We start from the raw sequence: 103,528 nt of genomic DNA, 5'->3' as shown, positions 1-103,528 counted from the left end.
ATGCAACATGCAGATCTTCTGAGGGTTTTGGTTCCAAAATGTGTTAAAGTCTTTAAAGACAAAATGGCAGAGATTAAAGAGTAAAGCTGTTTTAGACCCTGACCAGTAGGTATTGGCATGAGAGAATTTTTTAATGGAAAACACAAATCACAAGTCATTTTTAATAATGGTACATGCCAAATGGCATAAAAAAAAGCTTGGAAAGTTACCAAGAACCTTTACACCCATTATAGTTCGTGATTAAATATCTTTGATATCTGTTTTCTTATTGTTGCAAGCTCCCAGGCTTACAACATATTTTGTAAGCCTATTCCCAGGTGTACATCACATGTTCTACCTGGTTGGCTGGATTGGGTATGGTCCTGAGAAAACACCATGGGTCTCTGCCAAAAGATCAACTCTTCCGATCCCGAGTACTTCACTGAGAGACCCCAGTATTCATCAAAGTAGAACTCACCTACAAATTCAATGTGAAGGGCATTAGGAACTGTGCAACGGAGAATCTGCATTCAAGAAACACCAGTCACTTCTGCATTCAAGGAACATTATTCACATCTGCATTCAAGGAACACTCTCTCTAAGCAGCTGCTAGCCATTATCTAATTACTGAGTGTCTACTGCACACGTGTTCTGCATCCAGCTTTGATTATCTTGGCTATTTAACTAGCTAAAAATTCAGTCTACCCTAAACCCTAGGTATCAAGTCCGAAGGCTTGTTATGTTTCGTGTGATTGTGTTTAGCTTGAATATATATGTATATTTATATATACTCCTTTCTTTTTTTAGTCCATACCTTTAATTTGATTTTAAAATGCACTTAGATACTACACTTAGACACTAACATATGTTTGTCTGCTATTATTACATATCATATATTATATAACCTATATAACTTCTCTTTTTAATTAAACATGCTCCTGATGTACCAGTGACCAGTGTTCCTTCTTCTCTTCGGATCTGCCTGATTCATCCCGATACCCTACCTCTGGATGGAGTTCTCTTAAGTTGGAGACCACTCTGTGCAGCTGAGGATGGTTCCACCTCAACAGCTTAAAGATCCATGAAGTTACTGAGCAACTTATGAACTTTGAGGATGGATTTGGACTGTGATGTATATTAACAGTCTTCTACAATTGATCAGGACCACAGGTTGCATGAATAGTTTTGCATTTAATGGCCTATCACTGCACATTGCAACAATGATGGAACTGTAATGAATGAACATTCGGTGCCACCCAGATGAGGATGGATTTCTCTGAGGAAGCCTGGTTCCTCTCAATGTTTCATCCTCATGCTATCTCAGGGAGTTTTTTATTGCCATAGTCGCCACTGGCTCACTCATTAGAAAAAAATGTACAGTTATAAAGAACAAACTTACAACTTACAAACTTCTTCTATCCATCCATCTATCCATCTATCTATCTATCTATACTGTTATATATATATATATATATATATATATATATATATATATATATATATATATATATATATATATATATAATCTCAACCCAAAATCTTTAATAGGAGTTCAAATAAATTTTGACATTGTGACCCCAGAGAAGGCAATTCCCATCAGAAACAGCCAGGTGATATAGGAGCCACAACTGATTCTACTTGTATAATCAGTCCATCTTGTTCTGTAATCAATTTTTAAATGTGATCCGATTTGGCTTGAATGAAAGCCTGTAGATACACTGGCCGATTAGATAAAACACAGATGTTCTAAGAGAATAAACAAACCTAAATTATGCCACTAGTGCTGACACAGGCCAGAGCATCAGCTATGACAGAGGAAATGCCCTGAGAAAGTCACAGCTGATTCCATGGCCAGTGCCTTCACTCTTAAAAGAATGCATGGAAATGTCTTTGCTGCTTGACTACTCATCCTACAAAGCAGCCTATTACAGTTTTTCCCAGTTGCTTCGGAGCTTTTCTCAGATCAGAAATGAAATTATTTGTGGAACTTCCACATCGTCACTTGTGCGCATCATTGCGAATGCTTTAGTACATTAATAGATGGTGAACAATTGTCTGCACTTTCTACATTACCTATTGTTTATGTCATGTTGATCAAAATATATTATACTGGTTCTCATTTGAATAGTTTTAACCCCCAAATCACCTCAGCATCAGTTCACCGTGTAAGTCTTGAATGTAAAATGGTCAAACCAGTTGGCATAATCTGGCCATCTTAAATATCTATTAAACTTTTTTTTTGTAAATGTGTCTTTAATTGATAAAATTGTGCAGATGAATCTTGAATGTCACCAATGAAGGCGAGTGAACGGCATCAGATCAACCAATGATCAACTAGTTCTCTAAACCAGGTCAAAGGTGAATCTCATGAAACTTCAATTGGAGAGTGAATACCATCAGAGCAAAACACAGAATTATACATTCTGAAATGGAGGAACAACCAAGAAATGAACGAACACTAGAACATTACATTAAAAGTGTGAATCCTGCCTGGTCTCTTGCAATCAATATAAATTAAATATGCAATCAAATAAATGAATTTGTGCTGCTGAGATTCATATACTGTATATCAAACAGAAATTTTGCATTTACAATCACTGTAATCCAAACAGTAATTTACATCAGAAAATACTGAAACCGTGCACCATCATACTGACAACATGACTATACATTTTAATGATTTTGTTTGTGAACAATGACAAAAGGATTTGTTATTCTGATGACAATTGTTCATTGACACAAAAACTTAGATTTAAGAGATGAACTAAAGATTTTGAGAAAAGTACAGGGTTTTGCAAGAGATCCAATGTGCTGTGCCGTTTGTACGAATTGTTTTGAGAACTACACTGGTTTGCAAATATTAAGGATGATTTGAGCGCCAAAGAAACTGAGAAAAACTGTAAACAGCAGCTAAAATTGTACATAAAATCTTTAAAAATCATTCAGGACCATCCCGAGATGATTTCACTTTATTCCCTAATTTCCTCTATTCTCCAAGAATAGGAGACGAAAACATTAAAGAAATGCTTGAGAAGGAATAAATAAAAAAAATGATCACCTTAATCAAATGCATTCAAGAGGTTCCTCTTGTGAAATGATTTACATAGTTGTCACTTGAGTATTGCAACATAACAGCCTGCCTGTTAACACCTTCTGCTGTTTGAAGCTTGAGAATAACAGTGAAAACAACATGGCGAGGTTGTTCACAGATTCCATGCATGCTAAATGGGCATGAGTAGAAATCATAATAATCGATCTGATGACAAAAATAAGTTCCAGAGTCTAGTAATGTTGATGCAAATATAGTTACAGACTTTTCTACTCAGTGAAAAAATGGAGATGAGTCATTGAGTGACCATGTTATTGAGTAGAGAGTGAGCTAGAGCTTCTGAGAGATAAGAGATATCAAAGAGAAAAGAGGGATTCATGGGCAGTGTGTAGAATTCTCTTTTTCGAACGGATCAAGTTTGGCTCTTCAAACCCGAAAACCGTTCAAATTAAGCACACGTAACAGCTCGTGTAAGACTGTGCACATCTGGCCAGGAAGAGATCGCATTGTCTATTTATTTTGTGGAGCGTGGGAGAGGAATGCAACTCTTGCTGTCTGGTTTCTGTCAATTTGTGCGCTTTGAATGAATTTAAATGTTTGGAAGAGTTCGTCCTCATATGTGTGTGTGTGTGGGTGTGTGCGAATTGTGCTGATTGATCTGTCAAGGGTCTGCTCCTAAGCAATTCAGTCGTGGTTATACTTCTCACAATGTCAGCTAGCTATCTGATGAACCTAATGAACCTATTTTTTATATATGTTAGTTTTCACTTTAACACACATTATATGGACAAATGTTTGTTAACACCTGATCATAAGGTTCGTATGTGCTTTTTAAACTTCCCATTCAACATTTATGCCCAATTCCTGTTATATTAACCTCCACTCCTCTGGAAAGATGTTCTATTAGATTTTGGAGTGTGCTGGTGGAGATTTTTTGATTATTCAGCCACAAGTCAGGTATTGATGTAGGTGAGGTGAGAAGACCTGGAATGCAGTCACCGTTCCAATTTATCCTAATGGTATTCAAGTGTTGAGGTCGGAACTCTGTAACAATACACTTAAGATCTTCCTCTCCTACCCATGTAAAGCAGTGTTGTGCTAGTTACTAAAAAATAGTAACTAGTTACAGTTACTGGTTACTTGATTCAAAAAGCAACTTAGTTACTTTGTTGATTACTTACACCAAAAAGTAATGCGTTACTGTTAAAAGTAACTTTTTAGTTACTTTTTTTAAAGAACGTTCTTTAATGATCCCATTAATGCCCTTTTATGCGTTATGGTCTATACAAACACAAAACTGACTTAAACACAAATTAATTTTTAAACACTATTTTATTTAAGTCAGACCTGCACAAACTTAATATATTACAAGGATTTCTGAAATAAATAACAAAACAAGCTGAATAATATATTCACAATCAAAAACTAAAGTGGCTTCTGCTGTTGTGTTGAGCTCTTAAAAATGTTCCTTTCACAGCTGAAGTATGAAAACTATCAACAATGTAGAACAGAACACCGGGTTAGCTTCTAGCTTCTAGCTTCTAGCATGGAGTTCCTGGAGGAGCTTCAACAGATTGGAGTTGCTGTTTATCGCAGTAGATACGAGCTTCGAACCAGAAAGACACAGCTTACATTTGACTTAAAAGTTTTTGTCTTTATACTCAACTAAAGTGAATTAATGAGCATATTTCCACTTTGAGAAACTCGTCTTGTTCTTGCCTCGACTCGCCATTACTGGCGCACAGACCTGAATAAACGGAGACACGCCTACAGTGCGACTTCTTCGTGTATACAGAGGGTAATCCGGTAATCCTCCAATCCTCCAATGCGTCGCTGCTGTAAACAGGTTAGACTGTAGGCTACACTTCAGCCGAAATTCATTCATTTAAAAAACTAATGGGTAACGCACCATACGGTAACGGTAACGAAGTTACTTTATTTTATTAAGGTAACGCATTACAGTATTAGTTACTGTCAAAAGTAACGTGTTAGCGGTAACGCGTTACTGCCCAACACTGACGTAAAGCATACAGAATCTTCATGGAGCTGGCTTTGTTTAGAGGGCATTGTCATGCTGAAACAGTTTTGAGTGAAAGGAAAATTTTCATGCTACCACATCCAAAGACATCCTATACAGTTGTGTGCCTCCAACCTTTTGGTAACACTGGGGGGAAACTTCAAATTCCTGGAAATGTCAGATGTTCTAATACCTTAGTCCATATAGTGTAGCTAAATTGGTTATGATGTGGAAAACCAAACATTTTTCAGATTTGTTGTGTTAATTAAAAGCATGTCATAGTTAAGTATTTTTTTTTTATATATATTTTTTGTTACTTGCAATTTTCTTGATCACTCATTTTGCTGAATGATTGTTACTACACCGGCATTACCGCAATGAATAATAGCTTCAATAGCTGCCTTACAAAACAACAACATTGTGCATTTACATGCAAAGCTTTCTCCCTATTGAAATTGTGCTGTGGTCACAAACAAACCTTGGATCAATGACCATTTCATTCGATTTATTGACTTTCAGGTTGCACTTCTTGCACTACTTTACATCATTCTTCTTTGGCTAATAAACTTTCTTTCTTTTGGCTTTTCCCATTAGGGGTCGCCACAGCGGATCATCCGCATGTTTGATTTGGCACATGTTTTTATGCTGGATGCCCTTCCTAAGGCAACCCTTCCCACTGATCCGGGCTTGGGACCAGCACTAAGGCTTGTCAACCCTAATGGCTGGGGTTGGTTCCCTGACCGGGGATCAAACCTGGGCTGCAGCGTTGAGAGCGCCATGTAAAAAATGTCATGAGAAAGTCAAAAGTCCAAAACATAAATAATGAAGAAAAAGTCCTGATACCAGAAAAATCTAATTAATTTATTATTTGCACTTCATTACTTCCCATTCTGATTATCACTCGACTGAGTATGGCTGTGCCATTTAACAATTTAATAATCTTCCACTGAAAACACCTACAATGGGGTTGTGAGGAGAAGAACTGGACCATAGAGCAGTGGAAGAAGGTCTGATGATCTTTTACATTGTATTAATGGCTGGATGTGTGTGTGACTTGCCTGGAGAAGAAATGGCAAGATGGAATGAAGGCAAGTAGATGAAGGCAGTGTGATGCATTCATTTAACTGTTAAATGTTATCTGATCAAGGCAGCTTTTCATGGTAACTGAACTATAGTGTTCTATAGTTGTCCGTCCATATATTATTCTTTTCCAAACTGTTCCCACAAAATTGGCGGCTCGTGATTGTATAGGATGTTTTTGGAAACTGCAGCATCAAATTTTCCCTTCACTTGAAACCCAGCAGTTCCAGAATGACAATGCCTGTGTGCACAAAGCAAGCTCCATTAAGATATGGTTACATGGGTTGGAGTAGAAGATCTTAAGTGGCCTGCTGTAGAACTCTGACCTCAACACTAGTGTAAATCTTTAGGATGAATTGCAATCCTGATTGCACCCGAGTGCACATGTATAGGTCTGTTTGTTCTAGTTTGTTTTGTGTTGCCTCGTGTTAACTTACTTTGTTATATTTAGCACCTTGGTACTGAAGGAACATTGTTTTATTTCACTGTGTTCTGTATTGTATGTGCTGAAATGACAGTAAAGCCTTTTGACTTGACTTGACCTTACATCAGTACCTTACTTTATTAACACCCTGGTGGCTGAATGAGCACAAATCTCCACAAGCACACTCCATACTATAGTGAAACATTTTCCCAGAAAAATGCAGGTTATATATTCTTTCTGTGAATGTCAATTTCTTATTTTTTATACTACCATCAGTTTTTTTAAATAATTATTATTTCTAAAAAATCTAACTGTCTGAAAATGGTCTCCGCAGACACTCACCCACTAACAGTAACCATTAAATATTGCTTGGGGTGGCAGTAAATCAACCCAAAGAACGCTGGATATGAGGTAGAAATGAACCCTTTATGAAATGTCAATACATCACAGCGCACCCTACACCTACAATCACACCTAGGAGTAATTGATCTGTTTTTGAGAAGTAGAAGGAAAGTGAAAAACCTGGGAAGAAACCCATGCTGATACAGTACATTGGGAGAACATGAATGCTATCACTAGCACTGACAGTAACCCGAGGATCACACCAGGGCTTTGATGGACCACAGTGCTGCTCAAAATCCAAAGATACAAGATACAAATCAACACTTTTTTTTTTTACCTTGAGGTTCTGGGAATAAAAAAACAGCCCAAGCCAAATCCCACTGTTAACTAAATATTAACTAAAATTGAATCCACTGAAAGATTATTAATAGAAATACTGAAGGCCATCGAACTCATGTGGTGTGGTTCTTGATTTTCATAGCCTTCAATGTTCATTGAGCTTTATGCTATGCAGCCATGTATATAAAGATGGTAATGTGTTTTTTAAATGGCTCCATGGCATTGGCCCTTAACCAGCCAACTGAGCTTTACTTCCACAGCTGAATTATTAGAAATTGTTTTTATGCTGCAGCTTGTTCATAATTAAGTCTGGCCAGCAACCAGGTAATGTAGATACGAACTATTTCCAGTGCATCCCCCCATTCTGATTCTTATATTTCTTGAATATATAAATAAATAAATATGGTCCCCCTTTTGCTGCCAAAAAACAGTCCAAGCATTTTCTTCAGCAGTTTGAGCTACAGAAGTTCGTCTGTCGGATCAGACCACACGAACCAGCCTTCGCTCCCCACGTGCATCAATGAGCCTCGGCAGCCCACGACCCTGTCGCTGGTCCACCACTGTTCCTTCCTTGGAGCACTTTTGATAGATACTGACCACTGCAGACCGGGAAATACAAAACAAGAGCTGCAGTTTTGGAGATGCTCTGACCCAGACGTCTAGACGTCACAATTTGGAGTTTGACAAATTCAAATCTTTAAACTTGCCCATTTTTCCTGCTTCTAATACATCAACTTTAAAGACAAAGTTTTCACTTGCTGCCTGATAAAACCCACTAAATAACAGGTGCTAACAGGAGTTAACCAGTGTTATTCATTTCACTGGTAATGTTATAATAAAAACTCACCTGTTCAGGGTAGCTTTTATGTGATTTTGTATTATTTGTGACTTACTTTTATTTTTCTAATGATTAATTTTCCTATACATTTTATTATTACTTTTTTTAATCTTTATTTAATTTTTTTCTCTTTTATGCTTGAAAAGCGCTTAGACACTACTTTCATATAAAATAAAGATTATATTATATTATTAGGGTCAATGTTATGCAACCTACACAAACATTCCCATTCACGTAATTTTAATTTAGACAACGAACATGACGAACGCTTTTTGTTTAAATTCGTCTTTATTACATTTAGAGTATTATAAATAAAAAAAAGTGCTTGAAAAAAATTCTAAACTTTTGTACAACCATATACAAAAGACTGCCATTGTGCCAAATAACATGGAAGCAGTTCCTCAAGCTAAACAAAGGACTCAATCCTTACTCTTCATATTGAAACAACAAACATACTGTACATAAATACAGGTTAGGGACCTGAAGCAAAAAAAACAACAAAAGAAGAAAAAAAAAAAACACCTGCAGTCACATTGCATACATTTCATGCTAATGAAGAACATATTAGCAACGGTTTATGCTAGCGTTCGTGATGTTTCACTCGCCATGACTGGTCGTTAGCCACTGAGGTAGTAGACTCTGAAAGTTCCTGGTATTATTTAAAGAGAGAATTTATTTAAGGAATCATTCATAGTTGTAAGAAAGATGGTTCTCTCTTCAGGCTACTCATTTGACCTTTCAAAGTAAAATAACTTCTCATTTATGAGTCGGGTACGTCTGCTGTGACTGTGCTGCTTTCAGCTGGAAGGTTTCACAGCTTATGTTTTGAATGGTGTTGACGGAAAAGGGAACAAGAAACTTTCCAAAAGCACACACAAAAAAAAAAAATATAAAAACTAGATATTTATTTAAAATTTTAAAACTTTTCCAGTGCAGACCACTGAACGCCTTCCTTTATATACACCCGTTTCTTATAGTTCAAAACACGGGGTAAAAAATAATAATAATAAACTGTACAAGTATTTGACAGTAGGAGGCTGCAGTAAGTAGATTGTAAGTCTTGAGGTGTCAAGATTTCATGCAGCAATGGAAGGGAATTGAAAATTGGAGGGTTTAGCAGTGAAAATGACCTTCATTAAAACCTCAGACGTGTTTAGTGAAAATGAGCTGCAATAATCCGGCTTCCCTCTGATAAAACACGAAGCCACAACGCTAAGGTGCGAACGGTGGATTCTTCACGAATGGAAAGCTTTAAAGTCAGTAGCAAGAACACATTTCGGGAAAAGAAATTAAAATACTGTCTGCGTTTATTCCAAAGCCCTGGTTTTTGTTGAGGTCCAGCGGAACAGCTGGGAACGCTCGTTTATCATCATAAGATCAAAGAGTGGCTCTGGATTTTGCGGTAAAAAAAAAAAAATACGAAAAAGGTACAAAGAGAACTTTTCTGGACGTAAGAACGGAAACGGAAAACTCGAACGCCTTCATGTTAAGTAATTGCCCATCGCACAGGACCTACGCTAGCTAGCTCAGCATTAGCACTTGACAGTCACAGGCCGAGGAGGGTTCCAGCAAGTGTTTCCTCCAGGTCTTGTGAAGCCGGCTACATGCTATATCACGCACCAAGTGGACGCTTTGAAATATATACAAATGATTTTCACACACACCCAATGTTGATCAGAGTTACTGTAATGAACAGAGGACATACACAATGTTCCTTTTCCATTTTTGTTCTCCTGCACGCCCCCTATAATGGATAGCTGTGCTGTAGAAATGTTTAAGCTTTCTGTAGACTAGACCTCTGCTGGGAGTGTGGACAGATTTCTAAGATGTAATTAATACACTTTTCTCCATTCATTTCTTCCATTCTATTAATTTCTTCCCGGCTTGCCCACGCTGTTCTCTTTTCTCCTAATTGAGAAAGCGTCTGCAGCGCCGAGCCCCACAGTTGCAGTTCAGCTTGCTGCTGGCGTCTTCGATCGGGAATTTGTAGTCGTATGTCAGCTCCTCTCCGCGGTATATCTTCCTCAGCGCGAAGATCACGATGTGCTTCTGGCCTTCCACGTTGATAACCCTCGAGTAGCAGTTCGGCTCACACGAGTGGTTGATAAAGCGGGCTGCGTTGCCGTGCATGGTGGCGTCCACTACATCGAAGTCGTCGATGCGAAACATGTAGCAGCCGATGCCCTATAGGGGGCGACACAAAAAGAGAGAGAGATTAAATTATATACAATTATGAATAGCAGTGGAGTAACAGTACAAGTGTACCGGATGCAATCCTTGTTTTAAGTAAAAATCTGAGCATCCTCACAAACATATTACGCAGCAGACCACAAGTTTTATTCTCTGCCTCGCACATTGAGCGCAGTGTCTTTGTGGCCACTCGTTCTGCCTCTTCCCGGCATCGCCAAAATTGATTTTTTTACACTAGTCTGGCGATTCTTTTCCGTTTTATATACATCTGCTAGAATTTCTCTTAAAAAGAGAATAAAAAGTGAATCAATGAATAAAGGATGGAAGGAATGAATTCATTTATGAATAAATAAGTTGAAATGTAATAATAAATGTAAAAAAAAATAAACACACACACATATACACATCTGTATTGGCTAAATGGAGTCTAACAAATATAAACTTTCTTTCGGCTTCTCCCATTAGGGGGCGCCACAGCAGATCATCCGTATTCGTGATCTGCATGTTTGATTTGGCACGTTTTTACGCTGGATGCCCTTCCTAACGCAACCCTCCCAATTTATCCGGGCTTGGGACCGGCACTAAGAGTGCACTGGCTTGTGCAACCACTAGACCACCAGGGAACCCGGAGTCTAACAAATATAAACTATTTAATAAAATTTGTCCAATTTATAAAATTTTATTTAAATCAATTTATTCATTTCTATTTAATCAATTGAATTTGTGCCGATTTAATGGGTTACTCGATTTAATCAACTGTATCGCATTAATTATTATTATTTTTTTTTTTTTCGTTAAACCAAGCAGGCATTTTTAATTAAAAATTGTTTTAAAAATATGTAAACTGTTGTTCACAAATGTTAATAATAATAAGCAACGTTAATAAAAAAAAAAAAAACAACAACAACAAGCAATTGAATGTTTTGCATTTCTTCCCCATAACATCTCAAATCGCCTTTACATACTTTACTGCTGTAATAGTTCTCCCGCTTGTCAGTCAGGACCGAGCGAATGACAATCCCAGCGTACTCGATTACCATCTCTCCAGCTTCGATGTTGCGCTTGCAAAAGAGGCCACGCCCATGAATAGCAGATCTACCAAAATAAAAAAAGCGCACATCCAGTCTTAATGTACTCACAGCAATATCGTAGAGGCATGAATGCGCAGCTTAATATCAATTTACATGATTCCATCACATGTATTCAACACCCTCTACAGCAGTAAACTGAGGGGTAAAGAAAATGAATTGTTTTACCTGTAAACCCCGACGGCTTCTTTAGAAGTTTTTTCAAGATGTCTGAACCTCATCGCCATTGGCAACTCCGTGCTGGTTGCGCGTCTGAAATATTTGGAATTTGAAACAAACAAGATAAAAAGTGTAAATAAATCTCATTCCATTGACACATTCACACAAAGGGATAGTAGCTGTTTAATCTACACATTAAACAAGCCTTAAAAAAGAAAAAAAGAAAAACATTCTCTCGTTGCAAACTAACCTGCTGCATTTGAGCCTGACGTCATCCTCATCTTCATCACACGGCCTGCTCTCAGGAAGCTGGCGGTGTTGCGAGGCCAGGAAGTTAAACATGTCAAATGTGTTTTTCCTGCAGGATAGGAAACGAGAATTATGTATCAAAAAAATGCACCCATGACCCAAAAAAAAATGAAGAAAACCCAATGACAGATGAAGAAGGAACCAAAGTTTCTAGATATCCAAATTTAGTCAAATGTAGCTTCTTGAGGCAAATAAACCAGGTCACCAGGTCTATAACTGGATATTCCTTGGAATTAGTTAAATTATCATTCTCAAATAACAAGCAATGCGCCTTTAGCCAGTTTCCACCAATCCAATATCAAAATACAGAACTTTTTCCAAGACAGCTGACTATTTCTGTACCTTCCTTCCAACCTGTAAAATATTAGCGGTATAACGGTACACGTATTTCTACAGGACTGTTTTGCTGTTTTACGTGAGGAAAATAGTTCAAATCGGAGTTCCCTATTGAACATATTAAGAGGCGAAATGCAGATTTGTTTAGTCTCCGCCTCATGTCCCTGGCCATTTGATCCGTACCGGGAACATGATTTGTACTGCACAGGTGAGGTTCATATTGAATTAAAGATTTTGTGTTTTACAATAAAAACTATGAACATGCACTACATGAGCATAGCTAAGCTGGTGAGGTTTATTTAAAGTTGCACGTCAACTTTGAGGACAAAATGTTCATTTGCTGATAAATATCCCACCCACTAACAGGTGCCATGATGAAGAGATAATCAGTGTTATTCACTTCTTCGGCATATACTGTATATTACAGGCACTATAGGAAGCACACAATTGTATTGCATAGTCTTTGGATTGGGTATAAAACTTTTCCTTCACTGTCCCTGCATGACAGTGCCCCTGTGCACAAAGCAAGCTACGTGAAGCACCGTTGTTGGAGTGAAAGATCTTGAGTAACCTGCTATAGAGCTCTGACCTCAGCCATACTGAACACCCTTGGGATAAATTGCAACGCTGACTGCACCCCAGGTCTGAGTTGTTTTTATAAAACACCCTTGTGGCTAAAATGAGCACAAATATCCACTAACACACTTCAAAATCTAGCGAAACACCTTCCCAGAAGAGTGAATGTTGCTATAACAGCAAATTGGATCTAAGTGTGGAATGGGATGTTCAAAAAGCATGGACGAATCTTACGGTCAGGTGTCCACAAACCTCGTATAAACTTCAGCCCGAGCGCAGCCACTGGGGTTTATTGGGAGCTCTTCCTCTGCGTTTTCTTGCATGTGGAAACGGAAGCGATGTTTGTTGCACTGTGCTGCCCCCTGCAGCTGCTCTAGTAAATACAGCACAGCATGATGAACCACCCCCAGTAACCTGGCACTGTTTATTATGCCTAGTGGTAGCTGCTCAAGCCTGTAGACTGCCCGTGCCTCTTGGACACTATCCATGACCGCCTTCCAAGCCACTAAAGAGGATGAGAAAGGAAAACAACTGTGGTATGAAAACACTTCTGAGGAAAAGAAAAAACTTTCTCCAAGAACCCGTCAGCACATTTGTTTATTTATTAATAAACCCGCACTGCAGGAGTATTACTTACGTTCTATGCTATTGGCCTCCACACTGAAACCTTCATCACTAGTGATCCTGAACAATAAGTGTGGCCTGTCCTGACCCAAACACATATCCTCGTCGCTGTTGAACGGGGGCGGAGAATCTTCATCTGAGCTCCACCCTGAGATAAAAGGTTTGGTCATTTAGAAACACTCGACGATAAATAAATGACTACAAATAGTTGTCTTCACAATACCTGAATAGGTCCCCCAGTCATACAAGTCATTGTGCTTAGCGCCGATCCAAGCGTCGTCGTGATCGCTTTCGTTTTCTGGCGGTTCGAATGGCTCGCATTCTTTTGGAGTTGTTCTGTAAAAAAAAAAAAAAAGAGGGGACATAATGTGGTTTTAGAGACATGTCCTGTAATACTTGTACAATTCAGTGAGAACAAATAGCACACCTTTTGATTTCGGGATCTTTGGCTTCGTTACTCTTTGGTTCGCAACGATTTTCGACTTCAGGCTGCTTGAAATGCAGTACCTCTTTAATGGTTGGGGCTTTAATACGGACTCCGATGGATCTATAATAAAAGAAATGTCATTATTTTTTGTTTCAAGTCCAAAAGACGTTTAATCACTGGTCATAGACTTACTAACCGGTTTAATTCATCCTGATAGCTAAGAGCTGTCTGCTCTATGAGGGTGGGCTTGAAAGGTTTTAAACCAGTTCGCTCCGATACTGACGACACCCTCTTGACCCTGACCTGAGGCTTTGAATTGGACTGAGTGTTGGGCTTAGTCTGGCAATGCAATCCTTGAAATTGTTTAACCACATCCGGAGACTTTAGCGTATTAGCCTGTGGGTAAACCTGAACATGGGTTGGGCTCAGCACACTTGGCTTTGCCATGTCCCTGTGGCTTGCCATTGCTTTTTCAATTATAGCCTGTGCGTTGTCCCCTTGGATCCTTTCTAGCGCTGCCGTGCTTGGCGCAGACACATTGTTGAGCTTGACGGTGCTGGTTCCACTCGTAAGAATACCGCTGTTGTTCATCTGCACTGCTGAAGAGTTCAGAGGTAGTCTCCGGATCAAGAGTTTAGTCGGGGGTGCTGCGCCATTGGTGTACGATATTATATGGGTTGTTGGACCTTGGCTGGGATTAGCTTGCGATACTGGGGTCACCATGACCCTGGGGGCAGCTCTATTCACAAGGCTTTGATTGTGGATGATCTTGGCGATCTGGCTGATTTGGTTGTAAGAAGAAGAATTAGCATTCTGCAGCTGGTAACTATTGGTCTGTGGGTCCTTTACTAAAATTTGACAAGAGCGGTTGATGAGGAAAACTTTCGGATTAGTCAATGCACCAGTCACACTCGTTTTTGTAGAGGTAGGAAGGCGGATGGCAAGAGGTCGGCCCTTTGTTGCATCCTTGAGCTGAGCGTTCAGACCATTAATTATAGCTGGAGAGGAGGTGACCACATGGTTTCTTTGTGGAAAAACTGAGAGCGTAGGTGAGGCGGAAACAGTGTTAACGGGTAACGACAGAGGCAAAGACGTCACCGCAGGAACGGTCACTTTGACTACTCTGTTTAGGGTCATAGGCTGGGGGATGATAAAATTTCTATTTGAGGCTGATGTGATGATTCTCACTTTTCCACCACCGCTCAAAGACTGTATTTGTGGTAAGACAATCTGCTCTAGATCTTTTTTATTGTTAGCCAACATTGAAGAGTCGCACGTATTCGCCAAGCTGCCATCTTGAGCGGAGACTAAATTCACACTAGCCGGATCCAGCACCACTTCGCTGTCCATTAGAATGTCCTCCTGCCCGGCGAGCAGATCCCTGCTGGGGGTCAGCTGCATCTCCTGCACCGTTAAATCCTTCATAAGTGCATCTTCTTGTGTGATAGAGTCGACGATCACGTCACTACTCGTTTCAGATCCCTGAAATACCTCAGACATATTTGGTTCGTCACCCATATGTACCGATTCTGTCCCAAAGACCCTGCTACCAGAGGCTTTTCCAACAGGTTTCGATTGGTCCTGACTATGATAACTATTCTCTACATCCTGAGTACTGTCCTCTTCGCTGGCTTCACCTGGATCACTTTCTGAATTGTTGTCTGCTCCGTCCAGCTGTGAGATCGACTGCGATGTAGGAAGGAGCGTTAACCCTGTTTGTGCAGAATCCTTCGCAGAATCGCAAACTACTACTGTGCGAGAGAAATTGAAATAATGATCTGAGTCTTCGTTAGTTGAACCTTGCTCTATGTGCTCTTCAGGGGCTGAAAGGCCAGGAAAATCTTTCATTCTGGAGCCGTATGTACTGGCATCCGTGCCTGAAAGCTGATTTTCATCGATCAAGCCGTTTCCTTCTGTCAATAAACCGTGTCCTGGCTCTGCCACTTCTGCTCCGCTACCATGCTGGCCAAAGTGCAAGGCCACGTTCTCATTTAACAAAGCCTCATCAAATTCAATTTTCTCATTTAGCACTGAGGCAACAGCTACATCCGTGTCGGTATCAAATTGTGTTGAGAGCAAGTCTGGGTCTGACGTCAGCGGAACCGTCTCACCATCAAGCATGGAGATCCCTTCCTCCGGCATTCCAGCAGCGTCTTCCGGCTCTAAAGAAGCAGAGAAATCTTGAGGTACTTCCGCAGACTCTTGTGGCGTCGCCTTTAAAGGCTGCTGAATCTTTGGAGAGTGACACGGTGACAAGACGAACGTTGAAGGGGGGCTCGCGACCGCGCCTTGCCGAGGGGAGTACGCCGAAGTAGCCCCGGAAGGCGAGGAAGGAGGACGGCCCCTTCGGCGAGGTGACATGGGGTTTTCATGAGTGCTCAGTGGAGAGACAGGCGAACTAAATGACAACGATCGAGGATGAAGACCAGCGCCTGAGCTTAATTTCAATGGCCCAGAGGGGGATGTTTGGGTAGGTGAGGCATTTCGGCTGCGCAAGGAAAGCCTTCTTGACCGCCGCGTCTCGTCAAGATCACTGATGGTCAGGATGTGATGTGGGGTCGAAACTGCAGTTCCTATGAAGATGGGAAACCATGAATACAAATAAAATGTATAAATATACCAAACTATATTTTATTTTACTGTTAGTTTGGGAGGGACACCCACCTGGTGATGGCAATGGTTTGAAAGTCCCGCCGGCTGGTCTCCGGTTATGAGTGTGTGCGGTAGTTTTAGATCCTGTTCCTGAGTCCAGTTTGGAATTGGGGAAGGGTGCTTGGGGAAAGCTTCAGGGTAAAACCGTCCTCTGTGGTTTCCATATCTAAAGAAACAAACATCCCTTAAAGATTTTTAAGGGTTCTCGGTTTATAGTATTAAACGAAGATTCAACAGGACTGGTTACAAGCAGCAGGTAAAAATTCCTTTTATGTACATAGCACTTTAAAGACAAAGCAGCTTTATGGAAATCTGGATCCCTCAAATAAATGTAATTAAAAAACAATTTTAAGTATAGATAAGGCATAAAGCAAAACTACTAATAAACGCACCTTCCTGTTGTTTTGGGCTGTGTGCAATAGTGCAATTCTCTTCCTGGTTTTGTGCTAGATATGGCGTTTTCCTCGCTGATGATGGATGTACATCGATCACAGTGCAGGTGTACTTGCATGGCCTTCGTGGGTCGACTGTGCTCCAGTACCACCGAGTGCACCTGAAAACGACACCAATCTTAAATCTTCCCCTTCTTTAAAAAAAATAAAAATGTACCGCCCGTCCCCGAGATAGTGTATTGTCTAGCAGGGAGTTAAACAAGAGGTCTGGAAATGTACAAAATAAACAATAAAAAAAAATACAGGATAATGTATATAATAGGGTTTATATGGCACACATGGCAGGATCATCATGGGTAATCCATAAATAAGCTTTTATACCTTTTAAAATTACCACACAAATGTAAAGCATGCTCAATACATATGATTTTCGGCCGATTCTGCATTTCGAATCGGAGGCGAGAAATAGAACTGCGACTGGCTATTCAGCTTAGCGAATGAGCACAAGGGAAAAAAATGAAACTGACGAAAGCAAACAATGATGGAATAAAAAGGAAAAGCGCAAAAACTTGGAAACTTGGAAAAGGAGCTACACAAGTCCGTTAATAATGATCGAGGCAGGTATAGGCGCTGCTTGCATTATATATATTTACAGTTCTAGCTCTTCTGTTTTTTGTTTGGATGCCGAATTCAGAATACTGCCACCTGCTGGTATGAAAGATTTCTGTTCTCTCACACAAGCAGAAACTACATGCACAATTTGGTGTCAGATGCACCTGCCTAATAATCGGCCTAATTTGCAGCACAAATGGCCGATGCCATAATGTAATTAATGTAAAACAATATAATAACTTTGAAAATATATATCACTTACTGGTAACCCACAGGATACAGTTTTCCTGCATTTGCAGATAACTCCGTCAGCACACCCAAGTTCTGTACCTGCAAAGAGCCTATTACAAAAATGAGAAAGAGAAAAGGAAACAAAATGATGTGAGATATACGATTAAATGTTATACAAAGGTTATATGTAATACAATCGAGCATGTTATAATTTTAGATCAAAATCATATATGGTTTACATACCGATCATGACATTTATGGACTCTGGCTCCAAGCCTGTTAGGAACTTCCTTCGAAAGTTGATTCCTTCAAAATCTACATAAACCCGTCTGAGAACCTCAAACCCATTCATCACCTGCAAAAAAGGAAAATCACAGAACCTAAGAGTACAGGTTATGTAAGGGATAATGCACAGATAATTGTGGATTGGATTGGTTAGATGCCCCCCCCAATGACATTAGAAGAGTTAACAATTTCAATTGACACAAAACCTTGCTGCTGATGAGGTCCCGGTGTTTGTAACAGTAGACCTTCTTGTCGCTCTGGAAGACACAATGGCTGGCACGAGCGCACATGAAGTGGTAGTTACTCTGACAGGAAGAGAGACAGCAGCCCACTGTCGCTCCAGCATGGCCGCACCGCTCACAACGCTGCAGAGAAACCACAAAATCTGATTAGAGTGTCTGTGATATGATAACGCATTCAATACTGAATGGCCACTTTGAAATTAAACTTGTACTTACCATGAAACGCCCCCTGGCCACGGCACTGTGCACGTGCAACAATGCGCCTCTGAGTTCTTGCACCTCGGCTGACCAGATGCAGCAGTTCACGTGAGCCCACTCGTTTTGGCCCAGATACAGCAGCCTGCCCGCCTCCTATAAACACAGCTATTACACAGCTGCGTGCACAAGAGGTATATAATATTGTGAAATAATACGAGAAACTTACAGTGGGCTTGGCGTCACCCTGCTGCTGGCAAAGAGAACAGTGTCTGTTGTCTGCATCACATCGGTGGATGTTCTGAAGATCTGTAATGAAATGAGACAAATGCAAAGCATTAACGGCCAGTTCAAACTTGTTACAGAACCTCAAATCCATTAATCCTCTATAACAAAGGAAATGGTTCATTTAGTATAAACTGATGTATAACAATTTTAAGCACAAAGGGGTGTAAAACAGTAAATACTACAGCTTGTGCTAAAGACATTCTACCACAATGAGATTACCTTTTCCTCGTGCTTTCAATAAACGATTCTCTTGGTTCTCCTTTGCCATCGTTTGATCATGCTCCTTCAACCACTGGGCATAACTGTGCTCTTCAGATGGGGGCATTACTGCCTCTGGGAGCATTGCACTGTCAAAAAAATTCATGTTGGACCACTTTAATGCACTGAATTCATATTTTTGAAATTACATTTATTTATACATAAACTCTTTCTCCTGATACGAATACAAAATCTCAGCGGCTATAGATCTTGTGCATGTGGCTGCCCTATTCAGTTCTGCTCACTGGCTTTTAACAGAGTACAATTTGTTCCAGAGGCCGGGATGAATGCGCAGTACTGAACAAGTAAGTGCTAGCATTTTTAGAACATTCAGAATTATGGAATGCATCAATAATTTTTGAGACACTTAAGAAAAAAAGATTTGAAAACGATCAATACATATACACAGTTTTCGGGGGTGCGGATGCATGACTGGTGCCTTCACTGCTGGCCAAAACAATGCCTTTATCCTTTTTTAAGAAAAACCTTATGTTGCAGTATTTTCATTCTGGCTTTTGTGTTCTGCAGTTTCAGGAGATATATCCATCATGATTGTATGTTCATTAGAAATCTAACTAAAATTCTTTGTTAAAAGAAGAAAGTACCTTGGGAATTCTTTCCTCAAAGGTTTCCACGCTCTAGGATCCTGAATGTTAAACCAACTGAAAGTTTGCTCCAGTAACTGCAAAAGCAATGAATATACATGAATAAATAACAATTTAAATATGCATTGATAAAATATTTGTACAATTTTTGGTTACCTTTACATATAAAGCTCTGACATGAGCAGTGGGCCTCTGTTCCTCTTGAAGCGATTCTTCTTGTTGGAGCTGCTTTACCAGGACAGTCACCACATCCTCATGAAATGCTTTCTGTACAAAATAAAAAAATCAATAAATAAAAAATCAGTACATTTGCATGAAGCTGGTTAACTGGTAAAAGTGAAACCGACTCACCAGTGAAGTATACGAGCCGCCTTTAAGCTTCCTCTCCACAGCATGAAGATGACAAATCATCTTTCGATTCTGCTCGCTGTCAGCATCAGAACAGGCTTCACACTGGTTCAGAAGACAGACAACAAACAATTCAGCAACGTTAAGCAAAAGTAATACAATGTCCCAATGAGCAGAGGAGTGCTTGAGATTCCTTACAAATTTCATTTGGTCACTGACTCATTCCATGACGATGCTTTAGAACTGAAGCAAGGCCTCACGATATCAGTTTATTCTTTTTGAACAACCCTGTATGTACAGTGGTACCTCGACCTACGAGTGCATTAATGTACGAGTTTTCCGAGGTACAAGCGGTCACTCTGTCATTTTTGCTTTGTTACGCAAGCACAAAATTGAGGTACGAGCTTGAAATGCCGCTGCTAGATGGCGAAGGGAAGCCAGAAAGTGAAGATTGTGAGAAAAATTAAGATAAGCAAAGAGGAAAAAGTACAAAATTTAAAGTTTAGGGATATGTAGTGTACAGTAGTGATAGTTAAAAAACGTGTTTTCCCTCCGCCTCCGCTTATCGCCTCTAGAGAAACAGTCCTGTCCCACAGGTTTCCGAACTAATGCTCTTTCTATTAAAACGTTCTTCTGTCACGGTGACTGCTGTGATGAGCCGCATCTTAAAATAAAAAACTCCTTGACCTTACACTCAAAAGCATTTAAAGGATGACTGAGGAGACACTGATTAATAAAAAAAACAGTAAGCATTTCAATACGTGTAAAATAGAAGCCAAACAATGGGGGATTTTTGCGATGGTGATAGCTAGCATATTTATTTAAATAAATATGTAAAGAACCTTACCTCTGAGCATTTCAGGATGTGAGAGGTGGTCAGGGAGCTCGTCAGGCCATTCATGATCTTCTCGAGACCGCTGCGCAGTACACTCTGCACCACTTCCTGCCAGCCACTGGGGAAGTTTTTACTGCAGGCGGCGCAGGAGAACACCAAACTTTTCCCCCGCAACCTCTTCAGAATCTCATGCAAGTCATCTGATAGGAAGAATTTCAATTGATACTTATTATTAAGAGTAAATGAACAGATGAACAGTGGATGGAGAAAAGTTTGCGGACACCTGACTATAAGATTTGCGTGTGCTTTACGAACATCCCATGCCAAATTTAGTCCTTATCTGTTGTTGTAATATCCTCCACTCTTCTGGGAAGATGGCAATATGCTTATATAAGCGCAATATGCAATATAGGCAATATAGTAAAATTATTACGATTTTTCAAGACACTAACCTGTCAGTCCCTCACACTTGGGATGTACCCAGTGGGCACATCGAGCACACTGCATCATCTTCATGTCGAACTCATGCTCAGGATAGCACTTGAGACACACCGTGCAGAAGTTTCCTGCAAAATACAAATGTTACACATGTAAAAAGTACACAAACTATGAGTTAAAGTAGAGATACACTCTGTATGTAAAATATTACTCATTAAAAGTACAAAAGTATTTGCCTTCAGCTGTACTTAAGTATCCAAAGTACTATGATTTATTATGGCTATAATGTTCTGATTATTCCAATTCCTTAAAAAAAAAATAAACAGAATAAAATCGTGTAAATAAGGCCACGTGTGTTGTGGTGAGTTCGAGTCAGGAGTTTCCTCCATCATTTATTCCTCTCTAAATGTTCTGCTTGCTGATGAACTTATGCCGAACTGTATGTTGGTGATCAGTAGATACACCAGGCGGCAGAACAAATTCAAAACAGAGCATGCGCTCTACACTGATTGGTGGATTGCTGAGTGATTGATCTGTTTTTATCCACTCATTTAAAAAAAAAAAAAAAAAAAAAAAAAGGAACGACTGATTTCGCAAAAAATTAAAGTTTTTGAAATAGTCTCCCCAAATGGAAATACTTCAGCTTTGACATGCCTCTTGACTTCTTGACAGTGTCCACATTAAAAAGTGACAGGATAAATATTATCGTTTCAAAAACACAGCTTTTCAGTGCACATCTGCAAATGACCTGAATTGCAAAAAGCAAAAGGTTTCAGTAAAGTACATAACATGGACAAAAGTATTGGGACACCTGAATTTTCCAGTCAGATGTGTTTCTTCCCCAAAGTGTTACCACAAAGTGAAAGTGAAGTACACAATTGTGTAGAATGTTTTTGAAAGCAGTAGCATTACATTTTCCATTCACTAAAACTAGTAGATAAGAACCTGCTGCAGCATGAAAATGCACCTGTGCACAAATCTGGCTCCATGAAGATACACTTTACATTGATTGAAATCTGACCTCACTCGACTTGTACACCTATGGTGTATATTTTAAATGGTATGTTGTTATTGAAGTACCTTGTTTGTGAAGGTTACTGCAATCAGGGCAGAGATCAAGCTCATGATTCCAAGAAGTGCTCCAGGATTTTCCCGGTGTCACCCCACAGCTTTTGCACCGAATACACAGCATACATACCTACACAAACGATTCACAATAAAATAAATTAGAAAGGTATACACATACTCAGAGACACAACACCATATCTAAATTAAATTAAAACATACCTACACCACTCAGGCATAACATTATGACCACCTGCCTAATATTGTGATTGTCCCCGTTTTGCTGCCCAAACAGTTGTAACCCATCGAGCAGTAACAGCATTAACTTCTTTAGGAATTTGAGCTAGTCTGTTGGATCGGACCACGCGGTTCCTTCCTTGGAGCACTTTTGATAGATTCTGACCACTGCAGATCAGGAAATACTCCACAAGAGCTGCAGCTTTGGAGATGCTCTGACCCAGTCGTCTAGACGTCACATTTTGGCCCTTGCTAAACTCACACAAATCCTCACGCTTGCCCATTTTTCCTGCTTCGAACACGTCAACTTTGAGGACACAATGTTTACTTGATGCCTAATATATCACACCTACTAACAGATGCCATGATGATGAGATAATTAGTGATATTCACTTCACCTCTCGGTGGTTATAACGTTATGCCTGTACACTGACAAAGTATCAAATGTGAACAACAGTAAATGATACAATGTGCTACATTGTGCTTCCCGGTCATACAATGCAACTTGTACAATGGACTCTCCATACAATCTAAATCTAATTTAAAAACGCTTTGGATTTATTTATTTTTTTTTTTTGAAAAAATACGACAGTGAGGCAAATGACAACAGCACAACATGAATGTAATAATAATCTGATAAACACTGAAAGGCCATTTGTTAAAATACATTGAGCTGCTAACAGGTCCCATCATTTCCTTGTATATTTGCACACAAGCATAAGCTGTTACTTCTTCATTTATTCTATTAACCGATTACTTTATACACATAAAATTAGCCCGTGCTGCAAAAGAGTGGAAAAGCTCACCCAAGGTGTGTTATACTTTCCAGGTTTGGGATACATGGGCCCTAGACAGGATGGGTGGTAGCAGTAAAAGCACCTTCTGCACTGCAAAACCGGCTGAAGGGAAAGAAACAGGTGAGACTGCATAAGCAATATGTGAACGTATTCCTATGGGAATACAAAGTCATAGCAATATACGTTGGTCATATCCCTCAAGTGATGTTTTGTACCTGTTTGCTCTTGCTACCACAAACGTGACAGAATTTGCAGCGCCTGCAACACCAGTTTTGCTTGTTTTCTTTCGGTGGACGGTCGTCTGCTGGAAGGCAGAAGCGGTGGAAGGGTTCGCAGCACATCTGACAAAATATCATCTGGAAGGCATGAGATGAATATTCATTACTATGAGATGCAATGTATGTTCAGGCTTCACAATGAGACACAAAGAATCGACTGAAAAGCATATGTGCTGCAGTCGTGCGTCCTTACGTTATGATGGCCTTTACTAGCACACAGCAGACACACACACTCCGCTGTAATTGGAACGGACATAAGGACACTCAGTCCTCCCATCGCCCAGACATTCTGAATGTTGCAGTCTTCCTACAAAACAAAACGAAACAAGTGTAAGATTTAAAGTCTCATCAGAAAAGTAATAGTGTGTAAATGGGTGAACAGCGTAACTGGGACTCAATGTCCAGTGTTTGGCTGCGTTACATTTTCTAACCCCGCACATAAATAGCGCCGGAATTGAGGTAACTGATGCATCTCGTAATATGTGACAGAAAGCGCACTCTTGACATGAACGAGTACAGTGTCTACATCATTCAAAACTAATAATAACCATATGTAACATGTAGACTCAAAGTGGTGACCATTTCCTTTATTATACGTTTATTTAACTTTTATGGAATAAGTCGCGAAGTGCTTTCTAAGAGTCAGGTTACGATGCAAAGTAATAGGAAATTGGAGCATAGGAAAGTATTCAGGATTGCTCTTGTTTCTGACAGGAATTCTCAACTCTTTGATGTTAAATGTAACTATAAACCCATTACAGCTGGTAGATACCAGCCCCCAAAAAAGCTTGAAGGAAGCAGATTAGGAAATAAAAAGATGGTAAAGAAAAAGTGGTATTATGTGGTCTCTAATTACAAAATATGATAATTTAAATATAATTGCTACACTAAATAATGTTATTACTACTGACTCCTCCATAATGACATCACAGAGCTGCTGCATGTAAGACACATGGCGTTTCAAAATGCCCCATAAGTGCTCAATAGGGTTCAGGTCTGGATACAGACTGGCCACTCAATCACCTTCCTCAGCAAGGCAGCTGTGTTTGGGGTCATTATGTTGAAAAACTGCCGTTCTGCCCAGTTTCTGAAGCATCATGTTCTGCTTCACAAAGTCACAGTACATGTTGGAATTCTTGTTTCCCCCAATGAACCAGCAGCACTCATGCAGTCCCAGACCATGATGCTACCACCACCACCAAGTTTGACTGTAGGCATCACACATGCTGGACCCCATCTGAGCCAAACAAGTTTAACTTAGTCTCCTCTAGTGCTGCAACAACTAATCGATCTTCTTCTTTCGGCTGCTCCCTTTAGGGGTCGCCAGAGGATCATCCGTCTCCATACCCCCCTGTCCTCTATATCTGCCTCTTTCAACCCAACTACCTGCATGTCTTCCCTTTACCACATCCATAAACCTTCTTCTTGTGCTTCCTCTTTTCCTCCTCCTGATAGCTCCATCCTCAGCATTCTCCTACTGATATACCCCATGTCCCTCCTCTGCACATGTCCAAACCATCTCAATCTCGCGTCCCTCACCTTGTCTCCAAAACATCCTACATGTGCTGTCCCTCTAGTAAACTAGTTTCTAATCCTGTCCATCGTTGACACTCCCAACAAAAACTTCAACATCTTCAGCTCTGCTCCCTCCAGCTCCACCTCCTGTCTTTTAGTCAATGCCACTGTCTCTAAACCATACAACACCTCAGGTCTCAACTAATCGATAATGAAATTTAGTGTTAACAAATATAAATCTAAAAGCATCAAATATCAACAGTAGTAAACAGTTTCGCATTTTCAGTCACTGTTCAATCACAGTCCAGCTAATGATTATGCATTTATAGACCAATGCATATTTTTTCCTTTTCCCCTTTTTTTTTTTTTTAATTAAGCTTTTTATCTTGCTCTTTTAACAGCATTTCTGTACTACAACAGTAACTTATTTGTTTTTAAATGTGATTTTCTGTGGCTTTACTATGTTTGAATGTCTATTTTTTAAACACAAATTGTCAAAACATTATATATTATGTATTATATATATATATATATATATATATATATATATATATATATATATATATATATATATATATATATTATATTTCTTATTGATTTTTTTAAAGCATGGTTGTCAACTTGCCATCTGCAAAATACAATACAAATGATGATTTACATAAATTTCTTCACCTTTCATACTCAAATGCTGTTTTGTTTTTGCATGAGTGAATTTGTTCAAAGGAGAAATCCCCCATTCAGTCCTCAACAAGAAGCCACTATAAGCTTTAAAATATCAAAATTAAAGAGATTTAAACTCAATATCTGGCTTTTGTATTTAAGTACAATTTTATACACTAAATTAGGGTTTTATATAGTTATAACAAGCAAAACATCTAATAATGAATCCGATTCTCGAAGATATCATCCGATTAAGTAATTCATGCTCTTGGACAGGTCACTTCAGCAAACTGTTTGCAGGTTTCTTGTGAGCCAGCTTCAGAGGAGGCTTCCTTCTGGGACAACGGTGATGCAAACCGACTTGTTGCTGTGTGCACGTATGGTCTGAGCACTGACAAGCGGACCTTCTGCTTTTGCAACATCTAAAGCAATGCTGCAGCACTCATGCGTCTGTTTCTTGAAGCAGCTTCTGCACCTGATGCACAGCACGAGGACTCAACTTCTTTGATTGACCCTTGCGAGGTCTGTTCTAAATGGACTTGGAAAACCTCTGTTTGACCCTGGTCACTGTACTGTAACTCAGTTTCAGAGTGTTACTGATCTTATAGCCTCGGCCTTCTTTGTGGAGAGCAACAATTCTCAAATCCTCAGAGAGTCTTTACCATGAGGTGCCATGTTGAACATCCAGTGGTCAGTATGAGAGAAATGTACTCAAAGCACCAAATTTTAACTTCTCTAATACAAGATACACACGTTTGTATGGTCCTGACAAGGACAGCTGTAATTACTTAGGGTGTACTCACTTTTGTTGCCAGATATTTTAACAACAGTGGCTGTATGTTGAGGTTTTTTCAGAGGACAGTAAATCTATACAAGCTGCAGATTGACTACTCTAAAATCTATCCAAGTTTCATTTCTATGGTGTGGTCCCTTGAGAATATCTACTAAAATGGTTGAAATGTAAGGGGTGCACTCAATTTGGTGAGATACTGTATATAAAGTATACTTTATAGATACAATATATGTAGGCATAACTTACATAACTGCATGGACCCTTATGGCAAAATACAATTCGATACATTTATTTTCACCACCTTACTGTGATGACTTGCAGTGAATGGAGTCACCCGGGTTTGTGTGCGTTTGACCGTGCAAGAGATCTACCCATGCTACCTTTACGATTTACAGATTGACGTATTGGGCACCTGTGGCCTATTGGATAGTAATTATAAGTCTTTAAAAAATAGATTTAAAAAAATAACGATTAAAGATTGAAACACTGACCTTAAAGTCTACCCGGATTTTGTGCGCTGGCTCCTGCGCCTGTCGTTCCCGGTGTACGAAGCCTTTGGCCAGTGTGGCCAGGACGCTGGGTGGCATGTGCTCCATTGAGCTCTGGGAATGAGGAAGACAGGGGTCAGTAAGGGGTCGCTGCAGAACTCCCTCCTTCACAACCCGCGTTTCTCTATCCGCCTCCTCTTCTTGTGCTCTTTTGTCACCGGGCTGGAAAGGCACAGCCACCGAAGACACTTCAGCAGCTCGCACCAAGCTAAGTGGCAGTCTGTGCAGTCGCAGCTGGAGCCTCAGCCCGAGCTTTTCAGATGGACTTCCTGGTACAGAGCGCTCCAGCGCCTGTGAGGTAGGGCAACTCTGGAGTTGGGAGAGTAGGAGAGCGAGGAGGGGAAAGGAGGTGGGGAGCATTATAGCAGGACAACTGCATCATGACAAGTGCAGCAAAGAAGAGCAGCTGAAGAAGAGCGGAAGGATTAGGAGGTGCAGGAGCAGGAGCAGGAGCAGGAGGAAGGAGATGACGAATAGTACCCCCTCAAGACAAGAAAGTAGCACAGAATAGGTCCGGAATTGGTGCTGTTTACAGTACATAAATTAAATAATTCAAGATTACATTTTATATTCAGGGTTATTACACTGCAGAAATAAAAAAATAAATAAATCAACTGAACAAAATTATAAAATATAACAAAATAAATAGGTACACTATATAGCCATAGGTCTGTGGACACCTCACCAATCGCATGCATATGGGCTTGTTAGAACATCCATTCTTCCATGAATTGGCTTATTCAGTCATAAGAGCATTAATGAGAGAAAACAATTTGTTCAGTGAAGTTCAGTAACACAATGTTCGCCTGAAGCTCGGTTTTCTACGGAAACAGGTTTGAGCCTCTTAGTTTCAGTAATTACACAATCTTTCACAATCAGCACAACATACATTCTGTACAATTGTGTGCTTCCAAAACTGTAGCAACCAGTTGGAGTTGTGTTGGACAGATGTCTAGAGAATGACCGATTAATTGGTTTTGACGATAAATCGGCACTGATACTTGATTACTGGAACTATCAGCAAAAATCCATATAGATAGTTTTTCCGGCTTCCGGCCCGCTGTTATTGCGAGAGCGACCTCTAGAGGAGAATTACTGACGCCACGTGCTGTTTGTTTCTGACTGTGCGCTGCACGGAGAGCGCTTTATTTATTATTTACAATTAATATATCCACAGCACACTTTCATGATTCAGTACTGTTTTTACATTCATTATTTTTTTAATAAAGTTCAGTACTATTTTACATGGGGTGTTATGTTTGTTTGTTTTAATCCAGTATCCATTTTAAAAACTTTCGGTTGATAATTCAGCTATCCTCAAGTACGACCGACCTAGCTATCGGTAAAATCCACTATAGGTCGACCCCTACGTGTCCACAAAAACCTATTTACAACCATTTTACCAAAAGTGTCAATAGATTTTGAGTGTAATAACCTGAATGTAAGATCTTTGCTTAAAAAAATAAACTTCTGGCCCAAATCAGAGAATGATGCTGACAATAGATTTGAACAAAAAAAACAAAAACAAAAATAAAAATCACAACAACAACAAAAAAAAGCAGGACTGTTCCCAGACATGTCAGTACACTAAATGGACCAAAGGTTCTTGGACACCATATGTTTCGTATTTGCTTTTTGAAAATCCCGTTCCACATTTAATTTGCTTTAATAATACCGTCTCATTTCTGGACAAATGTTGGAATGACTCTTGTGGAGATTTGTGCTCATTCAGATTATGATGTAGGGTGAGAAAGCTTGCATGAGGGCAAATGTTACAATCCATCCCAATGGTGTTCAACAGGGATGAGGTCAGAACTCTCAGAGCAGGCCACGCAAGATCTTCCTCCAACCAACAATATATTCATAGAGCTCCCTTGATTGTGCTGTAGCAGGTTTGGGTTTCCTAGTTCAAGTGAAGGACAGTTTAAAAACTAATTACAATGGTTTGAAAATTCCCAATACTTTTGTCCATATAGTGTATCTGATATTACTGAAAACGGCTTAGCATGAAAGAGGTTTAAATACAAACTGCTTAACAAAGTAAAAATATATATAATGCAAAAAAAATAAAACAAAGGCATTTCATAAAGAAATACCTTATTCATTCGTCGCCGTCCCCACAGCGCTTTCGTCATCCCAGGCCTTCGTGATTTCACTGCCTCGTCTTGAGTATCAGCAGGTGTAACAATTTCTATTGGACAATAAACAAAATAAGTGTGAAGGAAAAAAACACTTATGCAAACCTCATTTCCTAATTTACATTAACATCAATGCATTTAACAGCTAGTTTGGTAGCAACTTGTTAAAAAGGCGTTTTTTTGTTTGCTTGTTTGTTTTTCTTCAGCAATAAGTCTCACTCTCCTGGGAAGGCTTTTCACTACATTTGTGCACAACTCAAACATGATCAGTGGGGTGAAGGTGTGCAACTCTGGCTTTGTCATGCCTAAACAGAAAGGGTCCTTCCACGAACTGTCTCTCATACTTTTGTTTAAAATGTCTTTGAACACTATTCTACACTGCTACAAAAGGATGCAAACCCAAAAAAAAAAAAAAAAAACCCAGCACCAAATCATTATGCTTTCTCCAAATCTATGGTGTCCTCCTGAGATCAATAATCCAGCGAACATTCAGGTTGCTCCAGAATCCAGGGACTATACAGGACTCCAGACCGTGCTCAGAACTACATACATTGATTGTGAATGTGTCTCCATGAAACAAGCTCCACGGCTGAGCAGCAGTGCACAAGCTTAAGTGTCATAGCTGTATCTCCTGAGACACAGTACCTGCACTGATCTTGCTTCCAGGAACAGACAAAGAACTTTGGATTGAGCGATCAAACAAAGTGCAGACGATTTTAACACTGTATTGCTGTGAGTTTGAGTATTCTGTCGCTTCGTAGCTGAAATGTTGTTTCTCCTTGAAGTTTTACTTTCATGATAATAGCACTACAGTAAAGTGAAGGGGTTCTCACAGAATCCATCATGCATATTAAAATATACACATCTACAAAATATAAACCCCAGGATCGGCAGAGATGTATCTATTCTAGTTTGTACGTCTGGCTTTCGATAATGAATCAGTACTGAATTCATACCATTAGCCTTAATACTCGGCTCACTACTGCTGGGTTCCTTGATCACATCTTCAGCAGAAGCGTCTGTGTCGTTCGAGTCCGACTCTAGCAAGTCGCTGAAGCATCGGCGTGTGACCTGTCGCCTGGGCTGCCGCCGGACAGAGCTTAGAGCGTTAGTGTTTAGAGCGTCTGCCGTGACATCTCCCTCGTCCTCTTCCTCGGCACCACTGTACGCAGCGGTTTGGCCGCACGCAGGACGTCGCTTCATCTGAACTGCGAAAAAACACAATAGGTCAAATAAATGCTCTAATTTAGGGACAATAATGATACGAAGCCAAATGGAAACGTTTCCTGAAAGGACGGTCTAATTTTAAACAGCCATACCTTTCAGTCGTCTCACTTTGTTCTCTTCGATCCGTAAGCACTTCTTGTAGCTGGAGAGAACAGAAATGATTAGCTTTAAGGTTCTAACGCTAAACACGGTGACATTTTGGTTTTGTAACACGCCAACAGATGGTAGCACAGGGCTGCATGCACAGTGGCAAAGAGCACAAAGCTTCATTCGCGTAATCACGGCTGCTGTTTTATGACCAGTCACTGAACACTACTCACACGCGAGTTTCTCGCCGGAAACAACGTGATCTCGCTTCCGCACCCACCCACTCGCTTTGGCTCCTGTGTACTTCAACCTTTTCCCGAAGACGACATTCACCTTTCTGACACTATTGCAGAGATCTGGTGCAAATCGCAAAAGGTGCTTGATGCGAAAAGAAGCCTTCTGGGACACGTTTTAGAAGTGGCAGGAACGATGAAAGCAAGAAGAAACTATGAACTGCATCGTTTTATTTGATTTCACGTGAAAAGAAAGATCCAGAATTGGAGTTAGTGCATCAGAAAACCTACTACTATCAAGTTGTTGAATTTGAATGAAACGGATCACATGACTATCATGTGACTTAAAATAAGTCCTTGGTATTGAAAATGCCTATACAAGTTTTTTTTTTCTTGGACACGCCAACTTAGTATGGACTCATGAGCAAAATGTAGAGAAAAGACACGTGATTCTGACCCATTTTTCTGTCCGGACTGGCCTGATTCAACCTGACGCCCTACATCTAGATGGAGCTCTATTTACTTCGAAACCACGTGCTGCTGCAGAGAATGGTTTCTACGTGAGCAGACTAAATATTGTTACTGTGGAGGACATCTCAAGAACCATGGCGATGGATTTGCACTGTAATTGATATATACACTGGCTTGAGTCTACTGTTGCCATGAAAGGTTTTGCATTCAAGCATCCATCAGTGCACCTTAATGATGGAAATGTAAAGAATGGACATTCAGTGTAACTCAGATGAGGATGGATTTCTTTTAGGTTTCTTTCTCATCCCATCTCAGGGAGTCACAATCAGTTCATTTGGGAAAAACTTAGAGGGACAAAATTCTGGCGTTGAAATTTACATTCACAATCTATATTTCTGTAAAGCTGCTTTGGGACAAGGTGTATTATTAAAAGCACTTATCAAATGTAAAGACAGAATAAGTACCCCATTATAGCACTTCTAAAAATGCCGAAAGCAAGTGAAAGGTTAAAGCGCTTTGCAGAGAATTAAATAGGATTAAATAAAGCTTTAAATAGTTCACGAAACTGTTCGAACACGGGGTAAAAAAAATAAATAAATAAATTGGAAAACCGTTTTTGAGTAGGTAAAAATAATGTGCTAATTTAATACGATTTACTAAATGATTTATAAAAAAAAAATAAATGAAACGTATCTAAACGCTGCCTCATAAGGTAACAGGTTTGACCAACGGATTTTTTTTATTTGCTGAACTGTTTTTTTCTGGAACACTGAGCACAATGAGGTAGAGTGGAGCAAAACCATGAAGGCACTTAATCGTTATACGATGCAGCCATTTGAGAATGGGTGTAACTCTACACCTCATTCTGGTGTTGTCGAAGTCTTTGCCATAATTAACCAGTCAAAGTACAAGAGGTCATTAGATTTGAAAGACATTAAATGTGCAACGTTCTGACTATCGAGAGTTGAGAAAATGTTATTAATCTTGTATACACACACACACACACACACACACACACACACACACACACACACACACACAAGGTTTGTGGACACCAGACCGTAAGTATGTGTGTTAGTATAAGGCAGGTATTGATGAAGGTAAGCTGAACTGGTGCAGTCAGTGTTCCAATTTATTCTTAAGGTGTTTAATCAGTAGGTTGAGGTCAAAACTCTATAGCAGGGAACTCAAGATCTTTAATTCCAACCCATGCAAATTATATCTTCAAGGATCTGGCTTTGTGCCATGCAGGAAACGGTTTGGATCTCCTAGTTCAACTAGAGGGAACGTTTCTTGTTACTGTGCCTCTGAGTTTGTGAAGTCAGGTGTCGCAATACTTTTGTTTATATAGTGATAAAATGATAAATGTGGTTTATAAAACTGAAGTCACTACGGTAAATAAATCTAATTTCAGACAGATTAGGGAATTATTTTCCACTTACACGCAGCTCTGTCGTTTTTTGTTGGGTCCTCCGTATTTTGGTTTATCCAGACAGAAAACACAGGCCCCGCAGTCCTCTACACGACAACAGCCCTTGCAGCTGAAGCAGCGCCGCTGTCGCAGACCGAACGCTTTCTGTTTGTGCGTGTGCCTCTGTTCAATGGAGCCGGTTTCACTGCTTTCTGGTTCCGAGTGAGAACCGAGCTCTTAAGGAGGGGAAGAGAGGGGTTAAAACCAAAACAAAACAAAACAAAAAGAGTAGCAAATGTCTACATGAAATATAAATCTGATGAGGCAATAAGGCTAGCAATCTTTTCTCTTCGATCACCTGAGCATGGACTTCAAAGCCAACCTTTCCAGATCATTCCCAATTTCAAATTGTCAATTAGGGCTGCAGCTATCGATTATATTAGTAATCGAGTATTCTGCTGATTATTCCACCGATTAAAGGAGTAATCGGATAAGACGTACATTTTTTTCGTTAAAAAGCGATACTAAATATACAAGAGAAACAAAAACACGTCACTTAATTTAGTGAATTTAACTGCCAAATTACAGTAAAATGCAAATACAGTCGTCCTCCGTTTATCGCTGTGGTTACGTGCCAAAACTGACCATGAAAAACAAATTTCCCCGATAAACGGACGCCACTCCAAAAACTGCTTTTTTATTATTTTTTTTTAAAACACAGTTCTGTAGCATATGCGTAGTTTCTCTGCTCGTTTTTTTGGTTTAAGTGTCCTATGACGTCAAAAATAGGGCAGGGTTAAAGATACACGTCATTGCATTCTTTATTTTCATTGGCTAAATCTGGTGACGTACGTCTTCAATTCCGCCTTTTTTGACGTCAGAGCCCATAACAACCAAGATTAAATAAAATTCATTCCGATTGGCCAGAATTGTCCCCTCCAGCCGTATATTGTAGATTTTTAGCATCCCAGCACCGCGATTTTGTACGCAAGGCTACTTCTTTGTCTCGTGTAAATGTATGATATACACTGTACGGTATTTTGGGTCTACTTTACTTCATTTTATAATAAAAAAAATTATTTTTATTAATACATTTCCTTATTTCAACATAAAACAACATAAAACTCTATTAGTTTAGATTTTTCGCGATAAATCGGGACCATTCGCGGAACAAAATTCGATTCGAACCATGATAAATCGAGGGCTGATTGTATAAACATAAATAAAAACTTCAAACAAAAATATCAAAATCTTTTTCAAATTACTTGAAAAAGGTCAATGGAATGGTGTTTTCTTTATGTTTTAGTTTGAAATGATCCCAAACTTCTGTTTTGTTCTTTGGCCTGAAGTTTGAAGCCGTTGGACGAGGCTCCTTTGCTTTATCGGTCTTGTTCAGTCTCCTCCAAAACTGATTCTTTTCAAGGGATCCAAACAATCAAATCATTTGCCTTAATGCATTTTTGTACTTTAATTACTCGAGTTACTCAAGGAATCATTCCAGTCCTACAATTAACAGTAAAATGCATTACAAATTATCCCTCAAACATGAGATGAGAAGGAAAAAGAGGTCTAGATGGTATTCAAACCAGAGAAAAAACTAATACCAATCTCTAGAACAAATGCATCGAAACGAATCGCACTTCACACCAACTCAAATCATGATATCAGACTTAGTAAACGCTGAAAATCAGAACGCTGTGTACCCTCAGTGTCTTGTGAAGGTGCAATGCCTTCTCGCTCGTGTAAAGGCAGAGCAGAGAGTCGAGGGATGTCTTCAGGTACCATGGCACGGGGCTGCCCGAGTGCCACTGCCGCTGCCCGACACACGTGTTTTATACGTGGGCCTCCGACTGGCTGTCCCTATAAACACAATTAACCCACACAGATAACATTTAACATCTTATGAGACACACAGAGTAGGGTCGCAAAATTCCAGGTATTTTCAAGACTGGAAACTTTCCATGGGAATTAACAGGAATAAACTGTGAATTTAGCAAACACTAAACACTATTTAGCGCACGTGTTACGCTGGATTCCCGTCCTAACGCAACCCTCCCCATTTATCCAGGCTTGGGATCTGCACTGAGAGTGCACTGGCTTGTGCAACCCTAATGGCTGGGGTCGGTTCCCTGACCGGGGATCAAACCCGGGCCGCGGAGTTGAGAGCGCCGCATCCTAACCACTAGACCACCAAGGGACCTGTTATGTTGTAGATGATTAATTTCTAATTAATTCCCATTAATCCCTGTTTAATATCCGACTTGGAATGTTTCCCAAACGGAAAGTTTCCACACATTTACAATCCTAACACAGAGCCATACAAGCGACCCATTTTTGCATCCATTCGTCCGTCCCTCCCCGAGTGTATGGCCAATGTTACATTCTTAGTTCTTCAATCTTTTTTTTTGCTTCTCTACCAGCTAACAGAACGCACCTGAGGAATCTCTTCTTTGTTCGTCCTGACTATTCTATTTCTCCTGCTCCTCTTCATGCTCATGACACCTCCGTCTCCGACTCGCACTGTACCGGACATCAGCTGCAAAACACACACAAGCACTTTGTCACAATACGTGAGTATCGCGATATTTTGTTTGGAGATACTGTATCTTTCTTAAAAACACAATATTAATAACAACAACAACAAAAGTATTATGTATTATATTATATCTAATACATACAGGGGGGTTGCCTGTAAAATCCATTAGGGGTAAAACATCCGCTACAAGTAATATCAGCGTCGACTGACTTGTCTTCATTGACTATGTGCATATGGTTATAAAAATAATTTAAAACAATTACCATGTCAGGTGCAATGATACTAATTGTAAATGGATTGCAATATACTTGATACCACTGAGGTGTGATGTGTGTAAAGCTGGCACAGGTTCATGGTATGGGTAGGTGTAAGGAGTTTGGGTTGGTAGTGTATGTAACTAACTCTAAGAAAAGAGTAAATAAGGTAATCCTTTTGAGCTTACATGACACTGTCACATCTGTGACATCATTGTGTGACATCACAAAAGGGCTTCTTATAAATGGCTATTCGTGTTTATGTTTGTAAGAGCTGATTGTATTATCTGTTATTTATCTGTTTTGTAGCTCTGTTTCACTAAGAAAAGGTTTTTCATCAAGGAAAGGTAGATTTTGTGTTTCCCAAGAAAAGGCTGACGGCTGAACACAAAATAAAGGCTTTTTGAAACCTCAGTATGCTTCACCATTGTCTGGCTGGGGGTTTGCTACAGTGTTATTTTAGATGGAATTATTGCAAATGCGAATTCCACTTTGCTTGGTTAAACAATATTTTTTTTAAGGTTTGCATGAGGTGGTGTGTTTTTAATGACATTTCCTGATTTTATATCCTATTCCTGAAATGAGAAATATCCCAATATAACTCCAAGCTTACAGAATGGCAATGAATCGCAAAATTGGATTGTATTGACTCCTGTATCGTGATTAAAGGTGCATATTTCCAAGAATTTTTTATGCGATTTTAATGGGAAAATATTGGGAATTAATGGGAATAAATGGTGAATGTTTAATAAAATGCAGGTTAGCCAATAACAGGGAACTTCTTGCAGGATAGTCTTGGTTAAAACAACCAGCTTTATTGAGATTTTAGTTGAATTTCTACCCTGCACATTCATCAGTTACATGCACGCAGCACACTTAAAATAAATAAAATAAAGTATCAATGTTTATTAAAATAAAATCTGACTAACGAGTAAAAAAGGTTAAGGATAAAAAAAAATCTTATCGGATTTGAGTAAATACCAATGTGTTTACACAGTAGCGAGCCAGCCAGTAAAACATATACTAAATGTATATTAAAACAATTTTTTGATAATTAATGAGGCTAGCTAGCTCAAACTGTGATGCTTGTAATGTTTCTGGTCAATAAGACGTCTTTTATGCTGCATTTATTTGATCAAGAATACAGAACAAAACAGTAATATTGTGAAATATATATTAAGAAATATCTATAATTGTTTTACTTACAATTAAATCAAAGTCAAGAATATATATATATATATTTTTTTATCTGTATTAGTTTGCATCCCTGATAACAAAATGTTTGTACATGAAAGTTTAAATATATTTAACTATTTCCCAGAAATTCCCTTCAATTTAAATAAACTTCCGTAAATTACCCATAAGATCTCAGCAAGTTCTCATCCTGGAATATTTCCTAAATTCCTCAGATGAGGTTCAAATTAAAAGTTTCCAGAAAGTTCCCACTCCTTTGCAAACCTGAGCACAGAGCCATACAAGCCTCTCTCTTCTATATCCATCCGTCCCTCCGTATGTGTACGGCCAACGTAGGCTCCTAAATGGTGTTTTTTGAGTAGTTTTGCACCTCCATAAGCAAACAGAACACACCTGAAGAAAACTCTTCCTTGCTCACGACTGACACTGAAAGCGCCGCGTCAAAATACATACCTGAGCCGTCTTCAGCTGTTTCTGCTGGTCGATTTTAATCAGCTGCACCTTGGCCCGTTTCAGCAGGTGAAGCATCCTCTTGTTGGCGCCAGAGACGCTGATTTTGTGAAAGGAACCTCCCGGGGCCGACATCGACTCGGGCTTCCCGGCACCAGTGCTTTGTACGTCGGTATCACCCTCCGCGCTGGTTCTCTCCGCTGGGGGGGAAAAAACATTAGTGCTGTCGTGTCTTCGTAAAAAGTGACAGCAAGTTCTTATATTCCTTACCATCTGCCGTGGTTTCAAATCCTTCGACAGACAGAAGCTCTGGCTGACTGATCACTTCATCGTTAGCATGTACAGCCACTTTATGTACAATTCCTGGACAGTCCAAATCCCCAATCTTTATATCGGAGCTCCTCCATTTTATCAGAGATTCGTGGTTCTCGCACTCCACTTTTTCACAGAGGGCTTTGGAATTAGTGCTAGCCATTCGCTGTTCCTTCCTCTGAGTCAAGCTTGCTGTAAGCATCTTTAAACCCTCATAGACTTTGAGATGAGTACTATCAAATGAAGGTCTCCCCACTTTCTTGCGTGGAACAGCAGTCAGGCCGCTTGGTTTCAACTCCACAAGCTTTCCATCGAGGTTCTCCACCTTGTCAGATATGGCTCTTTTGTTTGTGCTTTTTTGTTTGTTTCCGATCTTGGGAGTTTGGGAATGGTTTGTTACTTCAGAGTCGCTGCAAGGCTTGTCTTGGTTCTCTGTTTGAACAACCTTCTTTCCCAGTGGTCCAGACATTCCTTCATCATCCATGAACCTTCTCGGCATCCTGATCACCCGGGACGGCCGGCTACTCGTCACGTTGTCCATGAGCACGTGCTGATTCGCCACCGGTGCTGGTAGTTCTGGATTCACCGGAGATGCCACTGCTTCGTAGGTGTTACAGACGAGCCGTTGCCTTTTCCGGGGGACTCCACTCCCGATCGCTGTCTGATCCTCCTTTAGCTTCAGCTCTGGCTTCCTACGATGGCTAAATAAAGATCTGCGTCGCTTTAAGGCAGCGAGGGATTTCGCGGGAAAAACTGGACCACTGTCTGGAATGCCTTCGGTGCCATTTGAAGAAGCAGCATCCACAAGTTCTTCCTCTTCCGGAGAGGCACTCGCCACGTCGTAGGCTTTCTTCTGCTTTGGATCAGGTTTTGGAGATACAGAATCACCTTGGTCGTCAATAGCAACTATTTCCTGAGCCTTGTTCGACTCAGCAGTCCTCGAGCACCCTCTGATTGAACGTCTTCCCAAATTCTCCGCCAGGTTCTTTTTGGAATCTCTTCCTCTCCGCTTAATCAGCGTTAAATTCCACACAAGTTTCCCTCGCCTCCTTAGACCGGTGCGTCCCGGCTGCGTTCTCGTTCTTTCAGCATCCACGCCTGGCTCACCCAATACCTCATTTTCTATACCTCCGTTTTCTTCTTTACGTGAGAACGCAGTCCTTTTCTCTTTCTCAGATGTTTTTTCTCGACTCCTGAGCATTTCCCTTGGTATCTTTGTCGTAGCCAGTTTAACGACTACTTTGGGTTTCCTGGCGCCGTGCTGACGTCTTCCCCCGTTCTCCAAAGGTGATGATCTCGCCGTTTCCGTAGTCACCCGTGATCCTCTTTTTGAAACGCTGACTTTGTTTGCAGATGAACCAGGAGCAAGAAACGGCTTTCCCTTCGTGGCCGATTTGAAAGAACTTTCTAGCAACAGACAAAAAGAAATTCTTATATTGGTACTCGTTTCTGCAGCAAAAACACAGGAATTTTACTTATTACAGTGGAAACAAAAATTTTTGGATGAATGAATTACTTTGTGAAACATCTTGTCCAGAGCGTAAAGCCCTTCGACCTTCAGTCTGAAAGCCTGTAAAATCTCTCTCCTGTAAAACAGAAAAGTAAATTTAATGCAGTAATAAAGGGAGTACACGGTTCCTATACTCAAGTGAAAGTACAATACCTCTCTATCACACAACTCCAGTAAAAGCACCTATTTTATAGTTCTACTTGAGTAAAAACACTGTTAAATACTGATCTAAGAACTGCATTTGAATCCTTTGTAGCATGTAAAACACATCATGATATGCAGTTTAAACACGAGGTGCAGCAGCTGTGTATCGAGACCCGATTTACAGGCACAAGAACAGCGAACAAGTTGTAGCAATCAACAGCAGCAAACATTGGAGCGACGAGGGTATATGTTGAGGATGCCTCAAATACTGTTAAATACTTAAAGATGTTAATATTCACTAATACTGGAATTTTGGCATTTTCTTTATTAATCAGCACTCGACATTTGTGCTGCAAATTAGTCAGATTATTATCCAGGCGTATGTGAAACACCAAACCGTGGGTGTACGTTCTGCGCTTTCGTGAGAGAACAAAACTGTCCCATACCAGCAGGTGGCAGTATTCAGCATCCAAACTTTAAAACAGTAAGAGCTAGAACAATGAATATATAAAGCAAGCGATTTATAACTGATGTGATCGTTACTAACTGTTTTATGTAGTTTTTATTAACTGTTAGATTTTGAGATGAAAATAAAATTAAGTATAATAATCATAAATAATAACATATATATATATATATATATATGAAATAATAGATATCAAATTATTGACCTATAATTAATAGTACAATAAAAAATGATGCAGTATTAAAACAAACACTCCCAGACGACCCGACACAAACGAATGTGGCGCGGGACAAGATTTAATTGGTGAATGCGGGAGCAGACGGTAAAATTCTCACGTGTGTGGGTTGCGGGAGAGTAAAATTATTCAGGGGATTCTGGCAAAATGGTCTTTAAAATATAAAAAAAAAAAAAAAAAAGAAAGAAAATTTCTAAAATGTATGTTATGTATCTACTGCACAAAAGCAACAATGGCAAATAAAATAAAACGATTTACAGGCAAAAGGTCAGAAGCAAACTTCTCATGCGGTTCATGCACGGTAACTACAAGAGCACTCCAGAATCACCACAGATATCACTTCATTATTAAAGAAAGGAACACACAACAAGAAACAACAACAATATCTTGGCCTGTTTTTTTTATTTTTTATAAAATAATAGTTTCAGTTGATGTTCAGAAAAGTTCCTTGTTTGTGTTCATTTACACAAAAAGTCCAACTGAAATAAAACGAAACGTCTTAATTTTTTGTTTCTTTTTCGTTTATATTCAGAAGGGAAATGAGTAAAACAAAAAAAAGCAAAGTAGCAGGAAGAATCAGGCAGTGCATTAAAAATAAAACTACTGATACAACTTTATCTGCAGGACAAAACTTAAATACTGCAGGCGGGAGAAAATATATCTATTTGCGAGAGTGGGACGGATGCAGGTCTCTAATGCAGCATATAAACCATCAACACGATGGGAAGCTCCAGTAACCTTCACCTTCACCTGCATGTAAAACGCTATTAATAACCCAAACCACGTTGGCCGCCGGTTTTGCAAAACCTACTTGCGACAAGCAAGCCGGTGTTTTTTTATTGCAAAAGAAATGACGCAGTTTACTGACAGGTCAACACATTTTTTATATGAGAGATTTTTCTAAGAAATTAATAATTATTTATAACTAGTCTTTAATCTTTAGTTAAAAAAAAAGAAAGAAAAAAAAAAGTGGAGAAAATCGTATCGTTACATCCATAACAATGCGAACACAATTCAAAGATCCGCTTTCTTCTGCATCCTTTCTTTTTTTAGCGTTCTAGACACTAGTCTTATACTCAAGTTCAAATAAATAAATAAAGACACCTTAAGATACAACTTAAAATGCAGAAGTAGAAATGGAGATGTCACAAAATGGAAAAAAAAACCTATAACAGATACACATATAAACAAAAGTATTGGGACACCTGATTTTTCCAGCCATATGTGGTTCTTCCTCAAACTGTTACAAAAAAGGTGGAAGTACACAGTTGATGTCTTTGAATGCAGCAGCAATGAATTACACATCCACTTGAACTAGAAGAACCAAACCTGTTCCAGCATGACAATGTCTCTGTAAATAAAGCAAACCCTGTTGAGATACGCTTTACATGGTTAGAGTGGAAGATCGTAAATAGGAAGGCCTCTTCGCCTACACCCGCGCCTGATAACATCTTGCGGCTGACTAATCGCAAATCTCCAAAAGCACACTCCAAAAAATGAGTGGAACGCCTTCTCAGAAGAGTGGAGGTTATTGGAGCAGCAAATGAGGACTAAATGTGGAAAGGGGTGTTCAAAAAGCACATTTTTGTCCATATAGTGCAAGCAAGCATCAGGTTAGAGCAACGAAACAAGACGCAATTTTGGTCTTCAAAGTGCGTCATCACGACGCCAGAATTCTAAATATTCAGATCAACTTTATCGATCCCTGCCTTAAAATTTTCAAACAGTTCCTCAATCGCAATTCCCATTACATCAACGCTTTCCAAAAGATGGTCGGAGAAATCTAGTATCTCTCTGTTCTCTTTCAGTACGATTAAACTGATCGAACGTGTCAAACATCTGCATTGGGATTATTAGGGATTATTAAGGATTGAAACGGTTAAGGCATTTAAGGATGATTACAGATGAGTTCTTGGGATATTGTATCCGAATGCATCTAAGAACTTAAACTGATGTATTGATTTGAAAGGTCTGAAGAAAATGAATGCAATACCTTTGAATTAATTGTTAACTTAGAAGATAAAACTGATCAAGCGAGTCATACAAATCTTTACATACAAAAATGTGGTATTCATAAAAATCCAATAAATTCAAAGACATTTGTATCATGTACCTCCAAAGTGTTTAAAATGTATTACAAAAAGACTAGCTACATTTACAGTATTTAACAGATGCCCTGTGTATTACAATTATCTTATTAATATAACTGAGCAGTTGAGGATTGGAGCAGAAGCAAATCCCAGGATCAGCAACCTGGTGGGTGCTGGGATTCGAACTCAATCTTTTATCAGAAAGCCAACGATCAACTTCAAATTGTACAAATAACACGCATTATTGCGCTTTAATATCTGAACACATGGTCAGCGTTACCATATTGTCTCATCCTGACTTCTCTATCGAAAACACATTCTAACGCCAGAACACTGGTTCAGAGAGCCAATCAACGAATCAATAATTGCGAAAAGCGACACAAATCCATCATTTACAACAAATAAAACTAATAATTTCGAATAATATGAGACATTCTGCCTTTTATTTACATGACACTCGCATGCCTGTGAGATCACACAGAGGTCCATGAAAACTAACATGAGGTCCAATGAGAAATAATTAAATGCAAGTCAAGTGTATTTCTATAGCGCTTTTCACAACAGACGTTGTCTCAAAGCAGCTTTACAGAAACTAACAGTTAAGGTGAATGATGTGTATTTATCCCTGATGAGCAGCCGTGGAGACTGTGGCAAGGAAAAACTCCCTTAGATGTTATGAGGAAGAAACCTTGAGAGGAACCAGACTCAAAAAAAAGAACAATAAACAATACACAACACCAGAGAGTGAGATCTAACATGAGCACTGGAGTGTAAGATTATGAGTAATGTTCTTTCCACAGTCTTTTACAGTCATTTGTGGTTATAAAACTATAAGCTACTGAGCAACTCATAAAATATCACACTGAGATCTTCTTTTTAAAAAAAGTCCCCACAAAAAAAAAATTGAGTCCCCATGAAAAAATGAATCTAAAGTCCAGGCTTGTGGTGCCTAAACATTGCCACGTAATTACATGAACGAACTGAAGAAACACGGTCTGTGGATAACCTTATATAAGGTTTCTCTCTTACAGGTCACCCACTTCTCTATTCTTAATGACAAACACCGCTTGCATTGCATTGCATTATATATACACACTGAGACACCAAGATAGTGTCAGGGGAAGCACCTGCAACTGTGTAGGGTGGAGATGGTAAAATTAATCGTATTGGTACATATTGGTAAAAAAACTATATTTATATACGAATTATCAGCAGATGCGTTATTCTTTTATTATTTCTAAAGTGAGCAACATACATTGATTTCTCTACGCTAAACAGTTTCTTGAGGACGTTTCTTTCGGCAACGCTGCTACGTAAATATGACGCATCACAATATTACGGAGACCGAGGCGCGTCCTGAGAGTCACATAAAATACAGATTTACATGGCAGAGGTAGAGCTGCATCTTCCTGTAGACATAACAGGAAACGTCTCATCTTTTCTAAACTTTAGACAGACGGCAAATCATAAATTTACTTAAGCACCTTCTGACTTCTAACGCATGGCCCTTACACAAGCACATAACACAATAAAAGAGAAAGGATGAGATGTAGATGAAAGATGAGATTAGATTTAGACTCTAAACCAAAGAAATAAAAGCGATCTCTTTCTTCCGTATTGAATTACGTCATATTTTATTCCATTACATTCGGTTGAATCAAATTCGAAATCAGATCGCACGCGCGTGGTAATGGGATGAAACATATCGTATCAATAGCTGCGATATTGTATCGTATCGTTGACTATGCAACAAGTCGCGAATCGCATCAGCCTCAATTATGGAGTTAAATGAGAAATTATTATTACATGAAATTAACAAACACAGTTAACATAATCTTTCGACTTCCAGGATCATCCGTCTCCATACCCCCCTGTCCTCTACATCTGCCTCTGTCACACCAACTACCTGCATGTCTTCCCTCACCACATCCATAAACCTCCTCCTTGGTCTTCCTCTTTTCCTCCTTCCTGGTGGCTCCATCCTCAGCATTCTCCTACTGATGTACCCCATGTCTCTCCTCTGCACATGTCCAAACCATCTCAATTTTGCCTCCCTCACCTTGTCTCCAAAACGTCCTACATGTGCTGTCCCTCTAATAAACTCATTTCTAATCCTGTCCATCTTCATCACTCCCAACGAAAACCTCAACATCTTCAGCTCTGCTACCTCCAGCTCCACCTCCTGTCTTTTACTCACTGCCACTGTCTCTAAACAATAACAAAATCGCAGGTCTCACCACAGTCCTATAAACTTTCCTTTTCACTCTCACAGATACTCTTCTATCACAAATCACTCCTGCTATCACTCTTCTCCACCCTCTCCACCCTGCCTGCACTCTTTACATGATCTAGCCATATTACAAATAGCGTGCAAATACGTGTCATTGTGTTTATATACATTGATATGATGCATTAACATGGAGGTATAGTGATAAATAAAACAATATAAACGTACATTTTTAGCATTTTGCACCATTGCACAGTTTTCTAATCAGTATTCAAATGTACATTTTGGCCCAGTGACAAAAGTTTTGGCACCCCCGAACACCCAAGTCCTCCTAGAACTGGACAGTTAATGATTGTTCCAAAGCCACAGACATTGTAGATTATTAGACTATTATTAGATTGACAAACCACGTTATAACATTATTTCCATTTCTGTACCTGAAGATGTTTCAAAGCAATGCATGCAAATAAACACCGGGGTTTGTTAGGATCAGTTTCTGACAGGATATCCGGCATGCACGCTCCAGCAGTGTGTAATGAAAAAGAGTCGAACAGTGAAACGACTTGGTGTCCATGCATTTGACTTCTGAAATCTCAAGGCAGATGTCCAGACACCAGGAAGTCGGTGATCGAGCAGGTCCAAGTTGATCGGTGGTGTCTTTCCAACACAGAGAAGTCAAACACATGCATGCAACACAGGGATAAAACATGCATATGCGCGCACACATGCATTCATCACGCATCAAACGCGCGCGTCACGATTAAACACACTCCATCATCCACGATCGGCTCTTCGAACACGCTCGTGCAGTGCATGCTAGCTCCGGTGCTAGGCGTTACCTAGCTACAAAGCTAACCACTGCACCAAACCTAGTAAAACACACAGTAAGACTGCAGAATATTAATGGCGGTTACTGACCTCGTCGCTGCCGCTCGTGGAGAATCCCGCCTCGTTCTGGCGCGCGAGCCGCTCGCCGAGTCTCAGCATGTGGAGTAAAGTCGGGTCTTCCTTCAGCGCGTACGCAATGGGCCTCGGCTCAACGGGGCCGCCCGCTTCCACCGCCTCGGCCGCTACCGCCTCCTCGGCCGCTTCCACCCCCGGCCGCGCAACTCTCTTCTTCTCGCTCTTCTGACGGACCCGACACGGACACGGTCGCCCGGGAAAGCGGCACCGCGCCGGCGCGGACGGATTCGCGCCCGCAAACACCGCCGAGGCGGACAGTCCGCCTCCAGCCGCCGCCATTTTTCTCCCAGAACAACAACAACGACTCCGCTTCGGGGAGGAACAAGATGGAAAGGCGCGCAATTTGCGTGCGCCCGAAATGAATTCTGGGAAATTGAGTTCCTCCCCCTCCCTCTTCTCAGTACCCTAATTGCTAATGCTAGCATTTGTTTGTTCCTGACTTCTGTTTCTTTTTTATACTGCTATCCGAAATATAGAAATGATTTATATTTTGAATCATTCATTCAATCATTCATCAATCGTTTTACGATTATTGCTCAAGGGCCCAGCAGTGGCATCTTGGTGAAGTTGGGATCTAAATTCATGACCTTCTGATTAGAAGTCCAATGTACCTTGACCTCTGAGCAATCACTTAAAACTTCTGGCTATAACATAAATTATATATGATGGGATTCCTGGTCACATGACAAGCTCTATAGTTTTGCTTAGTAACCTATTGTGGCTTGATTTCAAACGTATCTGCTGTGAGGTAAGTGACACCAGGTATCACGTGATACCAAGTGATAGCACTTGTCTTATGAAGGTTCGTAAGGATTAAATGTACCTAGAAATGGTTAAAAATCACACTATGTCAGTTAATCATAAGTACATTAGGGGTCTGTAATGATGCGTGTTATAAAAGCAATAAAACACCTGATGGGAAAATAATCTATTTAATAATCCACCACTTCACACTGGGTATGTGTGAGTGCAGTAATGAGACAGAAAAAAGCCTGCTGACACAAACAAACATTATATTTATTTATTAATTGTACTTTCTGCACTAATAAATCATGACTTGAAACAGATGTATGTGCTGTGGTGGACAGTAGTCTAACCTTTCCATTATTCCAGTTAACTTGGCTGTGTGATATGGAAATGTAATGCCTTTCAGTCCTGCCTGGATCTGGATCTACTGTGCATTAACATGAAAAGTCAATATTTTAGTCAATTTTGACACCCACATTCTTAACAAAATACACTACATGATTAAAAGTTTGTGGACACCTAATTATAGGATTCATATGTGCTTTTTGAACATTCCACATTTAGTCTCTGTTTCCTGCTACAATAATCTTTACACTTCTAGGAAGATATTTTTTTACTCCTAACACACCAATCTATTAATAGAATAATATTAATGATTCAAACACTGATTGATATCTAATAAAAAAAAAAAGTTATCCTGAACCCAAAACCAACTACTCAAAAAATGATTAGTTAGTCAACTACTTCAAAAAATTTCATTTTTTTCTCTCTAAATGTTCTGCTTGCTGTTGAACAGATGCTGAACTGTAGGTTGGTGATCAGTAGATACGCCAAGCGGCAATCAAAACAAGTTAAAAAGAGAGCGCACACTCTACGTTTTTATCAGCTCATGAATAAAAAGGAACGACTGATTTCGAAAAGTATATAAAATATTCCAATTTTTAATGTAGTAAAGATGAAAGTAAAAGTCTTTCCAAATCAAAATTGCTTTACTGAACTATTTCGATTTGGAAAGACTTTTACTTTCATCTTTACTACATTGTCAAATCAAGCAAATGTGGTGTTTTTTTTTTTTAAGGTACATAAACAAAAAAAAATTAATGAAATAAATATCACATACAATCTCTTAAATGATTTTTTTTACTCATTTACAATAAAATAACTTGAAGTTACAAAAGACCAAACAAAAAATCTATATTACTTTTGGAAAAGGAAAAAAAAAAATTCATTAATGCTCCAGTAGCATTAATGAGGTCATGTTAAGTGAAAAGGTCTGGGGTTCAAAAAGTGTGTTTTAGTTCATCCTAAAAGAGGTACAGTGAAGTCGAGGTCAGCGCTCTGTGCAGGAGTTATTCCTCAACAAACTACACAGAGCTCAGATTGTGCACAGCGGCAAGGCCATGCTGGAACTGGTGTGTGCCTCTTAGTTCCAGTGAAGATAATTTATTAATTCTACAGCACACAAAGATATTTTATAATTTTTGTTTCCAACTTTTAATACTTTTAATTTTTGGGGTTTTGGTCCAACTGTTAATAAAATAATGTTTCAATATAAAATATATATTAAGATTTAAATAAAACTTGCATAGAAACAATGAAAAATACATTTAGCTTTTTTATGGACAATATATTTAATTAAAGTTTAAATTACATGTTAAAAAAATATAATGTAAATGGTTTATTAAATTAATTAAAATAAATTATATAAATTAAATACATTAACTTAATTTATTAAATAAATTAAAGTGAAAAAACTTGAAAAATTTGTTCTTGGAGAATAAAAAAAAAGGAATGTTGGTAGAAAAGGAAAGTGGAAAGTTCCTTTTAAATTTTTATAATTTTACAGATGATGAAATCTTTAAAAAAAAAAAAAAAAAAAAAAAAACATCTGTGTGTTGACTGAGGACTGATGGAGTGTATTGTAATGAGTGAGTGTAGTAATGAAATGCAACATTTCCATAAACAACGTGTTTTAATAACTCTTAGAACTTTATTAGTTAGTTTTAGACTGGATGGTCATGACAGTCAAGACAACAGAGCTAAAGAGCACTTTTATTCTTAAATAATAAAGTATATAAGGGCAAACAGGGAAAGAGGAGGCGCTGATTTTAAGCCTGAGCTTGTTGTTTCTGCTGGAACTCCGAGATCCGGCTCTCCATAATGGGACGGAAGTGACGGATCAAACCCTGGAAACAAATCATCGAGTTTTAAGGCATCGAATAATATAAGCTGCATTGATTATGTTTAGGTGATCAGGTATTATGTTGTGTGTGACAAACCTGTACGGGCCATGCAGCTCCATCGCCCAAAGCACAGATGGTGTGACCTTCGATCTGTTTACTGAGCTCCCAGATCATATCAATCTCTGCAGCCTGCGTCTCCCTTCACGAAGCGCCACATCATCTTATTCATCCAGTCCACTCCTGGAAAAAATATATAAATAATCATATATTAAAATTAATATATTTCCTGGTCAATCACCAGGGTATTATATTCGAAGAAATTCACATATCCTCTTGATCGTATTGACTTTCGAATGAGTGTGGAAAACATTCTATAACAGCACGACTAGACATTTTTTTATGAAATTCCTGGTGACATCACTTCCGCAGAAGTGTAGTTCCTTACCTTCCCTGCAGGGGGTGCACTGGCCACAGCTTTCATGCTTATAGAATTCGATCAGCCGCGCGATAGCTCTGATTACATCCGTCTGTAACGAAACAAGGTCTTTTGTTATTTTTCATTGCTCTGTTTCAACAAGACAATATTTGAAGACATTTTAACGAGGCTTTCGGTATAGTTACTGACTGTAGACTGCATGTTAAACATTTACAAAATTTGTTAGCCCATATCTACAAAAAAACGAACAAAAAGAGGCGAAATGGGGCATATTACCAAAAGGGTCATATCAGGATGGCATGGACACACAAAATGTCACCTTCCTTAAACTGTACAATTTACAATGATCCTAATTCTCATTCTATCACGATGGCTGCTACTTAATACATTTCTCTGTTGATTTCACTTGCATCTAAAAGGGTGAAGACTTTCTAAATTGGTCAAACTTCACAACTTATGAAAGAAAAAAAGAATGCTTTTATTCACTTTTTGTTTGGGCATACCCTAGGTGCACCTAATAACATCTATTTGCTTCTGCACAACGCTTTTACAACAAATGGTTCTTGTAAAACCTTATTTAGAGTCACTGTTCAGGATCATAATACATATCAAATTTTATAGACATTAACAACTCCATCCACACCAAATACATTACAGCTACACTCTGGTTATTGTACTATAAGAAAATTAAATTAAAACTACGTTCTGCAGTATCCAATAGGGATATAACGATATTATTGGTTTCGTGATGATTGTATGAAACGATAGGCCTTCTAAGCACATAAGTGCAAGGTTTTTTTCAGCCCAGTGGAGTGGAGCGGAGGGAATTCCCACCGAGCCCTGCATGTATCCTTCACTCTCTCTCGTCTTTGCTGCCTCTACAGATCCAGCTCGTGTGAAGAAGAGATTTAGAAATTGTTGACGCTTAAGAGAATCTTAAATCTGAAGCATACATCTCAAGTATACTGAGTGGATGGATGGATGAATGGATGGATGGAGTATATTGAGTGGATGGATGGATGGATGGATGGATGGAGTATATTGAGTGGATGGATGGATGAATGGCTGGAGTATATTGAGTGGATGGATGGATGGCTGGAGTATACTGAGTGGATGGATGGATGAATGGATGGATGGAGTTACTAGCACCTTCACAAAGAGACAACAGCTAAAGTTGCACTGAGCCTCAAGCAAGCAGTGGTCTTCACAAGCTACTCAGAGCTTTGCTATTATAGAGAGCGTTAGAAAGATTATAGATATTTCCTTTATCAAGGTCCAGCTGGTGCAATTATTTTATTTAATTTTTTTATATTAGGGAGTTTGTAAGCAACGGTTATGATTAGAGGATAAAGGAAAGATGAGGACACCAGTTTGTACACCAGTGTAATGTGCAGTTTTATGGACACTTTGTTTAAATATCAATAAATATCGTACTGTGGACTTTATACTGATATAATATCGTACTGTGAGATTTTAATATCCCTATTATTTCACACTCACCGATTTGTCCATGACGATCAGCGCTGCAGTACCCAGGCCGGTTTGAGCCTGTATGAGGCCGTCAAAGTCCATCGGAACATCTTCACACACGTGTTTGGGAATGAGTGGTGTGGACGAGCCACCGGGAATCACACACAAGAGGTTGTCCCAGCCCCCGCGGACACCACCTGCAGCAGAGGTCACGAAGCGTACAGATCCAACGTTACAATGTTCGGCTGCTGTCTTTGATGAAGTGCCTGAAAATTTGACTGAGAGCATTTAAAAGCTATAACACATCAGGTTGGGGAAGCAGGAGTGGTCTCCTCGTTCCCTGTCCTCAGCAAAATACTAAACTGTGATACTAAAGAGCTGTGTTTTCAGAAGCAGTCAGAAATTATTCAATGACTGCTTTATCCTGGTCCCAGGAATACCAGGCATGATGCAGGAATAGACCCTGGATGGAATGCCAGACCATTGCAGGGCACCGTGCGTGTGCACACAGACATACACACACACACAACTATAGGTAATTTAGTATTTTCTGTATTTTTTTGTAAAGAAAAACCTGTAGCCTACCTGCATGCCTCTCGATCAGCTCCTTCATGGGAATAGACATCTCCTCTTCAACAGTGCAGGGGTTGTTCACATGACCGGAGATGTTGAAGAGCTTCGTGCCGGAGTTCCTCTCCCTGCCAAAACTGGCAAACCACGACCCGCCGCGTCGGCAGATGGTCGGGGCTACAGACACAGTTTCTACATTCGCAACGGTTGTCGGGCAGCCGAACACGCCTGCAAGCACACGGATAACAAATAGCAAGTTTAAACAATGAACTACAGCACTGATCAGCGCACCATCCTCCAGCAACTGGGTGCTCCTTCCTTCTGCTATCTCCACTACTAGAGGTCGACCAATTCATCGGTTTTGCCAATTAATCAACACTCACAGTTGATTGATGGATCTATGCGATATTAGCAAAAATCCATACCGATAGTTTTCTTGGTTTGCGTTACACAGTACGACAGCGGCCTCTAGAGGCGAATCACTGACACCACATGCTGTTTATTTGAAGTGTCATTTTTATACATTTTAGATGCAACTTGTTTTATTCATTTTAAGTGTTACTTATTGTTTCAGTTTGAATGAGTCTTCTATTTTTCGCAATATGAATTAATATAATTCATATTTATTTAGCACATTTTCATGATTCAGCACTTGTTTTTTATAATAAAGTTTAGTACTATTTTAAATTAAGTGTAAAAATGCAGACGCTTCCACCTTATGAACAAGTTACGTCCTGAACGATCGGTCGTACCAAGAATTTGTTTGTAAGTTGTTACTGTGTTCGATATTGACTACGCATATCTCCTAATAATGTAAGAGCTATAAATACTATCAAAAAAACAACAAAATATACTAAAACAAATCAAAATATTGTATACAGTATTTTGCCTTAAGTAATGTTGTAATAAAAATTTTTATTTATGTATAAAAATATACGTAAAAATAAAATGTATTGGCCCGACTACAGGGCGCATCATGTAGACTCGTTAGGGTCGACGATTAGCTCCCAACGGCTCTCCTCTGTTTAGAATTTTTTTTAGGACAGGTTTGTTCGTATCTGCGAACGTCCGTAAAGTCAATGTTCGTAAAGTGGGGAGCGTCTGAAATTTGTTTGTTTTTAGTTTGTTTTTCTACCAGTATACTTTTTAAAAACTGATTCGGTTGAATAATCGGTCATCATCAAGTACGGTTTAACCTAGCTATCGGTAAAATCCATTCTCGGTTGTCCTCTATCCACTACTGTCCTAAAAATCTGTGTGTGTAAGCAGGGTTTAACCAGATGTTTTGTTTGAGATGGAAAGAGCTTGTTATGGTCGTTGTTGCTCTCAAATGATGTTCAAGTTTATTGACTTTAAAGCAGTTCTTCTTCTTCTTTCGGCTGCTCCCATTAGGGGTCGCCACAGCGGATCATCCGTCTCCATACCACCCTGTCCTCTACATCTGCCTCTTTCACACCAACTACCTGCATGGCTTCCCTCACCACATCCATGAACCTCCTCCTTGGCCTTCCTCTTTTCCTCCTACCTGGTGGCTCCATCCTCAGCATTCTTCTACCAATATAATTCATATCCCTCCTCTGCACATGTCCAAACCATCTCAATCTCACCTCCCTCACCTTGTCACCAAAACACCCTACATGCGCTGTCCCTCTAATAAACTCGTTTCTAATCTTGTCCATCCTCGTCACTCCCAACGAAAACCTTAACATCTTCAGCTCTGCTACCTCCAGCTCCACCTCCTGTCTTTTACTCAATGCCACTGTCTCTAGTCCATACAACATCGCAGGTCTCACCACAGTCCTATTAACTTTCCCTTCACTCTTGTAGATACTCTTCTATCACAAATCACTCCTGTTATCACTCTTCTCCACCCACTCCACCCTGCCTGCACTCTTTTCTTTACTTCTCTAACACACTCTCCATTACTTTGCACTGTTGATTCCAGGTACCTGAACTCCTCCACCTTCTCCACCTCTTCTCCCTGCAACTGCATCACTCCACTGCCCTCCCTCTCATTCACACACATGTACTCTGTCTTACTCCTACTGACTTTCATTCCCCTTCTCTCCAGCGCATATCTCCACCTCTCCAGGCTCTTCTCAACCTGCTCATTACTCTCACCACAAATCACAATATCATCCGCAAACATTATAGTCCAGGGAGACTCCTGTCTGACCTCGTCTGTCAACCTGTCCATCACCACTGCAAACAGGAAAGGGCTCAGGGCCGATCCTTGATGTAGTCCAACCCTCACCATGAACCAGTCTGTCGTTCCTTCACTGCTGTCACACTGTCCTCATACATTTCCTGCACCACCCTCACATACTTTAAAACAGTTAAAAAGTAAAAAAAAAAAAAAAAAAAAAAACAACCAATGCAAAAATGTGTATTTAAGCTAGTATATAAAAAAGTAAGAGGACAACTTTTCTAGCCATGTGTGGCTATCCTGCATGTTTTTGATAAATGCTAGTGGTGATGTTTTACAACTCAACTGTCCCAATGTGTAGTAACCCAAAGACCCAAACACAAAGGTATTTGGTTATGGTTCGTCATGTGACCGACTGTCTCATTCTCTGCACTGTGTAATTAGTAGGTAATAAACCACACTAATATTCCAGACAGCAATTTTAATTCAAAATTTATTTCTTACCCACATCAGCAGGGAAAGGTGGCTTCAGACGGGGCTTCCCCTGTTTCCCCTCGATGGACTCGATCAGAGCCGTCTCCTCTCCGCAGATGTAAGCCCCGGCGCCGCGCATCACGTACACGTCAAAGTCGTAGCCCGAGCCGCAGGCGTTCTTCCCGATCAACCCTGCGCCGTACGCCTCGTTAATGGCAACCTGTGGAAAAAGGGACAGAAGGCTACTCGACCATTCTCCTTGATATCACTTTTAGTGTAATGTCCCTATAGATATTTTCCAGTAGCAGATACATGTTAAAAAATTAGGGTAAACTATTTCAGTGTTCTGAATTGTGGCCACTACTTTATACATGTCCGACAGTGACAACATGTCTGTGGGTGTGGTTAAGCGCAGGTTGTGAATGAAAGAAGGAGGTCTAATAAATGATCGCTGCTACTTGTTCACACAAGAAGGAGAATCGCGGCATTAAACTGGCTGATGTCCTGTCCTGGGCCTGTGGATATCAATCAAATCAGCAACCCTCTTTTTCATGCCTACTATTCGTCTATGTATTGAATCCCTCCAAACCACCAGGGTATTACATACAGCACTTATCAACAATAACGTATCAAACACGGTTAAGTCCAGGGCCTGCAAATCCACCCTTCTGTAATAATAAAGTTTTAAAGAACATTATGGTATTTGGCAGAGGCTTATTATACAACTGAGCAAATGAGGTTTATGAGCTTTGTTTAAAAGGGCAGCAGTGGCAGCTTGGTGGTGCAGGAATCTGAATAGGGCTGCAACAACTAATCGATAACGAATGCCGTTATGAATTAGTCGAGCTGCTCAAGTTACGGGTTTATCGTGGTGGCAAGATAACACAGTCGCCCGCGTAATGACAGCACAGGGTCAACCGGCAGCAGGAAAAGAACACACACTGGAGTCTAAAGTAAACTTGATCTAAATAAAAATGTAAATTGAGCTCTTCCCAAGCAGGAGATTTGTACATGAATGGTGTATGATCTTACCTGAAGATTGGACGACTCGTTGTAAAACTCTCCACGGATATAGATATAAGCGGCACGCGCTCCCATGGCCCGACCCGCAACCAGACAGCCCTCCACCAGCTTGTGTGGGTCATGGCGCATGATCTCCCTGTCTTTACAGGTGCCTGGTTCTCCCTCATCAGCATTCACCACCAGGTACTTAGGCCTGAAGAGAAATGAGAATGAGGTTAGAGTGATGCAGCATGATATAGTCATATTAATAGAAAAACTCAACACAGAAACTAAATGGAAAAAAATATATCAGTGTGAATCATTCGGTGTTTCAGGTAAATAAATTGAAGCTGACCGGCCATCGCTGGGTTTGTTCATGAAACTCCACTTCATCCCTGTGGGAAAGCCGGCTCCTCCTCTACCACGCAGACCAGACACTTTGATCTCATTGATGATCCAGTCCACTCCCTTCTCCAAGATCTCTTTCGTCTTGTACCAGTCACCACGACTTAATGCACCTTTCAATCTAAAAACAGAAGCAAACCTTTAGCAAATCTGTGATATTTAAGTTACAGGAAGGCAACATGCCAAATTCTGAACCAGCATTATTGCCTTTCTTCTTGTTATATAAAGCTTTGACAGTTTTTTTACACAGTAGAGACAGTTATGTTAATTTACTGTATATGTACTCAATACTTTGTAGAGGCTCCTTTTGCTTTAATTACTGCCTCGATTCGGCATGGCATGAAGGTGATCAGTCTGTGGCACTGCTGAGGTGGGATGGAAGCCCAGGTTTCTTAAACAGTGGCCTTCAGCTCATCTGCATTTTTGCTGGCCAGTCAAGCATTTTTGGGGCAACGTCCGTGTATCGCGGTTTTGGAATGTAACCACCGCGATAAAGGGGGGAATGTTGTGTGTGTTTGTGTTTATATATATATATATATATATATATATATATATATATATATATATATATATATATATATATATATATATATATATATAAATAGATATTCAGAACTCAGACATGATATCTCTGAAAATTTTATATTGTGATCAAGTTTGTCACTATATCAAATCTAATTTAGACATTTCTTCAATAAATCATCATTATAAGAATAATAACAGTATAACAAAAATGCAAACACATTACCTTTTACATGTATTATACATATAAAATTTCTCTCAATCAAAAAAACTCTGAAAGGCTACAGTACCTCCAGTCATGTCGGCCGTAAAGATTAGTGAAAATTCTGTCCTGGTCAGCCAAAGGTCCAAACTTAGTTTTCTTGACTTTCTCCTGGATGACAAACCAAACCAAAACGTGAGTCAAATATACTGGTGCTTTTAATACACTCCCCCCCAACCATTCATCTCTCAGCTGTTATCAGTACCTGACTTTACTAACACTCGTGTCTAAATGAGCACAATTCTCCACAAAATCTCTACAAAATCTTCCCAGAAAAGTGGAGGTTAATATAACAGCAAAATGTGGAATGAGATGCTCAGAAAACACAAATCTGATGCTCAGGTGACCACAAATCTTTGTCTAAATAGTGTATCTGCTAAAGTTTTGTGCATATTTATAAAAAATTAATCGGTTTCAAATCAAAAAACACCAAAAGATTTAAAAAGAGGGGGAATATACCTGCTGGGCTGTGCTATTGTAGCGAGCTAATGCCACTTGGCTTCCACGGCTGATCGAAGCAGAGATTGAGGGAGTGCGAGTCACAAAAGTGTTGGGCAAATGCAGCACCCCTGAGCTGAGGGTGCGGCTCAGGCCAGGACAGCCAAGACAAGCCAGCATCCTTTTTCTGTTGGAAACACATGTAACCGAAGTCTGGTGAAGTCTGATGAGTGATACAAATGACAAGAACGTTCGAAATACACTGAGTCGTTAATGCTATTGAACCGAATTCGCTGTCCTTCATCAAACATACATACAGTCAGTGCAGAAATTAAACAAAAATCCTTGTTGAAACATATTAATAAACAATGAGAGAGACATTTGTAACAAATACAATCATGGACAATCAAGTCATTATTCAATCAGATATTGCTGTACTGATAAATGCTGATCGTTGAACAGTTTAACAAGTAATAAAGAACAAAAGCACCTTCACTGAACCTGCACTGAAATGATCTGTACATACACTATAATGGCGAAATGTTTGTGCACCCAGACCATCACCTGCAGATCATCCTGTTCCAGATTTACAGCTTTACATTTGCTGTTATAATAAAACTCCATTTCCATACCATAGGGGTTGCGGGGGTGCGTCCATAATGTGCGGATTTTCTGAAGTCCCAGAGGATCACTGTACATACATACAGTCAGATCCATAAATATTGGGACATCGACACAATTCTAAACTTTTTGGCTCTATACACCACCACAATAGATTTGAAATAAAACAAACAAGTTGTGCTTTAACTGCAGACTGTCAGCTTTAATTTGAGGGCATTTACATCCAAATCAGGTGAACAGTGTAGGAATTACAACAGTTTGCATATGTACCTCCCACTTGTTAAGGGACCAAAAGTAATGGGCCAATTGGCTTCTCAGCTGTTCCATGGCCAGGTGTGTGTTATTCCCTCATTATACCAATTACAATGAGCAGATAAAAGGTCCAGAGTTCATTTCAAGTGTGATATTTGCATTTGGAATCTGTTGCTGTCGACTCTCCAAGATGAGATCCAAAGAGCTGTCACTAATAGTCAAGCAAGCCATCATTAGGCTGAAAAAACAAAACAAACCCATCAGAGAGACAGCAAAAACATTAGATGTGGCCAAAACAACTGTTTGGAACATTCTTAAAAAGAAGGAACGCACCAGTGAGTTTAGCAACACCAAAAGACCCGGAAGACCACGGAAAACAACTGTGGTGGAACAACTGGCCTCAAAAACAGGAAGGCCAGATTAGAGTTTGCCGAACAACATCTAAAAAAGCCTCCACATTTCTTGAACAACATCCTATGGACAGATGAGACCAAGATCAACTTGTACCAGAGTGATGGGAAGAGAAGAGTATGGAGAAGGAAAGGAACTGCTCATGATCCTAAGCATACCACCTCATCAATGAAGCATGGTGGTGGTAGTGTCATGGCGTGGGCATGTATGGCTGCCAATGGAACTGGTTCTCTTGTATTTATTGATGATGTGACTGCTGACAAAAGCAGCAGAATGAATTCTGAAGTGTTTCGGACAATATTATCTGCTCATATTCAGCCAAATGCTTCAGAACTCATTGGACGGTGCTTCACAGTGCAGATGGACAATGACCCAAAGCATATTGCAAAAATGCCCCGTGAACAAGCAGGAACTGAAGACAGTTGCAGTTGAGGCCTGGCAGAGCATCAACAGGGATGAAACCCAGCGTAAATGCCCTCAAATTAAAGCTGACAGTCTGCAGTTAAAGCACAACTTGTTCGTTTCATTTCAAATCCATTGTGGTGGTGTATAGAGCCAAAAATGTTAGAATTGTGTCGATGTCCCAATATTTATGGACCTGACTGTACATATATTGTACCTTACACATGTTTACACATAAACTTTAAATTATATTTTCTCTAAATATTATTTTTCACATATGAATCATATCTATCTAGCTGTCTGTCTCTATCTATCTGTCTGCCTGCCTATCTGTCTATCAATCTACCAGTCAGTCTGTTTATCAGTCTACCGGTCAGTCTATCTATCTATCTATCTATCTATCTATCTATCATTTCAAGCCCAATTTTCCAGCTACAGTTCCTTACCCAGCGAACTAAGCCGTAATCCAAAATATCGCCTTCCTCCCTACACATGTACACTACACAGGGTAGAACATAAACGCTATGTAGTGTACTACACATAACCACTACAGCGTGATTTGCAACTCAGCCGGACCGACACTATAGACGCTTCTCCCGGTGACCTCCACAATCATTACAATAACATGCGCTGCATGTCTGCTCTCCGGCTGCTCACACACTGTACACTCACTGTTAGCTTTCCAGAGAAGCTGCAGAAGTGCAACCAAGTCAACTTTATTCCAGAACTCAGCAAATAATTACCTTTAAACAACGCTCCCTGGATCTCAGCTTACTGCAAGTGTAGAGCGGAAAACATTACCGAGTGCACCCGGAAATACGTCATTGCGCTTCTTCTTCTGCAACTGCTGCAAAAAATCCGTGAGGGCACACCGCCATCTAGTGGAACCTATAATGTAGGGATTTGGGAAGTTGCGAAAAACATGGATGCGTCCTGTGTGATATGTATTTTCAAAACTAAATATGTATGTACACTGATTACAGTGGTAGCTCAACGATTAAAGCTCTGGGTTGCTGATCAGAAGGTTAGGGGTTCAAGCCCCAGCACTATCAAGCGTTGATAGCACAATGAACACGATTCAACAAGTCTTTCACCTGCATACATCATCTCTAGCGGAAGCATCAATATTACCCTCAGTGCAATTTCTTTTGCATTTTTCTATTCATTATGTTTTTTTTCTGTGGATTTGAAATGTTTTTGTACAAATTCTCATGTTGAAATATTTTGGATGATCTTTCCTCAAACTATGTTACAGTACAGTGGCTAGGGTCATACAGAGGTTTTCCAATATGGTTCCACTCAGAAAAGGCTTTGAACGGGTCGATCATAAAAGCTGAGTCCTCGTGCTGTGCATCAGGTTCAGAAGCTGCTTTAAAAAACAGATACGTGAGTGATAACAGCATTGTTTAAGAGGGTGCAGAAGCAGAAGGTCTGCTTGTCAGTGCTCAGACCATACACCATAACAACAGTTTGCATGTCATGTCCGTCCCAGAAGGAAGACTCTTTTGAAGCTTGCTCATAAAAAAGCCAGCAAACAGTTTGCTGAAGATGACCTGCCCAAGAGTATTAATTACTGGATCCATGTGCCTAGAAACTTGTGTCTTTCTTACAGTCAAGCATGGTGGTGGTAGCATCATGGTCTGGGGCTACATGAGTGCTGCTGGTACTGGGGAGCTGCGGTTCATAAGGAAAAACATGGATTTCAACATGTACTGTGACATATTGAATCAGAACATTATGCCCTTCGTTTCAGAAACTGGGCTGAACGGCAGTTTTCCAACATAATAACGATCCTAAACACACGGCCAAGATAACAACTTCCTTGCTGAAGGTTAATGTAATGAAGTGGCCAAGTATGTTTTTAGACCTGAACCCTATTGAACACCTGTCAGACATCCTCAAGTGGAAGGTGGAGAAGCGCCATGTGTCTAACATCCAGCAGCTCCGTGATCTCATAATGGAGAAGTGGAAGAGGTTCCCAGCAACAACCTGTGCAGTTCTGGTTGTGGCACAGGAGGATTAAGGTAATGCTGGATAACGATGGCGCTCACACAAAATACAAACACATTGGACACAGTTTTGTCATGTTCACTTATCATGTACTCACTTTTGTTGCCAGCTACTTAGACTACTTAATGTCTGTATGTTGAGTTATTTTCAGGAGACAGTAAATCTGTACTGCTATGCAGACTGCAGATTGACTACTCTAAAATATATTCCAGTTTCATTTCTATAGTATTGTCCCTTGAGAAATGTAAGGGGTGTACTCACTTTTGGAGATACTGTATAGATAGATAGACAGAATAAAATAGCCTTTATTTGTCACATATACATTACAGCACAGTGAAATTTGTTCTTTGCATATCCCAGTTTGCATAGAAGCTGGGTTTAAAGTGCAGGGTCGGCCATGATACATGGCCATAATACAGAGGGTTAAGGGCCCTGCTCAAGGGCCCAAGAGTGGCTGCTTGGTGATACCGGGGCTTGAACCCCCAACCTACCGATCAGTAACCTGAAGCACCTTAACCACTGAACTACACCACAGACAGACAGACGCATAAAGACACAGACAGACAGACAGACAGACAGACAGACAGACAGACAGACAGACAGATAGATAGATAGATAGATAGATAGATAGATAGATAGATAGATAGATAGATAGATAGATAGTAAAAAATGAATGTATGCAACATGCTTTCTTCGTTTACTCTTCATTTATACTGGGAGTAGCCATGTTGATTTGATGTAATTTGCTGGATAACTTAAAAAAGCCAACAGCAAGTTACAGAGTATGAACTCATGATGTTTTCTTAGCGGCAGTAATACTGCTTTTGGAAATGTAAAATACAAGATGAACACACATTTCAAATGTACAGCAGTAGATCAGCTTCATGGATGAGACTTCAAACGCAAATACTTTTGTCCACAAAACTCTACAAATATTTTTAAAAGTATGGCAGAAAGATTTATATGTGTACCATGTAAGAGACTTAAACAGTTTTGGGAATCCATCATCCAGAAAAAACTGTGCATAATTAATATAAAATATACATAAATCATTCAATAGTCATTCGCTACAAAGGTTGAGATAGAAGTAACAGATATGAGTAAATTTTTTTTATTCCTTTGTCCACGACATCATTTCACTGCATTAAGATTAAGAGATTTTCGCATGGAATTGCCTTTGTGGTTTGCGTGTGTAATAAAAATTCTCCATTGTACTTCTGATACCACATTTTATAAACACTGCTTCATTCAGGACTCACAAAATATACATCTTGACATGTTTTTTTTTCTAACAAGTAAAATACAGACGAGTAATTAAAGACCAAAGTCTTATTAGTGATTTAATTTCATTGGCTATTTTAAAAAATGAATCTAATGTGGAGCATTTGGAAATACTCAAACACAATTAGGTTTAATTCCCATATAATTCCACATCAACTTTTGCTGTAATTAACGTACCTAGTGCCTCGGTCAGCCATTTTTTTTTATCCTCCAGTTTGGACATGCCTGACCATGCCTGAATTCCAATACTTTTTGTCCTGCTTGACCCTGACAAGTCCATGTTTCCACTTGTGAAGTAAGACAGGTTTAATCACTTTAAGCAGATGAATCACCCTGTGTAATACTTGCCAACAAGCTCTCCAGGATAGCCAAAGCCATTTTAAAACCAGGAACTAATAATATGTTTGTACCCATAGTCTTCCCAGAGCATGATAGACATATACGAGTACCGGTTTCAGTTTTCAGAGAGTTTAGAATGTGATTCGATTTGGAATCATGGCCTCAATTGTGCAAGTGATCCATCCTAGCAAAGGTCAGTCAACCTACTGCTTCACTTGCCTGGAACCATGGGAGGTTAATGTTGTTATTTAAACAGCAATAAACGTATTTGCTATCTGACTACCATGTGCACATAATATTTGCATAAGCCAGTAAAGTCTTTCAGGCCGTTGATCCCTGGAATAAATCCTTTTCGGCTTAAGATGTCTAAGTGTCTAAGGATGGTGGATGACACTAAACATTGTGAATGACAAAAAGGAAAAAAAAAGAAACAAGATGTTATAAAAGGTTATTGTCTTTTTTCTCCGTCGTTCGTTCCTTTGTGCCTGTTCCTGAAGTCGTGTCGTTATATGCAGCGCTGTTCTCTACTTGGTCAAGGTGGTTAATGGCAACACTCTCGAAAGCACTCCTCATGATGGGGTGCTCTTCTAATACCTCATTAAAGCTGTCCACGCTGAGAGAATAGAGTCTGCAGTAGGTGTCGGCTTTGACGCTGGCAGTACGACGTCCACTGGTCAGCAAACAAATCTCTGAGAAACGCAATGGACTCTTCAATAAAGAATAAAGAAATCATGAGCAAAAACATGTTCCCCAAAACAAGTGAAAGCAGTGCTCACCTCCAAAGTAGCAGCCATCGCTGAGCTTCTTTTCCTTCTTGTTCCGGGTGATGACAGTGACACAGCCATGCTGGATGAAGTACATTTTACGGCCCAGTGTGCCCTCACGGATAATGACATCGCCTGGCAAGAAGACCTCGAACCTCAACTTAGTCAGGAGCACAGTGACGAAGTGTGGATCACCGTTGCCGAACAGTGGCATGTTTGCTACCAGTTCACGGCAATTGAAGCTCACTATATCCTGTGAAGAAGGTGTAGGATGAAAATTGAAACCAGGTCAGGATTTTATAATAAAAAAATTAAAAAACACTGGTGGACAGTAACAAAGTAAATGTACTTAAGTAGCTTGTTCGCTACTTAAATAAGTATTTCCATTTTCCTTTTTTACTTTAAATTCACTACATTTCGAAGTCGAATATTTGACTCTTTTTTTCGACTACATTTTGCGAAATCGGTCGTTCCTTTTTTATTTACGAGTGGATAAAACCCACCAATCAGGAGATCAAGCAGAACATTTACAGAATAAATGATGGAAGAAACTTCTGACTCAAACTCACCACAACATCTGTGGTCTTATTTGCATGATTTTCCTTTTTGAATCGTTTGAAAAGAAGCTTTTGGGTTCATTAACATTTTAATAACATTTAATTTTAACATTTTACATAAACTGAGTTGATTAAGCAAAGAGTCTTGTGATAAAATGATAATAGGAACATTATAGCCATAATAAATCATAGTGCTTTGGATACTTAAGTACATTTGAAGGCAAATACTTTTGTACTTTTACTCAAGTGAAAGTTTAAACAGGGCACTTTTACTTTAACTGGAGTCATATTTCACGGAGTAAATCTCTAACTCAAGTACGTCAACTATGAGGACACAATGTTCACTTTCTGCATAATATATTACACCTACTAACAGGTACCATGATGAAGAGATAATCAGTGTTAATCACTTCAACAGTCGTAATGTTACAATGTCATATTGTTATGTGTCTTCTTTTTATACTGTTGCAATCTGTCAAACTGGATTTCTAGCCTTAAGAAGAACCAGCAAATTTATCTGGATTCTTTTGGGGGTCTGATGTAAAAATGTAAACTTCAAAAAACATGGCAGCTGCTACTCTAGTGTGAATATACGTACAAAGGTTTCAGGTCCACCATGACTCTGTCCAAGATAAAACATGTTCAGAAGAAGAATGAATGAAGGAATACACCTTTTGGAAGTTTGGTGAAATTGAGGCAATTTTGGCAATGTTCGTGAAACTGGATATGTCCAACCAACATTATAGCCTTTTGTAAAAATATAATCTAGACATAACAACCTCTTTAAGCGGGTCACTAAGCTCTCCCAGAATGCTGTCCTCATCAAAGATCTTCCCCTGGAACCGGTGCTCATAATAGTCATGAATTCTTTGTCGCAATTCAGCAGGCAGCTTATGAAAGGACATGTATTGCTCCACTTGCTTGTACTGTGAAAGACGACAAAGAGAGGAAATTATAACAGACAGAGACACATAACTGAAGCCATAGCTTTATAGGTGTTCATTTTCAAGCAATCTGATGTTAATTAATAAGCTTAGTATGGCATTAAAGTTGTTTAACATTACACAATAAGGGCATAGTAAAAATATAGAGAGATATACACAAGTACCTTTTCTTGGTACTGGCGATGTGAAGCATCGAGTGAATGCACCAGGTTGGTCGCATGGCCCAGGAACATGGCGTAACAAGTGGCACCTACAATCATACTCATCATGGTGAGCCAGACGTCAGTCATTCTCTCAGGAGCTTGGGCACCGTATCCAATGCACAGCATATGGCTCATGGCCATGAAGAGAGCGTATGAGTACTGTTCCTCCCAAGTGGCATTCTGACAACAGGAAGTAATAACGACAATGGAATTGGTGATCGCTAAGAAATTCAATTGTTAGTAACTGCGATGCTTTTTGTTTCTAATAAAGAACCTTCCCTGTATTGCAAACCCATGGGGATCCCAAGTGGCACAACCAAACAACAATAATTGAAGTTCAAAAAATATTCTATTTAATTTGTTTTTCATAGTTGCAATTTTAAAGAGCTTGACAGAAATCTATATATGGACTTATTTGCTTCCGTAATATGTCAGACAGAGGTGAGAGTGAGACAACATGAAGAAAGAAAAAACTGTGAGAGGAACCAGATTCAATTTTTTCTTCTTGGAGACACAGAATTTGAGACAAGCAATGCAAAATCTCCATACAGCAAACATCTGCAATCTTTGAATCATGGTTTCATTTAATAAAAGCTCTACCTGTCAGTCAAAGCAACACTAACCGATACTACTATCTGGTTTCAGTTGTCTCAGATATAGTATATCCTATCCCCTGCCCTTTCCATAGTTAGTGGGTTATCCTGTGTTGAGGGAAAACTAGGTATTCGACTGAAATTTGTGTCTGCATTTTGGAGAAAATGAAGTAAAAGTCAGTTAACTTCCTCACCACCATGTTGATTTTAGAGACCCAGCAGTCTCTGGGGAAATCCTGGAGCATGGGCACCATGAACTGAAGACAGCCATCCCAGTGACACAGAAGAAGCATCATCCCTATCAAGTTGACTATTCGGATCACAGCACTTGCCAGGTCATATGTCATGTGAAAGATCTAAAAGAATGGGGCCAAATGAGAGTTAAATAATGATTCTGCTTTCTTATGAATATAATTAATAGCCATCATTTGCATCTTCTACCAGATATACAAAAGAAATTCTAACCCCATGGTGTCTGACAAGCTGTAACTATAATATGATATAATACATTTGTATACCTCTTCCCATTGGTGAATGTAACGAATAAGCCTGGACAGACGAAGTAACCTAAGCAGACTGAGGATCTTGGTGAAACGGACGATTCTCAATGCCCTAGCGGTGCGATAGACTTCTGCTGACTCCAGCCGAGCCTCCAGGTCCACAGCTAAGAAAATATAATCCACTGGAATGGAAGAGATGAAATCCACAAGAAACCAGCCCTGTAGATAGCGGTGTCGGATCACCTTTGGGTCGAGGATGATATGCGAGTTATCGTCTTCCAGGATTCCTGTGCGGAAGTTTAAGATCAGGTCAGTCAGGAACAGGGTATCGGAGGCCATGTTGAACATAATCCATGGCACTGTGTCCTGATCCTCGAAGAAAGTGATGCACCATGGCAGGATGACCAAGTTGCTTATCATCAGAAACAGCATTACCAAGTCCCAGTAGAATCTTGAGGTGAGAAAGAGAGAACAGTAGGCATATATTATTGTCTGTCTTTCACACTGTTATCTGTTAAAGATTTAGCTTCTCTAACTCATGACACATATATACGTACACTTGTCATTCACAGTCACATGTTAGGACAGTGCTGTTGTACACATCTAAATATATGTGGATTCAATGTATGATCAAAAAAATTTTGATCAAATACATGGTCTCTGCTAATGTGTAATGTGTAATGTGTAATGTGTTTTACCAAGTGTCAACGAAATAAACAACTGTACCTTTAACTCCACTATATTTTAATTGACAACCACCATTACAAATACATTTTGTACGACGTCTTTTTCTACCATGGCTTGTTTATTCTGCAGAAGAGATGACATCTCCATCAACATGGTAGTGAATGTACCAGATTCAATTTCTCTTTCTGCGCCAGATGAAGCTACTCAACATGAAGGCAAATTAAAATCTTGCCGAATGCCTGTTGAAGAGGCTGGTGTGTTGTTGGTTAATGCAGTGTTGAGGTGTACATTTAGATTTGTATTTTAGGAAATAATTAAGAAAGAAAATCAGGTCTTTTTGGCTTTTCACTAACGTGCCTTGGTGCAGGACAAGTGCATCTTTGAGCCTACGCTCGATTTGAGTCAAATACTCAAGTACAGTTAAAATCAGATACTCTGAAACTTGTGCTTAAGTCACATTGGAATTAGTGATATTGGATTAGTTATATTGCAATGGAGTAAGATTTGCAGTAAGATATCTATACTTTTACTCAAGTATGATTTTCAGGTGCTCTTTACATCTCTGCTTCACAGTAGCTGTCCTTTAAGAATATATTTACAGAGACAATGAAATTACCAGGACTTCTTTGTTAGAAAAGCCTGAATTCATGTAAAATTGAAATATGTGCATAAATAATTTCTTTTCCGTTTCCAACCTGACACGTTACACAGTACATTTACATCAATCAGGCATAACATTATTATGCTTTGAGAATGTTGATGAAGAAGTATAGAGAAGGTCAGAAGGAGTTTGTGTGTGTTTGTGTTTGTGGATTTAGAAAGAGCATACAACAGGGTGCCGATAGAGGAGTTGTAGAATTGTCACCAGTGAAATGTGCAGTAGGAACGACAGACTGGTTCAAGGTTGAATTTTGACCGCATCAAGGATCGGCTCTGAGCCCTTTCTTGTTTGCAGTGGTGATCGACAGGTTGACAAACGAGGTTAGACAGGAGCCTCCGTGGACTATGGTGTTTGTGGATGATATTGTGAGTTGTGGTGAGAGTAGGGAGTAGGTTGAGAAGAGCCTGGAGAGGTGGAGGTACAGTTGTGTTCAAAATTATTCAACCCCCACTGAAATTGATTGTTTTGGTCGGTTTGACATTGATTATGATCATTCAGTCATCCTGCTTACAATTAAATCAAAGAGGCACGTGTAGGTCAGACAAATATAACATAACATTTATAATGAAATAACCACAAATGTCTTTTCTGAGCTCACATCATTATCAGTTTTATTCAACCCCCAAGTGACATTCAATCTTAGTACTTAGTACAACATCCTTTTACAGTTATAACAGCTTTTAAACGTGAAGCATAGCTTGACACAAGTGTCTTGCAGCGATCTACGGGTATCTTCGCCCATTCATCATGGGCAAAAGCCTCCAGTTCAGTCACATTCTTAGGCTTGCGCACTGCAACTGCTTTCTTTAAGTCCCACCAGAGGTTCTCAATCGGATTTAAGTCTGGTGACTGCGATGGCCACTTCAAAATGTTCCAGCCTTTAATCTGCAACCATGCTCTAGTGGACTTGGAGGTATGCTTGGGATCATTGTCCTGTTGAAAGGTCCAACGTCTTCCAAGCCTCAGGTTTGTGACGGACTGCATCACATTGTCATCCAATATCTCCTGGTACTGAAGAGAATTCATGGTACCTTGCACACGCTGAAGCTTCCCAGTACCTGCAGAAGCAAAACAGCCCCAAAGCATGATTGACCCCCCGCCATGCTTCACAGTAGGCAAGGTGTTCTTTTCTTCATAGGCCTTGTTCTTCCTCCTCCAAACATAGCGTTGATCCATGGGCCCAAACAGTTCTAATTTTGTTTCATCAGTCCACAGAACACTATCCCAAAACTTCTGTGGTTTGTCCACATGACTTTTGGCATACTGCAGTCGACTCTTCTTATTCTTTGGGGACAGCAAGGGGGTGCGCCTGGGAGTTCTGGCATGGAGGCCTTCATTACGCAGGGTGCGCCGTATTGTCTGAGCAGAAACTTCAGTACCCACATCTGACAAATCTTTTCTCAGTTCCTCAGCAGTCACACGGGGACTTTTCTCCACTCTACGCTTCAGGTAGCGCACAGCAGTCGAAGTCAGCATCTTCTTTCTGCCACGACCAGGTAGCGTTTCAACAGTGCCCTTTGCCTTGAATTTGCGAATGATGCTTCCTATGGTGTCTCTTGGTATGTTTAACATCTTTGCAATCTTCTTATAGCCATTGCCCTTCCTGTGAAGAGTAATCACCTGTTCTCTTGTCTTCCTGGACCATTCTCTTGACCTCACCATGTTTGTAACCACACCAGTAAATGTCTAGAAGGAGCTGAGTATCACAGTCATTTTAAAGCTGCCTAATTGGTGCTTATTAGGCTTTATTGCTGCTCCCTGATTTCCACAGGTGTTTTCAATACCTGATTGAAAACACTTCATTGAACCTCTGTTCTTCAGAGTGGTAGTCTTTAAGGGGTTGAATAATTATGTCAATGAAGAATTCACAAAAGAAACATTTACTACTGTATTACAAAACTAATTGATGTCATTTTAGTTGCATATGGTTCTTTAAGAAGTCCTTGTAGGATTTCATTCTGAATACAATTACAAATGTACACTAAATTCCCTAAAACCATTTACAGCATTGGGGGTTGAATAATTTTGAACACAACTGTATGTGCTGGAGAGAAGGGGAATGAAAGTCAGGAGTAAGATAGAGTACATGTGTGTGAATGAGAGGACAGTGAAGTGGTGCAGTTGCAGGGAAAAGAGGTGGAGTCAACAGTGCAAAGTAATGGAGTGTGTGTTAGAGAAATGAAGAAAAGAGTGCAAGCAGGGTGTGGGTGGGTGGGTGGAGAAGAGTGATAGAAGGAGTGATTTGTGATAGAAGAGTATCTGTAAGAGTGAAAGGGAAAGTTTATAGGACTGTGATGAGTCCTGAGATGTTGTATGGTTTAGAGACAGTGGCACTGAGTAAAAGACAAAAGTAAAAGAGGTAAAGCTGGAGGTAGCAGAGCTGAAAATGTTGAGGTTTTCTTGGGAGTGACGACGATGGACAGGATTAGAAATGAGTTTATTAGAGGGACAGCGCATGTAGGACGTTTTGTAGACAAGGTAATGGGAAGGGGAGATTGAGATGGTTTAGACATGTGCAGAGGAGGGACCTGGGTTATATCAGTAGGAGAATGCTGAGGATGGAGCCACCAGGAAGGAGGAAAAGAGGAGGCCAAGGAGGAGGTTTATGGATGTGGTGAGGGAAGACATGCAGGTAGTTGGTTTGAAAGAGGCAGATGTAGAGGACAGAGGGGTATGGGGACGGATGATCCGCTGTGGCGACCTCTAATGGGAGAAGCCGAAAGAAGAAGAAGAAGGTATAACATTACTACATTACAACATTATGAGTGGTGAAGTGAACAACTCTTCATCATGGCACCTAGGGTTGGGCAAAGATACATTAAAATGTATTTTAATATAAAATATAAAATAATTTAATTTAAAAATAAAATATTATAACAAATATAACAAATATTAGAATTTAGGTTTTAAATGTAGGTCAGTGTTTCTGATAGTGTTTTCAAGGCTTTGCTCGCCCTGACCGCCCACCACTGGTGTTTAGTAACGAAGGGCTACTTTACATCAGTAACACTGACTCAATGACAAACAAGTCATTCATAAGAAGACGACTGATGGCACCTGCATTCATAGTAACTAATATATAACAAATTAATCATTTGATTGTTAATCATACATATAATAATAATATATCTTGTGTCAAGCAGTCATTCATGCAATTGAATCATGATCCTACTAAACAGCTACTTCAATTAGGGTACAATAATCAGCAACCAGATATTTATTTATTAATCATTGGACACCTATTTGAAAGCTGGCAGCCTGCACATTTCTTACCTTCACCACCTTCTTCCATATAGATCAATTTTCTGTTCTGATCTAAACAAGTCTGCTCAAACTACTGAGTAGGCACCAATTAGAGGCCGCATTTTTATTTTCACATCATGTAGTCATGTATATATATATATATATATATATATATATATATATATATATATATATATATATATACAGTGGAACCCGGTTATGTCGATGTCCTAGGGGATCGCCAAAAAGCATCGAGGTAACCGATGATCGAGATAAACGAAAATCAAAATGGCGGCAATATATTAACGTGCTTGAAATTTCTTTATGTACATGATGTGCGTTAATAAATGAGAATGTGCATGCACGTGTTTTTGAAGGGTTTTTTTACACAACAGCGTTGCCGCGATTTATTTGATGAAGGCATGCTATAAAAATACATACAGTACACGTTTATCTGTCAGGACCTGCCATCTACCTGCCACGCCCCCTTCGGCCCCCTTCAGCGTGTCAGGTGCTTTCTCGGGAACTTCCACACTCTTCCACACAGCGTGTCAGAAACTTCCACACTCTCACTCTCCGTTATTGTTGGTATATGTTGGTTTCACGGCGAGAATTTGGCGGTTCCACGTCAAAAACATCGACTTAATAGGGTTGTCGAGTTAACCGAGGGCAAGATAACCGGGTTCCACTGTATATATATATATATATATATATATATATATATATATATATATATATACACATTTCCTGCTATGCCACTACGTACCTCTAGTTAGAACAAATTCTAACTAATTTGTTATTCTAACATCACTCTAACATTATTCTAACATCAAGTATTTTAACAGCAAAAACAGATTTTACAACTTGACCAAAGTGCTTACATGTATAATATACCAGGCATCCATTAAAAAAATTATAGCTTTCAAATCTGCATTGGATGCTTGCTACTGTATTAGTAGCGAGTTCTTGCAGTGTACATCTCTCTCTCAGTGTCAAATCCCTTTATCCATTTATCTGTACTTATACTTCCTGCACACTAATACCCCAGAACATCAACCTGTGTAAGCTCAGTACAGAAAGGTGATTACATTAGAGTGTTATTTATTCTGTTTATTTTAATTCTATTTATTTCAAAATTTCAAAAAAGATCAGGCCAATGCAACCTGCCCACCAAAGTTTACAGATTAATTCATTATTCTTCAACATACACATGGAAAAAATATTGGGAATTCTGACTTTCCCAACAGTTAGTGGATGACTTTGGGCAAAGCATGATTTACATTGGCTGGAGTGGAAGATCCTGAAAGGCCTGCTATAGAGCTCTGACCTCAATCTTATCCTATGAATTAATGTGAACGCTGACTGCACCCCGGGCCTCCTCACCCTACATCTGTACCTGAAAACAATTTTGTTGCTGAATGGGCATAAATCTCCATAGCCACATGCCCAAATCTATTAGTACATCTTTCCAGAAGAGTGGCGATTATTATAACAGCAAATGGGGACTAAATGTGGACAGCATGCTCAAAGAAGAAATCTTTGTGTCCAAAAACCTTTGTCGATATAATGGACATAACTAAAATTAGAATTGGCTTAAATCACAAATTTTTGCCGATTTTGTTTAAAAATGTGTTCCGCAAAAGTTCCTAGGTGGATAACAGTTCTGCTTCTCATGACAGAGAAATGCTCAGCGTGATGGATATAGCTGTTTTAATAGTTTTTTCTAATCCACTTTACCCTTTCACATCTAGGGTTAGGGTTAGGGTTAGGGTTAGGGGTTAGGGTTAGGGTTGTTTCTTGTGCACCCCTTCCGCAATTTCCATATATTATACTATAGTGTGGAAAAAAGTCTTGAGTCTTTTTGAAATGGTGTAAAGAATAATTGTTACAAATTAAAAAAGAATGACAAATATTTCTACTTTAAAATGCACTTCAATGTTCAATGTTTTTTGACTTAAGAATCCCAAATTCAAAATAAATATACATAACAAATAATCTATAGCAAAGCTTGTTCTAAAAAAAAAAAAAAAGACTTTTGCACAGTACTGTATTATCTTGTTATAAATAAGACCTCTGAAATGGTTTTATACACCGTGTTTCACATATTTTGCATTAGTCAATCTATGTTCTGCTGCTGTAGCTCATCACTACATATCTGGTGCTATTAGAGATAACAGAGCCTTATTATCATCTCTGAATATTCTCCTCACATTGTATTGGGAATTGTTACAGGACCCCCACTACTTAGGAACTCCTCCAGGTGTTCTTCTATTTGGGTGCCCCCTGAGCCAAGGTGCTGGCTGATCGGAGGGGTTTCGGTGGTATTCCTCGGTCAGAGAAGGATCCAACATTACTCCTCTTGGTCGTATCCCTCCTAATCAACCAAATATTGAAGTCTTCTCTTTTACGTTGTGAACTTTTCTACATGGTAGCATTAGTTTGATATTGTGTGTGAATAGCTAAACCATCTTGCATAGTGGGGGTTGACAAAAAGGTTGGAACACATGGATTAAGAGTTGCCTGGCTGACTCTTAAGGCGTATAAAAGCTTTTTTAAAAAAATGGTCCACTGCTCCCAGTATGGCGGTGGGTCCCTGTGATGAAGCCTACTGAAATGTAGGACCATGGTTGCAAAGGGATTGGGAGTGGTTCCAACAAGCCATATGGTAGCTAGCATGGGGTATGGGCCTGAGCACAAATGGGGTAAGTGTTACTATCTTTTCATGCCTGTTTATAAGTGACGGCCACCAGAATGCGTTTTGGACAAGGCGAGTAGTGTGGTGGATCCCTGGGTGTCCAGTGTCAAGTGAGGGGTAGATCTATTCAAGGACTCTGGGGCGTAGTTCAACGGGGACGTACTGCTTGTCATGTGGGCAGTTTGGTGGATCGGGTTCATTGTCTTGTGATTGCTCTGCTACTGAGGGTGGCAGGATGGTTCAGGCATCAGTGTTTATTAGCCGTCCTAGGTGCTGCCTGGGCAGTAAGTTACAATGAAGTTGAATCTGGAGTAAAACAAAGCCCACGAGCTTGACAGAAATTCAGTCCCTTTTGCCGTTGTACTCTAGGTTTCGATGGTCGGTGATCACTTGGAATGGGTCTCCACTCCTCCAGTGCCTCCTTAATAAAAAATAGTTCCCAGTTCCCCACATCATAATTGCTTTCCACTGGGGTTAACTTCTGAAAAAAGTACACACATGAGAAGAGTTTTCCTGGGCTGCCATGACGTTGGGACAGTATGCCTTCAATACTGCAGCTGGAGGCATCTACCCCTACTACATGGATGCTAGGGTCTGGGTGTTGCAGGATTGTTTTAGTTCTTCAAATGCTTTCTGAGTGTGAGGAGGTCAATGCAGTTTCTTCGATTTCCATATTATAAGGCAGTTAGTGGGGCTGCCACGGTGCTATAGTTCCTACTAAATGACTGATAAAAGTTTACAAAGCCTAGGAGCTGTTGAAATTCGTTAAAACGCAAGGGTTGTGGCGGTGTTTTGACTGCTTCCACTTTACTTTTGTTCATCTCCACCCACTCTCAGCTGATCACATACCCCAGGAAGGTGGTAGAACTCGTGTGGAACTTGCACTTTTCTGCCTTTACTACGAGTTGTTGCTACAACAGCCTTCCTAGTACTGTGCATACCTGATGGACATGGAGGTCATAGGCCTTAGAGTATAATAGAATGTCAACAATATATACAAAAACAAGAGTTTAGTAGGTTCGAAAAATTTTATTCATGAGGGCTTGGAACACAGCTGGGCACATTTGTCAGGCCATATGGCATTACCTGGTACTCATAGTGTCCCCTTGTGGAATGGACAGTTTTCCATTCATTCCCCTCACTGATCCAGATCAGGTTATATGTGTGGTGGAGGTCTAGTCGGGTGAAATAGTGTGCCTCCCGTAGCTGTTCAAATGCAGCTGGTACTAGCAGAATACCGTATGTCTACCGTATTGTAACAGCTTTCAGGCCACAGTAGTCAATGCAGGGCTTTAGTCCCCAATTCTTCTTCTCCACGAAAAGCTTGGCCACAGTAGAAGCATAGCTGGAGTTGAAGATATAATTGACCTAGAGTTGGAACTAAGACGTCACATGGGTTCATTGCAGGCCATCTTAGCCTGTGGGGTGGGATTCAGGCCTTTGCAGGAACATGACACGAAGGGCAATATTATTTCAACCAATCTAAGCAGCCAGTGTCCGAAATTTTACAGCATACTCAGCAGGCTTAGACCCAGGCTGTGCCAAATACATTTGAGGTTTATTAGAGAAACAGCACAGATAATCCAAATGTAAGGCCAAAACATGGTCAATGGGCAGAGCAACAGTTCAGTACATAAAAAGGCAATCCATGAGGCAAACAAATCCGATAAATCACAAATAGCAGACAAAACGGTGGTCATAAACAATAGCGAGGTCAGTGCCCAATAAAGCAATGAACCATCAATAGAGAAACGGCTCGGAATGCGCTAAAAATACTTAAAATCATAGCATATCATTAGCATGGCTTATGAGGCATAAACACAGGAAGTAACTATTGACCCAGTATTGTTTAGAACTCGAGAGATGGCTCCCTCTGGTGCGGCGGAGTGGAAATTGTATTGGGAATTGTTACATCGAATCAGCAAGTCACTAAGATAAGCTCTTAACTTCATGTATTTTATTGTGGTGATTTTCATATCATAACTGACCAAGTATACAGGTTTTACCAATAAATTGGTCAGTGATTATATAGAAATATATACATATTATATATATTTATATACATCAGTAGGGGACAGAAGAAGGGGTACAGGAAATTGATCCAGGATTCATGATCCATGGTGTGAATTCAACCACGTACACCTCAACACCACAAAGACCATGTACTTCCACAGAAGGCTGGCGTCCTTCAAACTCTGCAAGAAGTTGCTGCAGATGTTCTATCAGACTGTTGTGGCGAGTGCCCTCTTCTATGCGGGCTGATATTCTTCACTGTTCTGCACTGTAATACATACTGTAAACTATGCGCATTAACACTCCGGGTGCTCTTATCTATCTATCTATCTATCTATCTATCTATCTATCTATCTATCTATCTATCTATCTATCTATCTATCTATCTATCTATCATCTTTAAAATAATTGTTCAATTTGATTATTTCTCATTTACACTACAACAAAATCTGAGTAATCCAGCTCATACATTTTAAAATGTCTACACACAAAAGAATTTAACCCCAAAAGTAAAATTTGTATTTCAACCACATGTCATATTTCCATTCAATTAAGTCACATAAATCATGTAAAAGTGAGGATTTAGTTAAGCTTTACCATCACTTTCAGTTAACGTGAGTACATTAAATTAACCGTATGTAAACTGATGAACTGTGATTTAAGCTTGTTTAATACATAAAACTTACTCTTTTCCAAAAACATACTATTACTTTATATAACTACTTTACATTTCCTTAATTCTATTAAATAAATGCTCAAACACATATTGCATATTCAAACATTTATTGTGATGTATTTGCTTCATAATTAAAAAACAAAACAAAAAACAAGCAGCAAGACATAATGCTGTACTTAATTAAGGCAACTGTTTATAAGCTGTGTGCCATCAAGTAACAGGGATCAACAAGGTACCGAATCTGATAATGTAACAAAACTGTAACATTGTTGATCTCTCGTTTTTTCTCTCTCTCTCTTTTTTTTGAACAAAATCAAACTTTTAGATATGTGAGTTTTGGGAGAGACATTATTCCGTCATTTTCTGACTCCACTTTGGGACAATCACTTAAATGCAGTGTTTCAAGTTCCAGATCAGGAGAATTTGCAAAGTGATTACAATACCATAACAATGACATCATAATGTAACTTTAAAAATTTTAATGTTTAACATTACAACGTTACAGTTTTTTTTTTTTGGTATATAAAGATCCCATGGCAAGTTCCTTACCTGAAGTCACTGTATGGGTGGATGATCCAGACTCCAAACGAACGCACTCTCTCCTGCTCAGCTGCGACTCCTTTGGTGCTGCCGAACATGCGCAGGGAATGCTTGTTGACTCCGGGTTGTAACATAGAGCTCAGTTGCTTGTGGAGGAAAGTAGACTGCTCACTGGACTCGCACTCCTCCATGTTAGGAGCCAGCATGGAGGTCCCTGGAGCCGGGACGCCCGTGGTCAGGCCTTCGCCCTCCACTGTCACCTCTGTGGGTTTCATGTTAAACTCGGCTGGGCCAGCTCTCTCGTGGTAATTACTAACAAGACTTAGTAGCCTCCGGTTCAGATCTCCTCCAGCTCCAGCCCCAGGAGCGTTTGCTGAGGACAGAGAGGAGGAGCGCCAAGCAGAGAAGGAAAACCTGCCACGAGCTCTGGAGTCCCCATTTGGAGGAGGAAAGTTCTCACTGCCTGCTGCTCCACATGAGCGCTCCATTACAATATTTTTTTTTGTAGCCTGGTTTGAACAAGAACTCAACAGAGAAACCTAAAAAAAAAGAGCCTGTTGAGATCAAAATCATTGATAAAGTGACTGCTTGAGTAGAAATAAGTTTCTCATCCTCTCCATAGTGCACACAATAGGAAGGAGAAAATCCACAGGGTGGAGTGTAATCTGCTTGTCAGAGGTTACCTTTCTCTCTGTGAGTGACAGTGTAGGACACAGTCTCTGTGTAGCTCTTGGTACCTTTTAAAACGTTTGGTCTCTATCTGTGTAACTCATTTTCAAATGTTACAACGTGATTAATTCTGTATTTCCTGTGAAATTGAAATATTTATAAACTTTATTAGCCAGTTTTTAAAAATGGTCTGCTCCAGAAGACACACTCCTGAGATTAGGAGCGTCTGACTCACCTGCGCTTTTAAACCAGATGGTAGTAGAGTGTGTACACTGGTGATTTCCATCTGGTAGTTATTATGGATTCTATGAAATGCTCGCCAAGCACATTCTATAAATGACCTCGATTTTAATTCTTGAATTTGCTTTTATTTATTTGTGTTTAATACTTAAATAAAATCCCAGCTTTCTACATCTGATCTTTCTTCGATATGCAAAGATATAATTTCCTTGAATCAAGAAAGTGTTCTAAAAAAATAAAATAAATAAAAATAGAACCATTATAACATTTTATACCATATGTTTTACTTAAACAATATAAATGAATTGTTTTTTATATATAAATGCTTATGATTTTTCAGGATTGTTTTGTACCACTCTCCTGCCCTTCAGCAAACAACTTGCCTCCTGCTACAGACACATATTTCAGATTTTGACTCACCACAATAAGCACCTGCTGCTACTGCACCCGTGTTATGTTTTCATGCAGTTGAGTCACTTAACCTTCATGCAGGGATCCTTCATGCAGAGCCTCTACCACTGTGAAGGATCCCTTTTACCCCTACAAAAGTCTGTACGAATTATCAGGATCCACACTACAGGGTTCTGCCACAGCTTCACCCCCCAAGCTGTCAGAGCCCTGAACTCCCCAGTGCCACCCATGACCTTGCCTTCACCTTCTGAGGACATTAGGTTTTTTTGTTTTTTTGTTTTTTAAAGCAGCTTCACAGAAATCAACAGTTAAGGTGAATGATGTGTATTTATCCCTGATGAGCAGCCGTGGTGACTGTGGTGAAGGAAAAACTCCCTTAGATGTTATGAGGAAGAAACCTTGAGAGGAACCAGACTCAAAAGGGAAACCCATCCTCATTTGGGTGACATCAAGAGTGTGATCATAAATCTTTCAACAATACAGAACACTGGAGAGTGAGAACTAACATGAGCACTGGAGTATAAGATTATAAGTAATGTTCTTTCTACAGTCTTATACAGTCTTTGGTATAAAACTAGGAGCTACTGAGCTCAACATTTGTGATCATCACAGATCCAGCATCAGCTTCTCCATGCCAGAGCCTTTAAACACTCCAGGAGGTTCAATGTCAAAACTCCACACATGTAGTGGGATCCAATTGGCAGATACTGAGAAATTAACGTAGCTGCTGTTCATGATATTAACAGCACAAGTTGATAATGTGCATGTGATCATATGTTCTGGAGCACAAGGTTATGATGTGAGACGTGTTATGTGTAGGTTTTGCTAAAAAGATATAGTCATTAATGGTCACTAAAACACACTTGCACTCTTTACTGTAAAAAATGCACTTGGACATTGTAGCACATCTGCACTCAGGGACTTTACAATAGACATCCGGTCATCACCTCTGACTGTGCAATTGCACTTTACTTTACCCTTGTACTTACATTACGCGTTGCACGTCTACCTCATATTAATCACACTTTATCATGTTTACTCTTAGTTTATGTTTAATGTCTAGAAGACCACTTCTAGATAGATTAACTGGGTGTATCTGGGTCCCTCTGGTTTCTGCTGTTTCTTTGCTAATGGCACTGCTGGATATCCTTTTATGTTGATGGGGAGTAAACATGATTTGTTTTTTATTCCCTACAGTTTTCTTGTTCGACCAATACAACAGTCCTCATCATTTTTCGTGCTTCTTCAAAATAGCTTGAACAGCACATCTTGAGACCCCAGTCTGCTTTGAAATCTTTGTCAGAGAGAGACCTGAACTACCTTGTGTCTTGATGTGCTCAGTCTTGCCCTGTTGGCTAACAGTACCTTTGGCGGTCATTGGTAACCCGGGCCTCGACCGATCCGGTATAAAAGTCTGATTTGTGATCCGCATGTTTGATTTGGCACATGTTTTACACTGGATGCCCTTCTTAACTCAACCCTCCCCATTTATCCGGGCTTGGGACCGGCACTAAGAGTGCACTGGCTTGTGCAACCCTAATGGCTGGGTTACTTTACAGCATTTTCACAACTGTCTAAAACATATATACTTATGTATTATAATATATTATAATATATATATATATATATATATATATATATATAGTGTCTTACAAAATTGTTGAACTGCTACTTATGTAGTGATAAATCCAGGGAATACCCAGAACTTTGGCTATCAAGTGCTGTTTTCTAGTGACTCAACAGGCTGTAATAAATGCAGATACTAAAGACAACAACAAGATTTCTGGGACATCATAAAAGTGTTTTGCAGCCCACTAACAACAGGACAATCACAAGACTTCCCTGTTCTGCTGACGGAAACATCTCCCATGTTTTGTTCTCCCTCTAGTGGACAATCTGGAACGTATGTCCAAGAGCACAATGAAGATCCTCCATCCTCCAGATGTAGTTTTCCCAATCTAATGATTGATCTAAATCATTCAAATGCACGTTTAACACTTGGAACTCAAGACTTTTTGTCATGAACTTCTAAGAAAGCAAGCCACACAAGAGGTAAAGGATTGGGGTCCACACGGTCCGCCCTGGGGGATTCAACCCGACCATGTAGTGTCCAATTACTTATGCTTCATGTCATCTCTTTATAGTGGTTATTTACTAGCCTGGATGTTATTTCTATATATAGTTTAACTTAAACCCATCTCATTACCAAAGGTCCACTTTAAAATCGGAATCATTTTGGTTTTAAAAACAGTTTTATTGATTTATTTATTTATTTCAGAATGAATGATTTGACTGACACATTTACATTTTGTTTCTGTAAGAGGTGCAGGATATTATGGAGGAACATGATTTTGCTGCTTTTATTACATGACTTTACACTGCTCTGCACTTGGCGCTGTGGGTTTAAAAGACCGGACGCTGTCCATATCGAGACTGAGTCCCTGGAAGGCACCAAAGAGCGAGTCGTCTTTTTTCTGGGACGATTTGGTTTTGAAGTGCTTCCTGTCCTGTGGGGTCTGAAAAAAAGCACAATGGGGGGAAAAAAAGGTTCTTATTTGTTTCTTTGTAAATTAGATTTAAAGAATTATCTTACAATCAGTACATGGAGGAAACATCTGCACTCTCACCTTGCTGTAATGTTGTGGGTTCCTGAAATGGGCCTTCAAAACAGTTCTTTCTGCCTTCTTCTGTGCTAACACCCCCTGTCTCAGTTTCCTGCACGGAGATGCATGTCTGAGCATTATTACCTTCAGGGTTTATGGGAAAACTTGTCAAAGACTGGGTTTACATTTTTTAAAAGCTTTAAGGCAATAATTGTGTGGGGGAAAAAAGACAAGCACACCCCATAATCTTGTGGAACATCTTCCCAAAAGAATGGAGGATATTATAACAGCAAATGGGGATTAAATATGGAATGGAGATGTTCAGAAAAGCACATACAAAAGCCTCTTGATTGGTGTAACAGGTGGAGAAGTGGTTTAATGTGAGAATGTACTTGGAAGGAGGTGGTAATGGATGAGTTTGAGGGATCACTAATAACAAGGTACTTAGAAACAGAGGGAAAAAAAAACAAAGCCATACAAAAAACAGTGATGTTTGCATTTTCTCTGATGCTTGTGGTTTATGTGCATTCTGCTCTGTTCATGATGTCATCCTTCAGAGCTTTTCAGCGGTACTTGCCTTTCTCTGTGTAGCTCTGCTTGGTAGGCTCTGATCCAGGACGAGTCGTAAGTGATGTGCGAGTGACAGCAAGGTGCACTCTTCCTCCTCACAGCCTTCTCTTTTTCGCCAAATCCATCCTTCCACCCTGAGACACAGCTGGCCAGGGATTTCTTAACTATGGCGTCCATTTTCTCAACACTGGCAGGGATTTTCTTTCTTCTGTCCATGCAAATAAAGCTAAAGCTCAACTCACGATCTGAAAAACACAATGAGAACAAACTACTTCACTTCAGGACAAAAGACGGCATGTTCTACTGGCAGACTGCACATATTTCTCAGGTGATTTATCTCCACGTTGCGATCTTTTCCCTCACATTGCAGTTCTAAAATATTTGTGTCATTTTCTCCTTTGCAATATCAGAAGAATTCGTTCATTTCTAATGCCGCTCAGGTGCTTGTTCCATCCCTGATCACTTCAGCACTGACCTTTTGCAGCTTTCTCCTACAAGCTCTACCTCTAAAAAAACATTTTACTTCTTAGCTTGATCCAGAAAGCAGCCCCATGACCTTCTTAAATTCTCCCATCCCACTGCAATGCTTCATCCAGTTTTTTTCTTGATGCTCACCTACAAAACCAAAATTGGACCAGAACCTGTCTACCTCAGCACTTATTTCACCCTGTACTGCATCACACTGTCCTTCATCCTGAACCACTGCTCAAATGCTCCCACCATATCTCCAGGTACAAGGAAGACATGCACCCAGTGATCAATGAAGTACATAAACCAGGTAAAAGTGCTTCCTTTTAACTTTTACTTGAGCAAAATGACAAAAGTATTTGCCTCCAAAGTACTGTGATTTATCATGTCTACAATGTTCTATTGTCATTTTTGTCAAAAGACTTTCGCTTAATCAACTCAAAAAGTTTATGCTCTAAAATACTCTTAGTGCATCAACCTATTAATAGAATGATATAAATTAATGACCAGTTACGTTTTTTCCACTAATACATGAAAAGAAACAGCTGACTTCGCAAAATTGAGTAAGTAAAACATTCGATTTTGAAATGCAGTGAAGTTAAAGTCTAACCAAATGGAAATTCTTCAGTACGCGAAAAACCTAGTACCAAATTAGATTTATTGCATTACTGTCCCACACTGCTGGCATCTAAATGGTGGAACGAATTTCCACTTGGTGTCCGAATAGCCTTAAACAGACAAAAAAAAACAGACTGACTGCACAGACTGACAGTAGTCATTCATTGTCCTTTTGCCTCAGCATCAGACTTCGAAACACTTTTGTAGGTTGATCTGGATAAGAGTGTACACCAAACACCATAACTGAGCAGATAATAAGTCCATATTCATGAACAGCAGACACCAGAGGTTGCACTGAAGAAGTTTCATTACCAGAGGCTAAAAAAATGTCATTAGAACATGTTTTAATGGCATTCTAGAACACCCAAATAACTGCTCTTTACAATATAACGAACAATTCCAGATCATAATCTTTACCTACCTCGTACCTGTTGTCTGTATTAGTCACAATCACATCCAGAGTGCTTCCCCAGGCTTCAAAAGTCTTAAGTGTCACGTTTTTTGAACGCCGATGACTAATTCCTAAACAACATAATACCCTGTAATCTCATTAGCCCAAGCAGAGAAGAGTAAACAAGTGAGGATCAAAACGAGTTCAGTTCCTGAGCACTGAACAATGTTTATCACAAGGAAGTGCTTGATGAGTTAAGTTTATTTCTATAGGCGCTTTTCACAGACATTGTCTCAAAGCAGCTTTACAATAATTAACAGTTAAGGTGAACGATTTGTATTTATCTCTAATGAGCAGTCGTGGAGATTGTGGCATGGAAAAACTCCCTTAGATGTTATGAGGAAGAAACCTTGAGAGGAACCAGACTCAAAAGGGGAACCCATCCTCATTTGGATGACATCAAGAGTGTGATTATATTCTTTAAACAACACAGAACACTGGAGAGTGAGATTATTATTAATGTCCTTCCTACAGTCGAATACATTCAGTGGACCAGGAGCTACTGAGCAACTTATAAAATAGCGCAACATTTGCGATCATCATTGATCCAACACCAGCTTCTCAATGCCAGAGCCTTTGAACACCTTTGAAGGCTCTTCAGTGATTGGGAGAACAGCCAGTGAACTTTGGTATATAATCATGAACATGATCTATGATTTTGGTTATACAGTCCATCAATGTGTGGAGGTTTTATAGGGACTAATAACAACATACACTATATGGACAAAAGTTTGCAGACACCTGGCTTTAAGGATCGTATGTGCTTTTGGAACATTCCCATTCCACATTTAGTCCCCATTTGCCATTATAATAACCTCCAATCTTCTGGGAAGATGTTTGACTAGATTTTGTAGTGCGCTTGTGGAGATTTGTGTTGATTCAGACACAAGGGTATTAGTAAAAGCAGGTACTGATGTAGGTGAGGGTGAGGGTGAGGAGGCCTGGGGGTGCGGTCAGCATTCACATTCATACCAAAGGTGTTCAATAGGGTTTATAAATCTCAAATCTTTCGCTCTAACTGATGTAAAGCATTTCTTCATGGAGCCGATTATTTAGAACATGGCCATTGTCATGCTAAAACATGTGAGGGTCTCCTCCTTCGAGTGAAGGAAAATTTTAATGCTACCATAAACAAATACATCCTGTACAATTGTGCACCTTCAATTCTGTGGTAACAGTTTGGGGAAGAACCACATACGGCTGAAAAAGTGTAAGCCAATCATTTTGTCCATTGAAAACAATACCCTAGTGGCGGAAATGTGAAAGACAGGCTCTTTATCTCTATGGTTAAGACCCTGATCTACTAATAATTGTAAGGCTGTTAGTCAAAACACAAGCAATACTAAACTGTTAAAGGTGAACAACTGCTCAACCAAAGAAATGAGATCGCGAGATAAACACAGGACTTTAGAGTAAAGTAGGGATGCATTTCTTTTTTTTGCTTCACTATATTTTAACCTGCAATATCTGACTTTTTACTCCATTACATTTCAAAACATGCCGATCCTCTCACATAAATCGCGTTACTCAAGAGACAGTGCAGTAAAGGTTTTCTTACTGTGCCTCTGTAACGATGGATAAAAACAACACTATAACGCATAAATAAATTTAAACTGATTTTATACACAAATTATTTAAATATAGTATTCTTGGATTCACTTTTGATACCTAAATGCTTCCTCAAATAGAAATGTAAATTAGCACTTTTACCAGAATTTGTATCACTACCCAAGTACAAAGTCACGTGTTTCTCTTAATGCGATTGGCCACTTGAGTGGTCGTCTCTTGCGTGCAGCTGCTGTCAAAGCGACATATGACAGCATTAAGGCGGTGCTGTGGAGTTAAATCTTCCCCATGTCATCACCTTCCATGTGGGGACTAGATAAAGCTTCCTGCAGCTTATTGGATCAATCTGAAAAGGTCATCGAACAGCAATGTTTGTTTTAAGATGTCAGTGAAGAGATCAACTCAGGTTTTGGTAAACGAGAACGTGGAGGGGCTTCCTGGACTATAGCATAATATCCAATAGAACACTAAAGCTGCCATGTTTTTTTCAATTAACCCAAATTATAGCAAAATTGGGATTTTCATACAAAAAAATATGACCATACAATTTTTGTGCCTTCTGAACATCCCATTCTACATTATCTCCATATGCTGTTAGAATAACCTCCACTCTTCTGAGAAGATGCTCCACTAGATTTTGGAGTGCACTTGAGATTTGTGAGCATGCAGCCACAAGGGTGTTAGTAAAGTCAGGTACTGATGTGGGTGAGGGGAGGAGGCCTAGGGGTGCAGTTCCAATTAATCAATGAAGGTGTAGATGAAGGAGGTCAGAACACTATAGGAGGCCACTTAAGATCCACTCCAACTCAAGATCATTATATTTTCATGGAACAGGCTTTGTGCACTTTGACATGTCATAACAGGTTTGAGTCTCCTCTGCCAAATGAAGGGAAATTGTAATGCTAATTAATCCATAGGCATCTTATACATATTCATCTTTATGAAAACAAAACAAAAGCAACAAAATGATATGTACAGTTTCTTTTCTGGGCAAAAACGTTGAAAAACATGAACTGATTGGATACCGACTCCATGATGAGATAGCTGCCGTTTTTTTTCTGCCAACGAAGCTTCTACGACTTCAACAAACACCAGGCAGACAGACAGAGCCTTTATTCTATACAGTTATAGATACATAGATATTTGTATATACACATATACACCTTTAGCTTCATATAAAAACACGAGGAACCAAAAATAATGCTGAGTCAAATAAATACTGTAAACCTGTGCTGGCAGGAAGGGCACAAAAGGTCTGTGCATGATAACATGAACAAAAGACTTTGATAGAAAATATGTGAAACGTGTGTGTATGTAGCATTCACATTGAAGAGAAAAAAAAGAAAAGAAAAAAAAAAAAATACCGAGCTACATAGAACAGTAGCTTCAACGAGACTGATGGATCTAAAATGAAGGAGTGTGTCCATGCCGAAACATCTGTTCGTTTACTGCTGTCCAATAAAAAATGAGTAATAGAGGATCAGACTCTGTCCAATTATGATGGTATCCAATGCAAAACAGCAAGTTGGGTATTTTTCTTCATGTTTACATTCATGTTTAAAAAAAAAAAAAAAAAAATATCTAGAAAAAAAAATCTATGGAGGGGAGAGAAAAAAAAAAAAAAAAAACACCTGCTGGGGCTTTTCTACACCACAAGACAAACCATTTCTCCCAGTTTAACTCATTTCCACATTAGAGATGGATTTATACTCAACACCACCATCAGATCTTTTGAGCTTCTTTCCACGCTTTATAGAACTGGATAAAGTTCTTTCCGTCTTGTCCTTGATGTGTGGAAGACTTTGTATCCGAGTAACCGTGTTACTTTATCCTGGGACATTTCTACCAACTGCCTCTGTAAGCAGGAAACTACTGTAACCGGTTTCCACGAAGTCCTCGGTCACCCTTAAACACTTTCTACCAGACATGGCAGTGTAACCCGACAACACGTTTTACCTTAAAACTACTGGGTCAGTGAGCTTTGCCTGAAAGAAAAAAAGGGACTGATATCACCAGGTGAACCCCGTTTGCTGCACACCAACACAACTCAAAAATGTGTAGGTTTTTTTTTTTTGGGTGGGGGGAAAAAAAAAGAAAAAAAAAAAAACCTAAGGCTGGTAGAGACTAATGTCACCGGCTAATGTCGCGATTGGCCTCCCAAGGCTTTCCTGATGTCTGCTCGCTAGCAATGATGGGATTCTGGAAGAACTGATGCCTAAGTGCTTGGGACAAAGTGATGCGCTTCGGTGGCTCGTACTCCAGCATGGCCTCGATCAGGTCAAACAGCTGGTGATGCTCCTCAGCCTCAGACAGGATGTACCGCTGAACAACACGGACAGAACAGAAATCAGTGAGACAAAAACAAACCAAAAAAAAAAGATAAGTGGCCAGATTTTCCGGACTTATCTAGATCAATAACGAGAACATGCATGAAAATACTGATCAGTATTAGTGTGCAACGCCTGCTGAAAACTTATTGGCTGAACAGTCACAAAGACTTTTAAGGATTTAAAGGTCTCGTTACAGACAGGCGAAACAACACAGCACACCAATCAATCAACCTTTTGGTTTGTCAAAAACAGCTATTTTTGACATCTCTTATCCATGGCCACACCACGAGCTTTGCAGAAATCTATAGACCTTTGCATTGAACATGTAATTCAAGTTTTATTCGAATCCACATTGATGAATACGAATGTGGACAAATTCATATTTAACATTGTAGGTCATTTGCCTGGGTACGATTTGTTATTTGAGAGAATCGGAATCATAAAAATTTAAATTAAAATCTAGCAAAAAAACTTGGACCCCAAATAATAATAATAATAATGAGAACAGCATTAACAAGAATAAACGCAGTCTCTCACTCGTAAGGGCTTGCAGTTCTCTCGGACATATCTTCCTGCTGAGGAGTTTTCGTCCCAGTCAAGACGTCCACGGTAAAAGTACTTCTGTTTTCTGTTGAGATGAGAATTCCAGGTCACGTTAAATCCGTTTCTATTGTCATTTCAACCACAAAAATAACAGTTTGTACACTCACTCATGGAGCATGTGCGAAATCAACTAATAACATGTTTTGCATAAATGATCAATGATTTACCTCGTTTTGCGAATCATCCTGGAAGGGACAGGACCCAATATTCTCTCCATCATGGCCAAGTGCTCTCTGTTATCGTGAGTCTGGAAAAGAAGAGGTGTTACAGAAAACCGACTTGTTGCAGCAATTTAAAGGACTAATGAAAAGATTACATTGTTATACAGTGCTGTGTAAAAAGTATTTGCCTCCTTGTTTTTTTTTTTTTTTTTTATTTGCACGTCACACCAGGGTTTCTGCAGGTTTGTATGACTTTTTGAGACCTTTGAGAAAAAAAATCTGCAAATACTTTCACAGCACTGAATAATGATTGAAAAAAGTAGAAAAACCAGTTGCACACCTGAAAGAGTGTGAAGCCAAGGTAATACTCGAAGAGGATGCAGCCAATACTCCACACATCACAAGGCTGATTCCATCCCATCTCTGCAAATACACACATTCGCATATACATCAATAACACACCTCATGACTATACATAAAAATAATGCATGCATGACCTTGTATTCAAAGAGCATTTTAAACCAAACTATGAATAGAAGAAAATAAATAAACAAATACAATATCAAGGATGCCTGGGACAATTAATGACAGTATTGGGAATCGCCATTCTATCACCATACTGAACAATGCAATTCCCAGGCAGAATACCCTGCACAAACAGCTTTAGGATTGTGTTTTGTAACACACTTTCCTATTAACATATTGGTACCAAATTCAAACCTTACACTTACTAAACATCTTTTCCTTCTCTTTCACTGCTCACATGACTGCTTTCTTTCACAACGTAAATGAGATTTAATTTAAGAAAGTGAAACCCGTACTTCAAAAATGATCTACTGTTGTTTACCACAGAGGACACATACGAGTAGCTTTTACAAGCTTTGAGTAATAAAATATAATGAGCTGCTAATAATTAGCTATGTTAATAGATTATGTTGGGAAAAAAATGTACATAATGGATGGTTTTTCCAGGTTGCGTCGGTTGCTGGAGCGGCTAAAAAGGTCTGCTGTCATTATACAGTACGAGAGCGACCTCTAGAGGCAAATCACTGACACAACGTGCTATTTTGACAGGCTAGACTGCACGCTGCATGGAGAGCGCCTTTTAAAAGCAGATCGGTTTTCGTCAAGTATGATCTCGGCATCAGTAAAATCTAGTTTACCCTTGTCCTGAATATGCATTAATTTACATACATTTTAAAACTCAGTTGAAATCGAACCAAAAGAAACTCAACAAGTTGTCACATTTTGATCTGCTTTGTGCAATTACACAAAAGAACATTTTTCAATCAAACAATCACAAACAAACTAGAGTAAAACATGCTGACCATTCAAAGCAGTTCCTAGAAGCACAGAGCCACCTAGTGGTAATTGGTTTATGTCACTGAATCAGGGGTCCCAAACTTTATTTAGAAAAAGAAAGGGGGGGGGGAGCGTGGGTTCGTTACAAATTACCATAATAATCACATCTGCAAGCACAGAAGCAAACTGTCCGTATTTTGAAATGCACCGGGAATCACGTGTGAACGCATTTACATTAATAGCACATGGGCAACTTTACATCTTTTAACTATTTTATGTCCAACTGATGGAATAAAAAGGAAAACAATGTTTCCTCTCTCAGATTTCATAGTATTTCTTATAAATGTTCGGAGCTGTTTTGCGTTCCGGTCCATCTCTAATTTTTGGATTTTGACACCAAACACGACAACAGCAGTAACATTTTGAGAGAAACTGAGCTTGAGACTTGAATACAAGAACTTACCGAGAATCACCTCAGGTGCGCGGTAGTGCCTGGTGGAGACAATTGTACTGTGGTGCTCATGGTCGAATGTAGCACTGCCAAAATCGACTACTCTTACTGCAGTGCTCTTCACCATCCGCTCGTCTCTCTTCTAAACCAAAAAACACGACACAATCATATGAATGTAGCATTATAACGATCCAGATATATATTTTATTTTATGAGGAGGCACACGCTCACCTTTTCTACGTTGTACGTTATGCTGAAATCCGAGTTGACAAACAGAATATTCTCAGGTTTTAAATCTGTGTGTGTCAGCTTGTTGTCATGCAGAACTGTAGAGAAGATAAAAAAAATAATAAATGCCAATGCTTTTTACAAACTCCATTCATAGATTTAGGATTTGGTTTTATTGCCGTACTCACACTTAACAGCGAGGCAGAGCTGGTAGGCCATGTGTCGGACCTGACTGATGGAATAAGGCAGGTAATTGTTCTCCTTCAGGAAGTCAAAGGTGCTGACTGCTAACAGCTCAAAGCTGAGACACATGTGGCCGTGGTAATCAAACCAGTCGAACATCCGTACACACAGACTGCAAGACAGGACAACATTTTTTTTTTTTTTTTTTGTAGGCCAGGCAGGAGGTAAAATAACCAGAGTGTCTCCCAACTGGTGTCATTAATTCTCTAATTAAACTAAATTATGTTAGTACACTATATTGCCAAACGTTTGCAGACACCTGGTCATAAGTATGTTATGGGATATAACATCACCACATTGTTTCTTTTTGGTATTTAGAACAATTTCAATTGCTTTCATATTAAATACAGATATTATTCTATAATAATTATTCAGATAAACATTACAAAAAATATATATATATTTTTCCCCTGGGTCCATCTTACAATACAGTCTCCTTACTGTTTGCTTTCAGGGTCTCGCTCTTTGATCCTCTCCAGTACATTGATCTCCAGTCGTGCAGCCTCCTTGTACTTCTCAACGTTTTTGATGATTTTCAGAGCTACATGGGCTCCACCTCTTAAATAATAATAACAAAAAAAGTAAAATGTTAAAAGGAAATCTCACAACCAACTAAAACATATAATTCATTCAGCTGTGCCTGTAAAAGTAAGAGGTTTACTTTTTGCTGTGTGTATAAAAAACAATATACTATTTTTTTCTCAATCAAAAATACAATTCATAGTCTAAAAAGAAAAAGAACCAAATCTGGAGGTAACTGAATAAAGCAAATTGCACTAATATATATATATATATATATATATATATATATATATATATATATATATATATATATATATATATATATATATACACAGGAGTGCAGAATTATTAGGCAAATGAGTATTTTGACCACATCATCCTCGTTATGCATGTTGTCTTACTCCAAGCTGTATAGGCTGGAAAGCCTACTACCAATTAAGCATATTAGGTGATGTGCATCTCTGTAATGAGAAGGGTGTGGTCTAATGACATCAACACTCTATATCAGGTGTGCATAATTATTAGGCAACTTCCTTTCCTTTGGCAAAATGGGTCAAAAGAAGGACTTGACAGGCTCAGAAAAGTCAAAAATAGTGAGATATATTGCAGAGGATGCAGCAGTCTTAAAATAGCCAAGCTTCTGAGCGTGATCATCGAACAATCAAGCGTTTCATTCAAAATAGTCGACAGGGTCGCAAGAAGCGTGTGGAAAAACCAAGGCGCAAAATAACTGCCCGTGAACTGAGAAAAGTCAAGCGTGCAGCTGCCAAGATGCCACTTGCCACCAGTTTGGCCATATTTCAGAGCTGCAACATCACTGGGTGCCCAAAAGCACAAGGTGTGCAATACTCAGAGACATGGCCAAGGTAAGAAAGGCAGAAAGTCGACCACCACTGAACAAGACACACAAGCTGAAACGTCAAGACTGGGCCAAGAAATATCTCAAGACTGATTTTTCTAAGGTTTTATGGACTGATGAAATGAGAGTGAGTCTTGATGGGCCAGATGGATGGGCCCGTGGCTGGATTGGTAAAGGGCAGAGAGCTCCAGTCCGACTCAGGCGCCAGCAAGGTGGAGGTGGAGTACTGGTTTGGGCTGGTATCATCAAAGATGAGCTTGTGGGGCCTTTTCGGGTTGAGGATGGAGTCAAGCTGAACTCCCAGTCCTACTGCCAGTTTCTGGAAGACACCTTCTTCAAGCAGTGGTACAGGAAGAAGTCTGCATCCTTCAAGAAAAACATGATTTTCATGCAGGACAATGCTCCATCACACACGTCCAAGTACTCCACAGCGTGGCTGGCAAGAAAGGGTATAAAAGAAGAAAATCTAATGATATGGCCTCCTTGTTCACCTGATCTGAACCCCATTGAGAACCTGTGGTCCATCATCAAATGTGCGATTTACAAGGAGGAAAACAGTACACCTCTCTGAACAGTGTCTGGGAGGCTGTGGTTGCTGCTGCACGCAATGTTGATGGTGAACAGATCAAAACACTGACAGAATCCATGGATGGCAGGCTTTTGAGTGTCCTTGCAAAGAAAGGTGGCTATATTGGTCACTGATTTGTTTTGTTTGGTTTTGAATGTCAGAAATGTATATTTGTGAATGTTGAGATGTTATATTGGTTTCACTGGTAAAAATAAATAATTGAAATGGGTATGAATTTGTTTTTTGTTAAGTTGCCTAATAATTATGCACAGTAATAGTCACCTGCACACACAGATATCCCCTAAAATAGCTAAAACTAAAACTACTTCCAAAAATATTCAGCTTTGATATTAATGAGTTTTTGTGTTCATTGAGAACATGGTTGTTGTTCAAATTAATCCTCAAATAAAATTAATCCTCAAAAATACAACTTGCCTAATAATTCTGCACTCCTGTATATATATATATACACACACACACACGTGGCAACTTGACCTACGAGTGCATTAATGTACGAGTTTTCCGAGGAGGAGTGGTCACTCGTTCAATTTTTGCGCACGCACGCACGCGCACGCACGCACGCACGCGCACGCACGCACGCACGCACGCACGCACGCACGCACGCACCTCTGCTCAGCCAGATTTATTGTAAATGTCACACACCAACATAATGACAGAAATTGACTCCTACAGTTCTAAGACCACAGGACAGTCATTTTCAACAATGAACACTGTACTGTCTCACACACAAACTCTTAGTTTAACCAAGTCCACAAACAAAAATATAATAATTTACAATAGCGTTTTTCTTTTACTATGCATGTTACTTAGTGGGACTTTTGGCATTTCTTGCCTTGAACAATCCCCTTCAAATCTGCCTCGTATTCCGTTGTTGCCACTCGAAGCAAGTCTTTCACATGGGTGTCAGTCAGAACAGATCGATGCTTTGATTTCACATGTTTCAGGGTAGAAAACAAGGACTTTGTGTTTTTTTGTATGTGCGTGTTCACTTCGCTTGAGTTCAATACGGTATTTTCGTCAAATGCGCATGTGCGTGAGATGAATATACCGCAGGGGTGGGCAATTAATTTTTTACAAGGGGCCACATGAGAAACCTGAATTGTGTCAGAGGGCCACACCAACGATAATATTTTAGGGATGCACCGAAATGAAAATTCAATTCAAAAGGCAATGAAATCCATAATTTTTTGTGTTATGCCTTTTGCCTCGGCACCATCACTGGAAAACTTTCCTGCCTTTTCAAAAACGTCCTCTACAGACAGAGTGCGCATGCTCGGATTGACTATTTTCTGCGTCGCATTCTTCTCATATTTAGAATGGCAATCGGGATGTTTGGATTTCAGGTGATAAATTAAACCCGACTTGGAGAAACTCTTTGCAGATACACCCCCTCTTGAAATTTCAGCATTGCATGTTTTGCAAATCGCTATCCGCACACCGCAGACATGTTGCTCTTATCCAGATAACCGTGTGCTGCTGCGCTTTTTTATTGTGTCAATACAATTGTGTTTCGTCTGATATACCGCAAAGTTTCCCAGTAGGGGCATGCTCATTTAAGTCAAGCGTGCAGCTGCCAAGATGCCACTTGCCACCAGTTTGGCCATATTTCAGAGCTGCAACATCACTGGGTGCCCAAAAGCACAAGGTGTGCAATACTCAGAGACATGGCCAAGGTAAGAAAGGCAGAAAGTCGACCACCACTGAACAAGACACACAAGCTGAAACGTCAAGACTGGGCCAAGAAATATCTCAAGACTGATTTTCTAAGGTTTTATGGACTGATGAAATGAGAGTGAGTCTTGATGGGCCAGATGGATGGGCCCGTGGCTGGATTGGTAAAGGGCAGAGAGCTCCAGTCCGACTCAGGCGCCAGCAAGGTGGAGGTGGAGTACTGGTTTGGGCTGGTATCATCAAAGATGAGCTTGTGGGGCCTTTTCGGGTTGAGGATGGAGTCAAGCTGAACTCCCAGTCCTACTGCCAGTTTCTGGAAGACACCTTCTTCAAGCAGTGGTACAGGAAGAAGTCTGCATCCTTCAAGAAAAACATGATTTTCATGCAGGACAATGCTCCATCACACACGTCCAAGTACTCCACAGCGTGGCTGGCAAGAAAGGGTATAAAAGAAGAAAATCTAATGATATGGCCTCCTTGTTCACCTGATCTGAACCCCATTGAGAACCTGTGGTCCATCATCAAATGTGCGATTTACAAGGAGGAAAACAGTACACCTCTCTGAACAGTGTCTGGGAGGCTGTGGTTGCTGCTGCACGCAATGTTGATGGTGAACAGATCAAAACACTGACAGAATCCATGGATGGCAGGCTTTTGAGTGTCCTTGCAAAGAAAGGTGGCTATATTGGTCACTGATTTGTTTTGTTTGGTTTTGAATGTCAGAAATGTATATTTGTGAATGTTGAGATGTTATATTGGTTTCACTGGTAAAAATAAATAATTGAAATGGGTATGAATTTGTTTTTTGTTAAGTTGCCTAATAATTATGCACAGTAATAGTCACCTGCACACACAGATATCCCCCTAAAATAGCTAAAACTAAAAACTACTTCCAAAAATATTCAGCTTTGATATTAATGAGTTTTTTGTGTTCATTGAGAACATGGTTGTTGTTCAAATTAAATCCTCAAATAAAATTAATCCTCAAAAATACAACTTGCCTAATAATTCTGCACTCCCTGTATATATATATATATATACACACACACACACACACGTGGCAACTTGACCTACGAGTGCATTAATGTACGAGTTTTCCGAGGGAGGAGTGGTCACTCGTTCAATTTTTTTGCGCACGCACGCACGCACGCACGCACGCACGCACGCACGCACGCACGCACGCACGCACGCACCTCTGCTCAGCCAGATTTATTGTAAATGTCACACACCATCATAATGACAGAAATTGACTCCTACAGTTCTAAGACCACAGGACAGTCATTTTCAACAATGAACACTGTACTGTCTCACACACAAAAACTCTTAGTTTAACCAAGTCCACAAACAAAAATATAATAATTTACAATAGCGTTTTTCTTTTACTATGCATGTTACTTAGTGGGACTTTTGGCATTTCTTGCCTTGAACAATCCCCTTCAAATCTGCCTCGTATTCCGTTGTTGCCACTCGAAGCAAGTCTTTCACATGGGTGTCAGTCAGAACAGATCGATGCTTTGATTTCACATGTTTCAGGGTAGAAAACAAGGACTTTGTGTTTTTTTGTATGTGCGTGTTCACTTCGCTTGAGTTCAATACGGTATTTTCGTCAAATGCGCATGTGCGTGAGATGAATATAACGCAGGGGTGGGCAATTAATTTTTTAACAAGGGGCCACATGAGAAACCTGAATTGTGTCAGAGGGCCACACCAACGATAATATTTTAGGGATGCACCGAAATGAAAATTCAATTCAAAAGGCAATGAAATCCATAATTTTTTGTGTTATGCCTTTTGCCTCGGCACCATCACTGGAAAACTTTCCTGCCTTTTCAAAAACGTCCTCTACAGACAGAGTGCGCATGCTCGGATTGACTATTTTCTGCGTCGCATTCTTCTCATATTTAGAATGGCAATCGGGATGTTTGGATTTCAGGTGATAAATTAAACCCGACTTGGAGAAACTCTTTGCAGATACACCCCCTCTTGAAATTTCAGCATTGCATGTTTTGCAAATCGCTATCCGCACACCGCAGACATGTTGCTCTTATCCAGATAACCGTGTGCTGCTGCGCTTTTTTATTGTGTCAATACAATTGTGTTTCGTCTGATATACCGCAAAGTTTCCCAGTAGGGGCATGCTCATTTAAGTCTGTGTGTGTGTGTGTGTATATATATGCAAGAGAGAGAGCGAGGGAGCGCTAGAACTGAAGAAATTTACAAATTTACCTCCGATGATCAATGCATTCCATCACACGTCCAAACGTGCCCTCCCCTAAAGTGCCGACAATTTCATCTGAGAGTGAGATAAAGGAGGGGGAGGAGAGATTTAAAAAAAAAAAAGACAAAAAAAGGGAAGAAAACAATATTAACAAAAACGGTAGAACCAAAATAACCAAATAGGCAGGCGATAAATGCCCTAGCATCACTCAACCCGACTAGTCACTACAAATTATGCTAAAATGCTCAACCGATTCGCACACCGTCCGTCCGACAAGGTAAGCAAACAAGTAAAAGTATTCAACCCTGAAAATAGTGTAAAAACTACTGGAGTGAAACATCATTCTGCGAAATCGCTGAATTTGCTGGGAAATGGATTAAAAACAATAAACAGGGAGCTGCTCAATCCCACCCCAAACTAAATTAATAACTAAATGGTCTAATTGAGACTAATGCATAGGTAGCAAAACTTAAACCTAATAATATGTTCTAGGAAAAATAAACAGGACCCCGAGTCGCTACATATAGACATTAAAATCAAGAAAATCTAAAGGACAAGGATATAAAAAAGCTGTAAAGCTTTCTAAACATCCCTGTATTGCAGCTGGTTCACGGCTAAAAAATAAATAAAAATACCAATACGTACGAGTATAATGAAAAAGCGTAACATTTCTATCGTGCTGTATAACATTCTGGTCTGTTCTAACGATCAACGCCAACAACACCATGACCTCTTGCCCTCGCATGTGAGTGTGTATGCTCTGTGCTCCTACTGATAGGGAGAAAGGTTACGATATAAGAGTAGAGGAGTAGTAGTGGCAGTTTGTACATCTCTCTTGCAGGACGTCGCCACTCCGACAGATCAGGTGACCCTCCTCGTCGTCCCTCACACATAGCGGCCGCGTCCCGCTGGCACTCCGCTGCTTTTCGGCCCCCCCGGCCAGGGTCACGAGTCACCACACGACCGCCAAAGCAGGAGGGGCGTGGGCCGAGAGGGGAGGGTAGAAGGGGCAGCCGTAGCCACGGCGATGATGAGGAGCAGTGGTGGTGGTGTACGTAGGTGATCATGGGGTGGTTCGTATGACACCACGTGAGAAGATATATAACGATAGGGATATAGTGCAAGGGAACAAGTCAAAGATCACATTTTGTCCCTTTTGCTTGCTTTCTACATGTTCTCCCCTCCCCTCAACCTTCTGTCTAGTGTCTCTGACAAAAATAAAACCTGCATCATAAACATTTTTTGTATAGAAGAGCAACACATAAGCATCACATTACACAAGTTGATACCAAACGGGAAAAAAAATAAAAATAAGGCAATCAATGGAGGAAAACAATCTACACAGATCTACTTTTAATTAAATAATCTCTCTTTTTACTTTTTCTAAAGCGATAAAAGAAAGAAAAGAAAGAAATAAAGAGGTCGTATGTATACAAAAACAACGGTATATTAAAACGAATCATTTTATATAATTGTTATATGATGACTGCAAGATAACTTTTAAGATCTAAGAAAAATGGGCAGGTTTTATTTTTTTTTTTAAATATATACTAACAAATCAAAAGGGGATTAAAAAAAAACAAAACAAACAAACAAACCAAAAAAAAAAAAAAAAAAAAAAAAAAAAAAGAGTTCATACTTACCCAGTCCTGGAGCTGTCGAGAAGAAAATGTTAATGAGCAAAAAAGAGAGAGAAAGGGAGAGAGGGAAAGAGAGCAAGAGAGAGAGAGAAAGAGAGAGAGCGAGAGAGAGAGGCCTGGGCTGGGAAGTACTCACCGAGGAGGATGGGCTATAGGACCTGGTTCTACGCCGCCTTCGTTTGTGCTTACGCCTGCTGCTTTTGTGGCGCTGGTGTGTGCGGCGGTAGTCGTAACTGGTCGAAGGGTCGCGTGAGTGGTAGCCATCCGGGGACAGTCGCTCACGTTCACGGTCTCGTTCGTGCTCCTGCCGCCGATAGCCTTCGCCGTAGCGCCTGTCGAACGGCCGCCGGTCTATAGAACGATTGTCGTAACTGGAAACAAAAAAAAGGTGTACAGACAAATTTTTATTCAAAAAGAAAAAGAAAACTGGCCAGTGATATACAGACTTTTTATAAATTTTCAAGATCAAATTATTTTTAAGAAGTACTTTTTCTTCATTGAAGAGCAATATTAAAAATACAAGAGAAAACAAGACCCGTCTTTAAAAACTAACAAGTCGTTTGTTTCCTTTTAAGAAAAATTAACAGGTCTATTGATAAAATTTAAATGTGCGAAAACTAAACCCTTTTAGCGCATTTAATTGCAATATTACATCAAAATGCAAATAAGTAAATAAAAAGTCATTAAAAGTCTTAAATAAAAATCAATTCCTCAATGACAAACAAAAATAAAGAAATTTTAAAAAAGCTAAACACAATGAACAGTGTTTTCTTTCATGTTTTAGTTTGAACTTTGGAAACCTTCTGTTGTATTCTTTGGTCTGAATTGGTCAAAGCAGTCCAGAGTTAAGCGGGTGGTGCGTCCGTAATAATGGTCCGTAAGGAAACACAGTGCTCTGTGTGTAGTTAAATGGACTAAATGAAGCACCGAGGGAAATAATTTGCCTCAATGCATTTTTGTATTCGACTTACTCAAACCCTATTTGGTATTATTCCAATTTACATTTACACCATTGATCAGACATCAAATACTAGCAGTTATCACTTAGACTTACAGTTATTTCAATTATACAGCTGAGAAATTAAGGGTTAAGAGCCATCCTTCAGGCCCCTACAATGGCAGCATTGTGGTGCTGGGATTTGAACTCATGACCTTCCGATCAGGAGTCCAACATCTTACGCACTGAGCTAACCCCTTCCACAACTTACTACATCGGGGGGGGGGAAGCGTTTGTGCGCTTTCAAAGCGAACGCTCAGAAGACAAATATAGAATACTTTTGTTCTGAATAAACTTATGCCAAGTTAAACAGCGTTATCACGGCTATTTGTTAACACAATAATATTAATATTCAATATAGAACAATTAAAACTTTCCCAGGTAATCACAATCATAGATTTTTCTTGTTTACCTCCTGGATCGTGCATAGGTTCCATCCTGCCTGTGTCCACGTCCCCTTCTTTCTCGGTCGCTGAGCGAGGAAAAGGATCGTGAGCGCCGGTGTCGAGGCTTTCTCCCGCGATCTCGGTCACGCTCGCGATAGCGGTCCTGATAGCTGCTGCGGCTGGCCCGCTCCGACGACGGATACCGCCGAGAATGGGGCATCTGATCGCAAACACAGATATTTTAAAGGATTTAAATTATGAAAGAAATGAACCTTATAATATGCATATTAAAAGAGGCAACAGCCCCCCCTTTCCCTTTTTGTTGTTTGAGTAACCTGAAAGGTATATTAAACATAAGGTTTAAACCAAAACCGCAGCAAAAGTGTCCGACTTGGCTGAGAAAAGTCAGTCTGGTCCTTAAAGTATGGTCGTGTTCCTGTCAGTCAATCAGACACGATGGGCCATAATACAACCTGAGCATGGAGCTTCCAAAAATAACCACCATTTAAATATATCCAAGGAGCATCCAAGATGGCGCCGATGAGCTCGTTTGCAGTCACGACTTCAATAAACTTTGATTTATGAACAACAGCACCGAACTGTTTGAGAACCAATGGATAAAAACATGACTAATCTTCCCTAAAAAAAAAAAAAAAAAAAAAGAGAGGTCGCCCGAGTTTTGGGCAGTTTTTAATGATTCTGCATTGGCCGATTGTGCTACAAAATTAGGCCGATTATTAGGCAGGTGCATCTGACGCATAACTCTCCCATACCAGTAGGTGGCAGCAGTCCATATTCAGCATCCAAACAGGGAAACAGGAAGTGCTAAAAACAAGCAGCGTTTCCACCTGCCGTGATCATTTCTAACGGATTCGTGTAGCTTCAATCGTGCCTTTTAAGTTGCCAAGACGTGAGCAAGAATAAGTGAAAGTATGTTCCTTGTTTAATAAACATTTAATTTAAGCAATTTTATGTGTCACGTGTTAATATTTAAGAATTAGATTTTATGCTGAAAATCGACCAAATTGACATCATATATCGGCTGCCCTGATTTCTAAACATTCGACATCAGCCAGAGAAAAAACAATATCGGTCGACCTGTAGAAAAAAAACTTCATATGTGTTTCTGAGAACATTCTGTACACAGGGTTAAAAAGGTAGCGCAGCAGACACAGTATTAATATGTGAATTTTATGCATTGCATTTGAATTTTTCGAGACAAAAAGCAAAAAAATAAAAATAAAAAATTACATTTCGCCTGTACTTTTCACATTTAACGCACAAACCAAAAGAGCTATTTTAATGTTTGTGATTCTATCCAAATGTAATTCAACTGTGATATTTGGCAGGTATTAAAAAACATTTTACATACAAAAGAAATATATTTTATAATCCTTAAAACTGATCACGAGCCTGGGTAAAAAGCACGGACGGCCTACATTGTGACTAAGTAATGCACCTGATCAACAAAAACAAAAAAGTATTGGCAAATACTTAATGGAAAACATTCCAACACCAGGGTAAGAAATTTTTTTATATACCATAATTTCCGGACTATAAAGCGCACCCATATATAAGACACTGAATTTGACAAAGATTTTTATTTTAAACATAAATAAGCCGCACCTGTCTATAAGCCGTCTACACTGAAACTAATGACCTTTACACAGGCTTTAACAACAGTGTCTGTTACACGGTGTAACTGGTGAAATATGTTGTGGCTCCTTTAAGAGCAGAGCGGCATTTTGGGAACAGCCTGCCACCGCATTTTTCCGCTATTACTGCATGTGTGCAAGACCGAGGAATATGTCCTTATTATTTTCTGATGCTCATTTCTAAGTTTCTTTGACTAACCCGTAACGCTGTTGCCAAGAAAAATAAAAAAGCACGAGTTTTGGAAACCTGTCTGTACTTATATGATTTCTGTTGCAACTGGAGTTAGCGAGCTCTCCCTTCACCCAGACTCAACGCGTTACAACGGCTTGTATCTAAACAGTAGCCGACCAAGAAAGTCATTGTTCACTGTCTTCCTCCTTCCTTTCACAACTATTTCTCTCGAGAGTTTATCTTTTGGCATCGTCATGCGTTTAAAAATCAGCATCAGTGAAGTGAATTAATGAAGAAACCATGACTTTCAGCTTTGGGTTTTTGTTTTTTACATTGCAGTTGTTGATGTGCAGCAAGAAATCTACCTTTAAAAAAAAATACTTATATATACACTTATATACACACACACATACACACACACACACACACACACACACACACACACGGAAACATAGATACTTAGTGCCCTTTGGGTGTTATCTCATGCATGCAGTGTTCAGTCTGTTTAAATCAGACTCTGGTGTGTGGGGTTTTTTGTTGTTTGTTTGTTCTTGGTGTGGATCGGATTGCCTCAGCTCTTGGTGTTTATTGTGGATCAGTGTCAGAACGCTGCAATAGCACTTTGAACGCGCAGATGAAAACAGGTGGTTGGAGAAGCCTTCCACAATACTCCCAATTATTTTGCTCAATAGGATTCAGGTCATTCGGCTTCAGAATTTCACATGTTGGATTATGTGTTTCCCTTAATAAACCCGCAGCTCCCCAGTACCAACAGCACTCATGCAGCCCCGGACCATGATGCTACCACCACCATGCTTAACTGTAGGCAAATTACTTTTTTGGTGCGCCTCACCAGAGCATCTCCACACATGCTGGACACCATCTGAGCCAAACAAGTTTATCTTTAACTCATCAGACCGCAGGATATGGTTCCAGGATCCGACTTGCTGCAGTGTATGGCGTCTGTTTTAAGACCTTCCCCTTCTGCAACATCTAAAGCAACACTGCAGCACTCATACATCTGTTTTTTGAAGCAGCTTCTGCACATGACGCACAGCACGAGGACTCAACTTCTTTGTTTGACCCTTGCGAGGTCGGTTCTGAGTGAAATCCTCTTGGAAAATTTCTGTATGACCCTGGTCACTGTACTGTAACACAGTTTCAGGGTGTTTACCGATCTTCTTATAGCCTTCTTTGTGAATAGCAACAATTCAGAAATCCTCAGAGAGTCTTTACCATGGGGTGTCATGTTGAACATCCAGTGGTCAATATGAGAGAAATGTACTCAAAGCACCAAATTTTAACTTCTCTTATACAAGATACACATATTTGAACAATCCTGATGAAAACATCAACATGATGAATAGGCTTTGCACGTTTACACATGGTGGTACTCACTTCTGATGCCATTTATTCTGACAATAACGCTGAATGTTAGACAGTAAATCTGTACTGCTACACAAGCTGCACATTAACTACTCTAAAATATATCCGTTTCATTTCTTTAGTATTGTCCTTCAGATGATACTAAACAGGTTGCTGAAATTTGAGGGGTGCACTTACTTTTTGTAAGATACTGTGTGTCAAGATTTCTTTATCTTTCTCTGTATGCATGTAGATATAGATATAGATATAGATATATATATATATATATATATATATATATATATATATATATATATATGTGTGTGTGTGTGGGGTTTTATTAATGACTATTTATGGTACATTTATGTATGTATATATATTTACACACACACTCTCTCTCTCTCTCTCTCTCTCTCTCTCACACACACACACACACACACACACACACACCCCCCTGATGTGCTTCTTCAGGCCTTCCTACTCTAAACAGCTCCAACTCGAACCTGAACTAGCCGACTTGCTAACATTAACATGCCCCGTGCTACAAACTTTTATCAGTTTTTTTCACATAAATTTGCATATATTAAACATTATTAACTCACTAATGCCTCACCCGTCACAGTGCTCGAGAGGTTTTCTGTGAGGTGTCACTATAATACAGATATGTTCAGTTAGCTGCAGTGTGCTATAGTGGTGTTAGCTTAGCTGTTAGCCTGTGTAGATACATATTTAATCTCCAATCGAGCCGCCATCTTGAGGAGGGTTTAGCATGAGGAGGCTGTTAGCTTAGCCGAGCTGGGAGCCAAAAACCCTGTCATGCATCTCAAAGGTTTTAAAGTGAGACTAAAACTTGCTTTGTTACCGTTTTAGCAGCGAGGCCTGTGCGCTTATCCCAAAGAAAATCCGTGTTGGCGCTCAAGCGGAAGGTTTCTCGCTCGGCTGAATTTTGGACGACTAGCAAAACTGAAGCGGCGAGTCCACCTCCTTCTTCAGCAACACCAACACTCAGGAGGCTGTGTCCCAAATCCAGACTCAGAAGAATGCGCCCTACTGGCTAGTTAGTGCAATTACATAGGAAGTACGATCTCCTCATTCCCCTCCCCCCTTCTACTTCTTTTCTTCTTCTCTTCTTTTCTTCTTCTTTTTCTTCTTTTTTTACTTTTCTTCTTTTCTTCTTTTCTACTTCTTTTCTTCCTCTTTTCTTCTTCTTCTTTTCTTCTATTTCTTCTTCTTCTTCTAATTTTTGTTTCCCACTTTTCTTCTACTTTTTTCCTTTTTTTCCTTCTTTTATTTTTCCTTATTTTCTTTCTTCTTCTTATTTTACTTATTCTTCCTTTTCTATTTCTTCTTCCTTTTCTTCTTCTACTTCTTTCTCTTCTTCTTTTCTTCTATTTCTTCCCCTTTTCTTTTCTTCTTCTCCTTCTTTTCTTCTTCTTTTCTTCCTGTTCCTTTTCTCTTCTTTTCTTCTTCTTCTGTCTCTTCCTCTTCTTATTATTATTATTTCTTCTTCTTCTTCTTCTTCTTCTTCTTCTTCTTCTTCTTCTTCTTCTTCTTCTTCTTTCTTCTTTTCTTCTTCTATTTCTTATTTTTCTTCTTTTCTTCTTTTCTTCCTGTTCCTTTTCTCTTCTTCTTCTTCTTTTCTTCCTCTTTTCTTCCTTTTCTTCTTCTTTTCTTCCTCCTTTTCTCCTTTTCTTCTTCTTTTTCTTTTATTTTTCTTCTGCTTTTTCTTCCTCTTTTTCTTTTTGTTTTCTTCTTTTTCACTTTCCTTTTCTTCTTCTACTTCTTTCTCTTCTTCTTCTTCTTTTCTTCCTCTTTTCTTCTTCTTTTTCTTCCTGTTCCTTTTCTTGTCTTTTTCTTCTTTTTCTTCTTCTTCTTTTTGGTTTTTAACGTTAGCTGGCACTAGCTTAATAAGCGCATTCCCTGAACAGAAGGTAAAAGTGGCAGATTTACCAAAACACATTATATTTGAATAGACTTTGTTTATTAGACTGTAAAGAAACGTACCTTTTCCTCATTATTGTATTTAACTTAATGGAACTTGTATCTCTATTGTTTTTCTCCATACAACCTGTTTAGTTAATTTATTCCCTTCTTTATTTCCTTCAATTCCTATGTGTGCCGGGACCCATATTAAACTCATTACTGTATTATTTAGAACAATTCTTGAATGTGTTAAGAGATATCAAACTCTTTAAGACTGAAACTGAGTCAGAACAAATTAAAACTCTCAGGTTTGTGTTCCTCTCCCCACTGCATTGGCAGATGATTTGAAGTTCACTGATCCACTGTTTACCACTGACTTGGACGCTCTAGGTCTTTTGAGCCGTCTGTATACACTTGTATATGCCGGGGGTATTGGATACTTAGGACCATGTGATATTTCAGTTTTTCTTTTTTAATAAATCTGCAACAATGCCAACAATTCTGTGTTTCTCTGTCAATATAAGGTGCTGTGTGTACATTAATGAGGAAGAAAAATGAATTTAATGATTTTAGCAAATGGCTGCAATATAACGAAGAGTGAAAAATTTAAGGGGGTCTGAATACTTTCCATACCCACTGTATATTTAAAATGCCGATACCAAGTCAACATCCCGTTCTGATTTTTTTTTTACCACAAACAGATGCAAATTTACATTTTGATATTATTTCCTTGCATTTCTTCTGCATATATTTTACTTCTCCAGCCAAAACTACATCTTAAATTTTGTTCTGAACAGTTCTGAGAGACCCTTTTTGTGAGATGTTGATCTTTATGCCCCTGGAGGTTTGCCCAGTAAGTGATCATTAATTGCTTTCTTCTTAATTCTAGTGGCATCTCGAATACCAAGACTTGTAAAGCTGGAATAGATGTTGTCTTTACTGCTCCACAGCACTGTATCAACGCTTGGGAAGTACAATCCATATTATAGGAAGTGTTCTTGTACTTCTTGTACAAAACTATGTTGATGCCTCACATTATCATCATCATTATCACACCTGTATGAGCTTCTATAAAACCGCCATGGTCACTTCCATCTCCAGGATAGATTTCTACAAGATTTTTTGAGTCTGTCTGTTTAAACTGGTGTCCAGATTTGTGTTTCCAATCCAATCCCAAAGGTTTACACTGGGTTTAAGGTCAAGTGTCTGGGCAGCGTCTTTTCTCCAGCACTCTTTTGGGACAATGTAGTCCAATATATTATGTCCTCCTGAAATCCATTATCTTCCAAATCCAATATGCTGTCACTGCTCGAGAGTCCAGTGACAGCGTGCATTACGGCATTCTGACCACATTTGGTACTGCAAACAATGAACTTGTGTACCTCTGCTTGACCATGTCATTTCATGAAGATACAGATATGGAACAGCTGTATCTCATGAGACACTGTTCTTTTGCTGGTGTTGCTTTTTACTCTTTATGTGTTCCAGCTTTTTAACATTTTGCATGGCTTCATGACTGAACTGTTGTTTCTCCTAGAAGCTTCCCCTTCACAAAAATACCTACAATGGAC

At 39.6% G+C, this 103,528-nt stretch overlaps 5 protein-coding genes across 7 annotated transcripts; all 5 read right to left on the bottom strand.

Moving 5' to 3' along the window:
• Nucleotides 1–8,337: 8,337 nt before the first annotated feature.
• Nucleotides 8,338–45,474, bottom strand: kmt2ba (lysine (K)-specific methyltransferase 2Ba). Its single transcript, XM_046843711.1, has 37 exons — nt 44,955–45,474; nt 38,881–38,950; nt 37,323–38,771; nt 37,056–37,252; nt 35,053–35,154; nt 34,322–34,478; nt 32,650–32,854; nt 30,509–30,558; nt 30,146–30,397; nt 29,148–29,242; nt 26,995–27,360; nt 23,729–23,842; nt 23,473–23,613; nt 23,267–23,359; nt 22,239–22,356; nt 21,173–21,286; nt 20,733–20,920; nt 19,889–19,990; nt 19,694–19,804; nt 19,538–19,614; nt 18,894–19,021; nt 18,616–18,695; nt 18,408–18,542; nt 18,156–18,314; nt 17,908–18,019; nt 17,696–17,774; nt 16,818–16,982; nt 16,442–16,560; nt 13,974–16,350; nt 13,778–13,897; nt 13,574–13,686; nt 13,364–13,498; nt 12,979–13,231; nt 11,756–11,863; nt 11,515–11,598; nt 11,224–11,353; nt 8,338–10,252 (listed from the first exon to the last, which is right to left on the bottom strand). The coding sequence occupies exons 1-37, from the start codon at nt 45,276–45,278 to the stop codon at nt 9,977–9,979; spliced, it is 8,898 nt and encodes a 2,965-aa protein (XP_046699667.1). The 5' UTR covers nt 45,279–45,474; the 3' UTR covers nt 8,338–9,976.
• Nucleotides 45,475–47,714: 2,240 nt separating this feature from the next.
• ndufv1 (NADH:ubiquinone oxidoreductase core subunit V1) lies at nt 47,715–58,225 on the bottom strand. Its single transcript, XM_046844377.1, is given in 12 exon segments — nt 47,715–47,932; nt 48,026–48,119; nt 48,121–48,169; nt 48,375–48,456; nt 49,866–50,032; nt 50,421–50,633; nt 53,056–53,245; nt 54,058–54,241; nt 54,383–54,553; nt 55,245–55,327; nt 55,676–55,841; nt 58,084–58,225. Coding segments are annotated over 11 exon segments (1,470 nt in total). The 5' UTR covers nt 55,835–55,841; nt 58,084–58,225; the 3' UTR covers nt 47,715–47,854.
• A 1,715-nt stretch (nt 58,226–59,940) lies between these two features.
• hcn3 (hyperpolarization activated cyclic nucleotide-gated potassium channel 3) lies at nt 59,941–75,688 on the bottom strand. The gene is made up of 7 exons (XM_046844376.1): nt 75,056–75,688; nt 64,550–64,982; nt 64,226–64,387; nt 63,400–63,618; nt 63,071–63,217; nt 61,747–61,987; nt 59,941–61,659 (listed from the first exon to the last, which is right to left on the bottom strand). Exons 1-7 carry the CDS (start codon nt 75,532–75,534, stop codon nt 61,409–61,411), a joined length of 1,932 nt encoding a protein of 643 aa, XP_046700332.1. The 5' UTR covers nt 75,535–75,688; the 3' UTR covers nt 59,941–61,408.
• A 2,920-nt stretch (nt 75,689–78,608) lies between these two features.
• si:ch211-81a5.8 (uncharacterized protein LOC560648 homolog) lies at nt 78,609–81,235 on the bottom strand. Of its 2 annotated transcripts, none has more exons than XM_046844234.1 (4): nt 81,054–81,235; nt 79,547–79,784; nt 78,994–79,081; nt 78,609–78,882 (listed from the first exon to the last, which is right to left on the bottom strand). In XM_046844234.1, exons 2-4 carry the CDS (start codon nt 79,753–79,755, stop codon nt 78,730–78,732), a joined length of 450 nt encoding a protein of 149 aa, XP_046700190.1. In that variant the 5' UTR covers nt 79,756–79,784; nt 81,054–81,235; the 3' UTR covers nt 78,609–78,729. The 2 variants fall into 2 exon arrangements, with proteins under 2 accessions (XP_046700190.1, XP_046700189.1); XM_046844233.1 differs by having other exon boundaries at nt 81,047–81,234.
• Nucleotides 81,236–83,740: 2,505 nt separating this feature from the next.
• clk2a (CDC-like kinase 2a) lies at nt 83,741–101,060 on the bottom strand. 2 transcript variants are annotated; one of them, XM_046844231.1, is made up of 13 exons: nt 100,897–101,060; nt 96,869–97,062; nt 95,596–95,830; nt 94,648–94,738; nt 93,828–93,894; nt 88,402–88,518; nt 87,906–88,072; nt 87,721–87,815; nt 87,502–87,631; nt 86,077–86,159; nt 85,743–85,822; nt 85,510–85,600; nt 83,741–84,964 (listed from the first exon to the last, which is right to left on the bottom strand). In XM_046844231.1, exons 2-13 carry the CDS (start codon nt 97,060–97,062, stop codon nt 84,773–84,775), a joined length of 1,542 nt encoding a protein of 513 aa, XP_046700187.1. In that variant the 5' UTR covers nt 100,897–101,060; the 3' UTR covers nt 83,741–84,772. The 2 variants fall into 2 exon arrangements, with proteins under 2 accessions (XP_046700187.1, XP_046700188.1); XM_046844232.1 differs by lacking the exons at nt 94,648–94,738; nt 96,869–97,062; nt 100,897–101,060 and having other exon boundaries at nt 95,596–95,726.
• Nucleotides 101,061–103,528: the final 2,468 nt, after the last annotated feature.

This window comes from Silurus meridionalis, chromosome 29 (genome assembly GCF_014805685.1).
Source record: "Silurus meridionalis isolate SWU-2019-XX chromosome 29, ASM1480568v1, whole genome shotgun sequence".
In the NCBI taxonomy this organism is placed as follows: domain Eukaryota; kingdom Metazoa; phylum Chordata; class Actinopteri; order Siluriformes; family Siluridae; genus Silurus; species Silurus meridionalis.
Note: the sequence above shows the minus strand (reverse complement) of the source record. Positions and strands in the feature narration are given on the sequence as shown.

Coding starts and splice junctions, on each gene's coding strand:
- si:ch211-81a5.8 (XM_046844234.1), bottom strand. CDS start 79,755: ATGGACAGAAGAAAGAAAATCCCTGCCAGTGTTGAGAAAATGGACGCC. Junction 79,082..79,546: donor GCAGAGCTACACAGAGAAAG/GCAAGTACCGCT, acceptor ATCTCCGTGCAG/GAAACTGAGACAGGGGGTGT. Junction 78,883..78,993: donor ACCCACAACATTACAGCAAG/GTGAGAGTGCAG, acceptor GCTTTTTTTCAG/ACCCCACAGGACAGGAAGCA.
- hcn3 (XM_046844376.1), bottom strand. CDS start 75,534: ATGGAGCGCTCATGTGGAGCAGCAGGCAGTGAGAACTTTCCTCCTCCA. Junction 64,983..75,055: donor CACCCATACAGTGACTTCAG/GTAAGGAACTTG, acceptor TCTCACCTCAAG/ATTCTACTGGGACTTGGTAA. Junction 63,218..63,399: donor ATCGCCAGTACCAAGAAAAG/GTACTTGTGTAT, acceptor CGTCTTTCACAG/TACAAGCAAGTGGAGCAATA.
- clk2a (XM_046844231.1), bottom strand. CDS start 97,062: ATGCCCCATTCTCGGCGGTATCCGTCGTCGGAGCGGGCCAGCCGCAGC. Junction 88,073..88,401: donor CGAGACCCTGAAAGCAAACA/GTAAGGAGACTG, acceptor CCTGTCTTGCAG/TCTGTGTGTACGGATGTTCG. Junction 85,601..85,742: donor AGGATGATTCGCAAAACGAG/GTAAATCATTGA, acceptor TCATCTCAACAG/AAAACAGAAGTACTTTTACC.
- kmt2ba (XM_046843711.1), bottom strand. CDS start 45,278: ATGGCGGCGGCTGGAGGCGGACTGTCCGCCTCGGCGGTGTTTGCGGGC. Junction 20,921..21,172: donor CAAGTGTGAGGGACTGACAG/GTTAGTGTCTTG, acceptor TCTTCCTATCAG/ATGACTTGCATGAGATTCTG. Junction 18,696..18,893: donor ATTGAAAGCACGAGGAAAAG/GTAATCTCATTG, acceptor ATTTCATTACAG/ATCTTCAGAACATCCACCGA.